Source organism: Pseudoliparis swirei, chromosome 23 (assembly GCF_029220125.1).
Source record: "Pseudoliparis swirei isolate HS2019 ecotype Mariana Trench chromosome 23, NWPU_hadal_v1, whole genome shotgun sequence".
Taxonomy (NCBI): Eukaryota; Metazoa; Chordata; class Actinopteri; order Perciformes; family Liparidae; genus Pseudoliparis; species Pseudoliparis swirei.
Window position 1 is genome coordinate 10,657,424 of NC_079410.1, and position 110,353 is coordinate 10,767,776.

A 110,353-nucleotide genomic window follows, 5' to 3' on the forward strand; every position below is an offset into this window, starting at 1 on the left:
AAGTTTTGAGCTATTTTCAAACATGAAATTCAGATTTATTGGGTCAATAAAAAGTGTCAATATTGAGGTGTTTAATCACAGTATAGTAATACCCTTTATTCTATAGTTTTAAAAACATTTAAGTGTGCTGTTAAATTTATTATCCATATGTCAATATGTACACACACACATCACACGCTGTTCCCCGCCGAGTGCATGCCCATGGGCTTTAATCAAAACATTCACTGAATCCAGTTTCCTTGCTAGTGCGTCGCTAAATATTTACAGTATATTTGTACTTCTTATCCAGACCTCTCATGGTTGTTGTGCTGATGCCTTTATAAGATGTCTGCCTGTGTGCTTACGGTCTTGCTGAGGCCTGTCCCATTTCGGCGTGCTGGTATGCAATCCCCTTGTATGGAGGTTTATTGGATTTGAAACCATGATTGGGAAATCACAGTTATGCAAAACCTAATTATGAAAAGGGACAAAGCCCTATTAATTGTTTGCTGGACCTCGGGGTTTGCCTGGTGATGGAGGACTTGGAGAATGAGGAGAAAATGCTTCTCTGCTGCTGTGTTTTTTTTTTAACACATTGCAGCGAGTGCAGGTTGAAACATCTCTACACACACACACACACGCACACACACACACACACACACACACACACACACGATGCTTATTCTTGGGCCCACCATTTTTCAGATCATGCCAGAGTTGGTGTTTTAGACATTAGACACAGTGAAAACTCAATAGACTCTTGCATCATGTTTTTAATAACCAATTAGAAGAAAAGTTTCACAGCTTCAAAACCACATATACTGTACTACGCTCGACTATATTTCTGTACATCAGTATAGTCAATTAAGCATCTTCTTTGACATGAGAGTCACTTTACATGGAAAGAGAAAGTAAAGTGTATTTATTGCTCATGGCAACCTGATCAATACAAATTCAGTTCTACATTAAGAGCTGGAAAAGTCAGAATAAGGAAAATTGTTAGTAAACAAGGGAATATTATAATTTCTTTTCCATTTGCTTCTGTATTGTTTTTCCATAATGTGCACCAGACAGAACATTAACATCCACAAAATAAGCACCTCAGTGTGGTATTACTGACTCAATCTGCTCTGCATATTTAACAACACAAATAAATATATTTGAATCTTCTTTAAAATAAATACATTAAAAAGGGAAATTGTGATTCAGGCATAAAAAGTGCAGATCTGTTCTGTCTCTTCCTGAAATAAATAATAAAGAGTACTCGTGATATTTCTCTGGTGACAGGCCAATGACCTTCAACTGGTGAACCAACTATTGACAACTTACAAAAACCAACTCATTAGCTGTTAAGCTAATTACCATAAACTCCTGAGTCTTTAGTTATTACAAAGCTCAGTTTTTCATCCTATTACAACATTGCTGTCATACATAACATCCACATCTCCAACTTATATCACACAAACAACGTTCCATGTGTGTGTTTCTCTCCCAAGCACCAAGTAATCAAGTGTTCACAGGCGTATTGACTTTACATACAAACAGAACACTGTATTTCTTTTTGCTGAGGATCTGATAGTATGTATTATTCGTACTATAAATATCTCCCAATACAATAAATCTTTCATTTATAGTTTTCATTTTCTTTAAATTTGTTGATGAACTTTAAAATAATATTACTTCAGATCACACAGCTTCTTTTTGTAAAAAATGTAACACATAATCTTTTGGACAGAATAAAAAGGAACAGTGCTGACTAACAAAAGCCTAGATGTATCAAAATTATTGTAGATTATCAAAGATATTGCATCCACATCCTCTGGATATTTTAATTTTCTTATAGCAAAGCAACCTTTAAGTTTCTCCTTCGTCAAAAAACATTGACAGACAAACTAGTGCAAGTCTCTGGTTTATGAATAATACAATGTTCAGGCAGAGCTACTGTCCTCCACTGGGCTTCTGTTGTTGCCGAGGTCATCTTTGGTCTTTTGGATGCAGGTGAAAATCTCCTTGAAGAGAGCCTTGTACTCGGGCTGCTGGCTGGCAGGAACCACTGTTGGATCCGACGGAGCCGCAGAGGACCGGCGGCGGCGGGCCCGGCTGCTCGCAAAGGGCCCGTTGGGCGTCTGCGCGGCTTTATGACTCGGCCCGTCTGCCTGCTGGAACCGCCGTAGGAGCTCATCATATTTCACCTAAACAATAAAACCTATTTCAGGGAAGTGCGTACGTTCTCTTGAAACTGTGACTTCTACATATAAATATTACCAGCCAAAGACACGTTTTAATTCTGAATATCTATCATGGGTAAAATGTAGCGGACATGCTATGAATACACTACCTGCAGTGCGCTGTACTGTGCATCCACCTCGTTGAGCAGAGAGATGCCCCTCTGTTTCACCGCCTCTGTTCGCCTGATGCACAGCTGCTCGTGACCGCGGCGAAGCTCGTCCGTTCCCGTTCTCAAAACGCTCTCACTGTTCGACCTCTGCCGGACGTACTGTCTCCGCTCCTCGTCCTTTTCTCCCTCGTCCTCGATCTCGTCCAGCCCGGGGCTCGCTCCGTCTTCTAAGGCGAAGAACACTTTATCCGGCAGCAGCTGCTCCGGTCTCCTGATACTGGGGGGGAGAGGAGGGGACAAGGAGGCGTACATCAAGTATATGGAGAAATAATGATCGTGCTGTATGTCAAATGCTGTATCGCTAAGTGTCATATTTGTAAAAAATTTGAATCTAGTTTGCATGCAAGCCAGGCCAACCTGTTGGCGCAGTCAGCGCGCCACAGGAGCCGCAGCTGCTCCACCTGGGCCTCCAGCTCCTTCTGCCTGGCCGGGCAGCCGGCCAGCGAGGCCAGCTGCTCCTCCAGCCCTCGGTTCTCCCTTGATGTCAACTCCCTCTCGCGCTCCGCGGCCTCCCTGCGGCTCCGCTCCACGGCTATCTGGCTCTGAATGGTCCGGACGGAGCGCTGGAGAGCCGCGTTCTCCGCCTCCGGGTCTTGGCGTCTGTCCCTGTCACTGAAAGAGCCCCGCAGGGACCAGAGGCCCTCCACATGCGGACCACCATGGTCTAGATGCCTGAGCCAGGACAGAGAAATGTCCATCAATGTGTGAACGTAGCACTTTAAAACAAACACGAAGATCCCAAAACATGAATAGTTACATTTACACTGGGGGTATGCTTTGGCCTACTTTTACAGTTTCAATTTATTCAATTAAAAACCTCAATCATTAGTGTCTCATATCGAGTGATTTGTAGGGGTTTTCTCCTCTGGGTTTTGTCTTTCTACTCCGATTTCGTTGAAGTGTTTTTTTGTAGGTTGTCGGGAACTTCCTCAGGGCCGAAGAACTAATTCACCTTCCCCACATGCTATTATTTTGGGGTAAACAAAAACAATTGAATCAATGCTTTTATTGCAGTAATGCATTTATTTATCATCGAGGGTCAGAGCTCTATGAAGGACACTAAATGTGATTAAAGGGTTAATGCATTTATTATGCAGCAATTTTGGTTATAGTAATAGTTCATTAGACTCTGAATATACTCACGATATGCTATTTACTAGACATCTTGCTTTATTGTTTCCACTGTTAAACCCCCCCTACCCCCCACCATGAGCGGCCAAACTAATTGTCTGTGTACTTATATACAGAAATGCAGAATGCACACTCGTACATTTTAGGTTAACAATAGTTTTGTTAATCTACAAAGAATAAAGTACACCTCTGCTCTCTCCAAAGCACATAAACAAATGGCATGACACGTATCAAGTTACAGCAACAGTTGTGTGTATGTTAGTACGCGGCTGACAATATCCGAGGATTAACTTCCTCCTCCTCTGGATTATTCCTAAAGGGGGACGTCAGGTCGGGCTCTGGGTCACCTGAAGGTGTCCAGTCAGCACACAAGGTGCTGAGACAGCAGTCACTGAGGTTAAGAAATGATCAGACGGGAACACTTACGAGTAGAACAGACAGATGCACCTGAATATGTTGTTGGTGAATGACTGGAACTATCTCACAACATGTTCCCCCTCTGGAAATAGTCCCTCTGTCTCATCCTGTGGTTCTGAGATTAGCACTGTCCATCAGAATATGTGCAATGACTCACACACACATGAAATACCTGTCTTGGTGCAAGTCATACAGCTCCTTGAGGCAGGACACACTCTGGGCTCCACGGTTGCGGCGCTGCTCCGCCAGCTCTCGTTTGTTCCGCTCTGCCTGGGCAGTCTTTAGCTCCTCCACCTGGGTCTGCAGGTCCTCCATGTAGGTCTGAAGGCCTTCCATAGTCTCTGTTAGACTGACGGGGAAAGAAGAAAGTGGTTCTGAGGTTCTGCACTCAATCAAATAATGAATATCTAATTATGTAAAATATCATTTTAAAGACAAATTCCCTCATAACTGGGAGACGGACCTGTGGATCTTCTGCTGGGCCAGGCGGCTGTCCTGCATTAGTCTCAGGTTGCCTTGCTCCAGATCCCTGGCGGCCACGTCGAGCTGCTCATAGACTTTGGCGTGCTGGTCGTTCATCTGACGCAGCAGGTCCACCTGCTTGTTTAGGTGCTGGTGAATCAGGGAGGGAAAGGACAAGGAATTCACTTCATTGGCCAGGTAAAAGGGATGTGCATGTTTTCTATAATTGCAGACTGAATATGTGTATGGTTCTGAGCGGTTGGACGAATAGAAGCAGATATTTAAAGCTGTTTAAAACCTCTTTATAACTGACTCATAGAAGAGAAAGAGAGGAGGCAGCACGCTTTACACACCTTTACATCAGGTTTTATATCCCAGGCCAATAGATGTTATTACCCAACAAACAAATGCTTCTTTAGAAGCAAAGAGCTGCCAACTAAGAGCCTTTAAAAGGACTTTGAATATAGTTGCAGAGAAATATAACATACGCTATATTGCATGGTGGACAAGAATGTAGCCATTATGGAGAAAGAGGTTTCTGCATAGCCCCGTCTCTTCTTTCAACCAAATTACTTTTCTCTGGTAGAGAATGCAGCCATGTATCTCGTGAAGCAGCACAGCCCCTCTATCCTAGAGGATGTCTTTAGTGCAGTGTGTAGGGCCAGCAGTGGACACTGCATGAGGGTCAAAGAGACGAATGGGGATTACCATATCAACCTCAATAAATCCTCAAGCCACAAGCCCTCTAACTGCCAGAAACAAATTAAGGCTTTTATCTTTGTTGGCCTGCTTAATGCCATGTGCTCAAACTCAAATAGATCATTCATGCGCCAAAATTAAATGTCTGAGCTCTGAAACAAAAGAGCTAATGGTGTTTCTTTAGAAGCTTTACCTGAAAACTCCCAGGGAAAGCAACATTCATGCAAGACGTTTTATTTCCAAGACTTATTTTTTTTTTGCTGCAGAAAAAATATGATTTTTGGCAATTTTCATTAATTAATTAATCACATTGGACTCCTAAATATCATTCAGGTCCTAACGACTAAAAAAAGGGTTGGTCTGAAAGCTCGTTAACAATAAGTACAGTTTTAGTGTGATATTGTACGTAATATACAGTAATATGCTGTATTAAGGTAGAGTATAAAGATTGTGTAGCAAAACCTTACAATCTTAGTTACTTGAACAGTGTCCAAGTAGAAGGTGAAAAATAAGCTGGTGAGAGTTTTCCTAGTTAGGTAGACGAACATCCTGCCAGGAACTGCACTAAGGCTCTGTACTGTCGGTCAGACTCGTCAGGATTAGCCTTACGCAAGCCTATTTGAAGGGGAGATAAATTCATATGGAAATGTCCATACCCTTTCACTGGAAGGGAAGTTTTTCAGATTTCTCAACGTGGACATTACTCAATGAATCTCCCATTGGAGGATAAACTGTGTAAAACACATGTTTTGCATGATGAAATGGATATGGCTTGCTCACACACTGTTCCCCCAGAGCGAGTTCAGCGCAGCTGGAGCCCCACTTGATTAGTTCCCTCCTAACATCCATCACCTCTATCTCCTGCAGCTGCTCCTGGTTGGTGGAGTACATCTGCTGCAGGGCCTGCTCCAGCTCATGGTTCCGGTCCAGGAGGGTTTTCCCAAACTCCGCTGCCAAGTGGAGATCTGTCAAAACACAGGAAAACATGTAAACACAAGACAGAAGACTGATAGAAGTAAAACATGTCAACACACGACAGAAGACCGATAGAAGTAAAACATGTAAACACACGACAGTAGACCGCTTCAATGCCCAAACACAGGCAACGGGTAGAAGCAGAAGCGTAAAGGCTGCACACATCTCTTTGTCTCATGCACGGGGGAATCTAAGGCTCGCTTTGCGATCTCCTTGTGAACGCTTCCTTCTCCCACTAAATTATCTCAAAAGTCTGGATATTGTGCAGCAACATTGTTGAATCGCCCTCTGAGCCGAAGTGAAGCGTGTCTAATGTGGGACCGCTTTAACAACAATGCAATGAAACCAAACAGGTTTCAAGCAATATGCAGTGTATGCTTGCAGGGGGGTTATTTAATCAATCATGTCCCGTGGCAACCGAATACCAACCGTGAGCCCTACTCTGAAGTCCTTAGAGTTGTTAACAGAGAGGAGGACGCACAAACTGTTCTTCTAAATCTCCAAACAGTAAAACAGTTTTATTTAGCTCCTCTTTAAAAAAAAGTCTTCCTACAACTTGGAGGGTTTGCTGACTTGGTCATTTACTTGTACACTTATCAATGTTTTTATTATAGTTAATTAGGTATCCAACTGATAATTATTTTTATTATTGATTCTTGACAGATTTATTGTTTCCTAACCTAACTTATTATTTGATTAAATTGACTTTAGTTCGCTGCTCTCCTGCACTTTTTCAACATTCCAACAATCTGGCTATATTTATATCTTAGTTATCTCACATCTCTGTATTGTAACCTCGACCTGCGAGTACACACACAATGTATATTATATTTACAAATAATCCTATAATGTATGAAAGCGCAATCCCAGATCTTGAGTCAGGTTCTAGTTTCCTCCTAGTTATTCCTTAGTGTGATGGCCACATTTATTTCCTCCCTTTTTAATTCGTGCATGACTCGTGTTAACGTGCCTGCTTTAATTTCAATGTGTCTTGTTCATTAATAAAGTTCTCCATCTATAACCCTGTTTCTTTATCTCAAACCCAGATTCGTAGACACATGAGAAGTGTTTCAGAAAACAAACAACACAGAACCTCTGACTGAGACCTTGACCACAGCCTTCAACTCATGACTGGTGTGACTATCACACAAGTATAGACGCCAGACTTCATCTTCGAGCCAATTAGAGCTCGTGTCATATATTAATGCAGAGAAAACACATATAATCACCAACTTCACAAGCAACCACAATATTTATTATAGCAACGAATAACACACCAGTCCACCCGGTCAGAGTTTAGGGTGCGACCTCAGAGCGGAGAAGCTCTTACCGCGTTCAAGATCCCGTGGGTCGTACCACGACTCTCCATTCTTGTCAAATTCTTCCTCCATAATCACGTCGGTTAACATTTTTCAGGCGCATGGGGAGTCTGTCTGCGGCTGCACGCGAGAGAAACCTGGCACACAGGTGTGTGCTGAGAGGAGCAGTCAGAAGTTGTCCGCCGTCCACCACCCTGTGTGGAGGAATGAGAGCGACATCCTCCCGGTGTTGGGCGTGTGAGTGCGCGTGCGTGCGCGCGTGAGGCGTAAAGTTGAGTCTATTGTAAAGCAACGTGGCAAATACGCTCCAGCATCCGGCAGGTGGCAGATGTAGCGAAGATAAAAGAGCAGTATTTAAAAAAACCTGTTTATTGAAATCAAATATTGAAATCATGTTTAATACGATTTCAAAAAAGTTCTACATAAGAGCTTAACAGTTCAATATGTTGGGAGAAAAAAAAGTCCCGCCGGTGTCTTCATTTCCTGCTTCCGGTGACAGACACTCTTTTCGACGAATCACCGAGCAGCAAATTAATTCAAGTAACTCTTCTGACCAATCAAATGTTTGTTGTGTTTGTGACGTAGAATCCCGGCTGCAGGAGTGACATGGTTCAAGTAGAAACATTTTCAGCCGACAGAAGTAGTGTCCTTAACGAAGAAGAAACCACCGTGACGTCATGTAGATGAGACATCCGGAACAAGAACAGGCTCAGCACGGAATGCCTGGTTTATACTGTTAGTCACTTGTAGCAATGCTAAACAACAGGTAACGTCGTTGTTACCTGAGCAGCCGCGGCCGCGCAGAAGACACCTGGCTCCCGGGAGAATGGATTTAGCCCGACACGCCATCAACTGTGGGCTCAATCCTGCAGCTCTGGCTTATTCTATGACAACACTGGGAGCTGGCATGATAAACAACATATTCAACTTCTACTATGTCAAACTCTTCCTCAATAAGTACAAGATATCAGAGGGAGTGTTCCACCAATCACAAGTGAGTATATTATCTCACTATTAATCTGTTGTATCCTTTTGTTTGTGTTTATTATGGATAATTCATTGGTTGCATTAGCAGGGCTCTCAAGTTTTGAAGACAAGTAAGAGTGACATTTCCATCACCCCCCCCCCCCCCTGGCGAAATAAATTTTCGGATATCAGTCAGTCGCGCGCAATTCCAGGATGCTTTATTTTCATTGGTTGCTGGATTAAATCTTACCCAGATACAACAGATACGGTTTTTTTTCTGATTGGCTATTGTGTAGCCCTTTTTTTGGGGGGATTGGCTGATAAGTGGTGGAACGAGCTCCCCACTGACATCAGGACAGCAGAAAGTCTCTACATCTTCCGTCGGAGACTGAAAACACACCTTTTTTTCCTATATCTGGATTAAAACACAGATTAGCACTTCAGTGGCACAGATAGATACTTTACTATGGTACTTTTGTAGTTGTACTATGTTGAGAAATGTTACTGTTGTATTTTGTTTGTTGTTTGTTGCTTGTTTGTGAAGGTTGAAATGCTAAGTCGCGTAGTCTAAAGCTAAAAAAAAATGACATGTAAATGTATGTAAAGTGGCACCTCACAGCAGAACTCCAGGGGAGCGCTTGATTCCTCCACGGTGAGGGCAGCGCGGCTCATGTTTGCGCGCTGCGGTACATTAAAACATTAAATGGCCGAGTTTTTTTTCAGCGTGAGAAATACGATGTGTGGCGGGAGTGCGTGACTTAAGACCGAAATGCGTGAGTCTCACGCTCAATGCGTGACACTTGAGAGCAGGCACGTGCACAGATAGAGCCCTAGTGGTGCTCAAGCACCAGCCCTTTTACCCTGGATGAGAAAAGTGCCCTTTTTGCTGGAGCCCACTTTTTTTATTCATCAGTATTTAAGAATAAAAGTTACTCTTTCTGTCATCAAGTCCTCCCAAATGTGTTTTAATATCCGACGGGGCATTTATCTGAGAACTTCGCCCCGACATGCTCCGCGGCGCTCACGAGCTCACGTGCTGCCTCCTCCCCCCGCCGCGCCTCTCCCCCTTCCTCCATTTAGTGCTCGCGCAGTGCTCCTCGCGCCACCAAACGGGTGCACCTCCTTCTCCTCTGACCCGCATCAGCAGACACACAGGTCATGACGGTGTTTGTCCCCTGACGTTGTTTGGTGATAAATCAACCACGTCATTAGCGCTGCTGAAAACATGACGTCACAACTGGTCCGTCGTTTCCTAAAAAAATAAACAAACAAAAACTCACGAAATCCGTGATTTCAAAGCCTTGCAGCTGTTTGCTGAGGTTAGTTATGTTTAGAGAATAGAGAGAGAGAGAGAGAGAGAGAGAGAGTGCGTTCTTATTCCGTTCTATTTAACAGGGGCTAGTCTAGGATTTGCGTGGTCAGACTGAAAAAAAAATCATAAGGCCTCTTTGGTATTGTTCAGAGGGATGTCTGTTGATGTCTATCAATATCGCTCATTTTGAAAATGACGTAAGAGGGCAATACGGATCCGTATCAGACCAGAGAGGAGGGCAATATGTGGCTGGCATGACGACCCATTAGCCTATCAGAACGATTGTACTGTTGTTGCAATATAATAATTCATCTTTTTTCATAAAGAAAATGTAAGCAAGCGGTCTGATGCTGCCCAGAGGAAATGCAGGTCGAGGATGTATTGAATCATCAGTGTAATGCTGCTTATGCTTCAACTCTGTCAGAATTCTTTTTGTGGCATTGGGTGCCCTTTTTTTTGGTTTGAGCACCTGCCCCCCAAAATGTCTGTGCACGTGCCTGCTTGAGAGCCCTGCATTAGTCCGCGTGTGGATGTGTGTTTTCCTTGTAAATATAGAGTGACACTAAAGCCTTGTTTACAAATAAACTCGCCGAGGAGCACATTGGTGAGAGGATCCTGTCTAACCAGAGGAGCTACCCTGAAAAGCTGAGAGAGAGAGATTTAAATACGTTTTCCAATATATATATTTATATCTGAACATGGTAGTCCTTGTCAAATCCAAGTCATTAAGTCTAATTAATTGTGTGTGCACACCTACTTGGCCATGAAAGATGATTCTGTGATCGTCGATACATGTTTGAGCAATTGTGAAAAAAATACTCATTACAATTTCCCAGAGTGTGTTTTGAATTGATGTCTTCATTTTGCCTATTTCATCTGGCGAACTGTCCAAAACTCAAAGATAGTCAGCTTACAAACATGATAATTGCAGAACAACGGCAAACCTTCACATTTGAGAAGCTGCACGAGCTTCAATAAGAACTCTTTGTTGATCGACTTATCGGTTAACGGAGCACTACTTGAAACATTTAAATCAATTTCTCCACAGGTGGTGTACATGGTGTGGAATGCAATCAATGATCCTCTTTTTGGCTATCTGCAAGATAATTCCAGGGTGCCCTGCTGCTCTCAGAGACGTCTCGCCATCCTGTATGGAGCTCCTCTCTACTCCCTGGCTTTTCTTCTAGCCTGGTTCCCATGGCAGACTTACGCCCCCGGTGACTGGTTGATCGGCGTACACTTGACGGTGGCGCTGTGTGCTTTTGACGCCATGTTGACTTTTGTGCTGCTGGCACAATGTGCGCTGTTTGCAGAGATTTCAAGCCACCATCAGAGCCGACTGAGACTTGTGAACTACAACCAGGTGAGGACTATACCAAACACTTCCACTCTCTTTCCTCTGGTTGCCACTCAGCCAACAGGATAATCCCTCTCATATCCCCCCACCTTTTATTTCCCAGGTGGCGTCTCTCCTTGGCTCCTCCAGTGTCCTCTTCTGTGGTGTGATGTCAAATAACATGGAGGACTTTGCGTCCTTCCAAGCCTTCGCAGTGCTGATCGCTGTCCTGAGCTGTGTCTGCATGCTCTACACGGGCCTCCACAGTGAGAGCCGCTTTGATAACAAAGGACCTGAATTGGAGACATTGAGGTCTCCTGATCAGGCTTCCCATCAGTCAGGCTTTTCCTTCTCCATGTTAAGAACGTTGACGTGGCAAATTCTGAGCAACAGGGACTTCCTGCATTTTGTGTGCATGAACTTCTTCCAGGTTTTCCTGTTGGCTTTCTTCAATAATTTTACCATGATATTTGCTGAGTACCTGATTCCTCCAGATGTGCTTCCATCACTGGCGAAGAGCATCATGTATGGAGCGGGCTTCATCTGTCCACAGGTAGTGTCCCTCACCAGATTTCTTTGTGTCCTTTTGTCCTCCCATTACCTCAAAGGACCATACTGACTGTTACCTACAACGTAGCCCACTCCCAAACCCACTCAGACATCAGAGCTCTGTATAATCATCTGAATGCAACAGCAGGAACATGTTTGTCATCCTACTTTATAAACTGCTACTCATCATTGTATGTACTGTTCCTGACCCGTTGTCTCCATCCCAGCTGTTAGTATTGAGCTGTCAGAGGTTGCTCCGGGATATTGGCTACTTCCGGGTAATCCTCTTCACCTTCTACATGGAAGCTGGAATGGCAGCTGTCATGCTCGCACTCGGTCCCCAGCACTACTATTTTATGGCATTTTATCTCACCATTAGCATGTAAGAAGTCATACAACTGTTAGTCCAACACAATTGTACTTTTTCTTATAATTACAGTTTATTAGCACTGCATTTTGATTGAGTTATACCTTCACTCTTATCTTCTATGCAGGGTGACGATCCAAGCAGCCTTCAGTCTTTTTAGCTTGCCCTTGGCTGACATCATTGACAAAGACATGCACAAGTACAAGCGCAGGTGAAACTAATATTTTGTTTAGCATACTTCTACAAACTCAGTCATTCCTCAAACACATTTACAGTTAGTCATCAGACAATAAACATGAAATTAGCACACTTTTGTAACCAACACCAAGTTATATATCTAATGAAGTCAATCCGGCGTGTTGTTATAGAGATCCAATCAAACATATTCCTGTTATTTGACTGTTGATATAGTATTATATTGTATTTTTCATCCTCTACAGTTCCCCTCTCTCCTCCATGGTCTTTGGGACGAATGCTCTCTTCACTAAACCGGCTCAGTCTCTAGCCCCAATGATTGTGCTTAATATCCTGAACCAGTGTGGATATGAACAGCTGAAGGGCACCGCATGGGATTCAAATGAAAGGTAAAAAGGGTTTCATACTGTTATCATACAGTCATTTTTTCTGGATTGTTGATGGTAACCATTCTGTTGTCGTACTGATTCAGGATCAAGTAATATTTGTTTGCTTCCAAGGCGTTGTCATATTCTGAAGTAAAATATTAATATTATAAGTGCTCCACTGTATTCTATATATTACTGCCAACCATCTCCCAAAGCATGCCATAAATGTTTAGTTTGAAGGCCAGCCCGCGACACGTGCCACTATATTACGACTCTTAACTTCCAGTAAATCGATTTGTGATGGATTGAAAGTATCTCTTCGAGGATGGGTTCACTCTTTTTCAGGTGTGTCCTAAGAGAATAGTCCGGTGCCCATATGAATACTGTAGCAGGTTTTGCTTGATGTAATCATTCCTCCTGTTCATACTGGCTAAAAAGAGATTTCCTACTGCACTTGTTATTAATGGGAATGCATTCCAGAGAATGTTGTACTTTTAGAAGATATCTCTATGATTTGTCCAACTCAAAGTACTCAAGCCTCATATAAACTTCAGATATACTTTGGAACATATTTTTGTGTAGCATGAGGACTGTGGATTGTGTCATCTTTTACATTGGTAGCACATCAGCAATTGATCTCTTCACAGCCAGAATAAACGGAAGGAATTATCATCGCCAGAAAAAACAGTTTCACTGGTCATGTGGGCACCTTGCAATTTCATTTTACGACAGACTTTAAAAAATATGAACCTTTCAACTGAGTTTCAAAGGAAAAGGAGCCACTTTCACCCTGGAAGTAGCAGCGGGAAGCCAATCTATAAACTTTTATTATACTCTGGAAAAGGAACATCTGTCATGTAAAGTAGCCTAGTGATTGTGGTCCTTTTTAAAAAATCCTATATTTGAATGATTGCAGCTCGTAGCTGGTATCTTTACAAATTATTCAGATAAACATTTGGATTGAAGATAGAACCAGCAACATGTTATGGTGATGACTTTAACATCAACAACAGCAAAGTGTAATGCTCACACAGAAAGTAACAGCAGTTGCGGTTTTCCCCATCAATTTTATTTTCAACTGAAAAAATGTCACTAACTAAGTGTTTTATTTCAAAGTCACCTCTAATATAATTTCATAAATTCAGAGCCCATTAAATATTTTCTTTTGAGTCAGATAGTTGAGATGCAGTATATGTTGGGTATTAAAGAAAAATCACAAATCTGATGAAATGAAAACAACAGACACGTGTGTAAAAGCTTACAGAAGGCCTGACATTCCCTGTACTTAAAACATTTAGAAACACATCATCTCTCTTTCATTATAAACATCTGCCGAACATGCTGAGGTTGTCCCATTTACAGCTTCACATTATGATCATAATAGTGTACAACAAGTGAACTGGTGATATCGACATCACCACAGTTCTAAATAAATGCAAATATACAAACACTTAAACACGATGTCTCCTTGTCTGCAGCGCCTCAGGGAGTCTCCGGCACGTCATGTTCTACTTGGTGTGTCTGGTGCCCATGTGTGTCGCTGCTCTGCAAGCCCTCGCTTGGAGGCCTTTTTCCATACGCAACAGTCACACAGTCGACACAAAGTAGTTGACGGCTAACTTCACTGTGTCAGGCTGTTGCTATTGTTGAGGAAATTCTGTATTGCAAAGTATGCGAATATGTTCCTTCTTTTCACTGTATATTCCAGGATTATACAGTAGCCTACTGATGCACTGTGTGTATGTGTTTGTGTGTGTGTGTGTGATATATATATATATCCACACACATGCATATATCGCGACGTGTGCGTGTGTGAGTACATTTGAAAAAGTAATACATTTTGCACATTGTTAAAGGGAAGCTAATTACAAACTTATTTAGTTCAATCAAGGACTTTGTTGTTTCAGGATTTCTTTTTGGTTGCATGATTAGTGGCTTAAGTGATTTTTTGTTGTAAAAATATGCAACATTAGCAGTTGCAGATTGAATTCCTGCCTTGCTCCAGAATAAAGTAATTCATTGTGATTCTCTGACATGCATTTCTTTTATTGATCTGTGGGTCTTTACAGACCTGTGTCTCTCTGTAAAGTATAACCAATACTTGAGGAAAGCTTACAATCCAAAGCGTGGCTCACATTTTTTTATGCTTAATCGTTGGAAATAGAAGTCAGGAAGGGAATAATCCACGCAGACTCTGAACAAAGGATTCTTGAGTGAATGGTATAAATCCAGAAGTTCATATCGCAGCTTTTAATGTGTAAAAATACACATTGCCATGTCAACATCCACTTCGGTTTTTTTAAATTAAATTCTAATGTTAACTGTCTAGATTATTTCTGTTGCTATTTGCATAGAAGTTATTACACAGCAAGATGTCTTACAAACGCAGGTTGTTGAAATATTGCCTTAATGTAAATGTATAGTTGAGCAAAAGCCACTGCAGCACCAAAAATACATTATAAATGTTGTTTTACTGCTATTATATGTACATTCATCAGTAATTTGCCTCTAATGTCAATACATTGTTTACAATATATTACAAATTCTTCTGATTTGAAATGTTATGTTTTATTTCCAGTGTTTTAGCTTAAAAATGTGAATCAGAATATTGAGACAAGTTTGTGATTTCTTAATTGGTGGAGAAGGTCAATAGTTATATAATATTGATAACATACTCTTAACAATTATGAATCTTCTCAAGGGATTTGTTGTCTTCGAAGAGCCTTATTTGCACTATTGCACACGAGTGAACAACATGATCTTCGTTTCCTGAAAATATCAATTACACATGCTACTTTCTACTCCTGTAAATCTAAATGATTTTCTATCGGATGTCTTACCATCACAAATATATAGAAAAAATGTAATTGAAGAATTAAAATCATGTGATTTTCTTAAACTGGATTTTCTTTATTTCTTTTCTCATGTAAACACTGTCCCGGTTTTTAACAAAGGTTGAAAGTGCTCCCACATTACAATCAACAGAACATAAATGAAACAACTAATGCCTTAAGAGGGAGCCGTCTGTCCGTCATTGCTGAAAGTGAAAAGTTGGAGAGAAAGGAAAAAAGTGTTGTGGTTGTTATGTCTCACTCCCAGAAAAGGTGAGCAAGCACACGATTTAGTTGCAGCCTTTGATGATTATCTCACTTTCTCTGTCACATAATGGCGTCCTCTCTCGGGCGTTTTATGGCATTATAATGTCCTCTCAGTCTTGATGATGGAGGTCTGAGACTGTCATTAAATGTCCTTTTATGACACTCAGACATTTTGATAGATGTCATTGGTTGAGTTCTTCAACTCTGTGCTTGCAGCCTGCAATGAGATTACATTCGAGATGAAAATGATGGTAAGACTGCGTACATGCTGTAACACAACCTATGCAGAAGTGCCTCGCTTACTCAATCTTGTTGTAGACTAAATTGAATGTGGTGCAACATCATTTACCTCGTCTTGAGAACGGTTTTTGCTCGTAGTTTTTTTGCCATTGCCCAAGTTCCTTTTGCTGTACATTTCTTGCAGCACATCACGAAACTGTGCTCTTTTCTCTGAGGCTTTCTGTTTAGAAAGTTGAGAACAAATTTGTTAGGTGTTAAGAAAAGCTGGTCCACAAGTGCTTCGTCATTGGAGTTGCTGTAAGAGCCTTTTTCTGGCCAGTTGTTTACACAGGCGTTGGTTCCTGTTCCTCTTTTTTGCACTCACAAATTATTAAGAAAATCAAATATCTCCAACCTTGTTAGTTTTGAGCACACTTCCGGAGACGCTCATATTGCAGCCATACTGGAACAGAGAGGAACACACATTTCACAACAGTACATTTTCACTATTCAGCCTAGTTTGTATGAACTTCGATAGCTCTTAACAACGCACACCATTTAAAACTAATTAAGTACAAGTTGTTTACCTTCTTTATCATTAGTATCACTATTGCCAAGCTGTAGATGGCCAAGAGGGCACATGATACCCACAGAATGTGCCTCACCAGTCTTTCAATTTGTCCTGAAAACAAAAGAACAGCTGTCTCTACCAATTCGTGTTAAATCAACACATCTGTGCCTCACCTGTAATTGTACACTCTTACCCTTCACAACTAGAGTTGTACCCAACCCTACATGTTGGGCGCCGGGTGCAGGGTCTCCACGCGATACTGCAGCACAGTGGTAGATCCCGCTGTCATTAATGTGAAGTGACTTAATGTTTAAAGACGCTCCGTCCAGACTGTATTTCAGAGATTTGTGCTGCGCGTGGAGACGATGATGGATGTTTTCCCTAAAGGCAAACCACTCATAATGCAGGCCTTTGGCTGAACAATCTGAATTGATGGAACACTTGAGAATAGCACTTTCTCCGCTTTGCCGCCACATCACTCTGTTTGGCTGCGATAAGCAGCTCTCATCTTGTTGCATGTTCTCTGGAATGAATAGACGAGACATTTCACCGATTAAACATTCATCTTCAGCTTATGTGGAAAAATTAGTTCCCTAAGGAAGAACCGTAATCCCTAAAAGTTATACACAATGCTAAGAATGACATCTTACCGGTTACTGGAAGGTAGCTGAGCAGGAGAGAGAAGCAAACCAACCGGTCCATGTCTGAGGCTTGGCAGCTTGTGAATGATCACATTATGACTTGCATGACAACATGGGAAGTGGGTATATTGCACTTCCTCTGGACTTTGTTCCTACTTTTTTTCCTATCTTTTACAACTGAACGTGTGGATTATCATAAACATGAGGCATTTAATTGTGCTTATAGTAAAATCACATGTATGATATCAAGTGCAAGTATATTTACAGATGAATGTGTGTTCAGAATGCATTTTTGTGTCCTTATAAATCCGCCTGTTATCGCCAAATATGACATTTTTCTGTAAGAAGTAGTTAGAAGTGAACCATTATCCTCTTGCGATGGAGTAATCTAGGAAAAGAGGAAATTCAGAAAGCAATATGCAATGTGGAGGAACGGTGATATGGCTGAGAATATATGTGATGTTTACTCAAAATACGGTCAACAACCATAAAGGAGGTAAAAGGCAGTGTTAGCGTCTATCAAAATTGGATGTCTGCTAAAGGAATAATTCAGCCAGCGACCTTCTCTCGTTCTCTCTTTTCCAACGGGAGAATTTATTCACTGATCACACATAAAATACAAGCTTGCATGCGATTGCAATCACAGCGGGAGACCTCTCTGGTCAACACGTGTTGAAAACCCCAAAACGACTCTGCCTCCCTTTCCACGTAGCCCCCACATGTCGTGACGTCATCCTGGCCTCGGACCTGCTTGTCCTCCCACCGCTCCACAGGACAGGGCCCTCCAGCCTGGTCCCCCTCTCTCATTAGTGTAACAACATTGTGTGTGTGTTGCGTTTGTGTGAGGCGCAGTTGCTAGGGTAGAACAGACATAATATTTCTTATCACGCACATATTCCAACTGCAGTCAAGCCAGCCGCCACTTCGAAAAACACAGTCAAGCCAGCCCGCACGATTTTTTTCAGTACACGTATGTACCAGATCGATACCAGATTCTGCGCTCCAGCTCGCTGGCTTCCAGCTGTTCCGAGCGGACCGGGACACGGAGCTCTCCGGAAAAGCAAAGGGTGGAGGAATCTGCTTTTACCTCAACAACGGCTGGTGCAACGACGTAACGGTGATCCTACAGCACTGTTCGCCGGACCTGGAATCTTTTATCATTCACTGCAAACCCTTCTACTCCCCACGTGAGTTCGCTTCATTCATCCTGGCCGGAGTTTACATGCCGCCGCAGGGAAGCACGAGGCACAGCGGACCCTCGCCGAACAGATACGGTGTGTGGAGCGGACCTTCCCGGACTCTTTAGTTATTGTACTGATTTTAACAAAGGAAACCTCAGCCACGAACTCCTAAATATAGACAGTTAATTAAATGCCCTACTAGAGAGAAGAGCATTCTGGACCACTGCTACACAACAATCAGCAGGGCCTATCACGCCGTCCCTCGAGCTGCACTGGGAAACTCTGACCACGTCATGGTTCATCTGATTCCTCATACAGGCAGAGACTAAAGCTCTGCAAACCTGTGGTGAGGAAGTTCAAGAAGTGGACCAGTGAGGCTCTGGAGGATCTACGGCGTGCTTGGACTGTACTGACTGGGATGTCTTCAGGACTGCTACCAACAGCCTGGATGAGTACACAGAGGCTGTAACTTCCTACATCAGCTTCTGTGAGGACAGCTGTATTCCATCCAGCTCCAGCGTGAGTTATAACAACGACAAACCCTGGTTCACAGCGGAGCTCAGGAAGCTAAGACTGCAGAAGGACCAGGCATTCAGGAGTGGGGACAAGGACCTGTACACAGAGTCCAAATACAGGTTTAGCAAGGCGGTGAGAGATGCTAAACGACTGTACTCTGAGAAACTGCAACAGCAGCTCTCAGCAAACGACTCTGCTTCTGTCTGGAGAGGGCTCAGGCAGATCACCAACTACAAGCCCAAATCACCCCACTCCATGAACAATGTGCTTCTGGCAGACGAGCTAAATGAGTTCTACTGCCGCTTTGAAAGACAATGGAGCAGTCCTGAGACCATCCCCCACAGCCCCATCAACAAGCCACAGACCATGGTCAACAAACACAGACACTCTGGTGAGAAAGGCAAGGCAGCGCCTCTACCACCTCAGGCAGCTGAGGAAATTTAAAGTTTCCCAGAGGATCCTTCAGTCCTTCTACTCTGGAGCTGTAGAGAGCGTCCTGACAGGAAGCATCACAGCCTGGTTTGGCAACTGCTCCGCTCAGGACAGGAAGGCTCTGCAGAGAGTAGTGCATTCGGCTGAACGCACTATTGGAACTACACTCCCCACCCTGCAGGACTTGTACACCAGGAGGTGCAGAACCAGAGCCGGCAGGATCATGAAGGATCCTCACCACCCCAACAACAGACTGTTTCAGCTGCTGCGGTCAGGCAGGCGCCTCCGTAGTCACGCTGCAAGAACAGAGAGACTGAGACGGAGTTTCTTTCCTCAGGCCATCAGGACTGTGAACTCCGACCTCACCAGGACCCCCACATAGACCCACACAACTGCCCCTCTTAGGCACACACACACACACACACACACACACACACACACACTTACTGTAAATATTGTGTTGTTTTTTATTTGTAAATAGTGTGTACTTGTTGCCTTGCACATTCCTGCTGAGCATTGCCACTTTCATTTCACTGCACACCCTGTGTGTGTATGTGACAAATAAAACATCTTGAATCTTGAATCTTGAATCAGCCCACCCTCCCCCAGCCCATCAGGGGCTCACACCTCTGGAGCACCCTCCATCAACTCAGCGACGACCCTCGTCATCCTGGAGAGAGACGTCAACAGGCTGTTCAAAAAGCAGAACCCCATAAAGCAGCGGCCCGACTCCGTCTCCCATCCACCCTGAAGCACTGTGCTGACCAGCTGTCTCCGGTGTTCACCGACATCTTCAACACCTCCCTGGAGACATGCCACGTTCCAGCCTGCTTCAAGGCCTCCACCATCATCCCCGTCCCCAAAAAACCCAAGATCACAGGACTCAATGACTACAGGCCCATCGCCTGACCTCTGTGGTCATGAAGTCCTTTGACTTGGTCCTGTCACACCTCAAGACCATCACCGACCCACTCCTGGACCCCTGCAGTTCGCCTACAGAGCCAACAGGTCTGTAGACGATGCAGTCAACATGGCCCTTCACTACTCCCTGCAGCACCAGGTCTCCCGAGGAACCCACGCCAGGATCCTGTTTATGGACTACAGCTGTGCTTTCAATACAATCATCCCGTCCCTGCTGCAGGACAAGCTCTCCCAGCTGCACCACCTGCAGGTGGATCACAGACTTCCTGACCGACAGGAAGCAGCACGTGAGGCTGGGGAAACACGTCTCAGGCTCCCGGACCACCAGCACGGGTTCCCCAAGGCTGTGTTCTCTCCCTCTGCTGTTCTCCTGTACACCAACAGCTGCACCTCCAGTCACCAGTCCGTCAAGCTCCTAAAGTTCGCGGATGACACCACCCTCATTGGGCTCATCTCTGACCGCCTACAGGTGGGAGACTGACCACCTGGTGACCTGGTGCAGCCAGAACAACCTGGAGCTCAACGCCTGAAGACAGTGGAGATGGTTGTGGATTTCAGGAGGAATGCAGCCCCACCCGCCCTCTCATCCTGTGTGACTCCCGCGACGCTGTGGAGTCCTACCGCTTCCTGGGCTCCATCATCTCCCAGGACCTCAAGTGGAGCTGAACATCCGCTCCATCACCAAGAAGGCCCAGCAGAGGATGTTCTTCCTGAGGCAGCTGAGGAAATTCAACCTGCCAGGGAGAATGATGGTACACCCCTACGCCATCGTTGAGTCCATCATCTGCTCCTCCATCACCGCCTGGCACCCTGCAGCCACAGCCAAAGACAAGCGCAGGCTGCAGAGCATCATCCGCTCGGCCGAGAGGGTTATCGGTTGCAATCTGCCTTCCTCCAGGTCCTGTTCACTTCCAGGTCACTGAAGCGGGCCGAAAGATTGTCGCTGACCCTCCCACCCTGGACACTCCCTGTCGAGTCCCTCCTCGGGAGGAGGCTGCGTCCATCATGACCAAGACCACCCGCCACACCAAAGCTTTTTCCCGACGGGTCGGGCTCATCAATGGACCCCGGGACTGACTGACTGTCACCCCAGGACTACCACCTCTTCTTCCACCTTCCTCTCCTCCTTCTTCCCGCCTCCTTCCTCTTCCTCCTCCTCCTCCTCCCTCCTCCTTCTTCTTCCCTCCTCCACACGTCACTTTAACATGCACTTTAACTAAAACACACCACTTGAAGCACACACCCAAACACTTCACATTATTTGTTGTCTTTCTGTCGTGTTGATTGTTGTTTGTTTGTCATGTCCAAATGTTGCACCTTCCACCAAAAAAAATTCCTCGTTTGTTTGTGAAAACATTCCTGGCAATAAAACTGTTTCTGATTCTGATTCTGATTCTGATTACGGTACGAGCGTGTGAAAGCTGTCTTCAAAATAAGAGCGAACTTCCGGTGAACGTGATATGACGAAACACGCCTTTAAATACAGATATAGTGATAGATTAAACTAAATGAAGAGATGAAAAATCATGAATGGTATTAATGATGAACACATTAAATGAAATAAAGTAATTATTCCAATATTGGGATATTCTGATTTAGAATTTCAAAATAAAAGCTAAAGAAAATCACATTCATGTGCAAATGGGTGTCTAATTTCAGAATAGATTTAGAACACAATGGTGCGTAGTTACAAAATACTTTCACTTCTGATTCATGGTAGAGTACCTCAAGGTGTCATCCAGAGATAATCAAGACATTCTGACGTTTGATTTCTAAATGAAAGCACTTCATAAAGAAAATAATAGTAATATATTTCCAATATTTGATATTTCTTTGAAGCAAATCTGTAACTTCCTTGAAAATAATCACACTGCAGTCTTGTTATTGGTGACCTCAGCTAGGTCCATGATTATTTTCATGAGATATTACTGTGTAGATTTTGAATAAATTCAGTTTAAAATTAGCGAGAAATAAATATTATTAATATTATGGCAATATTTGGATTTTATTTTAAGCAAATCTGAAACTTTCTTGACAAAAGGTACACTGCAGTCTTGTTAAGGGTGACCTCTGCTAGGTCCATGATTATTCTCATGAGATATTACTGTGTAGATTTTGAATGAATTCAATTCAAACTTAGCGAGAAACAAATATTATTAATATTATGACTATTTTGATTTTATTTTAAGCAAATCTGAAACTTTCTTGAAAAAAGGTACAATGCAGTCTTGTTATTGGTGACCTCAGCTAGGTCCATGATTATTTTCATGAGATATTACTGTGTAGATTTTGAATAAATTCAGTTTAAAGTTAGCGAGAAATAAATATTATTAATATTATGGCAATATTTGGATTTTATTTTAAGCAAATCTGAAACTTTCTTGAAAAAAGGTACACTGCAGTCTTGTTATTGGTGACCTCAGCTAGGTCCATGATTATTTTCATGAGATATTACTGTGTAGATTTTGAATAAATTCACTTTAAAGTTAGCGAGAAACAAATATTATTAATATTATGACTATTTGGATTTTATTTTAAGCAAATCTGAAACTTTCTTGAAAAAAGGTACAATGCAGTCTTGTTAGTGGTGACCTCAGCTAGGTCCATGATTATTTTCATGAGATATTACTGTGTAGATTTTGAATAAATTCACTTTAAAGTTAGCGAGAAATAAATATTATTAATATTATGGCAATATTTGGATTTTATTTTAAGCAAATCTGAAACTTTCTTGAAAAAAGGTACACTGCAGTCTTGTTATTGGTGACCTCAGCTAGGTCCATGATTATTTTCATGAGATATTACTGTGTAGATTTTGAATAAATTCAGTTTAAAGTTAGCGAGAAATAAATATTATTCATATTATGGCAATATTTGGATCTTATTTTAAGCAAATCTGTAACTTTCTTGAAAATAATCACACTGCAGTCTTGTTATTGGTGACCTCAGCTAGGTCCATGATTATTTTCATGAGATATTACTGTGTAGATTTTGAATAAATTCAGTTTAAAATTAGCGAGAAATAAATATTATTAATATTATGGCAATATTTGGATTTTATTTTAAGCAAATCTGAAAGTTTCTTGACAAAAGGTACACTGCAGTCTTGTTAAGGGTGACCACTGCTAGGTCCATGATTATTCTCATGAGATATTACTGTGTAGATTTTGAATGAATTCAATTCAAAGTTAGCGAGAAACAAATATTATTAATATTATGACTATTTTGATTTTATTTTAAGCAAATCTGAAACTTTCTTGAAAAAAGGTACAATGCAGTCTTGTTATTGGTGACCTCAGCTAGGTCCATGATTATGTTCATGAGATATTACTGTGTAGATTTTGAATAAAATCAGTTTAAAGTTAGCGAGAAATAAATATTATTAATATTATGGCAATATTTCGATTTTATTTTAAGCAAATCTGAAACTTTCTTGAAAAAGGTACACTGCAGTCTTGTTATTGGTGACCTCAGCTAGGTCCATGATTATTTTCATGAGATATTACTGTGTAGATTTTGAATAAATTCAGTTTAAAGTTAGCGAGAAATAAATATTATTCATATTATGGCAATATTTGGATTTTATTTTAAGCAAATCTGAAACTTTCTTGAAAAAAGGTACACTGCAGTCTTGTTAAGGGTGACCTCAGCTAGGTCCATGATTATTTTCATGAGATATTACTGTGTAGATTCATAGAAGGACTTTCCATATTTGTTTTCCAAAATATTTTATTTTGGGAATTAAAGGCACAAACTGCAGCTCCAGCTGCTTGCCCTGGCTATCTTCAAGCCTTCATTGTCCATGTTGAGGCATTCTTCGTGGTACCAATTAATGCATCCGTCACATTGGATCTAGAAAATTCAAGAAAGTTTCAGATTTGCTTAAAATAAAATCCAAATATTGCCATAATATTAATAATATTTATTTTTCGCTAACTTTAAATTGAATTTATTCGAAATCCCCACAGTAATATCTCATGAAAATAATCATGGACCTAGCTGAGGTCACCACTAACAAGACTGCATTGTACCTTTTTTCAAGAAAGTTACAGATTTGCTTAAAATAAAATCCAAATATTGCCATAATATTCAAAATATTTATTTCTCGCTAACTTTAAAGTGAATTCATTCAAAATCTACACAGTAATATCTCATGAAAATATTCATGGGCCTAGCAGAGGTCACCACTAACAAGACTGCATTGTACCTTTTTTCAAGAAAGTTTCAGATTTGCTTAAAATAAAATCCAAATAGTCATAATATTAATAATATTTGTTTCTCGCTAACTTTGAATTGAATTCATTCAAAATCTACACAGTAATATCTCATGAAAATATTCATGGGCCTAGCAGAGGTCACCACTAACAAGACTGCATTGTACCCTTTTTCAAGAAAGTTTCAGATTTGCTTAAAATAAAATCCAAATATTGTCATAATATTAATAATATTTATTTCTCGCTAACTTTGAATTGAATTCATTCAAAATCTACAAAATAATATCTCATGAAAATATTCATGGGCCTAGCAGAGGTAACCAATAACAAGACTGCAGTGTAACTTCTTTCAAGAAAGTTACAGATTTGCTTAAAATAAAATCCAAATATTGCCATAATATTAATAATATTTATTTTTTGCTAACTTTAAATTGAATTCATTCAAAATCTACACAGTAATATCTCATGAAAATATTCATGGGCCTAGCAGAGGTCACCATTAACAAGACCGCAGTGTAATTTTTATCAAGAAACTTACAGATTTGCTTCAAAGAAATATCAAATATTGGAAATATATTACTATTATTTTCTTTATGAAGTGCTTTCATTTAGAAATCAAACGTCAGAATGTCTTGATCATCTCTGGATGACACATTGAGGTACTCTACCATGAATCAGAAGTGAAAGTATTTTGTAACTACGCACCATTGTGTTCTAAATCTATTCTGAAATTAGACACCCATTTGCGCATGAATGTGATTTTCTTTAGCTTTCATTTTGAAATTCTAAATCAGAATATCCCAATATTGGAATAATTACTTTCTTTCATTTCATGTGTTCATCATGAATACCATTCGTGATTTTTCATCTCTTCAATTAGTTTAATCTATCACTATATCTGTATTTAAAGACGTGTTTCATCATATCACGTTCACCGGAAGTTCGCTCTTATTTTGAAAACAGTTTTCACACACTCGCACCGTAATGCCTGGTATATACGTGTACTGAAAAAAATCGTGCGGGCTGGCTTGACTGTGTTTTTCGAAGTGGCGGCTGGCTTGACCGCAGTATATTCCAGCTGCTATAGGTGCTGTTTATTATGAGTTTGCAGGGACTTGAACACAATAGTCTCTTCAATAATTCAGATTTATATTATCAATAGCTATACTTATATTAAATACACAGTGAACCAGGGACTTAAAGGGGCCCCTATAACCTATAGGACAGCACTTTGCATTAGGGCTCTGATGTTGATAATATAATGCTGCTGTGCTAAACAAAAACAACGTGGTCACCAGCGTACAATACGGAGTATTAAGAAATACTATGAACATTGATTACATTGTCAGTCCACTCACACAGGCGTTTTCACTTGCTTTGTACGACCTCTTCGGAGAAATATTGAGAATTGTTTCAGATGTAACCAACCGATATGTAATGTTGCTTGAAAATTAACTCATCCTCAACCCACTGCAACATTAAATAGCTGTCTACAGGTTAATACACTGGTAATGACAACCCAATTATGTGTTATGAATATCTTCCATCCAATTGCACTGGGTCGTTTTACGCAGCGCAAATATCAAAACTGTAATTAAATGCTGCCGGACCCACCCAATCGACTGGGTGGGTCCTCATTCACACAGAGGATCAAAGATGTTTCTCCTATTCCGTTCAACTTGTGAGAGCGGAACTTCTCGTGCTGTCACTCAGATGAAGGTCCAATCACAATCCCTCTGTGTGTTTTCTCCCGCCCCCTTCCACGTCGACCTGCACTCTCGCCATATTTTCATTCACGGGAAGCCCACAGACCGGTGGCTCGCTCCTAAATTAAAGAGAATAAGCTTTAATAAAAAGACAGCGATCTACTTTTAAAGGATTAAAGGGGCATCTGCGTGAGCTGCACAGCTAGTCTCTGTTATTTTCAACAATGAACATCTTCAGACTGACAGGAGACCTCTCTCATCTGGCTGCTATCATCATCCTGCTACTCAAAATATGGAAAAGCAGGTCGTGTGCAGGTGAGCCATAGCTACCATTTATAGTACACATGCCTCATTACTGTTTTCCAAACGTTGCTGATTAACTTTGCCTTTCTTTAATCAGCCAAATCGGCCGTTTTAGCTTCCTCTCTTATCTAGCAAGCTCCATGCTAAAGTTAGCTTCATGCTAATGTTTCCCACTCATTCATTGGAGTCTATGGCTATTAGCGTTAGCAGTCAGCGGGCTAACTGCTGATAACAGATATACATGTCTGTCTGCACCTCCTATCACGTCTAACAGCAGACTGTGCTAGATGTGCTAGTTTTACTACAAATGGGTTCATTTAAATATTGATGTCAGCATGTTATTGTAGCTTAGCATCATCTAATGTTAACTTTGTTGGGACTGCCAGAATGATGTAGTTAACCCTAACTATGGTCGCTAAACTAAGCCGCATGCTGCTCAGTAGATATTTCTTTAGGGGGGTATTCCTTCCTTCTCTTTTGGTGTTCGGTTTTTCTTTCTCTACACAACATCCATCCATTCACTCCTGCTCTGTTAGTCTGAGGTTTGGTGCTCGATTTGTTTGGTCTGGCTTCTGACGTGGCGTTCTAGGAAGCGCTGCAGAGTAAACTGCGAAAGTAGACGCCTTTTCCTTTTCCATGTATAGTTCTCTCTCTCTTATAATATGTATTAATGGTAAACTGCACTTTGAAGCACACATATAATAATCATTTGTGGTGTGCAGTCAAGAGGACACACTACAATTCAACACATACATTTAATGTTTTGTTTCTAATTTGTCTGACATGCATCTCTAAACACAAATAATGTACAACTCCACACAGAGAAGCTGGCATGTTGTGCTAGGTAACCACTGCTCTGCCACGCAGGATCTCAATGCATCTTAAAGCATTTTGAGCTTATTTGCATTAGTTATTAACGTAAGTAAGATGACTCTAAATATATGAATTTTCTCTATTTATGCCTATAAAAACAAGTCCAAAAGAACTGAGACCGCTGATTTCCCGGATTTATATTCATCATGTTTCCAGTAGATGTCACTGTTCAACAGGGAACACGTTTATGATTTATTTTGTATCCAAACTACTTGTGAAGCTGCTCTGAAGTTGCTGTTGGTTCAACATGAATGTTAACTCTGCTTTATATCTCTGTTCAAGGTATCTCTGGAAAGAGCCAAATCCTGTTTGCTATCTTGTTCACCACACGCTACTTGGATCTGCTCACCTCCTTCATCTCCTTCTATAACACAAGCATGAAGGTAGGACCCCAGTCACGTCTCCGCTCTGACCAGGAGCCTTTCATACCCTAGCCAGTGCCTTCAAAGACAAGCGGCTCTGCTTTGTTTACCAGGTGATCTACATCGGTTGTGCGTATGCCACCGTCTACCTGATCTACGTGAAGTTCAGGGCCACCTACGATGGCAACCATGACAGTTTCAGAGTGGAGTTCCTGGTTGTTCCTGTCGGGGGTCTTGCTGTTCTCATCAACCACGACTTCGCTCTCCTCGAGGTGCGTTCGACCTCTCACCTGGTTGTCACACTGTGACATAAGAGCTCAGCGCAATGAGAACAGTCCTGTCAACATCTTATCTTACTTTGTTATGAATGATATACATTTTCAACAGATCCTCTGGACGTTCTCCATCTACCTGGAGTCGGTGGCAATCCTGCCGCAGCTCTTCATGATCAGCAAGACTGGCGAGGCAGAGACGATCACCACCCACTACCTGTTCTGCCTGGGCCTGTATCGGGCCCTCTATCTTTTCAACTGGATCTGGCGTTTCTACTTTGAAGGCTTCTTTGACATGATCGCCATTGTGGCCGGTTTGGTCCAGACTGTCCTCTACTGTGACTTCTTCTACCTTTATGTCACCAAAGGTGGGTTTCCTGTTTGTATCATCCATTATGGCATTATATAACTAAAACTAAGGAAAAAGGAGTCTAATTATCAGACAACACATGGAGAACAAAATGATGAATAATGTTTTACTGTATAGGGACATTTGTTATACAAATGAAATAAGGTGTAGTGACCAATTAATGTTTCCTTATTCTGCGACAGTAAAACACTTTAAAAGTCTATCTTAACACAATACACAATGATGATAATAATAATACATTTTTGTTGTACAGTGCTTTAAAAGGTAGTAAAAGGCACTTAACATGTTAAAAACTAGAACGGGCACTCGGTAGAGCGCATACCTTCGCATATCACAAGATTGGGCATTGAATTATGAACATTTTGGCATTAGTTGCATGCCAATTGGATAGAAATTGACCGTGCTATGGTAAACAAATTATTTTGACCTATCCATGACCTTGACATTTGACCCGATTGATCCCAAAATCTAATCAAATGGTTCCCGGATAATAACCAATCATCCCACCAAATTTCATGCGATTCAAGAATATGTTGACCTTTTCATGACCTTGACCTTTGACCCGATCGATCCCAAAATCTAATCAAATGGTCCCCGGATAATAACCAACCATCCCACCAAATTTCATGCGATTCGGTTTTAAACTTTTTTTGATATGCGAATATCACGCATACAAATAAATAAATATATAAATAAATAAATACAGGGCGATCAACACATAACCTTCCGCATTTTCAATGCGAAGGTAACAAGAACAATAAAAGCATTAACAATATGAAGAAGGCAGATAGATGACATACGAGTAAGAAACATAACAAAAACCTACATAATTAGCATTACAGATTAAAAGCAGATTTAAATAAATATTGTTTTAATGTAGTTTTGAAAGTGGCGGAGAATGTCTGGGATGCTGGGGGAGAGAGTTCGAGAGGGAGGGTCCAGTAATAGAGAAGAGTCCCTGTTACCACAGGTCTAATGCTTGGATAGAGTAGGCGGGGTATGTAGGTTGGCGTTGTGGATGAGGGCGTGTCGGTGCAGGAGGTGAGAAAGGTGAGAAGGAGTCTCGGGTGGGGAAGGGCTTTGTAGGTGACGAGTGAGAATCTTGAACTGTATTATTTGCTGTAGGGGGAGCCAATGGAGGTTTTGAAGGATTGGGGTCATGTGATCTCTGGTGCGTTAATGGGAGAGCAGTTGGTGGAGTGGGTATTGGGGTTAACGGATTTGGTAGTGCTGGGTGATGTAATACTTTCTCTAGTCTTCGGTGGTCCTGAACTTATCTTTTCCTAGAATACCTTCAATGAAGGAGCTCTACAGCAAAATGTCATTCCTAAAGTTCAGCTGAAGCTAATTTGTGGCTTTAGCGGTCTGAGTTTGCTGAATCAAGTGATCTTTTTATTTAAAAGTTCCCTCTTTGTATAACAGTCGGTCCACAGGAGCTAAGCAAGAAAACACTTTCCCAGAAATCCACAGAGAGGAATGTGTGCTCGTATACAGATTGGAAGTACGCACTAACTTCGACTGATCTCGCCTCAAATTCGCAACGGTTAAACTTGTAAAAAAATCAATTAATCTATTCATCTTTTGTTTTCCTCTAAAGCTTCTATTGGAATTAGAAATGCATTGCTTGTTAGTGAAGTCCAGACTTTTCCTTCACGAATTGTGTGCTCTTCTATCATATTGCAGTGCTTCCAAACTTTAGAAAAACTTGGATGTCACAGTTTGTCAGTTACTAGAGCCACATGTGTCTGCACTGTAACTTCAATCCTGTAGTTTTATCGGGGTCAACATCTGGTTGAGGACTTTTCAACTTCGTGATTTGGTGGTTGTCACCTGAAGCCTGTTCCCACCTCCGGAACCTTTTTAGGATTGCAGGAAACTTAATTTCATAATGTACATTGATCAACAGCACTGTACATGTGCCAGTGTTAGACAAAAGGCAATGTGTCAACCATCCCTCAGCCTGAAATCAGCCTAAAACAAGAAATACAATAATTCTACAAGATTTAAAAAAACAATATATATATATATATATATATATATAATGGAAAATAGCCAATTAGAGTACAAATTAATTTCCTTCTGACCCTCAGGGAGGTCTTTGGGTCGTACTTTCTGATGGGCCAGGAAATGAGTGAAAGTCTTTAATATAAGTTTACTAGAAACATTTACAATTTAGATTATGTATCTTTTTCAAGGGAGTCCTGTTCCAGACGTCAGCATAAAAATGTCACATAAAAGACAGCAACAACAGACTTAAAATAAAACATAAAACATTTCAACTTAAAGAGAAAAGCCGGTTAAGTTGCCATTTGCTTAATGTTGTAAATCCAAAATAAATATGCATAATACACTGGAGACAAACATTTTCAGTCTCCCCTTTCTCCTCGAGTGTCTTGTTCTATGCACTCAACATTACAAGAAACGGCGTGTTTTATCTTCTCCGTGGAAATGTAGTCTTAAGCACTCCTTTGTGTGGTTGTTATGACCCTTGGGGGCAACTTCTGAACACAAATCAACAAGTTCCTGTTAAAGCAAAGTGGTGTGAATCATCTATGGGTGAATGTATGTTTTCTGACTGTCTCTTTCCATCTCACTCCTCAGTGTTGAAAGGCAAGAAGCTGAGCCTGCCGGCATAAAACACGCAGAAGGAGATGGAGACTCCCAGCAGACTTTTGGGGGTGTGGAGATGACATCATGTAATCTCGTGACCTACAACAAAAGATGCCTGAGACAGAGAGCCAACTATCGGGGGGGAAAAACACTAGTCTTCTTGATGGATCTGGTAAATGCCAACAAACACCAGAGCTGAGCAAAAATCCTAGCTGGTCAACCTTTGAATTTCTGCGTTCAGCATCTTGCCTTAAACTTCTTTTCATTGCTGTTCAAAATAGGAGAAAAGGCGTCTTTTTTTCTTCTTCTTCCTTTCTTTATTTTCTCTTTTATTCTATTTTATTTTTTTACATGTGAGGTGTCTACGCTTGTTTTTTAATTTTTCTTTTTATAATGTCAAAAATAGGGTTGACTGAAAAGTACCTTGTTTGACTTGGTAATGAAATGCACAAATGTACAGTCTTATTAAAGAGTGAGATAAAGAGGTAATGTGCCTGATGAAGATTATGTCCACAGTATTTCTTTTTAGTCTGCATATACTGTTCTACATGTACCGTCTCCAGGAATATGTAACGATGCCAACAGCAACAGTTAAACGCCAACACACATGCATTTTGTAAAAGCATCGCTTTCTAAAATTGCTCTCAACAACATTTTAACTCTATCAATCTGAAACATTTTGTAAACAACGGTCATTAGAAGGTTTGTAGTTTCATCTCATGAAATTAATTAATGTAATGTCAGCAATCAGTTAGGCCTAGATAGTATTTTAAAATAGTGGATATGTCATTTGGGATGAAATCTCATGTGTTTATTGATCTTTTTTTCCTGTATTGAAGGGAATATAATGCATCAATTGTTTCACAGCTTTAATGATTCAAAAAAATGCGACATCATATTTCTGATGTAGATCGAGCACAAACTTTGTTTCTGCCTGGTTGCACCCCATTTCCAAACTCAGAAACACCTTCAAGCGGTGACTTGTCGGTTATCTCAAGGTTGAAATCTCACTGAAGTCGAGAGTACAGCAATAAGGAATTGCTAAATGATGATATTTTGCATTAAAGTGCATCAGCACTTTGACTGGTCGTGACATTTCAAGTGTGGACTGAATGTCTAATTAAACAGATTTGACATGGTGCTGGTCTATAATCGCGTGGTGTTCAATGGGTGCATTTCTATAACATTTAAAGGCCTCTTGAAAACTTTAATGTTTTTTTCTTATGCAAACTAGTCATTCCTAAAGAATTATGTACACTTTTTAGGTCTTTTTTTTCTTTTCTTGCATGATATCACCTCCATTAAAGATTTTATGAGAATCACCCTCTGTTGCTGTTTGATTATTGAAACCATGCGAGAATAGAAACACACCTTTTATTCTTTAAAGTGCATTATTTCGTTTTTGACCACTAGTAGGGCTATGGACAGGGATAGAGGAAGTATGGAGATAATTTACCTAAATTAAAGTAGAAATACCACACTAGGATACACTGTTGAGACTCCGCCCACTCCTCTCTACCGCCATCTGCCTGATGGATCGTGGAGGTCTCCATCGTGGAATATGCCTACTATGAACTATTCATACACTCTGTCATATTCATTGAATGTATTTTAACTCTAAATCTGTCCTTCTGTACACATTACATCTATTGCATCTGTCCATCCTGGAGAGGGATCCTCCTCTGTTGCTCTCCTGAAGGTTTCTTCCCTTTTTTTCCCCCTGAAGGGTTATTTGGGAGTTTTTCCTGGACCGATGCGAGGTTTTGGGGCAGGGATGTCTATGTGTACAGATTGTAAAGCACTCCGAGACAAATTAGTAATTTGTGAAATTGGGCTATACAAATAAACTGAATTGAATTGAATTGTGTTACAAGTAGAAGTTCTGCTTTAAAAATGTTACTTCAGGAAAAGAATGCAACTATAATCAGGAAAATGTACCTACGGTAGTAAAAGTACTCCATGCAGAAAAATGTCCTATGGCTGTTATACTATTAAAATAAATGGAACACAGAACATCAAGTCAAGTAAACTTATAATTCCAATAAAGATTATTGCAACCTGAATGGATTTCATGGATGGCCTTATTTCCTAAAATCATCTCCGGTTCCTTCTGATACACAAAGATCTTTTATGAGGAAAAATGTATAATAGTAATACCACTTTGAGAAATCAATTAATGTGTGCCATACAACAGATTGCATTTTATATCTCCATCTCTTTTTGGAAAAAGACCAGCACAGATGTGAATCCTGAGGAACATTTATTCAAAGCTACATTACAAATATAGAACATTGTGCTCTTAAAGGTAACAGCAAACATACACCTGTAGCAGTTTTATTTTTTCAGGGCTCCTCTTCAAGATTCCTTGGTTCAAGTCAATTTGTGTGCTTTTCTTCATTCCATTATCCAAACCGCTTATCCTTCTTTAGGGCTGCGTGGAGCTGGCTTTTCTTCATGCCGAATTACTTTTTTCCAAGAAACTTAAGTGAACACAAGATTTGAAGTGTTTGTCGATAGAGAGAGACTCAGTTTTACAGATCTGTTGATTACATTCTCATCATTTCGTCGACAAAGTCATGAGTGCAAGTCAACTTAAAAATGTCTGTTTGAGGACAGCCTGAGTTGTTTTGTAGTGCATTTATTTGTGCCTAATAGGCATAAACATCAGGTGAGCATAATCAACCCACACATTTTCAGACTGAAAAATGAATGTAGAAAATGGAATAGTAAATGGCTTAATCACACTGTCCAGCCATGAGTCAACATATTTCCTCTTTCACTCAATTACTTGAAATGAGATGCCAGTTCAAGATAAATCCATAGTGCATGTACAGGTTATGTCGTACAGATTCGATTTACATACATATTCAGAATTTGACCTGGCAGTTGAAAGATGAGTTATTCCATGCTTTGGCTGGTGTAGACATTTCATTCGTCTACATGAATAGAGATAATGACACATGTTAGAAAAAATATATGAAGTTACAATATTTAGGCTTCAGTAACAATCAGGAAGTATTTGTGCTAAGAACATTAGGTGAATATAATACATTCAAGGGTGTGACTCCTCTGAATTCCACCCACGAGCTTCAGCGAATTTGAGCTTTTCCACATGAAATTTGACAATTGGAGAGAGAAGAAGAATCAAGTTACTGCATTTCCTTCATTTTTTTGTTCTCACATTTGCTCTCCATAGACTCTTCATGGTCGTCCAGGACTTTACCTCCCTAACAGGGATAAAGGACAACAGAGAAGAAAATAAATGCAATGCAGAAACAATGTCACAGATATTAAATACTGAAATTGCAATATGTTTGATTTAGCCTATTTTATACACTGTTCTTCTGTTTAATTTATACTCATTTTCTCATCCGACCGGTTCCTTTTTAGACTTCAACAGACCTTTTTTCTCTTTGTGTCTTTTTCTAAACCGCATTATGTAAAGCACCTTGAGCTGCGTGTGTATAAAATGCCATAGCTTTTCAAATGACACATTACCTTTGTCAGATAATAGCAGTTGAAGATGTTGGCGCTGGTGACATAAAGCGCATTAGAGATGAATGCAACCATGACAGAGAAGAGGGCGATGCCGGGGAGCACACACATCAGAATCATTCCTCCTATAAACAAAAGGAACACTGACAGACACACAGAGAAACAACACCGTTTTGGTTCATAAAAAGTACCTTTTTTTAAATTGTAGAAGGTAGAAAAGAGTTTTGGACATGATGACACATACTTTCAAAGAAAACAAAACCGACAACCGACATAACGATGGTCACAAGAGCAAAAGAGAGGAAAATTCCCACAGGCAGTGCAGCCATGGCGCTGAACATCAACCCTGCCAGAGCTAAGACAGGTTGGCTGCTCAGGTACTGCCCGATTCTCGTCTCCATCAGCCATGCTACCTGTGAAAGAGAGGGAGGTCGGAAGCAGCGGTCATTTTCAGAGAGAAAAGTTCCCTCTCCTTTGCTGATGGAAAAGCAAACATGTAAATAAAGAACGGCTTTAGTTCGGACAGATGCAGGTGGTCTCTTGTCACCTTGGGGTCATCATTAAAGCGGTTCACGAGGCCGTCCCATCTTGCCCACAGCTTCTGGAAGTCAGTCATACTGCTGTTGGAGCCGCTGTGCTGCATCTTCAACCGCTTCTGACCAGACTGCAGGACATGAGGAAAACAGGAGCAAGGTTAGTTGGAGACTCTGGGATTCAAGTGAGCAACTGGAGTGGAGCAGAAGACAAGCCTTTGGTTAGCTAACAGCTGGAGGCTTCAGTTTCACACCAAACAAGACTTAAGAACTGAAGAACATATGACAAAGTTTAAAAGTACAAACCTGAACAATGTAGTTTACCTGATTATATTCACAGCTCAGCTTATGATACTTCCTGTAGTTGCCTCAGTCCCTCCTTTTAAAAAGATCACATCTCTACTTCCTCCTCCTCCTCTTCCTCCTCCTCTTCCTCCTCCTCTTTCTTCTTCTTCTTCTCCTTCCTGATTCCTGGTGGAAAGACTCTCAAAGGCTTGTAGATAGTGTTGCTGCCATCTGCTGTTCACCAAATGTGTTTATAAGGACTGGGGACTTTACTTTTCTTAAGAATTTCTTTACATATTATATTCATGTGACTTAGTCTTTAAATTATTAGCAAAAAAATCATTTACAATTCATAAAATGCATTTTGGGGATATCTGTACGAGAGCTTAAAGTTAAACTAAGAATAAAAATAAATACATGAAAAAATAAATAGGACCAATATATTTAGCAGAACAAACTTCAACAAACAAAGCTACAACAATAAAATACATTAATAGAAGAACGAAGCAGTTAATCGTAAATAAACAAATAATATATTTGTTTATTTTATACATAATTTTACAGTGGAAATTACACTGAAATATACACTAATATATTCTATCCTATTAAAAGTTAAAACCAGACTTTTCAAACCAAAGTGTGACCGTGGTCCAAGAGTAACCTGTCCCTTGGGTGGGTTTCCCCTTGTAACTTATACAACTAATAAACGTATCACCAATTAAATCCATGCTGTACTTTATAACCGCAGCAGTTGAGCCAAAGCACGCTACTAATATGCCTATTTACAAGACTGAAGTTAGCTTGTGATTCACAGCTTGTGATATAATAGTTGAGGGTAAAGTTCACCACCTGGACAAACACATATCTTCTCTTCCTTCTCTGCCATGTTACTCATTTTCATTAAAAGACCACTTGCACTAATTATGATAGATGTCGTGGCCGGCGTTCTCTGGTTCTGCCTAATTGCGCCATAAATCACCAATCATCTTTATTGGACAGGTGATGAATTGTCTATTAATTTGTTTCTCTTCTATTGTCTCTCAGGTAGCCAAAGTTGTGACCGATGTTAGTGATGGATTGAGGAATCAATTAAGAATTATTTCCTGAATGTCTGTACGAAATAAGGAGCCATCCAGTGCACACGTAAATACAAACGAGGGGAATCACGACATTATTTCTCCAGAGATCCTGTTTAACGTTGACTTCACAGCTGTCAGACTGAAACTGCTTCTTCAAAAATAATTAGTACACGTTCTTCCCTCCAGCTCTGCGCTGCTATTAGACTGCAACAGCCAGATTTCTCTGAGGCTGATCAGAATGTTAAATGGCTGAACTTCACCACCACTGGTGATTACTTCCTCAATCATAGATATGAGTTGCCATTGCCACCCACACATTAAGCTTATCCCCTTTTTTTGGTTAGTATTAACTATATGTGGGCACATAAATCCGAGGCAAAGGGCAGTGTGGTCTGTTATGAACTATGCACTAAATAGACACACCCCCGGGACCGCTGGTGACAACTTATTGCATGTGGACCCTTTATAGCTGCCGGCCAGACTAATTAATCTCTCTCTTTTTGTATTGAGGGGAAGGCAATGATTTGGTGAGAGCGAGACTGCATCTACCTCTCTGGACTAATAAACTCAATGAACCCAGTTTGTGAGATTGTGTGTGTGTGGTTTGTGCATTCGTGCACACAAAAACATGGAATTCCCATAAAACAATTATATTTTTATTACTCCAGATTTTATTTTGATAGGCTACTTTAATAATAATCAGAATAAACGTCATCTCCTGGCTCGCTCCTGTCCCAGAAAATGAAAAGATTGTGTTTTTACTGTTTCTATTTTCCTTTAAGTTATATGACAAACATAGTCTTATCTTGCCCAACTAAAGCAATTATTTATTTTATCCAAATGAGATCATTGCATCAACAAACTAGAACGGGCACTCGGTAGAGCGCATACCTTCGCATATCACAAGATTGGGCATTGAATTATGAACATTTTGGCATTAGTTGCATGCCAATTGGACAAAAATGTATCGTGCTATGGTAAAAAAAGATTTTGACCTTTCCATGACCTTGACCTTTAGCCCCGGATGTTTTTTAATTAGCCCCGAATATTAATTAAAAAAAGAAAAAAGATTTGGCACACAAGTGGTTAACACCTCCAGGTCGCACGTGACGTCATTCACCCAAAACAGCGGAGTCTGACTGGCAGCAGGCGCACGTAACAGCAAGCTGCTGTCTGAGAGTGTTTCTATGTCTACAAATTTCGCTACTTCACTCCTCTGGGCTAAGCCCAGCGCCGCCGCTCCCATAACGCGCATCGCTCTGCCGTGTTACGCGCTGACATATCCGCGCACACAGGTGAGCACACTCTCACTAGAAAAACTCACTAGCACCCCCCCCCCCCGTCAACAACTCTTCTCGGAGCAAAAAAAGAGAAAAAATGTGGGGTTGGGGTGTGAAGAACCCAGGTCGGGATGTAGAAGGGGGTGCGTGGCCTAAAAAGTTTGGGAACCCCTGCCCTAAGGCAACACAAGGGTTAATCTGTAACAGCACTAACCCATGTGCAGCTCAACTATTATTATTCTTTCTATATATATATATATATATAAAAAATACAAAACATACAAACCAGTCATTATTATATATATATACAATAATGTCTGGTTTGTATTTTTAATTTATATATATATATTAAAAATACAAACCAGACATTATTATATATATATACAATAATGTCTGGTTTGTATTTTTTTTGCTATAAACATCACATTCTACCCCTAACCCCTAACCCTAACAAAGTGGCTTCTGAAACAAATGACTGAAAAAGCAGCACCCACCTCTACCAGATGGAAATTGAATGATCTTAATGAGTCCCATATACCTGTGGTGCAGAGATATATCATCGTGTAGGAGAGCAGATTGACTGTGCGATATGTCTACGTGCCGAGAGTTGCGCAACATGTTGCAGCCAGGATGTGATTGATGGCCTGCCAGTGAATTCCAATTTGCATTTTCTGATTGTAAAAACTAATCACTTAGAGAGGAGGGGCATGAAGTAATCTCCTGTGGTTCCATGCTAACTGATGCATGTCTACCTACGGTTCATGTCCTCTAACTGGTGAGAGCCAGAGGCTCTAAGAGGGCTCCCTAGCGGGCGCTTAAAGGAGCTGACAGAGGACAGAGCCCTTGTGAACCTCTCAAAAGCTAACCGACAACAGCAGCAGCCTCACTGCACACATAGAGTATACAGAGGGGGGTATACATTGTGAAATTACTGAAATAGCATCATATAAGAAGATTAGAGCTCGATATGTGAGCCTAGAGATGGGAACGGGGAAACAGTTAGCCTGTAGGTCTAAGTCACAAAATCAAGCTAACAGCACCTCTAAAGCACACCATATCACAAGTTGTCGGCCTATAGCTTGTTTAATTAAATATAACACTGTAGTCCTTGGTTTGAAGGCAAGTGGTACAAACCAAGATATTCCCAAAATATCGGACTATTCCTTAAAGCAATATTCACACACATAAACTTACGACAATCATGTTTTTCGAGTCACATGTTGCTTTTATCAGCATATCTCTTTTGATTAAGAGAAACATCAGGCTGTTTTATATATCACCCACTTCATTATGGGCAATGATTGAATTTGTGATATTTAATCAACGTGTTTCCCACATTCAATTATAATAACTCAACATCGCCGCTGCAGTCTATCAGAAAACAAACTTTTAATCACAAAGTAGTGTGGACATTTTCAAAAGCTTGGTCAGTCAGTGGGTTTATGGTCAAAAAAAAGAAAAAGAACAGGGGAGAACCTGAAAGAAAAATGGACATGATCAGCAAAATGCTGTTGCATTGTGTTGTTTGTACTGTACTCCTCATCAGATATGCATGAGACTCCGATGTGTTGACGGATTGCTGTTGCTGCCATTCGTTCTTGCATTTTGATACACTGTTTGATTAAAGAGGGGGGAGTTCTAAAAGATGAAGCAGGATTAGTGACAGCTCTTCAGAGAGGGTAACAGAAGGAGAAAAGGAAGAAGAAGATTGTCATTATTACACCCTGATCCCTTATTTGCTGCACTTTTGTAGAGTCTGGCCTGGAGGAAACCTTTTGACTCTAGAAAGAGGGGGCGAGCAAAGAGAGAGAGAGGATGCAAGAGGAGTTCCTCTGTCTCATTAAAGCCTGTGACCATCCTTTTGTATTTTTCATCACTCTACAATGTGTCCCTGAGGAAGGTGGGGGGAGCCTCTTTTGTCCATGCGTCACAGCTTTAATGTCAGCTGCAGGATTCGCTCATTAAACCTTGCTTGATTATTTGGGGCCTCTGGGAGGAATTCCAGCAGCAGTGAATGTTTTGTGCATGAAAATGAGCTTCGGATCGATCATACAGGACTGTCTCAGAAAATTAGAATATTGTGATGAAGTTCTTTATTTTCTGTAATGCAATTAAAAAAACAAAAATGTCATGCATTCTGGATTCATTACAAATCAACTGAAATATTGCAAGCCTTTTATTCTGATTTATTGCTGATTATGGCTTACAGCTTAAGAAAACTCAAATATCCTATCTCTAAATATTAGAATATCATGAAAAAGTATACTAGTAGGGTATTAAACAAATCACTTGAATTGTCTAATTAACTCGAAACACCTGCAAGGGTTTCCTGAGCCTTGACAAACACTCAGCTGTTATAAATCTTTTTTTTTACTTGGTCTGAGGAAATATTAAAATTTTATGAGATAGGATTTTAGAGTTTTCTTAAGCTGTAAGCCATAATCAGAAATATTAAAAGAATAAAAGGCTTTCAATATTTCAGTTGATTTGTAATGAATCCAGAATGCATGACATTTTTGTTTTTTTAATTGCATTACAGAAAATAAAGAACTTTATCACAATATTCTAATTTTCTGAGACAGTCCTGTATTTCATGTGGTGTCTAGGGTTGCTGCAGTGCACATATTCTACCATGTGCACCATGTGGTACAATATCCTCTGACCAAACTGTTTGGTGGTCTTCCACCAAACCCATCTTTTCTAATGCAAACATTAACACATGTGTCAGGTGCATGTGCGTTATATCTCACCCATACATACTGCCGGCGTCAACTCCACAGGTCACCTTTTGTGTCTGTTGTTTGGACTTGCAGATTGTTTGATGCTCAAACCGCCGTGAATGAAGCACTACTTCAACATCAAGGTGGTCTGGTTAGCTAGATGAAAGCAGAGGGGGCTGCACGGCCGGTAATACATTAAGCAGGCAGGTATTCAGAGCCACAGGAGAGGCAGCTGGGGAGAAGGACTAGGTGTGATGAAAGCGGGATTAGCATGGATTCATCGTCTCGCTCAATCACAAAAAAGCCACGAGTGCTCCATGAAGTGACTGTGCGATTATCAGGAGGTGAGCTCAGCAGATTTGTTAAAGTCGTCCGATAAAACCTCAAATGATCAGCAATGGACTTATTGCATATTTTAGGTTCCAAACCATAAAGCCATTGAAAAGTTGAAGGAGCTTTAGGGATACATGTCTCTCTTGACACCATGAAATATTCATCACCAAATAAACAAGAACAAGAAACGACGAGCTGGCAAACATGTAAACATAGGGTGTAAAGTACAGAAAATGATTGTCTTTGTAAATGTTTTATGAAGAAAGAGGTTTGTTGGAGCTCAAGAATAAACACAATGGACCACATGCAAGAACATATTTTGTATTATCTTATCGTTTAGCATAATTACCGCCCCAATAATACCATTTAAGCCTACGCATCCTGCCCTATATTGAAGTCCTGTTTTCAGAGATCAATAAAGGAAAGTCTAGAACTTTAAACAACAATTCACAAGTGAAAAACATAGATAGCTCGGACCACAGCAGCATAATTGTGCGTGACTCCTACTCCACTCGTATATTGCATTCGTATCGAAGTGAAAGTTAATAATATGAGAACATTTGTGAATGTGGCAAAATCACTCTTACAAGCCACTGAAGGAATATTCTTTATATACAGGACTGTCTCAGAAAATTAGAATATTGTGATGAAGTTCTTTATTTTCTGCAATGCAATTAAAAAAACAAAAATGTCATGCATTCTGGATTCATTACAAATCAACTGAAATATTGCAAGCCTTTTATTCTTTTAATATTGCTGATTATGGCTTACAGTTTAAGAAAACTCTAAAATCCTATCTCATAAAATTTTAATATTTCCTCAGACCAAGTAAAAAAAAAGATTTATAACAGCTGAGTGTTTGTCAAGGCTCAGGAAACCCTTGCAGGTGTTTCGAGTTAATTAGACAATTCAAGTGATTTGTTTAATACCCTACTAGTATACTTTTTCATGATATTCTAATATTTAGAGATAGGATATTTGAGTTTTCTTAAGCTGTAAGCCATAATCAGCAATATTAAAAGAATAAAAGGCTTGCAATATTTCAGTTGATTTGTAATGAATCCAGAATGCATGACATTTTTGTTTTTTTAATTGCATTGCAGAAAATAAAGAACTTCATCACAATATTCTAATTTTCTGAGACAGTCCTGTATATAAATATACACATTGTCCAAGTGGGTTTTTGGTGAGAAACAAATGTCAATAAAAGTTGTGTTTGTTTACCAGAAAACCCCACAAGGCTCCTTTTAATTATTATTACTGGTAAGTGTTATTTTTCAATTAAAAATACGTCTGTGGAAGTGATTTGATCAGATTAAATTGGCTGGTAAATGTTGCTTTCATACCATTTACATCAAAATAAATATACAACCAGTTTGGTGCACCAGGGTTCATGAGATCATCTTTTTTCCTACCGAGCTGAGGCATAAATCTCTCCTGTGAAACCAAAATATCTGCTCTAATCTGTTTGTTCAAATATTAAATGAACAGACTAATTCATAAAATATATATATATATATATTTTATGAATTAGTCTAGCTAGCACAGTACTGCACGATGTTTGCTCGACTGTGTTCCTGAATATAAACCTACAGTTAAAGAACCACTTTGAAGCGCCATCATGCCGGAATACAGTTTTGTCAAGGAGTAATTGTCCACCAGCTGCAGTCCCAGTTCGAAAAAGGCTCAGGTGTGACACACTTGTGACTGCATGCGCTTGTAATTCTGCAGACATAAATTGTTCCTGATGTGTATTAGCGTGTCAGTTCATTATCTGTGCACGGTGAGACTTGTTTGAAATTAATTGTTGGTAATTCTTCTTCCCTTTTCTGTGTGAAGAACATGAACCTCATTTGAGTCACAAGTGAGAGTGCTGCCTCTCTCCTCCTTGTTTCTGTTTTATTTTTATTTTTCTCCGATCTCAATCACTTGGTCTGACTAGAAAAAAGATGATAGCGATTATTGCTCAGTAAAAAAGATGAGTTGAGTATGTTAGAGAGAGCCTGAGGCTGCCAGAGACATGGAGAGGAAGCAATAACAATGTAATGCAATCCAATAAAACATCTCTGCGATGAATTCAACACTTGAGAAGAAAATATCAGGAACGACTAATCGGACATTTTGGTCTCAGTCGACGAAGATTTTTCAGCCCGTTTATCTTTAATGATGCATCTTTTTCATACTGAAATGTATGAGTACATCTCTAATAAATATAAAGACTTAAAGTTGTGTTTTTCTGTAATTTATTTGTGGAGAAAATCTGTTTTACAGATCTGTAGATTAAATCGAATCTAAGTGGACACAATCCTTTGAGTGTTAGTTGGCTAAAATCGTTTTGTTCCAAGGACAGCCCTTGTCTGTGTGTTTAGGAATACATTGCAGTCCAATATTATTTGTTGCAGCGTCATTTTATTGGATTGCTGTTTCTTGTCCACCTCCTTAATACATTTGACATTAGCAGTTTGTGATTTAAACACGTAAAAGCTTCAAGGTTAAGTGGATGTGCATGCACCATTAACAGCTCAAGTCATAAAAGCACAAATGGTGTCATCTTGAACTGAAGGATCTTGTGATGCAGTAAGGACTGCAAGAAAAAAGGAAGTTGTCTGTCATAATATGATAGCCATAATACTCCTAAAACCTTATTTGAGTCCATACATCACCTGAGAAACCTGCTGCCTTCTGTTCAGACTCTGAGCTTTAAAATGTCTGCGTTAAAGTTCCATTCAGCAAATTAATGGCAATTCAGTCGCATTAAATCAAATGACTCACTGTAATATGGAAGGGTTGCTTGCACTTTTTTGTGATCACACAAAGAACCAAGACCCAACTCTTCAGGTCTTTATGGGCCAGGTGTGCGACGGTGATTTGCAGCTTCAAGAGCTTGAATACTAATGGCCACCACGACTCAGCAGAATTCAAACTTTGCCCCGAATCCACAGGAGGCGACGAAGATTCTCGCTTGGATCTCATTCAGTCTAAAATATTCACACACACACACACACACACACACACACACACACACACACACACACACACACACACACACACACACACACACACACACACACACACACACACACACACACACACACACACACACACACACAGCTCTTAATCCAATTACCACAAAGGTAATCTAGAACCAAATCCTTTAACAACAAAGTGAAGATAACTATTGTTACTCCTGTTAAAATGTAGCTATTTCAAAATGTTATCATAATTTCCTTAAAAAGCTCTTATTCAAAGCAGACATTTTACCTGGTAACTATGACTTTTTGTTTTGAAAACAGGTCTTACTAACATTAATGATGGGTGTGGGACGGATACATTACAATAAGCGAGTATGATAAACACCAAGACCCCGAAACTGAAGCAGCGAGATGGAAAACAGCCATCGTCAGTTGTATTCTTAGACTGTAGCAGCTCAAAGACACGTACATTGTATGCTTTGGCATTATTCCAATTTCTTGTCATTTCCTGATTGAATGTCGGTGGATACATTTAAAACCCATCCGTATACAGTGTTAAATTGAGCAGCATCAGGATCTGTATATCAGTTTATGTGAATACAAAATTTAAACAACCAAAAGAGCAGCTTGGTTGGAGTAAAAGTCTGCAGGCTCTTGTCAATATGAATTAATAGTTGATGATTCATAATTGTAGTAGACATACATAGCAAATGGCTTTCACATAGATTTAGAAAAGTCTCTTGCAGTGCACAGATGATGTAATGTGTTTGTGTTGCTTTTCTTTGACTCTATACCAGCTTGAGGTCCAAATAAATGAATACATCTTTGCATGTGCACAGCAGCCCAATCAAAGCAGCAGCGGACAGACTCATCCATCTTTATCACTGCAGCAACATACTCGTAAGAAGTTGTCAGTCAGCGCACGCACGCACGCACGCACACACGCACGCACGCACACACACACACACACACACACACACACACACACACACACATAAATACACACACACCTATACTCACACACACACACACACACCAACACACTCACACTCACACACATACCCCCCCCCCCCCCCCCACACACACAGTTCACGCACACATTTTTCTCCTTGTCCTTCCATCTTTCCATCTTTATCCTCTCATCCTCTCTCTTTCTCACCTCGTCGATTGCGTATGGGTCACATTTCGGGACTTACCCCCTCACCTTTTTGTATTTTATTTTACGGTATAGATAAAACGTGCAGTGACCTTAGCTTATGCAATGTGATGATTTATTGAAAGAGGCCAGCTCCAGGTTGTCTAACTGAAACTGACACAGCGATTCTTTGGGTTGCAGCTGCTGGTGACTTTTGATTATATCTGCAGGGAAATGTCAGTCGCAGTGAGCTGTATGTGACTGTTTTGGGTGTTCATTGTCCCGTCGTGAGCTCTGTGTTTTGACGATTGGTGGACTGTGAATATGAGCGCTGATTGGCCGAGTGCGCCTGTTTATGTAACCAGTTTGAAAGGTGACACACTTGTGTGTTGCTTTAACTTCAAATAGAGGTGATTATAGGCTGATAACATCTTTGTGTGTTTGATCTCATGTACACTATGCTATGTTATCTTGACAGGGACAAAGTGTCGACTGAGTCAGCGCTGCTGTACAGACTTTAATTGGGCTCTCACACGTACACGTACACACACACACACACACACACACACACACACACTGAATCCCTCCTTTCTCTGTGAGCTTCTGATTAACACCTGGATTGTTACAGTTGAGCTGGTGCTGTGGATCAACACAGCTCTGTTTGTTAGTGCATTGCACATGAATCATAATAAAACTGATACCACACTAACAAATACGCAAACTGGTGGATATAGAACTGGTGTAAGTGCTCTGCAGTGTGTTTAGCATGTTTAAAAGTCATGTCGGCTCGACATGTTGATTCTCATTGATCATCTAGCAACTTTCATCTTCTGTTAGAAAACTCACAGATGGAGGCAAATACCCTGTTGAGTGGCTCCCATCATGTCTAAGCTGTACAAACAGTTGGATTTTGATCAGATTTTGAAATGTCAATAAGTATGACTGAAACTATGTCCAAGACATTAGGTCACATGAATATTTAGTTCAGCAGTGGTTGGAATGGGATACTATAATCAATATGAAGGGTTAATGTCAAAACTGTCACAATTTCGTCACATTGATTATAAGAGTACCATTTTAACTCGCTTTCCCCCCATGATAGTACTAAATTACACTATTCTTTCCTGTAAATGTGTCAGAAATCAAAATAGTCTACTGGGTAATTTGGTAATAAAGATCAGAAATTATATTGTGATTGAACATTAGTATTTAATATTACATGTAAACTATCCAGCAAGCAAAAGTATTTCAAAATGTAACAGTAATGATATACAGAAAATACTGAATAAATTTTTTAGTTTGATCCCAGCAATTTTTGAAGGGTGGAGATAATAAAGACACCAATACACAGTGGCACTGTATCTCAATCTTTCGAGATAATGTTCTTTATTTCTTCAATCGAAACTGTAATACATATTCTTTATACAGTCAATACATTCATTGGGAGCAACACAACGGAATTATGCAAGCCTATAGTTACTCCAGTACGATCAAAAAACACAGTTCTGAAACACTGCCATGGAGAAAGGTAAAATACTTAAAAATGGTCATTGTGTAGAAAATCACTATCAGAAAAATACCAACAAAAATGACAGAAGCGTCAGTTGTACATTCATGGTTATATCGTTATAATACTGTGCTGTATGTAATTATATTCATCATGATTGAGTAAAAATACATATTGGATTTCATACATTACAGGTCCTATGGCACACGTTTTTTTTAAGCTTCTTTCTGTCAAAGACGGACATTTTGTACACACACTCGCACGCACACACACATTGTAGAACTAAGCAGGTATAGAGGGAGAGAGACGGAGAGGAGGTGTGAGAGAGAAAACACAATTTCACCCTCTGATTGATTTATGTTTTGTTATTGTTTTAATATCTGGCTGAAGAAAATATAGATCTTATCATCATAGGGAGAATTTCTTTGCATCACCCCACCCTGACCCCCACCCCCCGCTGCCCTTTCCCCATCTTCCACTCATACACACACCCACCCACACACACACACACACACACACACACCCTCCCACCTGCTCCCGAGTGCCTCACGTGGGAGACGGAGAGACACCTGCATGTGACACTCTTTCAACACCCCCCACTCATCCATTCGCTTTGGTTTCCTAAAGCTGCCTTGCCTGCCTCGCTCCCAGGAGGCTGCAGGACTGAAGGCGCCGGTCCTCCCACAAATGTCACATTAACATCGCCTGAAACACTGGATAGGGTTAACACGTAAGATGAATGTCATGGCAACATTGATCTGGCAAGGTCTCTTTAGGCTGAGGCCGTAATCATTGACTTGTGTTCTTACTTTCTCAATGATCATCGTCGGATCATTAGGCAGTATTGATTGAGGATTAAAGCACATATTTTCGAGCCTTTATACTAAACGTCCTGCTGAGGATGTCTAAAGGACTTGGAGTTCAGGAGCTCGATGAGTGATTACCGGTTATCGACCCTTTTGGGTGTTCATTTAGATCAAATAACTCTTGACATCCACCGGCTTCTTCTCAAGGTCCCTAACCGGATGGATCCATCTTCTAAAGAGAAATGACGGAGCCGTATGCTCAGTATGCACATGTAGCCGCGAGACTTCAAGGTAATCTGTTAACGAGCAAAAAGGACACTCCTGAAATGAACTTTGAGAGAGTGCATTTGACATAAAGTGGGAGGAAAAAAGGAGCAGTGGTAGGACTGCAGATTGGAGTGAGGTGAGTATCAAGTGGCGATCGGTGCTCCTTCATTAACATTTAATTTGTAAAAAAATCTATTTTAGTGGCACTCTATTTGTGAGCAACAAAAAAATGGAAATTGAGAGTGGAGAAGATAATCATGGTCCGAGGTCACAACGGAAGTGGGAATGGAAACAAGTGTTTTAATGTAACCGACTGATTAAAGATAATTACACTTTTTTCACAGTAACAACTTAGGTCTTTGTAGTTTTGGTCCTAATTCATATTTACATCTAAATTACACGACATTGCAACACAGTGTAAAAGCATAAGCGCAGAGACACCCAGGGTTAATAGGGAAACAATGAATAACTCATAAATATTGCTTTTAAACTTCCACAGTTAATCATTTTCATAATTCTCGAAGAAGACCTACTATGGATATAAAAGCCCCAACATGTTTTAAATGACCAGTGCATGACTTGGTGCACAGACCAGGGACAGCAGTCTTTAAAGGTCACAACTATAGTTTCATAGTGTTGTTTTAAAAGCTCTAACATATATTAAAAAATATATTGTTTGTGAGCTTTTAAAAACTTTTATTGCTTGTTGTCTTTGTATCGCTTACTTTATCTTTTTATGATTGTTTTTGTAAAGCATTTTCAGTACGGTACAATTAAAGCATATTTACAATGCGACAAATTACTTTTCCTTTTTATGGAAAGATATTGTATCAGCTATACATGCATCACAAGACACTCCTTGTCTCTCTCACAGTTATGCAATTAGATTGGTCGAGGACCGTATCGTGTCCAATTGTCATATTCAAATGGGATGGTAGGTAGCAATTTGAAAAATGTGAAACATAGTACGTTTTGTAAATCTGTGTTTGATTACCTTGAATTGCAGACTTTGGCTGACATGAAGGTAAGTAGAATATGGCTTTATTCAGGCCCTCTTGTTCGTTTGAATGAGGCCGGTCCAGCTGCGTACAACGCAAAAAGGTTAACCCTGGCTCAAGTTGCAACATGACATCATCTGGCAAGTCGACGTGTCAGCCAATCAAACACATACGAACACACAGTCCTTGTGAGGATAAGGATGAAATAGTTCCCGTCATGATGAATCCCAATTTAACCCAGAAAACAGTAACAAACAAGCCAAATGCTTGTAATAATCATCTTATATTATTACTGGTTTAGACAACACATCCTTCCACTGTTAAGTTGTTTTAAAAGGCTGATGACTCGTTCTCCTCGCCGTACAGGATGTGTCTTGCTGAGTGGTCATGGCCCGATACCTCAGCAATGAAGCTGTTGAGTTACATGTTATAGAAAAATGGCCAACACGTTAAAACATTTGCCCTGATTTTCGTCTGCAGACAGTTTTTTGTTTCAATTGTTGCGATGGTGAGCTATGGCCACACTTACAGTCGCCCCCAAGGTGTCTCAGACATTTGAGTGTCGAACTAGAGTTTGGAGGGCATGAGACCAGTTATGACAGAAGAACCGAACATCCATCAGATTTAAAGCCTCATCCAATAAAACAAGGCCCGCTGTGTCTGATACCTCAAGGCAGGTATTAACAGAAATATATACCCCTTGGCACAGCTCCATTCTTGCTAGATAGATGAAGACTGCTAATGCCGCAAGGTGTCTGGAAAACAAATGTGCGTTGATCTCAATGTGATGTTTCTGTGAGCAATACAGAGCAGCCTACATACAAAGTGCGGCGTGTGTTTGCGTGTTAACATTTGTTACCGGGCAGGACTCAGGCAGCACTGAGGCAGTGTTGATGTATGTGAGTGTGTTTCATTATAAAATGTTACTGTATTTCCATCAGCCAGCAGCAGAATGAGCAGAGCTAAAATGTGTCACTGTGGCCCTGAGACCAAATTCACTGCTGCATCATGGGACAGAAAACCTTGGACGATGGAACAAAGAAACCGGCCTCTCTGTCTCTCTCTTTTCCCTCAGTCGCTCAGAAAGCTAAAGGGTTTAAGAGATGTTACATTCATTATATTCATCCAGATAATGGCTAACAGTGAATCATCAAGTACCATTAATAGTTCATAGAGGACTATCTACTAATAGCAGAAATTTCCTCTACCTAACATTGGACATGTGATTACTAGATTAACAACACCTTGGAGCCGTAATGTTTTTTGTCTTGTATGTTTGTGAAGCTGTACAATATCAGTCAAGTCTACCGATAATAAATATTTAACCAACAATAAGCAGAGATAGCCTACTCGTCCTACGACAATCTGTGGGTTGACTTTCATAGCGAGAGCCGACTTGCAGGCATCACTGCGAGGATGAACTCGGCTCACACACGAGGAAAGTCAGACAGGGCTGTTCACTTTTAGTAAAGCCCAAATCGAAAAGCCTTTGAGATGTTTCTGCATATTAAACTGGAAATGACAGCGCTGTTTTAGCATTGCTCGAGAGCCAGAACCGTCGGTGGCTCTTGCCTGAGTGAATTCCCCCTCGAGGTGAGATGTTCAGTGCCCAGACTCTGACTGGATGTTTCTGCTTTCTGGAAATGACTCCTAACGGACAAAGACGCAGCTGTTAAAAATGCTCACCGTTTGTTGCAGTGAGCAACAGAGAGCGTCAATAAAGAAATCAATGTCAGGCGTTTGAAGCTTCACCGAGGATTCATCTAGTTGCTAGTTTAGTCTGTAGCGCTGTGGCTCATAAAAGCCGTTGATAGATGGTGGCGATATCCTGTGAGCAAGCACTCAGTCTCTTACGGTAGCTGTATTTTTTTGCATGAGGGAAACAATCAACATCTGTTTGATGCTGGTCGCTGCTTTGTGAATACTTTATTGAACATATGAAGCCATTTTTTGTCAAGCACGCATCGGCTGTTTGCTTTTGCACCTTGCTAGCCAGCCACTTTGTTAGCGCTCCAAGCTAGCTAAACCGTCCCTTGTGTGCTCTCCAGGCGTGTTGACATTTTCAAGCCTCAAAGAGTCCCATGCGAACAAAGCTGGTCACCAAGGAGACAATGGATTCCCCAACCGCTGAGGGTGGGGGCGGCTGCTGGTGGCTGAATACTCAAGAGGAAATACAGATGGGTTTCCCATTTTTGTCATACTGGTACACCAACATCTTGATGCAGTGGGAGTTGGCTGGTGAGATCCAAGGGCTGCTTGTGATGGAAAAGTTGTGGCTGGCATAAAACGGCGGGGACTGCTTCCGGCAGTGAAGCAGGGCTCGCAGGACATTGGCCGCCATGCCCCGGAAGCGCTTGCTGATGAAGCAGTAGAGGAAGAAGTTGACCCCAGTGTTGAGCAACGCGAGCATGTTCGCCAGATCAGTGAGCACGTGGAGCAGTCGGCCGGCAGCTTGTGAGACTGGCGGAGGGGAGTAGAAGTGGTAGAGGATCATGAGGGTGCGTGGCGCCCACAAAACGGCGAAAATGGAGGTGATGGCGAGGAGAATGGCGGTGGTCTTGCCGGTCGAGTAGCCGCGCAGACGGAAGCAGCTGCGGCGTCTGCGCAGCTTACGGACGATGGCGGCGTTGAGGGAGAAGAAGACAGTGCAGGGAAGGATGTAGACGGTGGCGCAGTGGGCCCACACCAGGACATGCTGGACCACGGTTCTCCTGTTGCCCTCCCCTCCTCCTCCTACACTGCCAACCCCAGCCAGGCTGTGCCACAGCTCAGGCCACCAGTAATAAGGAGCCGCAGAGATCAAGCACCCAATATACACAGCAAATATCACCCTTCGTGTGCGGGCCGGGAAGGAGACCGTATGGTAACGAAGCGGGTGGCACACAGCGATGTAACGGTCAATGGTGAGAGGCACGGTGATCCAGATGGAGGTGTGGATGGAGGAGAACTCCAGGACCTGTATTGCGTTGTTTAGTGACGGAGGCAGAGCGGTACCCAAAATAAAATCCTCCAATATGAAATCGACAAAAACAATGAGAAGCAGGACCAGGATGTCGGCGGCTGCCAGAGCCAGGAGATAGTTGTAGGAGGACTTCTGACGACGCAGCACCAGCTGGGACAGGATGACCACTGTCAAGGTGTTAGCTGGGAGGAGGAAGGAGGGGACGAAGGAAGGTTGTTAGAAGCAGAAATTGGGAAATGATGGGAAAGGAAAAAGTATGATGAGATTGGAAGATGAATGGGCACAGGTTAGGGCAGGGAAGGAGACATAAAAATGTTGTGTTAATGGGCAGGCAGTCAAAAAGACACAACAACAAACATAATGCCGTGGATTTGTACAACACAAAAGAGTGACTGCTCTTACACAAGCACACAATACACAAAGAACAGAAGGAAACAATATTTGCAATATGTGGAAGATTTTCAGCACCATCAACAACACTGAGCACACATTATAGAATCTGTTATCGGCTCCAGTCAGTATGCACCACGTACAACCAGCCCTCCCTCTGTGTAATCCTTCCTCTCTTTATTGCTCCCTCCGCTTTCCCTCTTCATCTACACCTGCTGTGTAATTCCAGCAGCATCTGCCTCTCTGCCTTTGACCAAACTGTTATCTTTAATAAAGAGTAAAGCCACAACAAAAACAGGAGGTGATGTGCAGCCTCACAGCCGAGGCAGTCTGCTGAGTTCACGACTGCAGCCACTGTGCCGCCGGCAATTTGGTTCCTTAAACAAAGCACAAGGATGCCACATCTCTCCCTGTCGCTCCTTTCACTCTTAACTTAAAATTCCCAGCATCATACCTTCTCTCACAGGCTGCTTAAATAATGTTTCCCCCGCCACCTTCTTGTTCATTTATTCCAACTCTATCAATTTTTTTTCACAAACAGCAAAGCTGACTCGCCGAGGAGGGGGGACCGCTACTCTCATTTTTCACTGAAAAGAACGTGGACACAAAGGCCTGGATGTGATTCATTCCACTGCCACGTCTACCTAAGCATGACCTCTGTGCACAGCTCTCTGCCTTTTAGAGGGATCTGCAGTTTGGTGATTGTATTGAACAAGCTCATTCACATGTCTTTTTTGTCCTTCAATAGGAATATTCTGTTATATTACTCTATATTATTCTCCGGTTATTCCCATCATGACACAGTTGCGTTTACAGGTTGTGAGCTTGCTCAAGCATGGAGGAGGCAGAACACAGAGGCTGTGCTCACACTGTAGTGTTGTTAGGATGTACAACTAATGAAATCTGTGAAATTAATTATTGTCATCATTGGTACAATAAAGAATGTCAACCATACGTTGTTTTATTCGCTGGCAGTCATCTTTGCCTTGACATGTTACTGTTTCCAAATTTGCACCAGTGAAATAGCATGATATTCGCAAGACTATTCTCTATTTTCATAGCAGCAGCATGCAAGAGATAATGTGAAGCTTCTCTTAGAAACAATACTGTATCGTACTACTAGGGGTCAGAAACTGCACATTTAATGGATTTTATATTTAAAAAAAATATTTTTACTTCCATGTGCAAAATCATTTAAACCTTTTATACAGCATTTGGCAATAGACAGTATATTTCTTGAAGGAGATATGAGTGTGTCTGCTCATTGAGAACATTCATTACATGTGTGACGAGGCAAAAATCAATACTTTTCCAATGTATCCAAAGATTCCTAATTCATTAGTTCGATTAACTGTAATAGCAATCACATACACACATTATTATGTCAATCCTTTCCTGTTGCCAAACAACCCCATTTAGTGTAACTTGCTGGTGCAGCATGTCGAGTTGTCTGATCTGTTTCCTCAGACAAAGATGCCTCTAACATTGATTTACATTGCAGCATCACTGCGACATCAATGCACTTAGTAGCTGTCCCAGTGTGTACGTGTATGTGTGTGTGCGTTTTTTCTGTGGTCCGGTCCCCCTCTGCAGTAATAGATCTTGGATTGGATTAGGTATGGCAGCTAGGAGTCTGGTACATCACACTTCACAGCCTCAACCACTGTCAGCTGGTTACAAATTTCAAAGCCGTCTCCAGATAATGACTAAAGATGTCGTTGCCGGACTGGAGGATGTGCAGCAGAACACATACGCACATTCATACACACACATTAACACACGCACACAAACAACATTCGGGATGCGCCAATGCATTAACGTACAATCTATCAATACCATAAACGAGACATCAAAGCAGTTTACAAGACTCGACAAGCCAATATATGTGTTTATGCAGGGCTGCTGGATTGCCCCACCATTACACTCCTCATCACTTGTTCACCACACCAACCTCTGCACGGGCAAGTTAAATTGCTTTCATGTCCAATCTTGGTCGTCTGTGTTATTGATCTTTGTTTTCAGCGACACTTTCTGTCTGTTTCTCCGTCTGCTCTGGTGGTCGTTTTTTTCCACGATCGAAGCAAATTAATCAGGAATATATTTAAATTCAGGTTGACCTTGGACTGATTTGGCACATGAACTATTAGTTCAGCTTGGCCTTGTGCCCAGACTGTGGTAAGTTTGAAAATTATTTTAAAAAGACACTTAACTTAGCATTGAGTTAGTAGGAAGTGAGTTTACCAGACGTCTGTAGCCAGCTCCTCATATCATTATGAGATACATTAGCCGCTACTAGCATAACACACCCGACCCTCCGACAAACTTGTTTGTGGTCTTGTTGCATGATGGGAAAAAATAGAAGCCTAGTTTTGAAAGTGAAGACGCACAAATCCATCATGACTCTCACCATGTCATAGCAGTGCAATACTAACGAGACTCTTTTTGGGGGTATAAAAACGGACCTAGTTTGGATGTTGCTTGTTTCAGTTGTTTTAATCATACTGATTCTTTCTATGTGCTTTTTCCGATACAAGCGCCTCTTACAGCTATCAGTGTGAACTGTACACACACCTGCAGACTCTAATCTGGTTTATCCAAATGATCTTATCAGTGTTTGTGTTTTTCTACCAGGACACGTTTGTTGCTAAGCTCTGAGCTGCTCATAAACTTGCTGGTGGAGGCCCATTACAACCCTGCACCATGTGCATTGCCTTGAAATCCACAGCCTCACTCTCTATTGTACCTTTTGTACCTACCATTAATTCTTTCACTTTCTCTATCCTCTGACCGCCAAACAGGGAGCGGTGACATGAAATGGAAACAGGAAGGCTTCAACTGTCACTGGGTATTATTGTGTTGGGGCTTCCCGGTGAGATGGGCCCTTCTACAGACAAACAAAAGGGATCCGTAGCGAGCTTGACATTTCCATTTAGCTTGAGCCAGCGTGTTGCTCATTCATTTCACTGACTCCTGCTCTTTACGTTGTCTCTGGACCCAGGGAGGGGGAAAAGCTGACCATCCATGCACACACAGAACAGAGACTTGCGGACGTCACATACAAAGAGGCAACCGTGCACACATAGAGAAATGTGCGTCTCATGCCTGGACACTTCAGACAAAGGGAAATACAGTGTTACCATCTTCTTCTTTTGTTGCAGGGAAAAATAAGTGTCTCCAGCAGAGAGGGGATTAGAATCACCTGTAGGACAGATAATGGGCTGCGTTTGTTTTTCCATGTCTACGTATGTGTTTATATGTGTGGGTGTGTGTGTGTCTGTGTGTGTGTGTGTTTGCCTGGGTGACCCTCTCTGTGTGTTTGTGTGGGAGTGCTTTGTGTCTGCACTCCCCCTGCTGCACCCAAAATACAGTATGACGAGGGACAGGGCCATTGACGTTGTTTAGTGGGAAAAGAGAAGGCACACCGTGCTCCCCGAGGTGTGTAACGAGGCTGACTCATCCCACCTCTAAAGGGACGTGTTCAGATGGGCTGTCGGCAAATGACACTGTGCACCCCTCAAAACCGGTGGCAAGACTTGAGATGCTGCAGCGGAGTCGTTAGGCTTTCTCATGGGCCTCATATTACATAACACATTATATAAATGAATTTATTCTACAAAAAAGACAAGGAAAGTAAGCATAGCAATTCTCTTTTTTTTTTCATTTGAAGAAAATCGAGGTTTGGCTTTGGTGGCTGATCCGGAGGCTAATAAGACAAGATGAGTGGAGAAGAGAGGGATGAGAAAATAGATGGAAGGTGAAGTAAAGTGTGGTCTGAGGAAGGTCACAGATAGTTAAAAAAGAGAGAGGGAACGGAGAGGAGGATTAGCCGGAAACAGAATGAGACAGAGAGATACAGAGGAGGTGGGAGGAAAGGAAGAGAGGCTAGAGACAGAGAGGGGGTGAATATCAAAGCTTGCTTCAAAGGTCACAAGCACTTTGTTCCTGATGACAACCATTTCCCTTTTGTCTTCCCTCAGTGTCACACCGGACATAAAGCAGGACGATTCCTTAATTCCAAACGAAAACCAGGACCACATCCCTGCTGCAAAGACACTAAAAAACATACATTGAAGATAAAATTAAAGGGATACATTTTTAAACTGTTTAAAATGAAGAGAAACCCCCAGATCCTTTCATGAATTTAAATCCAAGACGTTTTCACTGCGAATCTGGCTTGTAATGGTATAAAAATTTCATAATATCAATCCAACACATTTTATTGTGAGCATCATCTTGATTTGTGTGATTTGAGAGTTAATAAGGAAGGGTAGAGGGAGCTCATAAGAAAAAGAAAGATGCAATAAAGAATATAGCCCTATTAAGAGAGAGGCCCAGGTTGCTGATAATGATATTGATGCTACTGCAGTGCTCTGCCTCTGCTCACCTCTCACAGACATTCATTTTAAAGACAGGCCAGTGAGTCCAGGTTTGGTGGAGATGACTGTCCTTGCATATTGGCTAACCGTGCTGCCAGTAATGAGACGCTGCAGACTGACAAACTCAGTTTGTTGTGTTTAAAGTGCTCATAAATAATGTTTCCAATTATTTGAAAGTTTGTTTAAAATTGAGGGTAGAGGAGAGAATTAAATGCAGAGAAGAGACGAGAAGAAGGGTAAATGGATGGGAGATGAAACATAGAGATGACGTCCAGATCACAGCACGATAACTATCCTCAGAATGATGTATGACATGCTAATCAACACAGGGATTTGGTTTTCGGCAGTGGTGACAGCATTTCGTCGTCAGCTGGTCAAACAGAGTCAACTCTGTGACTGCACCAACAACATTTCCAATTTACTGACTCAAATAACACCTCCCTCCTCTCTTGCCTCCTCTGTCCTCCCGCGCCCTCTCTGGCTCGTCTCCCCCTCGACACGCTGACACACTCTTTGTCCTGGAGACAAACCAGAGCTTGAAAACCTCTTACATTTGATTTACCTAATATTTGCTATCTTTTCCCTTACTGTCCATGCTTCACCACATGCTTTCACATCATTTCCTCTTCCTTCAATTAACTCCCAATAATCTTAAACACTGAGTGATAGTATCCGTTAACAAGCCCCCGTTCCACCACAGATGCCCTATCGCTGTTGCAGATTGACAGATCAATAGTTCAAACTGCAAATCACTTGGGCCCGACGCTTCATTAAGTAGCGCCTCACACCTGGTCCACACTGCGACGTGGAACAGAAGGTTGTTAGTGCGTAACCTGCCCAACCTTTTCCCCGTCGTGCAGGTGGATAAGAAGGAGTGGGAGATGTTTTTCAAGTCTCATGTGTGCCACTCACAGAGGACTGTTGAACGGCCACACACACTGCAAGGGTTTCAAGAAAGAGGGAAGGAACGCATCAACATACTGTGGACTGTGTGAGCTCATGCATCTTCAAAGGTGAAGGAGGGACACACACACACACACTTTTCTTCTCACACACTATTCACACATCTCTACTCCACACAACCACTTGTCACATCAACCTTGAGGTGATTATGAGACGATGGGCCCCTGAGCACAGATTCACAGACTTTATACTATAGTTATTTAACCTATAGTGTGTGTCCTTGTGTAGCTATTTTGTTATTGTTTTAGCCATTTGATGTCTCTTTGTGGTCATTTTGGGTCTCTTTTCTATTCATCATTGCTCTTGTTGACAGTCTCACTCTCTCCAAGGTTAAAGATGTCCTTGTTTGAATACTTGAACTTTAGTGTCTACATTTTGTGCTTCTTTATACTTCTGCAGAGGGAAATGCTGTTATATCTACCCCCATACTTAATAATTTCAAGCATAGGTTACTGGTTACTTTGCGGATTATAACGTTGCGCAAATAACATATAATCATGAAATATAAAGTCAATAATCTGAGTTTTGGTTCAACCATGCTAACTTGAATGGCCATCTTAAATAAATCCCTCAAATCTACATTAATGCTTAAATATGTATAGATTGACACCGCGCACAATGAGGTGTTGCATCAAATGTGTTTTTGATGGATTTGAGTGAAAACTTCCTTGCTGGTGTATTGAAAATGTCTTTTATGAAACCCTGATGACTAATTAAACAACAATTACAAATGTCGAATTATTAAATAGAATACAATAGATTTTAATTGAATCTTCTTAGTGTTTTTGATATCTGCTGCACAGACATTTTATTAACATGAACACATTTTCAAATGATTTAAATGCAGGCCTCTTTAGGCAAAATTCAGGCATCAACTGTTATCTTGAGTTGAATGACACCTGAGCAGGTGGGATTTTAAATGTATGTTTCAGGTAAAAATGTATAAATGCTATTCAAAAGAACCGATAGTGTAGAGAAATGTTCAACTCAAACAAATATGCTTGCAAAGCAGCTGTCTCGGCCCGGATAATCAGAGCAGCTTCACTTCAACATCTGTTTATTTCTCCCTGACTCATTCATCATCTTCAACATACTGTACGGTATGTGTCTTAGCTGTGAATGTTTTGAGAGGTGTACTGCACAAAGAGCAGGCCTCACGTCTGTCCTCCCAGGCAAAAGAGGGAAAGCCCGAAACCTTCATTGTGCTCTTTGCTATGCCAGCACACATCTGTTCTGTCTCAAGCAGTGTGGTGTGGTGAGCAGAGAGAGAAATAGAGAGAGAGAGTTAACGATTAATTAAAAATGTGGCAATTCGTCTCAGCTCCGTCATCTGTATCTGCCCCCACTCAAAGGTGTTACTTCACCGCTTCTGCTGTTATTAATCTCTTTCTCTTAATTCTGCTCTTCTTCTTCTGGGTGACATGCTCTGCCTTATCCTCCATACTGTTCATCCGGCGATTGGAGTTCATCATTTCCCTAGGTCACGCAGAAGTCACTCCTCACCACTTGATGTGTGTAATCCCTTTTCTCATCACCTTCCATTTTCTCGCTTCTCATCCTCAAATCTTAATTTTAATTTTTATGTGACCCCTCTCTGGCTGCTGCTTAAAGGTCAAGAAATGTACAGACATGTACGACGTCTCCCTGAAGCCCTGCTGCTGTTAGAACTGAACCCATGGCCGGTAATCAAGCGAACACCCTCACATCCGTTGAGAGTGTTCTGTAGGTCATGCCGCTACTACTAACAGGATGCCGCGTTCATGAAAGATTCATGATTCAGACAGAGTGGAACGTCATAAACATTTAATAAGTTAATCTCGGCTGCTGCAAAGTATCAGTCCTCCGCACTCAGATCTGCCATTAATTCAGACAGCCATTATACGATTGCGTAACAATCTCGGGTTATTGTTCCTCGGTGATTAAACAAAAAGCCTCGATCACATTTGTACTGGATACATAAGTAAAGACGACTTGTTAAGAGAACTCATCAAACTTCTGACGCAGGAGAAACTTGAAATGACAGAAGAGAGAATCGCTTGTGCGAGACGTTTGCCAATTTAGTAGAAATAATTAGGCGAGATTTCATCGGAAAGACAGACTTATAGAGGGCTGTAAATCTTGTGGAGCATCTGCAGTCTTGGCGTACAAAAGCTTTTTACTTTGCATTGCAGATTTGTTCTGAACGAGAACAAAAGTCACTGATTGTACTCATCGGAATCAGGGTTAAATAGTGAAACACTTAAGTTAACCTTTATGTTACTTGACCACAGAATGAGTCCAGCCTTTTTGTGACAGGCTGAAGCAGAGGGGATGTGCATCCGACCATCCACAGGGCTTTCAACATCTAAAACCCAACCTCTTATTAGGTTTTCATACATTTTCTCTTTCATTCGACCTCATGTTTCCTGTCTCTCTCTCACAGACACACATTCATAATCGCACACATACATGCACACAGCACTTTACATGTGAGACTAGGTCAGCGCTCATAGATCACGCAGTGGGAAAGAGGCAGTAAACGTGTTTGACAGTGAGTGTGAATGGACTAATCAGTCAATGGAAGAGACGCAACAAGGAAGTGTCATTAACGCAGGTCATCAGGACGAGCCATGTAACACACTTGTCCCGAGGTCAAGCCTGAATCATTACTCACATAATCTTTCATGCACACATAAGCTAGAACTACTCCAGAGTAACAAAATAGGTGCAGTTTCAAGGCTTAATAGCCCTATTTAATGACGCTTTGCACATTAAACAACTGGTTTCCCCTCTATTGTTTAAATGGTGCTTGTATATGTTCAACTAAAGAGATGGATGTATAAACAAACTCCAAGCGAACGGGCATAAGCGCAGACATAAGCATATGGCGTACATGCGCATGCACAATTGATTTGCCACAAGGTCAGTATGACAAATCAACTGTGTGTGTGTGTGTGTGTGTGTGCAACAAGGGAAGAGTGGAGCAGCCGACACACTAACTCAAACATCCAGACAAGTGCACAACAAATCAAGATGCAAAGCATGACTCCGGCAACCCACAAAAAACACACAGAATGAGACTTGCCTGTGATTGGGCACACATACAAGGCAAATAATTGTGTGTGCACATTTCTTACCCGGAAGGCCGAGACACAGCAGGAGGCTGTAATAGATGACAGGCAGTGGTCCGAGAGGGCATCCATGGACAAACTCAGTGGGATGCTGCCCTGTGCTCCAAGTGCTCCCATTTGGGGGGAACACAGGGAAGATGTGGCTGTGTTCCATTGCCTCTTCCTCGTCCTCTTCCTCAGCTGAGCTCAGTGTCCAGAAGCCAGGCCACACGAGCAAACCGCCTGGTCGCCGGTACAGGAGAGAGGGTGCTCTGTCCTTGGGTGCCAATCAGCATGAGTGTGTGTTCGAGTTTGCGCGAGGAAACAAGGTTGAGTGTGTGAGAAGGAGGGAGAAATGGAGGAGAGAGTGGCGGGAGACAACACACGGGGAGTTGCAAGAGATGATATGTGTTAGTAGGTGATGGAGAGGAAGGAGGCGAGAGGAGTGGAGAGGGAGGTGTGAAGAGGTGAGTATGAAGGTAGAAATGGAGAGGGGAGGATGCTGCCTGAGTGTGTGAACGAGGGGGAATAAGAACGAGTCGAGAGCGCAGCGGGAGGAGAAGGTGGAGGAGGAGGAGGAGGAGGAGGAGGAGGAGAGAGGGGAGAGGGAGGGAGGTAGATGGAGAGCAAAGGCATGCTGGAGAGCAGAACGTGAGAGAGAGACGGAGGCTGAGGAGGGATAATTAGAGAGAAAAAGAGAGGTTTCAGTTTGAGGGCAGTGAACAAAGAGACAATAAAAATGATGAGGATGTGACAGATGACAAACCATAAATGGAGGGTTAAGTTGAAAAGGATGTAGTGTGTTTGCCCCAGTCAGATTTTCAATGTGTCTCTTTATTGCACATCTCTTTAGTCCATATTAATTAACTTTGACCATATAATCCACAAAGCAGAATCCAAACATGTGCCCACAACCTTTTTGTGCATATCATAAACGTAACAGACAGTATGAATGCATGTGATATGGACGCGTGTGTCTGGAGGAGTGTGTCTGTGTGTGAGTGTGTGTGTGTGTGGGGGGGAGTGGGGGTGGGGACTGGCTGATCAATGTAATTTGCCATGCAGTGTGAACTGCTAATGAGATGACGGCTGTCATTAAAAACGCAAGTATTCCTTCTTCAGAAACACTCCGGTCTCTGGTTCATAAGGGTTGCAACAGATTAATTTGTCCATTTTCATAATACATCCATGAGTTGTTTAGGCTGAACAATTGATTTTTCATAATGCACGGAAATGTGTAGACCATTGTGAACATAAGTATAACTGATGGAAGTCCATAAGAATCTAATTACTTAACAATGATGAACAACATTTTCACAAACAGAACACTGCTTTCACCAGGCGACGTAGCGGAAAACATTTGGGAAATACAATGCTGGAGAGGAGCTGTGGGACCTGTTTGTTCATGGCTCTTTGTGTTTCACAGAACAAAACAGTCCACATTGAAGTGTTTGGTCTGTCCAGCAGTAAACCCAACACACCAAAACAAAAAGAATATGCAACATGTAATGCCAAATTAACCAAAATAAGTGGATTTTTTCATTTTATTCCTTTTTATTTTATGCTGGCGAATCCAGCTGCTGAGTGATGTGTCATTACTCCGCAGCCTGGGTGAGACTTAAATTAATATCAATATTATTATATTACTATCATTAACATTGAAGCGGAGATGTTTGGGTAAAGCACGGTGGGTAGTCGTCCCCTCTGACAGATGAAGGTATACACACTCAAAGAAATGACTCATTGGATGAACTCAATTAAATTGTTGGCAGGTTTTCCATCCAATAATTATCTGCAACTCCAACTCAAATTTAGCACATCAGTGCAATACAATGTAATTAAGTTAGTCCAACTCATTTGTATCAAATACATCTAAAATATAATAACGATATTCATTAAATTAAATTAATTTGTGTTTGTCCAACTCAAAATATAAACTAACTAACTAAAAAAATATGCAAACTACACACAGAAAGAACACCCCAACTGAGATTTGAACCCACAGCCCTCTGGCTTTGAGGTGACAGTGCTAGCCACTACACCACCGTACAGCCCTGAAAGTGTCTTCACCTCATGCAAACAACTGATTTTCAGAAGGCGCATGGGCAAAGGGTAGTCCTCAATGAAACACATTTATTTTGAGTTGATATGCACACCATCTAACCTAAATAAATCTAATAAATGAAAGTATTCATACATTTTGTGTTACACCCATTCAATATAAATATCTTCGTTTTGTAATTGATTTATTTAAATGTATCAAACAATATTTAAATATGTCACCTCTAAGAAGGGCTTGAATCGTTTTTTTGAGTGTACCTGCAAGTTACGACCCAAAGCACTCTTATGTAGGGTTTCATTAAATAAAACGAAACAACCAATCACTGAGAGGGAAGGGTCTCAGCTGCAGTCTGAATATGAACGTGTCCAGGAGGGAAATACTTGCTACTTCATGCTTTAGCTATGACATAGTTTACTAAACATAACTTCCTACACTATACACTATAATCAAACTGGCTCATGGTTGGTATCGTGCCATGCAGCTAGTTGCTCAGAACACCATCAAAACACGATGATGGAATAATAATGTAGCCAAAGATGAATGTTTTGTTGTATACTTTTCTAGATTATAGAATATAAGTATTGATTATCTAAATGCATTTGTTGACTATATTTTCAATTTATAACAAGTTCTACTTAATATTCTGGACAGTTTTGAAATTTGCTTCACCTCCACTGACTATAACGTTAACATGCTGCACATACATTAATTAAAAGGTAGTAGCCTGATAATAATAATAAGAATTGGTATTTAGAAATTATGAAAAGAAATCTGCAGAGAGTAATTTATTAAATTCTGCTGATAATACTTTAATCATTACCTTAACTTTTACTTAATAATTTACTATTTTTAATTAAGTAAAAGATCTTCGTCCACCATTGATTTATTGTATCGTAGTCATTATTCTTATCAATGATTTGCGAACTCCTCGGGGCTTTTAGCCGTTGCTTAATTTCGGTACAGTTTTGAAAGAGTATGGACCAGTGAAACATACTTTTATTTTAGAGAGCTCCGTGTTTCTGATCTCTCGGTGCATCTTTAGCACAATCAAGGCCGACGCCATGCACCTCTCCACAGGTCTGAGGAACCACAACCACAGTCTGCTCTGCTGGCTGAGAGAGATACAGTACATCATAAAGCTAGCGCATGTGGCTGCGACAAGGACCCAAGGGCAGACGAGACTAAAACCGTTTACACGAAGAAATAGGTTTTTGTGGGAGGAAACTCATGAGTCACAAAGCAGTGGATCACAAACGAGGATCCAGACCATCTTGAAGGCTTCTTAGAGCTTCAATTATGGAATCTCGAGGATCCTCCACTCATCAGATGGAGGGCTTCATGTAGCCTAAACGGATGAATTAATTTCAGAAACGGTCCAATAGCGGCTGACCTGCTTCTGCCGAACGCCACTTGGGTCCGATGCAGCGAAGTCAACGGAAGTGTGAATGGTAGGTGTGAAGAGTGTAAAGCAGCATTCACGTGCTCTTAATTCTGTTCTCCTACACGTGCATGAAATGAGCCGCGGGGGACGCAGGGAGAGGAGCGCCGCGATTAAGTGTTAAATAAAATATGGCCAGCTGACGTGAATCGATCACGGAGAAATGTGCGACAGGGGCGGGTGATTCTTCAAGAGTAGCTAACATAGCTGTGAGAAACCCCCACAGCGGTATAGTGTGTGCTTGCTCTCCAGTACTTAATACAACATCATCATTGGTCCTTGTCACACAAACTCGATTACGCGCAATCTTCTGGCGCTTTGATATAGGCGTGATTGTGTTGTGTTGTTGTTGAATTCAATACAGGACAACAGATACTGTAGGCTACATGTGTCATGTGCTACTGTCATGTGGTGAGACTCGGCAAACCACACCAGGGCAGGTGATGGTTGGTTGTGTCGAGTGGTCACACCTCCACCTGACCCCAATACTCCCTGCAACAACACTGTGTGTGTGTGTGTTTGTTATTAACCCATAACATTATCATTGCACACATTCTCTGGGGACCTCACACTGTCACATCCTCCCCTAACAGAGCAATCAAGTGTGGACGTGCACAAACACGCAAAGCCAAACTTGTGTTGTTGCCTCAAACGCCACAGAAATGTTTGTCATTAACATGTTGACATTCGTGGCTAGTGGCTAAGCGGAACAGAGCGGATCTATGTGGCTTTGTATAATCTCACCATTTATGATGTGTGATGATTGCATATGAGAGTCTCTGAATATCTGTAAAGGGTAAAAAGGAACAAGACCAAGAGTCTACTTGCTGGTGTCCTTGTGAGGCCGTACATAATAGCATGCAAACAATGATACGTGTTAAGTTTAGCAGCTAATGTTCACCATCTTAGTAAGACATTTCATTCCCTGAATCAAGCCTACAATCTGAGAAAATGTGGAGGAGGCGTCAATCCTGAACGTGAGACGACGTATCCATGACGGCTTTGCGAGGCCGTGCTTTAAGCTTACGTAGCATACAATGCTGAATAAGCATGCTACGTAAGGACATTAACCACCAACGATCGTGAATGCAACCTAAACCAAATGGACTTTCGAGATCTGTGAGCTCTTAGCAGATAGAAGACATAAGTAAATGGTCCAGTATTTAGTGCAAAGATGTATTTTGTGGAGAAACCTAGCGTTTGACGTGATTACACCAGAGTTTGACTTTATTCAGTTTTAAAACGTGCGTTGCAAAAATTAGTCCAGTGGTCGTCGTTAAAAGGCTTGCAGCCAAAGCCGGTGTTCCGGTTTAGCGAGTATCCGTGTTACTTGGTAACTCTAATCTCTCTTGGAAACACAAACAGAACATGAAGGTGTCCTCTTAAAAGCCTTCAATTATTTTGAAGCAAAGTCACCCGTTGCACTGACACACCTGTTGCTATGAAACCATCGTGATCCTGTAAGAATTCCGGAGAACTTGAGTCTTCTGTTGTATTGATTCTGACCACTGAACGTGCAACCACCAGACATTCTGATGCTGTTAACAGTTTTAAATCAATGTATAAAACTTGCTAACACGTCTGGATGCCTGAGGCCAGAAGCCACTTTCATTGCCCAAAAAATAAATTGTGATGAAAAGCAGTAGGGGTAGTAATGAGGAAAATAATGGAGTTTCCATCATGCAGGGAGTCACAGGGATTTCATCTCCAGCCTGTTATTCATCAGAAAGCTGTCAAATCGCACGCGACATTCATAATACATTTCTCCTGTGATGGCTGTTTGTTTATCGTGCCTGAAAAACTGAACCCGGGATTTGAAGATGACTGGGTCATCGAGGTCACACGTGAGTGCTCAAAGATTAATGACAATAATTGGAGGTGTGTGGGGGGGGGGGGGGGGGAGAGAGAGAGAGGGAGAGATGATACACTCCAATGCATGCTCTCCCAACACAGTCAACAAACTATTAGTGTACGAATGAACGTGCAGGTAATCAACAACAACTTTGGATTTCACCTCCGACCACAATCACGAGGGAAATTACTACAATCTTAGTCATTTACACATATCTGCAGCTCTGCATGTCGGGGCTGGCTCTCTCTCCCCTCTCTCCACCCCAGAGTGAGTCTCCCTGGACTGGGCAGTCCAGCTCTTGCCCCTGTCCGGCACTGGGGACCAGCTGGTCCGAGCAGGCTCTTTTAATACCTTATTAGAATTGGGAAATGGAGACGTTTAACACGGCTGGGGCTGAGGCTAAAGCCTCTCGGCCCGGCTGCAAATCACATTGCTCTCACAAACACTCCCATTGAAATAAGGCCACTAAAGAGGGACTTTGTGCGGCTCTTATCTTTTGTGTGTTTCATCATGGCCAACAAAGAAATGCTAATTACTAAGTTTGACATTGAGGATGCATTAACTCTAAATACTCTTAACTCCTCTTGAGTGAACTGAATGTTTTTGTAAAGCTTTTATTTTGTGTTATAGATATGAGATATAAAACTGTTCTTCAATGTGCAGAAAACTTAATAGCCATACTGCACTCAGTTTCCATCTCATCCCCTTGTCCACTTTGATTTCCACTTGTCTGTTTTAGCTGATTGTGTTGAGCCCCAATCTGGTCGTTGGCTGTTTGCTGTTGTCTATAAATGTGTGTGTTTGTCTGTAGTTCAGCTTAAGCTATTGATCACAGCAGATAGCATCCCATTTCGTTTGACCAAGAGTTCCTGATTCTGATCACACTGCTGAGAAAAATAGTGTTTAGGTCTTAAATCTTATTTTCAATACATATGCACATAGTCATGGGTGTATCATAGCACACATATGCATATTTCATACATGTTATACCCGGGTTTAAGATCAAGAAGCTTTTAGACTAAAACTGCTTTCTTTTTCTTGTTTTATTTCTCATATTGTTTAATTTGAAGGATTTTTAGAAGAGAGGTGACAATATCCATATCCCACAAGAAAAGAAAAAAATCCCACATCTTTTCATCCCTTTGACCACCCAGTGGTCCCTCAAATGTATCTTCCCTTTGACGGCCCTGATCTTCAGGTTACTGCATTGGGGATGTCATCATGTGCTCTTCTGTCTGGCAAAATGAAAAAGAATCGAAACTACAAAACAATGTTTGGTGAGCTTAAAGGTGTCCATGGACATCCACAGGTTAACACGATCAATCTCGGGAGTCATGAGATGATGGGAGATGAAAAGTCACAGATGTACAATTTCCGATTTAAAATGTTTTTTTACTACTCTCTCTTTAGCTATTTGTGAAGTGCTTTGAATGACCTTATGATGATACAGTATCATTATATCATGCCGATGACTCATTGACATCTGAAACATGACTAGGAGTCATAACCACACTTCTTCATTGTAAGCCGACTAAAATGCGGGGCTACTTGTGGTTCCTAAAAAAAAAAAAGTAGGATGGGAGCCAGAGCCTTCAGTTATCAAGCTCCTCTTTTATGGAACCAGCTTCCACCTTCAGTCCGGGAGGCAGACACAGTCACCTCATTTAAGAGTAGACTTAAGACTTTCCTCTTTGACAGAGCTTATAGTTAGGGCTGAATCAGGTTCACCTGGTCCAGCCCCTTGATATGCTGCTATAGGCTGCTGGGGGATGTTTTAGGATACACTGAGCACCTGTCTCCTCTTCTCTCTCTGCTTATGGATGCATTTTAATCTCCTACATTGCACATTTTTAACTCTGCTTCCTCACGTCTCATAGGGTCCATTGGACCTGGCTGGGTCTGATGCCATGGCCCTGCTGATGTGCCCCGCCCACTCCTCCTCTCTACCTCCATCTGCCTGATGGATCATGGAGGTCTGGATCGTGGAATATGCCTACTAACAACTATTCATACACTCAGTCATCCTCAATGAATGTGTTATAACATGACATCTATTGCTTCTGTCCATCCTGGAGAGGGATCCTCCTCTGTTGTTCTCCGGAACGTTTCTTCCCTTTTTTACATGTGAAATGATTTTTTCTATTTCTTGGGAGTTTTTCCTGATCCGATGTGAAGTTCTGGGACAGGGATGTCGCCTGTGTACAGATTGTAAAGCGCTGTGAGGCAAATGTGTAATTTGTGATATTGGGCTGCATAAAAGAAACTGATTTGAATTGGTGAAACAGGTTGGGAACTGCAGGTTAATCTGTATCTATATTGTACTACTGATTATATCCGTTATTTAATCTGAGAAGCAACTAGTAATCAAATCTGCCAAATTAGTTACATACAGTACATACTACCATTCTGTTTTCTTATATTTTATTCTATCCTATTTTAGTGTAGCATGTTATGTATGCATATTGATAATTATGATGTATTTGTTTTACGTTTTATATTATTTAAAGATGTATTTTACTTAGCTAGCTGTACTGAGCATATTGGGCGCATACATTTTCTTTTAGCATCATCTTTTATTTATCTTATCTTTTCAGATCTTATAGTGAAAATGCTTTAAACTCAACTTTCGTCTGTTTTACACGCTCAAGCGAAGGCGTGTCTGCGTCTCTGTGTGTGTGTGTGTGTGTGTGTGTGTGTGTGCGTGCGTGTGTTGGAGTGTGTTTGTGGGGGGGGGGGGGGGGGGGTCTGCAGGTCTTCACGCTGCACTGCTCCTGTCAGCTGTGTGTTACAGCAGCGCCCTCTCATGGCCGCTCTTTGTCATTACACTGACCACAGTCAGAACACAGTGAGCAGAATCGGATGTGGTCATCATCTCTTATTTTAGATCGAGAGGCCCAATCCGTGCAGGACGTTGTGTTGTGTTTCTGGACCAGCGGGCAGAGAGAGGGACCAGACCGGGCCGGTACCTTGATCCATTCCGTCGCTGTAGGTACTGAGCATCACTGCAGCTGCTGCTGCTGTCGTTTTTGTTGTTGTTGTTATTGTTATTGTTTTGTAGGTCTACCGTTATTCAGACGCGCCCTTAAAACACAGACCGATGCGTAGATATCTAACTGTGTTTGAGGCTGAAACGTTGACGCAGATTGTAATTTGTGAAAATTGGGCTATACAAATAAACTGAATTGAATTGAATTGTAGAACAGCAGCATCCGGATGATGTGTGCAGCCCAGAAGATGTTCCAGTAGTTCTGACATGAGCTCGAAGCTGTCGGGCTGGTAAACATCTACGCAGACAGAAAGCCGAGGCTCGCACATGTAAAATGCATGCAATGTCCTTTGTTGATCTGACTGTCAGTGCTGTGAAGGTACATTTCATTAGATTTAAGATGCCTCCGTGTTTGTTGACAGTGTGTAAACAGATCGTCTCCGAGGCCCATCGATAAGGCATCGAGAGCTGCTGCAGGAAAACTGCACAATCACTGATGCTAAAACAGCATGAGGTCATTTCCTGGATACTAATGACTTATTAAACCAATCTAACGGCAATAACAAGGATTTAGTCTCATGTAACAACAACATGGCATGTCCTTGGGTCTGGGAGGTTTGAATTTATTAAGATTAGTATTCATTGTTATTTCATGGCGTATTTCTCTGTTTTTTCTTCTTCATTTGCCCTATTTCTTTATACTTTGTGACGTTCTGCACTTGCTGTACAAATAAAGTCACCTACTTTACAAGAATAAGACACTTGTTTTATTTATCGATTATTATCGTAGATTGAACTACTATTAATGATAAAAACAGATGTTTGCCATTGCATGTTAGTATTTTAAAGCAAAAGCCATATTAAGAAAACAATACATCCTTAAGACATCAACTAAATAAATCATAGCAGCATTGTTAGGCAATGTTTTTTTTAATTTTGTGTATCTCTTTTATTTTGAACATTTTCACACTAAGATGCATGACTGCGTGTTTTGGGAGATGTGCAACTCTTTAGAACTTCTTAATTGAAAATGAGTTATGAAATTTCTTCCTTTAATACATAATTATCAAAAATGTTTGTCACATTCTTTTCTCCCGTATTATTGTTTACTGATTAATGGCGTCATGAAAGAGCAGCTCTTCGATTCTTTGAGTTTGTTAAAGACCAGAGACATGTGAATATTATCATCAGAATGAACCTCGCACTGTAACGGGCTTCTTCTCATCGCCCAGTGCGTCACATCTTAAATCTGCTCTTCTCGTTTGTAGGACACATTGATCCCTGCTGCACCAACAGCTCGACTCCAGTGTCACCATGAGCTCCAGCACCACATCTGCCGCTCTGCTGTGTCTGCTGGCGGGGGCCATGGCAGCTGTTCAGACCCCCCACTCAGGTGAGAGAGCCCACGTGGAGCCCGATGGGGCTGCAGAGCTCGGGAAAGAGGAACGGGAGGAATTAAAAGGAGGTCAAGATGGCAGCATGCGGCGCATATGACGTGTCAGAGTCTCTCTGCTCTGTTTTTAAGAGCTTCGGGCTCGTCGCCTTTGCCTCAGTGGATGAGATGCTGCATGTTTGGGTTAGTTAAAGATTTGTTGGTTGCAGATTAATTTGTTTATTTCTGCCCTGTTTGAAGCACAAACTTTTCTGATGTTATCGGTTAAGGCATCATCTTTGCAATGACTATCTTGTTTATTTATTCATCAACCAATGTAGGACAACGACTAAAGATTATTTACTTATTCACATTTTAAACTAGTCCGCTGATTATTAAAAATAATTATTATCATTCTCACTTCAAATATTGCTACAATGAAACATACACATGATCAAAACAGTGGCTGATTATTTTTATGTCAACTAATAGTTTTCAGTTGTAAATCTTAGTCTTTGGAAGATAAAAGAAAACCCCATTTGGCCATCTAAAGTTCAAGAAACTAACAAAGCCTGTACAGATGAAATATAAACAATGATAACGCTATGAAATAGATATAAGCAAACAAGTCGTAGCATTTGTGAACCGCAAAACAGAAATATAGACACATTGATCAATTGAAAGATTTCCGTGCTGCTATTTCAAAACTCCCAACACAGGATCTGCACATCTTCAAAGTGTTGGTCTGTTGTGGACGACCCGACTGAGACATTAACTGTTCCCCCAGTGTTCCTGGACAAGCAGCAGGCGAGCTCGCTGATCTCCCGTCAGAAGAGGAACATTGACGGCAGTAACCCGGCTCCGTCCAGTCTGGAGCAGGCTTGCATGGAGAAAGTGTGCAACTACGAGGAGGCCAGAAAGGTCTTCCAGGACTCGTACCGCACGGTGAGGACTTCCTGTTAACTCCCTCCTGATTTATGATCTATTTCATGACTGCGCCGTGAATGACCTTTTAACTGAGCACTTATCGCGCATGTTTTCTCCGGCAGGATATCTTCTGGGCGGTCTACATTGGTAAGTACTGCTTTCTAAATGGTTTTCAAAGTCATACATTACACCGCCTCATAGACCAGCGGTCTGTGTTTAGACGGAGACCAGTGTGCAGAGAAGCCCTGCAAGAATGGAGCCATGTGTTCGGACAGCGTGGGAGGCTACGACTGTGTCTGCAAGACGGGTTTCACAGGGGTCCACTGTGAAAATGGTGAGGAGGGGGATGAACTTTTGTTTTTGTTCATGAACTTTTCATGTGGCGTGCGAGTGCCGCAACCTCTCTCCTCTGTTTCCGCAACGCAGACCAGACCCTGTGCACCCTGGAGAAGAACAAGGGGTGCACCCAGTTCTGCAAACCGGGCTACATGTCCTACGAGTGCTCCTGCGCACGCGGCTGGAAGCTCAGCCGCACGCTCAGGGACAAGTGTGAGCCTGCGGGTGAGGCCTGTTGCGTCTGTTACCAGCTTTCGAGTCCAACGGAAATTAGAATGCATCTGCTCTGTTCATCTCATACGTAGACGGAGAGCTTGTTTCCATACAGGCGATCACTTTCTGCCTCCAGCGGTAACATCTGCCACACAACACATGAGCCACAGACTGTGGAAACAACAACCCACATTAGCTTTCCAGCATAAGTCTCTTTTCTAACTAGCAGGAAGTCTCTTCCTGCACTAGAGCTTGATGAACAAGCCAAGCCCAGTTTGTGCATTGTTTTATGCTCTATCCAGGTAGTCAGTGAGACTCCAATCTTTGTTTTGATTCCTCTTTTTTATTCCTTTTATTAAGATAACTCTTTTTACAATACGTTAAAAAAACTAAACCATGTTGGTGTTATTTTTGCCTGCATAAAGGGATGACAAAATATGTTTCCCTTTTGGAGAAATTATGTAATTATAGAAAGTTATTATAACCATCTCACATTCTCCCTCCAGTTACTTTCCCTTGTGGTAAGGTGTTCAGTCTGAGGCAGTGGGAGGAGAGACTTTCAGGCAATGTCCGCAGCAACTTTGAAGGATTTAGCTGTTCATCTTCGGAGTGTCCCTGGCAGGTAGGAACACACACACTCACTCACACTGTGACACATAACGGGTCACAATAAACGTATTCCACTTATTGCTGCATGTCATGGTGTCGCAGGCTCTTCTGGTGAGTGCAGAGTCTGCAGGTTTCTGTAGCGGCGTCATTCTGAAGGAGAACCTGGTCTTGACTTCAGCTCAGTGTGCCAACAAATACAGCTCCTTCCAGGTGTCGGTCGGTGAGTAGACAAAACCCATTTGACACTTTTATTGCTACTACTAAAAAGACAAAAAATTAACAACTCAAGCCATAATAAGGACCAAATGAAATGAAACTAAATAACACCCATCATACCCAAATGTATCATAAAAAGCTTAATGTGTTAATATCTGAAGGACATATACAATACCCATGTAAAAGAAATGTAAACAACTGTATACAATGTTAAGATTATACTTGACAGAGAGTCTCTTCTATTTCCAGCTGCACTGCAATCTCATTATAGTATTTAAGAAACATGTGTCATCTATTAGAATACTATAGAATAAATTGGCCATAATAATAAGTACAAAATAAATCAGTGTATGTCTTTTTTAAGCACTTATACACAGTACAGATTAAGAGGAGGACTATGTCACTAGACTATTTTTGAGTGGAAGATGCTATTTAGGTTAAACATGATCACAGTTTACATGCGATCCACGTCAGTCGGGCTGCATCCAACCATTATTTACATCCCCAATGGGATGATTACTTTCTCAATGAATGGATCTATTGACAAAGTGTCAGAAAATAGTGAAAACTACCTGTTATCATTTCTTAGAGATGCCTTTAAATGTCTTGTTTTGTCCAAATATTCAGTGACCTATCACATGGTCACAGATACATTGTACATCTTGACATTTGAGAGAGTTCAACCATAATCTATTGTTATTGTTTCCAAACCACTGAAATGATTCTTTGATTATCAAAACTGTTGCTGTCAATCAATGAATTGATAGATAAACTAACTATTGCCTTTCCTTATGTCCGTATGCGTGAATGAGCTTGAGAAACGCCATCATCCTGAATGTCATGTCTCCTCAGGCAAGCGCAACACCAATGAAGATGGAGGGCAGACACTGTATGTAAAATTAGTTCACATCCACCCCAAATTTGTGGAAGGTCAACCCAAAAATGACCTGGCTGTGATTGAGCTCCGTGACCGCATCACATTTAAGAAGGAAGTGACTGCCGCGTGTCTGCCAGAAAAGGACTTTGCCGATAGCATCCTGATGACGGGAGAGTTACCAGCCATGGTCACCGGCTGGAAAGAAGCCAACGAGAGCTCTGCTTTCCAGGGCCCTCTCACCATTAACCAACTCGCGTATGACCGCCTGCCTCAGTGTCTGGAGACTCACCCCAACCTGGTGACCAATACAATGGGCTGCACCACTGCTCAGACCAATGCTGACTGCACCATGGGCTCCGGCAGCCCCGTGCTCACCCTGTACAGGGAGGTGTTTTTCCTCACTGGGGTGCTCAGCCAGCCGCCAGGGGCCGAATGCAGCAAAGGCTACATCTTCCAGAAGGTGTCACGTCACCTCGGCTGGCTGCAGCCTCTCATGGCCTCACGTTAGGTGGGTTAGTCAGGGTGAACATTATACGTTATGAAAAATAAGTACAATGCGGGTGATTAAATATTAAAACATGATAATACATTTAATAGTCGTAAAATATTGTCTTTTAAAAATAACCATCTCCTAAACCATATAGTTGTTGCTTCCCTTCTGTCTCTGTGGACTTCCTCATTTATCCACAAGGTGGGGCTTTTGTCTCAAACAGGGTCAAAGTGGCAAGAGGTATATTTAATTATTCAGCATGCGTTTTGTGAGGCCTATGTACCTTTTAATTACCTTTATGTTATTTTAAGCAACTATTGTACTGTTTGACCTGCATCTTGCAACCCTCCAGTGAATCACTGTTCTGTGAATGTAATAAACCGAAACGGCACCTGATGGCAGTTCTGTCCTTGTTTTACGGCTGAAGCAGTATTTCAGAAGGATGTTGAGAAAACCATTACATATCTGAACATTTGGAAATACCATTAGATGTTATGTCACATATCCCCATTTTTTCTTTTTTAACTTATCAACAAAAATGATTAAAAAAGGGCTCTTCTACAAACCCTAACAAGACCCACTACAAAAAAGGAACATCAATAGATGAATAATGTAACCTATATATTTTAAAATGTAGTAAAAACAAGAGTTTTAAACATCAGTGGGTAATGTTCAGCATAGTTCCCCTCGTAGTTTAGCAAGCTAACAATCGCAATGTGTAAACAGTGCAGCTGAGGCTGATAGGATTGCTATTCGCTTTGCAGTTAATGTGTCATAAACCAAAGAAATAGGACAAAATAAAGCTTTAAGTGGATGTTGCTATATAAAAAGCTGATTGTGAAAAGTGATTAGGCTACTATTGATCCTGAGATTGACATTGATGTTGTATATCGAATAGTTTTTAATACATTCGTCAACCAAATACCAAAGAAAAATTCCAGTGATCACCAGTCAGTAGGATTCATCCTCTGGGGACCATGAATGTCTGGACAAAATGTTGTGTCAATCCAATTGTGGAAATATTTCATTGTGGACCAAAGCAGTACACCACTGACTGGCTTCCATATCTCCAGGGCTGCTAGCATGCAGATAAAACAAACATATAAATCCAATCCAATCCAATCCAATTTATTTATATAGCACATATTAAAAACAGAGGGTTTGAACGGCTTTCTTCACAAGCATAGTATATAATAAAAATATAATATTAGTAGTAGATAAAGACATACAAAAAAAAAGAGGAAAATCATCAACAAAATAGCTCTCACTGACTCGGCGAGCGAAAAGGTGGTCTTCAGTCTAGGACGAGTGTGTTTGGAGTGGACGACAATTTAATTGGGGGGGGGGGTCGGGAGAACCCAGAGCCTGGGGAGAAAGCTGGTCTCCTCTCGTCTTTTTCTTAGTTTTTTAGCTACTTAGGGGAGGACTACAGCCGATCTCCCCATCTTGAGGGTGTACAGGGTGTACACCTGTCAGAGATGTACTGAGGCCAGAAATGGCAGCGCTTTAAACAAAAAAATAAACAAAAATGAACTCTAAAGTGGACAGGAAAAGTGGACAGGAAGACAGCGACAGGATGGTGTGATGTGCTGCAGGTTCCTGTCCTGTACGTTCCTAGCGAGCGCAAGCTGCACGCTGCAGACCCATGCAGCTGCTTCTTGTTTAAGCCGGCAGTGCAATACAAGTAGCTAATAAACATAGAAACAACAATGCATGAATTACGCTCCAAAATCAGAAAGCGGAAAAAACCGGTTTTGCAAAGAATGCACTTGACAGCAAAAAAAAAAAACTTGGACACAACTATTATCTGTTTATTTATATAATTATTAGCACTTTTTTAGAGCCCATGATTAGAACCCATGTTTTAGAGACCATGGGTAGGGAACCAGGGTCAATGGGCCATTCCAATTAATTTGGTCCAAAATAATTTTACTCTTATTTATCTCATCTATATGTTTAATGTTTTTCGCGGCAGGGCATGACATTAGGCCAGTCAGACAGAGAGTCAGTCAGAGCAGATGCGTTTCTTAGATTTTATATGTATATTATATTGGTGGTAGGAAAGGTGGTAGGGGGAAAAAATAGATGTTTTCTAAAAGGTAGAAGGAAAAATGAAAAATAAAAAAAATAAAATTGGGGAAAAACACAGGAGGGGTCCACAGGGCGGCGCGAAGTCGAGAAGCCTAACAGAGAAAGATCGCTGGGACAGGTGGGACCTGAACCACTCTAGCCCCAGTCCCTGATGCCCACAGTGCCTCTACACGAGAGATAAGGATGGAAATGATGGAATGATCAAAATGGTGGAAAGTAGGTGTAGCAGTAGTGAGGAGCAAGAAAGAGACAAGAGAGGAGGTCACCCAGAGTCTCAGGTGACCAGGAGGTCATTGAAGGCACGTACTTTGCAGAAGAAGAAACCCGGATTGAAACATTGTATGAAAGACAGAGGTCAAGAACAAGAACCTTTAAAACAACCCAGTGATGATGATTGATGGTGATCTAAATGTAAAAGCTCTACTATTTCCGTTTGTAGGCCTACCCGTTTTATAGTAAAACCTCATAAGTAGGAAGAGGGAAGCATTTAATCTGCAGCTCGACAAAACAGTAGTTAATCTAGTTTTGAAATGTATCCTTTTATATTCCCCTTTTGTCCCAGATGGTATTAGCTGGCTCTTACTGTCACATACCCCCGTGTTGTCTGGCAACATTTTCCCACAGAACCTCGCCCTCCGCTGTCTTCTCACAGCCTCCCTGGTGAACAAGGCCAGGACCGTGTCATGTAGGAAGAGAAAAGAGAGGCAGAAGAATGGGCGAGAGAGAGAGTACAAGGCCACATTACAAATAAACCTGGCATGCCACTTCTGATCGGGCGCTTGAAAACGACAGCTCTGAAAGCTGGGGCCCACGTTGGCTGTTGCCATGGTACTCACCTAGGAGATGGCTCCTTTCTCCCAAAAATGGTTCTGCTCCTTTACTGGGCCGTCCAGTGGAGATTAATTTGAGCGGAGCTCCTTCCTTCCTGAATCTGGTCCTGCTTTCTGTTCCTGCCAGCCCCATGTATATGCTCAAGCCTCCAAAGACACACGTAAACACACAGGACAAGGTTAAACTTAAACCTGCTCTGAACTGCTGATATCAGGATGTGTGAAAGTCCTATTTAAAGTATCACTTAAATATCAGAGAACAACTGGATCGGTAAAATCTGAGCCAACGAGGAGGCGAGGACGCAACGTGAATGCTAAGAGGGAAATAAATAGCAGGAGTGGGAGGAAAATGGACAGAGTGAGTGATGTTGGACAGGCTGAGAGAGCAAAGAGATGAAGAGATTGAACGGGCTTTTAGAGGAGGAGCGATAAAGCAACCAAGCATAACCTAGAATTAGTGACGTTGACACGGTAAAAAAGTCAGTCATTGTGTGGACTGATTGATAGACCTACATTACATTAGACAACATGAATGAAAAGGCCCCGGAGAGAAACATTAGCGAGGCCATGACAGATGGTCGGATGTAAAAGCACTCGATGCAAAACCTTTTACTCTACACAAATGCAATTATGCTATTGCTGGATAAGATTGCGGCGCATAAGTGTCGTCATACAAATGTTACTACAATGTGTCAGGAATGCGTCTACATCTGGCCTAAATCAATAATCCTTCACTCTCCCCAAACCCCCAAAATCATTGCATGCTGTGATCGCAAATCTCCCACCCCACCCCTGTGTGTATGTGTGTGTGTGTGTGTGTGTGTGTGTGTGTGCTTGTATGTATGCATAGCCCAAACAAGCATATTGTGTGTCCTGTAATCTGTGGGGTAATCTGTCTGTGTGGTGTCTGATACCACACAGGGGGTTAACAGAATGTCCTCGGAGTCTCGTGCTATGTGTGTCGTGAGCGATCCAGTATCTGAATCTAGCCCAATAATCCCCCCCCGTCCCCAAAAACCCATGTCCCCAATCTCTTCTTCGTTTAGGACTCCAGAGACACGTGGTTCTGCAGTCGCCCCATTTCAAACTCTGCCCTGCGCCAGAGCAGCTTCCACTTGGTTAGGCAATTGTGCAGAAGGGATGAAGCGGCTGCGGGTGAAAGAAAGAGACAGGCTGTGAGTTTATATAACTGGGCTCCCCCTCATATTAGTTGTCTCACAAAACTAAGAGTCTTCAGTCATGTTAGCGCTTATTTGAGGTGTTACTTAGCTCTAGCTAAATGCTAACATCAGCATGCTAGAATGCCCACAATGACAATACTAACATGCTGATGTTTGCAAAGCAATCTGGGTAACCATCTATGAACGTAGCCATGTTGGCGTAGCAAGGGAGATTGTTGTGATGACATTGCATAAATGCAGCATATACACAAAGTACAACTAAGGACAATGAGAAAGTCATTAGTTTTGCAGGTACTTGGTCATAAACTAAAGTCGGCTACTGGACACATTTAAATTTGACCTGGTGATGACAAAGGTGAAAAGGTCCTCTATCCCCCTTTCATCATGGTGTGTTAGTGGATATTTCTGCTCTGCTGATAAAAAAAAAATCCTCCCGTGTCCTTGAGAACGGCTTTAAAAACCAATATGTCACTTTCAGCATGTAGACACAATGAGTGTATGATATAGGAGGAAGGTAAATCCTTGAGCTGCCTTCACTCCACTGACCTCACCCTGACCTACCAAAGGTTAAATCCTGTTTGGAGCCATTGAGAAACCTGAGAAGCGAACAGAAAGGTCTCTCAGGCACGCTGAATGAATACAAGTGTGCTGCTGCCTATGTGGCGCTCCCTGAAGCGTTCAGATAAGACTGCTTTGTGTGTTTGTGTGAGGTCTTCTGCATGTGTCCTGTCCTCCAGATACAGAACATGCACATCTGCATATAGGTTGTTTCAAATGAACAAGGTCACATTCAGTTGACCTTTAATATCTACCCTCCTTCAGCAGTGCTTTGCTGCTTTGAACAGCCATGAGCCTGCAGGTTTTTAGTATGCTGGGCGGCCAGTGACAGGCGGAGGGTTTAAATCAACGTGACGAACACATGAGATCAGGATTATCTCACGAAACACACGACCTTCAGTTCCTCTGTGACCACATGTCACTGGTATTTGTCACTAAGTTTAGTGTGTGTACACAAAATACTTGTTCAGCTGATATTTTCCCCATAATGCATTCTCCATCGCTGTTAAATAAATTGCACTCAGGTAAAAATGGGATGTATGTCTGGAAACAAAATGCTATTTCAAATAATAATGTGTCCACTAATTCTGGACACCTGCATCCTCTCATAGTTAATACATCCTCTGATGTCATATACTCTCATCCTGACGCTCGTCACTGGAAACAGCTGCAGCAATGTCGGCCATCCTGTCATCATTCTGGTTCATTGTGTTTGAGCCGAGAAGGCTCTTAACGAGGCGACCTCCGGGTAGCGGGGGGGGGGGGGAGAGAGAAGGAAGAAAGAACATGAACAGAGACAAAACTATAGACCCCTTCACAGTGAACGTCATGGTTACATCACAGTGTTAGTTGGAGGCAAAAGGGAAGACTGGAGGCAAACACAAACAGGCTACAGTTGCACATCGAACATGTCAACTTACTGTGTTGTTGGCTGTCAGAATCCATATCACTTACATTTGAGATAAACTGTGATACAAGCGAGCTACACTATTGGTGTAGCGTTTCTGAGATGGAGAACAAAGATGTTTAGAAAAAGCTTTAGCCTGCTTTCTGTTCACCATACTCAACCGTCATGGCTGCTGCACTGAAGGCAAGAAGGCTAAACCAATAGAGACCATGACAAGGCCCCCTGTTGGGCTTATGTTCTGTCACCAGTGTAGAAATAAAGGTACGGTGGAATTAGCAAGCTAACTAGCGGACAGCTGGCTACTTAGCTCGAGATAGAACATGATACACAAAGATAATTAATTAATTAATCACACACATGAAGTACATGCTTTAACGTCACTCAGAGGAGCTACCAACACATCTGTGTTCTGCAGTTCACTCCTTGGGGAGCATAATAATGAGAAAACAATCTTTCCAGCTCAGAACTGAAAGTAGAAGCTTAAAAAAAAATTTGCTTTCTGGTATCATGGTTGTCCGAATGTATTATGTATGTGTGTATATATATATATCAATATTATATTATATTACACATACATATATGTGTAATATGTCTGTATAATGTACATTAAGGGGATAGTTCATTATTTTGGGCCTTTTTTTTTGCTAGTTGGATGATAATATCGATACTACTCTCACATGTGCAGTAAATATCTAATAATAATACAACTAAATATGTAATTGAATAGAACGCTATGAAAAGAAAATATAGTGTGTCCTGTTATGACTTTTTAAATGATTGGGCTACTGGACGAGCAAAACGATCACAATACAGTTTTACAGCAGATTTTATTTACAGTGACAACTTTTCTGAACTTTTGTATGACTTTTTTTACAAACTATAGACTAATATGACTTTGTGGACACAGATTTGTTTACACTTCTGTGTTCAAACCGAAGATCCCCACTGGTGCCAGCACTTACTGAACATTCTCAATGAGAAGTTGTTGATTCTCAGTTGTATCTAGTAACCAATTGCTAACAGGTTTTTAAAAAAGTATCATAATTTTTTTGTGCGGTATACCACACAAATATCAAAGTATCAACACAAGCTGGTGTTTTCTTACTCTGAGTTTGCCCATCATCCTTTGTTCGCCTTGAAGCTTGTCCTGCAGGCGGTTGAGCTTCTTTTGAGAGCCTTCCTGTGGTTCACCAGCTGCTCCTCTAGCGTTTTCTGGAGAACAGCGAGGCAAAAAGCAACATTACAGACTAACAATCATTCAAATATAAAAAGCATGTCTTTTGACTGTTGCATCTTCCAGCTGTGTACTGATGGGAGCATTGTTCAAGTCCATCTCTCCTCATCTTGATGTCCTAGTCTTCATCCAGACTGCCGCTCCTCCCCCAACATCTCATGTTTTTTCTTTGAGAACCAACAAAGAAGACAAATGAGCTCCTTGGGCTGTAATGTCAGCTTCAAGTTTTCTGAAGTTCTGGAGATCAGAGAAGATGATGACTGAGTGGCGTCTGAATGTCCATGTGACCAGAATGTAATCATCAAAGGTCACAAAGGGTCATTTTATACATTGATGTTGAGTAAAAAAAATGGTCTGACCATTTGAAATGGGGGCTTACATAATAATTCAAATTTATATAGCGCTTTTCTAAATACACAAAGACGCTTACATCATCACCCATAACTACATTCGAGCTCATAGGAGCTATTTAAAGAGATATAATGCAATGTGTGGCCGTCAAATAGAACTCACATGAATTAAATGAAGTCATTTTGAGACATAAGTAAACGCTCAGTCACACGGTAGGCTATAGGACAGACATGGGCAAACTACGGCCCGCGGGCCACATCCGGCCCGTTAGGCTTTTTAATCCGGCCCGCCGAACTTGTCCCGCGACTTTGTTTGTTTACTCGTGTGTGTTGGCGCGAAAAAACTCGTCAACACAAAAACCCTTCACCATGATTTGTCAATCCGTTTGTCTGTCAACATTTTGCTAAAAAAACCAACCAATGAACACTTAGTAAATCACAAGGCACCCGCCCACCACACAGGTGAGACTCATTTAGAAACAGCTGCAGTGATTTTGGCGAGCAGCGTGGAGCCTGGAGGGGCTGCAGAGCCACGAGGAGGAACACGCAGCCAGAAGAGAGCACACTGGACCTAAGAGTCTTTACTACGTTACGTGTCACGGGTGTCGTCGTCCGTCGGTCCGTGTAAACTGTGCGCGGTGACTGCTATTGTATTTTGAGGAGAGACCAGCGCGCAGCGCGCGCAGCGCAACAGCCCAGCCGCAGAGAGAGGAGGGTCTCGTGACACGATGACATGATGTTATTATAGTGAAGCCATATTGTAAATAGTCAATAGTTGTGTTCTGTTTTCTATTTCACAACATGTATATAATGTAGATTTTTTTTATTTTTATGTACAATACATATTTGTAAAAAAAAAAAATGTAATGGTCATTTTTTATTTGCACACACCCCATGAAACTTTATCTGCAATATGAAGTAATTTCTCAGTCCCATCTTTATCATTTTGGTGAATGTGTGACAGACCACATCATTTTTACTAAAAAAACGTTAATACAAAATTTGGTTTTCCTCATTTATTCATTTCAGTTTATTTGTAGAGCCCAATTTCACAAATTACAAATTTGTCTCAGTGCTTTACAATCTGTGCATTTAGACATCCCTGACCTTTGACCTCATATCGGATCAGGAACAACAGAGGAGGATCCCTCTCCAGGATGCACAGGTGCAATTACATGTATCTAGCATTGTATTCAGATATTTCACTGCTTTTGTGAACTTATGACCTTTGGTAAACCAATTTCAAACACCAAAACAGTTCGTCCACATGAGTAAAGATGTGTTTTCAGAAGAGATATGAATAATTTTTAAAAATCGAACTTCAATTGTCAGCTTTAGGGTCATATTTTCTCGAGTAAAGCGCTGTCAGTCTGTTTGTGACGTTCATACACATGATGACACCAGATGACGCAAAGATCGCCTCACTGCTGTTTCTAGTTTCTGCTGCAGGCAGGATATTTAATACAGTCTCTCAGGACAAGGTCCATTTTAATACATTGTTTTAAACCATTAGAAATTATTGAGCTTGAGTATTTCGTTGGGTAATAATTTGTTTTAGATTGTGAATAATTTGATCTTTTCTGTGAATGTTGATTACTTTATTCATCTTAACTTTTTAATTTAAATGTATAAAAAACAGAAATCTCCAGGTTTAATAAATTACATTGCGTGTCCAAATGCTCCTGGCCCAAACCCTCTGTCACATTTTCGAACCGTGGCATCAGGTCAACAAATGAAGTTTGCATAAGTCAGTCACACGGTATAGGATCTTTATTTCCTTTCAACAAGTGGAAAACATTTCATGGTGTGCAGGCCTACTCCCACTGATAAATAGTAACGGGTTGAGATAAGTAGATACACACCATCTGAAGTGTGATTTTACTCTGCACTTTTTTGCTTATGGGATGAGTGATTATATAGATTAATTTCAGCACGTTTTGCTGTATTCTCGCTGTATAAAATATTTTAGGTATGACCGTGTCCGGCCAATAAATAGTCGGCCACATAAACCCCCTTAACACTCCAGATTACATGTTGGCTTTTGTATAGCTGTTTCCCCCTGTCATTTTTATTTGTGCTAAAATAAGCTAACTGGCTTCAGCTTCCAGCTACAAATTGACTACACAGACAGGAAAGCTGACCCTATCAGGCTTTTAAAAATATAACGTTTGACCAAAACGGTGAAATGCATATTTCCAAAAATTATGATTTCTTCCACTCACAAAATGTATTATTATATATTATATTATATATATTATTGATACAACTTTTAAACATATCACCCGTCACTGGCGAATACATGTTCCTCCTTATGTACACAATCTCTGCCTGCTGATAACAAAGATAATGGAATGCAAGCATGGCACTGCCTGAGCCGGTCTGCTGAGAAAGTGAGAGCCATTAATCCCCTTAGTCGTCCTGTTTCGAGTAAAGACCCCTCCCCTCCCTTCCTCCTCTTCCTCCACCCGCTCTTACCATGCTGTCACTCTCAGACCGCACCTGTCAGATTAGTCTCACATCCTCAGCTGCCACTCTATGATACGCCTCCTTACTGCCCGGAGCCTGGATGTCATCTCGCTTTGCATGTATTTATGTATGTGAAAAGAAAGAAAAAGGGAAGGGGGGGCAGACAATGAGAGGGCAATCCCTTGCAGAGCGTTTGACTGGTCGTTGGTGCTCAGCTCATATTGCAGGAGGATGTTGCTTTTTACCATTAACGTTTAAGACTAGATTAATACCGCTAAATCACTGGTTTATTTCCAATTCCATAAAATGAGAGATGAGAGAGTGGATGTTATATCCATGGTCGGATAATATGTTATACCCATAGAAGCGTTAGCAATATCTGGTCAGAGGTGTCATGGCTGCTTTGCTCCTGATTGGCCAAGACTAAAGCACTTGGGACCCGGTGTACATTGTTCCAACATCACCATAGGTGACTTCCACTGGCTCACATGCACCATTATAAAGGCTGGATAGAAGCCCTGGTGTAAGTAGGGGGGGCTACACCATTGAAAGCCTTCCCAGTCGATGGACTGAAGCAGCTGAGGCGACACGCATGTGACGAGAGGCAGAAATAATAAGTACCACAGCAGTTTGTGGCTGTGTCAAGTAGCCAGAGATAACCGGAGTAACCCGGAAAAAGAGGCTGGATTACTTTCAAAATAAGAGCGTCAGTTTCAAGTTGCAGAAGAAGGGGTCGGGGATTTGTGAGTTGACTTTTTAAAAACAATTAGTAGACTGCAGTAAGATGGCAGCGGGTCCTGACTCAATGAATATGATGCCACTGCTCAGCAGGTGGGCCCTCCATTAAGTGCAGGGTTGCGGTCCCTGGATCGATCTGACTTCGGTCCACTTGCTGAAGTTAGCTGAACTCTAAATTTGGTCGAATGGTTTGACCAGTGCCTTGGACAACAGCGTGTTGTCTTCAGTGTGTGTCTGAGATAGTACTATAGTTTGAACAAAGGCCCCAGTCCATTAATTATTCTTTTTTTATGGGGTGAGGGGGGGGGGGGGTATTATAGCAATATATTCACTATAATACAGAACACGTAAGCTGACTTGATTTGTACTTTAAAAAGGAAAGTCATACTTATCTTAAGCACTTTATTTTGAAAGATATGCCCGGAAATAGAGTTGCAAGAGTATAACTTGACACAAAATGAGCATATTATCAATGATTTAGCGCATTCAACCCAGCAAAAACGCAACCGCTACCTGGAATTTAGCGGGAGTATGCAAACAAGTCCAAGCTGTGCGTACAGCCTGTGATACTGACATTAAGATAACGGAAAGATTCAGGAGGCGTGGGCTGGCGCGCGCGCCCCCGCGTGTGTGTGTTTAAGAGAGAAAGACCCGCTTTGCGTCCAGAGAGGATTAATCAAGGTGATCCCTCTGTCAGCCACCAATTCATTTATCGTAGAGTAAACCAGTTAAAGGGAAGGAGGACAGAGAAGTGGCGGCTCTGGTGAGCTGTCACTTTCTGTGTGTGCGCGTATGTGTGTGTGTGCGCGCGGAGGGGGATTATCAGCACGCGCGTTATGCAGAGCGCAGTTTTGGTGATGCGCTCAGTCGGGAGATGTGCAGCAAGGAGCAGTGAGCGTCAACTCGGACACTACGCGGCACATTGAGCACGGTAGCAGGAGGAGGGGATCCGGTAGGTTCGGTGGCACAGACTCTGCGCATTACAGGATTGTTATTGTGTGTTTGTATTTATGTTTGACGAATGCTCCTCTATTGGTGCAGAGTGAAAGTCAAAAATGCGCCCCGATGAACAAAGGATTTAGGTGAAAACGAACAAGAATCCCTTCCACATTCTAATCCCGAGACCCCGGTTGTGTTTCGTCCATGCACATTCTGCCTCTGAGGACAACGACCACGGGCTGAATAACCGGATTCCCCTGTTTCCAAAGCTGGAGCAAGGGGAATCGTCTGGGCTCATCGCGTACGAGTCCATGTGGCTGGAGAGAGAATACGCAAACACTGCGAGAGCCGAAATGTGACATTTTCACTCCCCCAGTCTCCCATCAAACCTGACAACTGTGCATCTGCCTTCGCTCTCGACCGGATTTGTTTACGTCGATTAAGGTACGTGCTGCTCACCATGTAGCCCATGGGGTTTTGATTCATACGAATGGGGGTTGGGGAGTGGGATCTCGTTGTGGAGATGGTGCGCGTGATACATATTCAGTGGGTAGGACTATTTTAGATGAACCCTCAGGGGATCTCGGTTTATTTGAATGCATCGAGTTGTGTTGCAACTCGGCTCTTATTGCCACTGAGGTGGAAGTTGCATCAATGACAGCCCGGGCATGTCGATGCACCAAATGCAAAGGTGTGTGAATCAGAAAGGACACGCAGTATTTCAGACGTAAATGTACATTTACCCACCGGGCATAATGCAGAAATGTACATTTACACACAGGGCTTGGCACATATGAGTTTAAAGGGCATTTGCAAAATGAGCTTAACTGAAGACATGGAGGACTTTGACCTGTGTGATATTCAAGGACTGATTGGCTGTGTACATCTTTCTCGTGAGAATGAACATGTTGGTCTCCGAGCTGTGCCTCCATTTTCAATTTACAATACACTAGTATATTTTTTCAATCACTTCTCCATTCTCTAGTTGAGAGGGGTCATTCTTTATATTTGGATCACACACCACAGTAACAATGGTCTTGCTGCTGCTCCCTCAAACAAACACACTCTTCTGGAAGCCCCCAGGGACCCTCACATGTGGCCAGTATTGTTAAGAGGGGGGGGGGGGGATTCTCCAAATGTGTGTTTGCATTAAGCTGCTCTGTAGGCCAGCTAAAACCAACGTTGTCCCCTTGGACTCTCTCTCTCTCCCCCCCCACGCTGGCCTCATACACAAAAGAAAAGGCTTGTTGTCAAACTCTGGAAAGAAAGTACGGTCATATGGCCACTTGTGTCCAATTAGACGAGGAGAGTTTGTATGGGAATGGATGCATTAATTGACTTTCTGTTGATCAATAGGTAGATGATACACGAGCCTCGAGCCTCCATCAATGCAGATTGGTGTACTCTGAAAGCTCCCGGGCCTATTTTGGAGTGTTCTGTTTTCAATCATTAATCAATATTCAACCGAGTGGATCTGTTTATTTTCAGGCCGTGCTTTCATGAGTTAGTTTGCTTCCTCATGGGGAAAGGGGAGGCTCCAGTATCTCCTTGGGGCTGATGCCATATGTAGCTTGTTTAGATGGTTGTGTTGTTGTGTGTGTGTGTGTGTCCTCTTTATGTGCACATGACACAGAACCTATAAGCTATACTTCCACACACATTGGATCTTCTCTGGTTTATCTTTTATGAGCATTTGTGCTCACGCAACCACCCACACACACACACACACACACACACACACACACACACACACACTATAGACAAAAGGTTCACTCCAATTCTTTCTTTGCACATGCGCCTGTTTATTGCTTCTCCTGCTCCTCTGGTCACATTCTCAAACCCAATCTGATCTCCCTGGGCTCCTGTGATCACCCCACCCCCCATCACTGTATCTGTAATAGAAGACGCACAGTGACGTCCCAAAGAAGCAGAACACACGACACCGGAGGTCAGTGGCTCTGTTACAGGGTGCTTTTTAAGGATAGGGATGCCTTCACATCTGACTGATCACCCCCCCCCCCCCCCACCCACCGGTGGCTGATGTAGGAAGAGGAGGGTGTAAGGCGCTGTTGATTGTTAAGTCAATTAGCATATGGTCGTTCTGTGAGCCCAGTCACATGGTAATGAGGCCTAATTAGGATGGCCGGGATTGTCTGAAGAGGCTGGGGAAAAGAATCAGAATCAGAATCAGAAACAGGTTTATTGCCAAAGAATGAATGTTTTCACAAACAAACGAGGAATTTTTTTTGGGTGGTGCAACACATTTGACACACAAACAAAAAACATCAACGGGGAGGAGGAGGAGGGAGGAGGAAGAGGAGGAGGAGGGAAGGAAGAGGAGAAGGAAAGGAGGAGAGAAGGAAGAAGAGGTGGTAGTCCTGGGGGGGGTGACAGTCAGTCAGTCCATCCGATGAGCCCGACCGCCGAAAAAAAAAAAGCTTGTGGGTGTGGGTCGTGGTGGATGATGGTGGACCCTCCCGAGGGAGGGAGGGGAGGGAGGGAGGGGAGTTCCACTGTCAGTTTGTTTGTGCCGACACCCAGAAGGACGGCGGTGAATGGACCACCCTTTTTTCAGTCTCGCCCAATATGCCTTTTTCTACTTAGCTCTGCTCCTCCTGTCATCTACGGGCCGGAAACCTGTCCTCAATATCTCCTTTTCAATATGTTAGCACACAGATACATCATGCCTTGATGTTTACCGCATTGCTCTCCCCTTTTTTTCTCTGCATCCCCTTTTTTATTCCTATTTTTATCTGCCACACAAGGGATTGGTGATGTCACTCAGGAGTTCAGTGATCACAACGACTATGTGTCCTGTCACAGTATCGTCCAGTGAAAAATAGAGAGCTATCTTTTGTGGAAGAGCATCCAGGCTAAGAGTACGTCCACAATGAGCTCTTTTTCAAATGAAGCTTCTGCAAAACTCCAGGGAAGTTAAATGTTAAATGCCAGCTTGGTGACATCAGAATCACACATGTAGAGGAAGCAGTAAGGAGACCAGCTGGACAATGTGACGCATGAATCACAGAGAAGAAGAGATATATCTGAGAAAAGCAGGTCCTCATTAGGACTCATTATCATTGCTTCCCCTTTCTGGACAATGTTTCGAGGCCCGACTCAAACGTAAAGCCATTTATTCTCAATCAAGACACAAGAGAAGGTCAAGAGAGCTTGAAACAGAAGAAACCACCAATAAAAGACGAGTCTTAGATGCCTGCAATGCCGAACCCAGTGAGCAGAGCATGCAATCGTATTCTGTAGCGCAGATGTGTTTTTAATCCAAAGTAAATCTCATATAATGAGACAGAACATCCGGCCTGGGTTAATTTAAGATGACTGATATCCAAGATCTTATGTAATCCCAGCCACTGATGTAAGATGTACATTTATGCTCCGTCCGAAAAGGAAAGGTCTGTTAGTGTTAAGACAAGACGGCGGATAAGGATGTCGGTTCTCACAGAGACCACACGTCCTGCAAATGACCTGCTCACCTCAACAGATGGACCGTGTGTTCATAGCCACACATCTACACACTCATACAGACACTTTCTCCGTTTGTAGTCTGAATAAAACAAAAGTGGGGCGAAGGAAGAAAAAAGAAAAAAAGAATTGAAGCGAGTCCTCAAACTGCAAAACTCCTCCCAATCATCACCACGGTAATTAGATAGCATCTGCTCGTGCGCTACGTCTGATAATTACAGGAGAAGGTAATTGTACAGGACGGCTTGCTAGATTCTCCCATCAAGGCCGATTCAGCCTGGAGCCGGCTTGAAGGACTGCAGTGCTGCACATTTGCACTCTCACGCCTGTATTCATGCTGTGAGTAGAAGGACTGCATGCTGCATGCTTGTCACATGCATAATATGCATAATACATGCCATCAAGCTGAATGTTATAGTTACATGTACATAGAACCAGCACAAATGGGCATCGTGCCAGCCGGTGTATGTGTGTGTGTGTGAGTGACATGTGCCGCATAAATGCATATAACCCCGCTATGTGCAGAATACAAAACTAAGATGGACCTCCGAGTGCCAGCAGGCCGCTCGGCACTGAGGAAGATGATGCCTGAGAAGCAGCAGCCATGCAGCAGAACTGGCAGGAGCTGGATCCTTATACAGTTACATAAGATACACAGCAAGAATAAAGGCAAGGGGGAGGGAGGGTGGGAAGGAGGAAGGGGCACGAGGAGGGAAGACGGAGAAGCCAAAATGGAAGGAAGAGGGGTGCGTTTGAGATTAGATGGCGGTGGCGGTGGGGGTGGAGGGGGTGACCAGAGGGAGGAAATGTGAGGAGAGGAGTTGTGTGAGGTGCATCTCTCACAGCACATATTCAAATGTAGCAGAGAGATGAGACCGCTTCGGCTGCTCTGGAGGAGAGGTGGCATTGAAATTGACAGAATAGAGGATTTTAGATGGAGGGGAGAGACATGGCTGCATGGAGCGGGAGTGACAGAGAGAGAAACATGTCTAGAAAGATGGGAGGGAGGGTGAATGGAGGATGAGACGACGGCACCGTCCTCTGTGCTGCACAAAGCGGAAGGCCAGGGGCTCTCTTTCTCTTTGCAAATGACTCATATTAGTGAGAAGCAGGGACGAGGACTCAAGTGTGTGGCATGTGTGCTGGAGGTGTGCTTTACTGTGTGGCCTGCATGATTGCAGGAGCATTGGTGATTGTGATTGTACGTGTGTGTGTGTGTGTGTGTGTGTGTCTGTGTGTCCCTCTGTGTGCATCCTTCAGCTCACCAGTCTGCCAAGTACCACTCAAAAAGCAGCCAGAGCAACCATTTGCAAGAGGGAGTGTCTGAGTGAGAGGGCGAATGAATGAACAAGTGGTCACAAGCTTGCGTCTCTTGTCTGGACGCTGTGGTTTCTCAGGCGTCGTCATTAGGAAGTGTGACAAAGGAGACAAAAAGGAAAGTACAAAAAAGAAAAGGCAGGGGAGGAGCAGGCTAGTTGAGGATCCCGAGTGTTTCAGTGAACAATGAGTTCACATTGAACCTTTCCCTCTATTTCTGTCATTTGGAGATGTGGCGTAACCATGGTAATCACATGAAAAACAACATGATGACGAGAAAAAAAGCACGTGTTTATCAGGAGTTTGTCTGTTCTTGTGCAACTTGCTCAGTTAGGCATGTCAGTGTGTAAAACACTCCAGCACTGTGTTTTCTTTTGTGTGTTTTGGTGACTCATCCATTTTTTTTTAGCTTAGATTTGATTGATGCCAATGAGGACCAATAATAACCTGCGGCAGTGAGCCGCTGCAACAAGGCAGTAAGGACAGGAAACAGCAGGCTGAAATAACGACAGGAAACACGCTCCAAATTCTTCATTTTTGGAATTTGAAGGCTGTAAACCTCTGAAGGTAGATGAAAAAACTCTAAACAAATGAATATGCACAAACACACACACCTCCACTGTTATGCCCTAGCGAGTCTCAGAAATAAATAATGATATTTCACAAGTTGTAAACAATCGCTGCATTAAAACCGTACTTTTTTCTCGAGACAGAAGTCAAAGCATATTAATTAACTCAACAGCTATCGACACGGCGCCGGCTGCAAACAGTGCCAGCAGCACGAACAGTGCAATCAATGGGAAGCATGCTGATGGAGCTAACAGTGTTAGCCTGAGGGGGAACCGGAGGGTGGGCGCTTGGCTGCAGCGATGGCGACCTCGGTTGAGACCGCGTTAGTTGCAACAGTTGTGCGAGCACAGTGCAGAAAAGGGGCCGCCAGCTCGCAGATGGGGCCCTGAAAGAGAAGCTCGACCGGCCAGCGATGCCAACGAAGCACAGAGAAGGCTTTCAACATTGAATTTAACACCTTTGAGTACAAGATGTTTGCTCACGTACAGTACGGTATAGTAAATGGACTTCACAACATTCCACCACTGGAGAAAAAGTCAGACGTAGTCAAGTGACAGGTCATTTCATCAAAAGCAGGTCTGTTCAGTGTATGTTCGCTGCAAATCAACCAGTCGTCCTCCCTCTTCTGTCCTTATTTTCCTTTCTCGCTCTCTGACCCATTTAATAAGTTATATGCTGGAAGGGATGTGTGTGACCTGTAGCCCAGGCTGGTGTGTATTTAAATCACCACTCCCCCGTGACGGCTCGAGCATGTGCTGTAACTCTCTTACTTACTGGCATGGAGAAAGAGCATGAAGCCAGGCATATCCAGAATCCTTTATGTGGTATGTAAATATTGTGGTTCGGTCTATTTGTGGACCCCGGGAGATTTCTTTTTACGTCAAAAACTACAGGCCGAAATAAACAATCTAAAGTGTAGGAGCGGCGAGAAAAGTGCGTGTGTGTTCTTTGTACGAGCCGATTGTTTGACACACTAATGTATGAGCCAGCTTGGAAAGAATTTTCCGAAAGCTTAGCGATGAAGTGGAGAGACAGTTGACAGTTACCCCGCAGAATGATACCTTGTAAGTCTGTGTGTGTGTGTGTGTGTGTGTGTGTGTGCTGCTTCGTGGAGGCTTTAAATACAGATCAACCTTTCAGAAACACACAGCTTGTCAGGTGGAATGACAGCGCCGATCATCCCAGCAAAGACCTCAATGAAACGAAAGAATACGTATTCATGTGTATGTGCATGCGCAGCTGTCTGGCAGCTGTGTTAGAATAAAGGAATAAGTAGCGTGAGACGGCATTGATTTCCCTCACCAAGTGATGCTGCACTTGAGTGTTTGTACTTGTGCTCCAGGTGCTGTGTATTTGTGTGCAGTGCATTATGCATTGTCTCACGGCTTGCTCGACGCCCTGAGATGCCTGATAGTGGGCAGAACTGCTTCTACGCACTGCTTTCTCTCCCCCATACAAAATATGCATGATGCTGCAGCTTTCCTGTCAGTGCTCCGGCAGCACTGGACAAGCCTGGACAAATTATTCACCGTCGCGGCTCTGATTCTGACCTCACTTCTCTGGGGATGAACTGAAGACAGCTTATCTCGGCCTTTTCTCGTTGTTTAGATATTTTCCTGGCATAGTGTCGTTTATTTAAAGGAAAAATGTACCTTGACGCCTTTAAAAGAGAGCACGGCTATAGGCTACAATTGGTGAAACGGGATATGTGTGTTTTGTGTGTTTGGAAAGGTTGCAGTCAGTCACCCCGCATGAACTACTGCCCTTTATTCCTCTCTAAAACACAGCAGTGGCTAATTGTCTGAATTGTCACTCGCAGGCGGATGATTACTGTGGGAACGACTGCTCGGCTGACCGGAATGACTCTCTTTCTCTCTCCATTCTCTGTCTTTGCTTCTTCATCTATCTCTGTCTTCTGATCGGCTGATCTCTCAGAGATGGCGTCCCTCCCGCTCCTGGTCCTGCTGCTGCTGACGGTTGCTCGTGGTGCCACCGGTCAAGACTCGGAGAACTCCGAGGCTCTCCCGAGAGGCTGCGGCTGGGGCTTTGTGCGTCCCTACACGCTCCTCTGTGACCTGGACTCCATCTGGGGTGTGGCGGTCGAGTCAGTGGCTGCCGGCGGGGTGCTGACTGCCCTCTTGCTGGCCCTCATCCTGCTGTGCCGCTTCCACCACATCAGTGAGGCCGAGAAGCGCAGCGGCGTGGGACCCATCCTGCTGCTGCTCCTCGGCGTCCTCGGCTTGTTCGGCCTGAGCTTCGCTTACCTGATCGAGCAGGACGAGTCTCTATGTTTGCTCCGCAGGGCCCTGTGGGGTCTCCTGTTTGCCGTCTGCTTCTCCTGCTTGTTGGTGCAGGGCGTCCGCCTGCGACGGATTGGCCTCGAGCGGCGGAGCCCTGGCGGCTGCGCCCTGACGGGCCTCGCGCTGGGTTTGAGCGCCGTGCAGGGCATCATCGCTGCCGAGTGGCTTCTTCTCACCGTGCTGAGGGAGGGACGAGCCGCCTGTCAGTACCTGCCACTGGACTTTTCACTAGCCTGCAGTTACGTGCTGGTCCTCCTCCTAGCCGCGCTGACTGCCGCCTGCCTGGCCCTGTGTGGGAAGACCCATCTGTGGCGCTGCAATGCCATCTGGCTGCTGGTGACCTGCCTGCTGTCGCTGCTCCTGTGGGTGGCCTGGGTGGGCTTCTACCTGTACGGCAACGCCTGGTTCGGGAGGTCCCCAGAATGGAATGACCCGGCACTGGCCATTGCTTTAGTAGCTCAGGGTTGGCTGCTGCTGATCTTCCACGCCATTCCCGAATCCCACATCTGCCTGAGACCCCCTCCACAGCCAACTGCCCCAGATTACTTTGACACCTCCCAGAACTCGACACGGCTGAGGGAGACCAGCTTTGATGAAGACATCCCTCTCTCTCACAGGCAGTTTGTGGAGAACCAGGGCTACGAATACAACGACGAGAACACTGCAGGTACAATCCAATGATTTAGAGCAGGAAGTTAGATGTAGGTCGAAGTGAGTAATGGAACGCCAGGAAATATTTGCATGCGTGGGTAAAAATAAGTCCAGGAGTAAATGCAGGGTTACACAGCAAGTGTGTCTTTCTTCAAGTTAGCTGTGGTGAGTCAGTCAGTAATCTCTGGTCGCCTCTCTGTGTGTTCAATACAAGGCGTGAGGACCGCCGCCGGTGCCGGGCAACAGAAAAGCAACACCGCCCCCAGGCCCAGTGCTCCTTTCCGCAGCAACGTCTACCAACCCACCGAGATGACCATGATCCTGAACGGGGGAGCGGTGAGTACATCCTCCCAGTCACAGGTACATGCCGCTTACACGCCGCTCTCATTCGACCACGCCGACAAGACTGCATGCACACGTGTGCGTTCCGGACCGCACGTCATTGCACAGGAATGAGGGAGAGGTGTGAGTATGTGTATATGTGTGTGTGTGTGTGTGTGTGTGTGTGTGCATTATCAGTTTGCTGGAAGTATGGTCATGTGCCTGTGTGCGTCGTATTTTGTGGGCACACGCATGGATGGTTGTCACCAGTGGTCACTCCTCTGACATGGAGTTTGTGAGAGAGCTTCCATGTGCTCCTGTGTGTGTAAATAAGCCGCGATGCTATCTGTCCACTGAAGGATGCGACCGTCTGCCGGCCTGTCACGCCCTTTGCTGTGCAAGATGAATGCGCGAGATGAATGTGAGATATTTCAAAGATGAAAGCACATAATTAAATAGAAGGAAGTGTAGGATGCAAGTGCAACAGGGATAAAGGTCTGCGTGTGTACGATGGAGTGAACTGAATAGTTGCTTACCTTTATTCACGTCATTGCGGAGGGTTAAATGAGCAGATTGATATCGCTGTCTTGTCCGTACAATAAATTAGCACTGTCCAAAAGTAACAACAAAAGCTTATCGCCCGCAATTTCACACATTGGTATTGTGCAAACAAGTGAGGTATTAAATCAGCGAGTTTCGAGGATGCTGCTCTGTAGATTTAGACATGGTCAGATTTACTGTTTCCACTCTTTGTGCTCCTCTCCCTGAGAGTGGTATCAATCTTCTCATCTAACTCTTGGCAAAAAAAAGCGAATAAGCTTAGTTCGGTAAATATCCAACGCTGGCTTTAAAAGGAATGGAGGGCATAAAGGATGAATTGAAAATGGTCAGATTTGATGCAGCTACCGTATGCATGTGTGTGTGTAAAGATGCATGTGTGAGTATTGATGGTATCAACATTGTTCCATCATTTACAAACTGATGTGTTCCTTCTACAGGTGCCCTCTGCCCCTCCAACCTACACAGGGAGGCAGCTGTGGTGAGTGAGAGGATTGTAAAGAAGATGTGCGGTCGAAAATGAAGCGGAGGAAGGAGAGAGTGAGGAACGAGGGGTCCGGAGCGAGAGGCCCGTCTGGTTGAATTGGACTTAAAACATGGATGCCAACTGTGCTGTTTCACTCTGTATAAAGAGACTGTGTGCCAATCAACTATTGTTTGAGTGTGTGTGAGTCTGAGAGAGAGAGTAGGGCATGGAGGACAGAGCTAAAGCTCTTCTAGCACACACTTCTCTATAGAAGGGTTAAAAAACTCGAAACGTGAGCAGCAAAACACATGCCGACTCAGATCTGAAAAACATCAACACGCAGTATACTTTTCCATTTTGTTTGATTTGCTCCCCTGAGACTATTCAGCACTGTAAGCATCTTTGAAAAACTGTGAAATCTGTCGCCTTTACCGGCTCCTCGCTTTAGGATGTCTTTTCTGCCACTCTTCACAATGCTGACTCTCGCGGAAACATTTGGCTCCGTCCTCCATCCACAGTGTAAAGACAGAGCACACGGGCAACTGTACAGCTCAAGCACCGCCCGTCTAAAATAATCACACCTCTGTGGGTGTGTATGTACAGAATATGAGAGTGTGTGTATTCCCAACATCTCATCTCCACCACTCCAATAAACCTTCCCCTCTGCGAACACCTCTTCTTCCTCCCTCCCCATCTCTTTTTCCGGTTTCACGGCACACAGTCTGTGAATATAAAACATCACTCCTGCCCCGTCCTCACACCTGCATGGACACTTTGCAAAAATGTGAAACAAAACTGAATCCCGAACTGGAGGTCGGAAAAAGTTCCCAATGGCCGCGCACGGGCCGTAAAAGCGGCCTGGAGCACCTGAACAGAAGGATTGCAAGCTGCTAATGAAGTGCTGTTGGATACGCTGGAGCAGAGTGGATTCTGATTGGACGTCGAGGGCATCAGTCGTCGTCGGTGGGGAGGCACCTCTTCATCTAGGTCAACTGCTCTCCCACATCTCTGGTGCCTACTGGCGTTTTGAACCAGCCAGTAGAAACTGTCACTTTATATCAGCAGGAAACGGAGCGAGGAAATGACACGTTCTCCTGCACTTAGCTCTCCTATCTGTGTTCATGTGTGCGCTCGTGTGATTTTATGAGTGACGGGAAAAAATACAAAAGTCAAGGTTGCTTTCTGGTGCTAAATATCCCTCCACACAACTTCCTAGTGTGGCGCAGAACTACAAGAACAAGGCTGATGCAGTCTGTGAGTGACAGGCTATGGATAGAGCTGTGGCGGGTGTGGAGATATCCTAGAGCCTGAGGAAGATCAGATATACAGTGCAAGGTAGAACGAGGGAGATCAAATGTTAGAGGGGGAAGAAGGGCATGGGAGCGAGGAGGAAGGAGACAGCGAGTGACGGGCCGAGAGGAGTCCACGCGACACTGAGATCTGTGTGAGGAGACGTCTCCCTGGCCTGTGTGATGTGTGGGCGGCCGTGCTGCTCTGATGGGTGTGTTCTTCATCTGGTGAAGCGTGTGTGTCTCCTTCCTCCTCCTCCTCCTCTTCTTCCTCTTCCCTGTGGTCGGCTATAGATCAAGTGTAGCCGCGTGCCAAGAAGGACTCTTGTTTCACTGGACTCTCCGTTTCACGCCCTTTCCCTTCACCACGACACCAGCTCTCTCTCTTCACCAGAGAAGCTGTGTACATAGTAGTGCTGTAAAGCTTTGCTTTCTTGTTCACTTTTTTTAACTGTAGCCTGAGTTTAGACACCGGTGTCATATGACCCACTGGTGAACTGACTACTGCAAACTGTTTTTGTCTGGGTATTTTTTTTAACTGGTTTGCTTTGTTGTTCATACATTTGGGTATTGTTACAATATACTGTGATTTCTCTCTCGCTGGTGTCTTATCGTTTTCAAACTAGCATTCTTGGAAATGTTTTGCCAACACTAGATATGCTTTTGGATTCATGTTCAAATGATAAGTTCTCATTCACAGGGATCTACTCGAGTTGTACTTCCGGTTCTCTCTTTGCTGTTACGGGGACACAAACCATCGATCACAAACTATTATGATGAATATTGTTGGGCCCTTAATGCAGTAAACAATGACTTATTCTTCAATACTTACGGGATGATTATTGAATAATAAATTAGAGCAGGCAGGGCTGAAGGGACTTAAATCCCTCACCAACAGTAATTTTGATGAACAATGGTTTTACATCAACCATCAACGAAGAAAAGCCAAAGGGTCCCTCCCCCCCCCTCCCCCTCCCCTCGACTGCTGCTGTACATTCATGTTATTCTAAAATAGGACTGGTTCCAGCAGGCCGTCTCGAGGCCCAAACAGAGCGTCCTGCTGGAGCGCCACGCTCCATGTGGGTCGACCCTGCTCCGAAACAGGAGCTGTGTTAGTCATAAAGAGGAACGGTCCTCAGGGGTTTGGATGGTCAGCGGTGACGAGATAAAACTCAAGCACTTGGGGCGCAGGAGGCAGGTTTCAGTTCTTGCAATGTTTTCACTCAATGTGGAGTACAAAAAAATAATAATAACGTGACTTTGTAGATTTTGCACTTGTCGACTACCTATCTGTGCATGCTTATCACCATTTCTACATGTAAGACCTTTCTCAGATGTACTTTTGAATACTATCTATTTATGTAAAAGGTCATGTGACTGCAATCAGAATTCCCATGTATATCAGATGACACACTTAATGTCTGTGCTTTCTCAAACACAAAAAGAGAGCTGGCTCTTGAGAAGCGAAAGGATTAAAGTCAGGGAAAAAAGGTCAAAAATAGTACGTTTCCCCTAAAAGGAACAACGTGCCATAATCACTGGACCTAATAATAACTTCCACTGTTAGTTTAAAGACTCGTGGGGAAGAAAAAAAAGAATTTTCGAACTGATATTGTGTTGAAAATCAGATAGACTGTGGTGATATTTGCACAATACTTCTCTATGTTAAGTTTGTCATCCCTGGGCAGCCCACTGAACCTCCACCCTCCCTGGGTGGGTCATGTCCTTGCCCATCCTCTCTGGTTCATCTTGCCTTCAGACTGTTCCAACGGGTCAGCTGACGGGGGTGATATTGGTTTTCACAGCTGTGACTGTGCAGTGACACAGCATGCCTATGTATAGAACTTGATTCCCCTGATTAGAAGAAGAAAAACAAACGGTGAACTCATGTTTCTGTAACTGAATCAGGAAAGAAAATAAGTACAATAAAGTGTCATGTTTGTAGTTAACTCCAAATTGGACGTGGTGTTTTTTCCCCACAGGTAGTGTGCAGTGACATACCTGATTATTCTGAAGTATCAAAATTAGGGCCCAAAATTAAAGATACTGTATGACATATCGTCCCATATATATATATATTATACATATGGGATAATATATATATCTTTAATTATATATATATATAATAGATATGTCATATCTTTAATTTTATATTCAGTATATAATAGTAATGCACAATGTATGATTTATTTTGAATTATACTGTTTATTTGGTTGTTTAAGATCAAGATATTTATTACAAAAAGGCAAACATGTTACATCTGAACAATAAACTTGAACATATTAACTACCTATAAGTAAGGCCTTTAACTTCCTACATGTTTTAGGGGTTTGAACAATGTTTGTGGCATCCTGTGTATATTTAAGAACATGGTGTTTATACAATTTATAATCTGTGTATTCCTAGCCCTCACAGGATGACACTGTGTATATTCTACACTTCCATTGCAGCGCAGCACCAGTTGTTTACTGGACGGCCTGGTGCCCGCTCCCTTCTGCTGCTGTGTGATTTGGTTTCAGTCGGGCCCAGTGCTCCCAGTGCTCCCAGACTCCCAGACTCCGTGGAGCTGGCTGCACTATCAGATGTCCTCAGAATGAAATGGGATGTTTTATCACCTCACCCCTGCAGTGGCAGCTGTTTCCCAGGCATCCGCATACGTTGCAAAGAGAAATACAATGCTCTCCTCATGTGAGGCGGTGTGCATCAGTGGCTGGTACAGGCAGGAAAGCGGTCTATCACGAGACTGAACAGAGACACTGGAGGGGAAACCAGAAGTATCCTCCCAGGTACGTTATGGAAATAAGCCAGGAGTGCACTCTATTCACTCAGTTTAATTGACCCACAGTCAGGAGAAGACGTGATTACCTGCACGGTCTTTTGAGATGGCATGAAGGAGAGCACTGTAGTCGAGCAGCATGCGGTCCTTTTATCCTGAACTTTGTTGCTCATCAAATTTTAAGAACTTTCCATGACATTTAAGATGATGTCTGGTCACCAAAAGGAACCAAACAAAAGACAGCTGATGCTGACGGAGTCATCAGGGGCAAAATGCTAAATGTGTAACCTTTAGTTACATCGAGCAAAAGACCAAAAAGACAAATACAAATATTCTATCTCTGAATAAAACACAGCATGTAGAAAATGTACAAATTAATAGGCAGACCGACGGAGACCATCATACGATGTCAAATCTGTATGCTAGTAAAAAATGTTCTGTTCATTGTGATGTTGGTTTTTATGTTGCGTGCTTAATGAGTACGACAGGCTTATTATCACTTGTAAAACAGTAAGATCTAAGGAGCTGTCAATCACCCACCAGTGATCTAAGTGATGTTTTTAAAGACTTTTTGTATTCCTCTTTTCCCTGACAGGATCATTTCTTTTCCTAATAAACAGGATGGAAAGTGCTGCTCTGCACGCTGACTCACTTTTCACTTTGCCCTCAATTCCTGGCTTGAATGGAAATGCTCTAACCTCTTTTGTTGAGGGATATGTATTGCCAAGGAGAAAGGTAAAGACAAGGCAAGGAAATACGAGTTGGTTATCTTCCAGTGAGCTGTCGGCGAGAGGTGAAGCGAGGAAATATTAAGTCGGTTACTTTACCGCGGCATTAATAATACGTGAACCGCACGATATGCTGTTCATTTGTCGGGTGAGACTCGTGAAGGAAAGCGATCCATCAAAAAAAGCAATGAAAACAATCAACTAATTAGACCCCAATCTCAGATCATAAATCCCTGGCTGGCCATATCAAATTATTTTTTAATGGCTTGTTTGACTGATCATTTTGGTCAGTTGCACATCAACCCTACAGAGTTTAATAGCCTCTAAAAAACTGAAATAAAACCGGTCCGCGGTAACGAGCTCATGCTTTCAGTTCACAGCATCACCAGTCCAGCTCAGGTTTGGAGTTCCTAGTAAAGAAGGAGACGCTGCTGTCGGGGATTTGTCACTATGCACGGACACAGCCAGGAAATCCGTCGCCGGTGCTGTGGAGGCCATTTTTTCCACGCTGCAGAGGCTGGGGGTCAGCCACTCAACACCCTCAGGGGTCATCTGAGGGGCGGGAGTGTGGACCACGGTGCTCTGCGGGGTGGGGGAAACCACCTGGATGGACACGTCTGAGTCGCCGGGCTGGGGGCTTCCTGGAAGATCCGTCATGGCAGAGCCCACTGGAGAGAAACAAGAACCGCATCCTGAATATGACACGTTGTTGTTGTTGCAGATGTTCATACAAACGTCAGATGTTCATACATAACGTCAGATGTTCATACATAATGTCATCACCTGAACAGTTTCCTTTGAAAAGTGCCCTCATGATCCAGAAAAAAATATCCTGATAAAAAAATCTGTTATGACAAAGGTTTAGGTGCTATTTAAATACAATGATAGTTTTAAAAAACAAAAAAAGATGTAGCCTATATCAATTTACTCTAAGCCTCCTGCTTTTTGTACATTATGTTGGTGTTCGAAGGCATTATACCTTTAGTTTCTGAAAGAGAAAAGTTGTGCTACTCTCTATCATAATTCAAAGAAAACTATATTTAATAAGACGTGGGATGAACCCTGTTTAACAAACTATGATGCATCAGGTTACTGACACTTTCTCACGGTAAAAGTGGCTCTTTTTGTTATCTGCCAGTAAAAGGCAATGGCTTCGACGCTATGTAAATGAAGCTTGGATGAATAGACTGCTATATTTGGCTATTTATGCTAAAACAAGAGCCACAAACAGATTGTAAATGATACTAGTAAAAGTTGTTTTGCTGTATTTACAAGGGAATTTGCCATCACTGTGGTTTTAAGTGCGTTTCTGAAAACTCTTGGGGTGCTTTTTACCTTCTAAAGACACATTTCTCTTTTTCAGATACCATGAATCATAGGCCTACTGTTCATAATGTGCAATTAGTAAACATTGGTCTTGGAAGGTCTTCTGAATAAATGAGGAAAGTAATGCAGATTGTACTGCAATTGACACATTTATATAACCGTTTGATTTCATGCCAAACTGTTCACAACAACATGGATTGCCATTTTAAATTGTGACTACGATCACCATTAGGAGACACTGCGTTTCCCCAGGCGAGATGCCGACTCTTGAACAGTGCTCGGTACTCGTCAGGCTACGGTCAAGGACAGGCGTGGTGATTCATGATCCGTTGAGAGCTCCACCTGCCCAATGCACCGTGACCTCCTGACCTTGAAGTCTGATCGTGTGTCGGCTCTCTGGGTTACTTTGCTCTTTCCCCTTTTGTTTTCCTCTCCGACTTATTCTGATTTCAGGCTGTGAAACGTGAAATGGCAGAAGAGGTTCCACGTGCTCGTCTCGGGTCAAATGTGACGAGTGCAGCTGTTGCCGGATCGACTTAAAGGGTATACAGCGGGGAGGGGGCTTCCTGAAATAATTTCTCGTCGTCACTCACCCTCTCTCTCTACCCACAGCCTCCGCCCCAAACATGGGTCATTTATCTGTCAGTGCAGGGTGGGGGGGGGGGGGGGTAAGGGGGCAGTGCTTGCTTCATGACATCCAAAACAACAACAGGCAAAACCAGCCTGACTATCTCACACATTTCTGGTTCCATCAATGTCTCGTCCATTTCAGATCCTGTGGAAGAGGTCATAAAATGGCTTCCATTCAGGACCGCTCGGGCAGACTCTACCGTACACACCCACACACACACACACACACAAACACACGGCCCCCTGCTTAAATGTCCGGTCAGCAGCATGGCAGCAGCAGCAGCAGCCCATGGCGCCCCAGTTGAAGAATGTTCGTTGACCCGCCGCAGCGAGCGCCTTTGTTGTGTGGAATGTGTCGGTGTGGAAGAAGCCTGTGTTTGTGGAGTGGTCATTGTTTGTGGGCGACAAATAAAACAGAGATGCGGCGCCCAGCTTTAGTGTGCAAGTTGGAGTGAGTGTGTGTTCCGTTTCACCTACTTGCACATTCATTTAAAGCGGCTATAGTCAATATTATTGGATGGATGATCACATGACCACTAGAATTTGGACTCTTTTCACGCCCTCTACGGTAAACCCTCAAATAATACTCACTGGTCAGGAACCACTACAGTGTACCACTGTGTGTGTGTGTGTGTGTGTGTGTGTGTGTGTCAGTCCCACTGGCATGTGCCTACATTCTCAGCTGCTCTGCTCCGTCCTTCATGCTGCACACAAGCACAAACACATTCAGGTATCGACGCACTGCATACGTCTCTCTGTCATCATGCCCCTCCCTCCATCTCGTCTCTTTCTCCACATGTAGTCTCCATCCTCTCTTTCTCTGTCACTCTGCAGACATTTAATCTCCCCTTCACTTTCGATCTTCTCTCTTTTTCTCCGACTCACTCTCCCCTTCTCGTTCTCGTTCTCTGGCCTCATTCTCTCTCTGTGTCGCTCATCTCCCTGCGTTACCTTCAAAGCCGTGTTGGGATGAATACTGTATCTCCTGTGTGTGTGCGTGAGACTCTACTGTGTGTATACGTGTATATTGGTGCTCATCGTGCTGTACGGGTGGATATTTATGTCGCCTGTTTGTGTGAATGCTAACGTGTGTCGGTGTCCTGTCGGCCGATCAGCAGCTGATGTCGGCCACATGAGAATATTCAAGATCAATGGTGGTGTTGCCAGCTAGCCTGAGGCCTGGCGTTCACTGATTGGTGTGTGTGTGTGTGTGTGTGTGTGTGCGTGTGTGTTTGCGCTCACCTCGGCTCTCTCGTCGGGCCCAGAACTTCTCAACAGTTCTACCGATGTCGCTGTTCTCTCTCAGTTTTTCCTGCCACTGGCGCAGCTCCTGCACATCTGGCCGTGCTCTGATCTATCACGCACAAATTCACAGAAGCAAACATCAATAGCATAATTAAGTTGCTATAAGCTGCCAGTAATGTCCATTCATTGTCCAATATGTTTTTGATTTAATATCTCGTTCTGTTTACTTGTATGGTGGTTAAGGAGTGGCAGTGGCTCATTTACTGTGTTTGGAGACACGACAACCTCCATATGATACTCTGCTTGTGTCCGATCACATCTGTCCAACTGACAGATACCTTTTTTCAATAATATATTATATACTGAGTGAAACATCTTAATAAATATGCCATTAGATGCTACATCTTCTCAGACCGGCCCTCAGCTGTGGACCTTATTATGTAGCTGAGGCTTAAAGAACCATTAACATCTATATTTGTATCTTTCACTTTTTTCATTGCATGATATTTAGTCTATTTTATTAGCTTTACTTTTACTTAATTTCCTTGATTTTATGTAAGTGTAACTGAAATGTTTTAATCTGGATGTTGCCATGCAACGCATCCTGTTTTCAAAAGTGCTCTATTTCTATAAATAAGCTTTATTATGATTATTTTCTCTAAAGTTGTGGATTGCAGCTTTAACTTTGACGCTACACCTCTGAGCAATGTTAAGATATATTAAGACATGTGTATGCGTCTCAGTACGCATTATGTAAAAGCTTAAATTAACAATTAAGCACGATACAGTAGTGAGATGTCGGGAACAACGACTGAAGGTCCCTGCAGAGGAAAAGCTTCTGTCCGTAATGAAGCGTGTGAAGACGTAGCGCTCAGGGTCTTTGATCATCGGCGTCCGCGTAGGTTAAAGGGTCAAATTGTGGTGCAGATTCATGTCAAGAAGCCGTCTCTAAATCATCTCTTTCCAGTCTGTAGTCATGGCAATGGTAACATATAGTCCTGTCATGTTATCTGAAAATGGAGCTTAGATGATATGGGGTTTTAGAGCGATTTAGTGTCGCGGGAAAATAAGGGTTGACCATTCTGCCCTCGTAAAATGAATGGCTTTCCACACGGAGGGTTAGGGGAAGTGGATACGAGGTCTCAGGGCTCGATCAAGATAAGGAGCTGACCCTTCCGGGACGGAGGAGAGGGAACTTCTTCTTTGAAGTTGTCATATAAATCAGACTCAGCACTTTTGTTTGTTTGACCGGGGACTTAGGGGCGTAAAACTCATGTTGTATAAAGGAGGTTGTGACTGTTGCTTCGTTGAGTCTTGTGTCGCAGAGTTCCCTGAGAAGCTGTGTCAGAACTTTCCTCCTTGCAAGGAATAAAACAGATGAAGGCAGTTTTGAATCAGAGACTTAATTCCTCCTTTCCAGATTGACGGAGAAAATCTTCCACTCCACCAGGCTGGTGTTCCTGGTGCTAAGCCTTCTACTGGCTGTGTGTGCGCTGCTGGCTTTCCCGAGAGATTACTAATCAGATTTGCTGTTTTAGATGAATAGACAATGTCCCTGAAGAGCTCAGGGTCCTTTATTATCGCCCCTTCCTCCTCCCCATCTTCTCCTTCAGTACACCTCTCCCTTTCCTCCCTCAACTTCTGAAAATACCTCTCGCCCCTATGCCTTATTCTCCCCTCATTCTGTTCATGTTTCATCTCCCTCCTCTGTATTCTCTCCCGACACCTTACTCCTCCCTCTCTGTTCGCCTGCTTGAAAGGCTACAAGAGTGTTGCTATTAGCAGTGGGATGAAAGTGGGTCTGTTATATAAGCCTGGCGATGAGGAATGGGTAAGACTAGCGGGCTCCAATAGTTAATTCATAGGGTGCCACAGTTCCGCAACAGCCTCTCTGCTGATGAGAGCAAATCATAGAAATGGAAATGAGGGGTGAGGGTCAGGAGGGATGGGGGATTAGAGTCTGTCACCATCGCTTGTTATCTGGGTCCGTGTGGCCATTTCAATCCTGTCCCTTTCCAATGGTGAGCTGTGCAGACATGTTGCAACTCCTGTTCTTCTTCTGTACTTTTCTGCTCCCCCCCTCCCACCAAGACAAAACTATGCGATGTGTCACACAAAGACAAAAATCATGTTTTCTCCTGCCAGCTTGTGTGTGATAGCAGGAGACAGAGAGATGCGTTGAGTGGGTGAGCGTTTTGAAGCCTGTCTGTGCATCAGTCCAGCTGATTAACAGGGCTGAGGTATGATTTTGACTGTGTGTGTGTGTGTGTGTCTCTATACGTATTGCGTGCGTATTTACATATGATTGAACACCAACATATCTCAATTTTCTTCATCTATTCTTCCAGTTTTCAATAATTAAAGATAATACAGCGACATGTTGCTATGATCATCCCCGTGACAACGCGTCTCATGCTGTATGCATGGAGGTTGGGAATTTGAACATTGCAAGGCTGCATGGAATAACCTGCATTATTCGACACGCACAACCACAATAAAGCACACATGTTGAAAATATCACAAAAGCAGAACCCCTCCCCCCTCACGCTCCCACATAAACGCGTACAACCACACAGCGGCACAAACGGCGCACGCACACACACACACACACACACACACACACACACACACACACACACACACACACACACACACACACACACACACACACACACACACACACACACACACACACACACACACACACACACACACACACACACACACACACACACACACACACACACACACACACCTTGCTGCACAGCCTTTCAAGCCGCCTTGCCTTTCTGTGCAAAGCTGCCTGTGAGACCGAGCTCCTCTCGCGGTCTCACACTCTGCACAATGGCTTCTGTCATTCACAACTGGCTGCAGTCACATCCTCAGTCGCACCGACGGGCTGCATGAAGACAGCCACCGCAGCCTGCTCCATCTCCTCCTCCATCCATCTTGTCGTTTATTGGCCGAAGCTTCTGTCAAGGTTTGACCAGCTGAGCGACCTGTGATTTAAATCAAGCCCTTGGAGACTCGGGCACAGAAACCGGTTGCGCTGTGACCCCGCTGTCCTTCGTGAGAAAACTTAAGACGTAAAATGCTCTCTATATTACATGCGACACTCTGGCACAGCGGGGGCCGCTGCAGCGAATCTGCAGGAAGTGGGACGCGAGGACGAAGCAGAGCCACTGGACTGGACCTCCTGAGGGCCTCTGACATGTTTTCTGCTCGAGTGTCACGACACGTGTCCCGTCACCGAGTTAATACTGGAGCTCAATTGAAACAATTCCTCTTTCACAACCCTCTGATCATTCATCTGGAAACGCAGACCTAGTTATGCTGTGGACTCTGCAGCTCTCTGTGTGTGTGTGTGTGTGTGTGTGTGTGTGTGTGTGTGTGTGTGTGTGTGTGTGTGTGTGTGTGTGGGAGGGGGGGGGGGAGTCTTTCAAACAGCTCTATTAGTTTGTGTCATGTGGAATACAGTCAGTACTCGGTGTCCTACTTTCAGTCCCCCAACTGGATTTTGATTCAAATTGACTTACCAAATAATAATAGATTCTATTTTGCGTGCAATTTAACTCAGAAACAAAGAATCCGCTTCAGGCGAGGACATCGACATCAGGGTTTCTTACACTTTGGAAAAAAAACAAGCTTATTCACTTTTCTGTTGATAAAAGCCTGCTTCTTTACCTGACCACAAACCATTAATACTAAATACTAAATGCCTATTTATTACACAGCAGCCACATTACTCCAACTGCGAGAGCCTGAGAAGTCTTAGTGATCAAGTGTGTGTGCGCTTGTACATGTGTGCATTAAAGCAGCAAGCATGGATGAATGCATTAGTGTGTGTGGGCGCAGTATAAAGAAGATTATGTCATATGTTTACACCCAGCAGCTCTTTAGTTGTACATTAGAGAAACAGGAGACAATCGCATTGTCTGGGTCATCGATGGGAGTTAGTGCCTCTACCGCTGCTCTTCTTCACTCCTCAAAATGTTTTGTTGAAGGAGATTAATAATGCAGCAAACAAAATACTTCCGAGCAACCAAAATACTCATCTGTTTGTAACACGCACACACACACGCACGTTATATAACAGTAAAGAGAGAGGGGGGAAGAAAGAGTCTGTGTACGGGGGGTGACGAGTACAGATGATATTGATGTAAGTAGAGGTTTGCAATGTGGATAAAGTTGTTAATATCGCAGCATTAGATCTCTCTACATTACTATATTTAGTGAAGTATTTAAAAACTAATGCAAAATCCCATAATCCTATTATACTCCTAATACTCAAATTAGGACAGATTATAGGTGAAATAGAGCCCGATATTGTTCACTTTGACATTTATTCTGGGAGCAATGATATCTTGATATGAGAGTTTAGTCGGATATACATTTAGAATGGGAGACACGAAAAGAAAATGTATGTATGTCATAATATTAAAAGACAACATGCTATTGAAAGAAAAGAAGAACAGACAACTAGTTTACATTCTCACACCAGAAAACAGACACATTACATCTCACACACAGAAACTGAGGAAGTTCTACGGATTATTAGTGCTTCACAGAGGAGTCCTCCTCTCTGCCGCCCACTGAGCTGTGAACGGGAACAGCAGCCGTGATGAACTACGTCTGTCAGGCCTCAGTGCCCAAAATATCTCCACCCTGTGTACATTGAATAAGTCATGAACCCTCAGCGTCAGACTCTGATTGTGCTGCGTCAGGCTCCCATGAGCTTCTCAGAGGTTTCATCTCTCTCCCGATTCCTGCCTCCACCAACGCCTTTCAACGTCTATCCATCCATGTGAGAAATGTTCATAACATAGCCTGAGCTTCATCCATCCAGTCAAACATCAACCCGTTCCCTCACTTCTATCCCTTTCTGGCTTTATCTCTCCTCCTCCAAGTCCCTTGAGGTGTTGGGCTGCAGTGCCATCAGCAGCCTCACTGAACCTCTCTTAGTTCAGGGTAAACAAAGTGAGGAGTGACAGGCAGCCGGCTCACTGCTGCCACCTTAAGTGAGCAGAGACTGGTACAGTCGTTGTTGTTACAGAAACGGAAAAAGAGGAAGAGTTGCCCCCTGCCGGTGCACAAGCAGCCCGAACAGGGATACAGGCCCATGCGCCCACGCACGAAGACACTCAGCTCCATGTTCAGAGTGTTCAAACAGAAAGGAATTGCTCTCGACAGCACAGCTGGCATCTTTTCCTCTCAAAGGTTCGTGCAGCGACATTGAAGGGGAATCCTCCCACGAGCACCGATGATACAGAATGTAATAGAAGTACTTCTGTTGAGAGAGACAAAAACAAGACCCCCTCCTTACATCCCACGGCATACAAGACGTGGTTTATTTGTGTGGAGTAATTGCTGCCGCTTGCCTCTGGTAGTGTCTGTTTATGTCTATTTATATCAGAGTACCTCAGACCACGACGCCCACACAGGAAGGACTTACATCTCGGCATCGTGACATCATCAAGCTGCTGAATGAACCTGCAGTCCTTGTGGAAGAGGAGCTTTTCAGCGAGATGGGATTACACAACCACATCGCACTGTGGGCCACTGCACATGCAGGAGGGCGGCTATTGTTCGTTAGGAGAACAGACCCCAACACACACACACACACACACACACGTGGGGTAATCAGTTTTTTTTTTTTTTATCTCTTATTTTTTCCACTCTGACTTCTTAAATCAATCTGAAGGTTTGGTTGGGGGTCGTCAGAGTTGGTCAGCCTGATGAGTCGAGCCAGGCGTGGCTAAAGTTATGTGTAAATGTGTCAAGTGCAAGTGTTTTCTCCCAAAGCCACGACTTTAATCTGAAATGCCCCTGATATTCTTAGTTTATTTCCATATCCATGAAGGCGCTTAAGGCCCTGTGTTGAGCCAATGAAGCAATCCTTTCACCTCTGCCTGTGTTGCTTCTATAGCTACATCCAGCGTACCTTGTATCCCCTCCAGAAAGCCTGGATGAGCAGAGCGGCCTGATCCTCACTCAGCAGGAGATAAAGAGGGAGGGGAGACCTGGAGCTGGAGACGGAGAGAGAAAGAAAACCCGCTCATCTGCATAAACTAAATGCATCATTCATCAGTTAAAAAACATGTTTGTGTGTTGTGATAATTCAAATCTAGTTTTTGCATCCCTCCACCCAGTTAAATAAAGTGAGTTTAATACTTTAGACAGTGAGCTGGTGACAATGGAACTCCAAACGGCTGAAGACAGATGTGTGTCATTTGTTGACAAACAATGAATTTGCTGGTACCGGCTCCCGAACACTCACTGCATGCTGAGAAAGTCTTTGACAAAAGGGACGTCATGGAAGTTCACTGGGACCTCGCCTCGTCTGCGGGGGTTGTGGCTGAGCAAAAGGTAAGAGAGGACAAATAAAAACATCACATTAATAATATACCATTATAGGAAATAAATGTTGTGAGGTGCACATTATACAGGGACGATAGACGTGTGTGTGTGTGTGTGTGGGGGGGGGGGGGGGGGGGGGGGCTCTTACTTGTAGAGCCACTCAGTCAGGAAGTCACACGGGTTGAAGGATGTTTTTAGCCTCTGCAACAGTAGTAGTAGTATTCAGCATTACATAGCACGGTAACAGTTACAATACATCAATGTAGAAATCGTCCTTTACGATTCCAAAGCTCACTGGAGGAAACAAACAGAAGTGTTACAAGTAAAATAACTAATGTTGGCCCCTGTCAATGTTATATTATGTTACTGGATTACTATTAATGACACAGTCATGTGTTTTCTATTATAAAGGGGTAGAACAGTTAAATGTTATTATTGTAGTACACATACAAACTGTACTTAATCACAGCACTTGAGCTCGTAATTCGTGGTTATTTTGACCATATTTAGACAACCAGACACATTGCTTTGAGTCCATTGAGGTCATTTACACAACGTGGTCCACATGTATTTATTTAGATAATCAGAAGCAAGACCTCCAAACAGCCTTGCTTCCGGGCTTCTTTCAGCAAAGCCTCAAGTCCAGGCAACAACACTGGAAACACGTTCCTCTCCAAAAAACGTCGAACCGGACCTGAAGAAAAACAATTGTACACAATAGTCATGCTGCAGGACGCCGTTGCACCCTGGAGGGCAAAGGTCAATCACTATCTTACGTTCATGTGGTGGAATCGACGTAGTTTTAGCCAGTGACGGGCACCTCTGACTTGAGGAGCCAGCGGGAGCAGGGCGGCAAAGATGAGGGTCAACGTCCCTCAGAGGGCCACCGTACCCGAACACCTAACGAACCAATCGTGACATAACTTCAGGACATGCCGGGCGACACGAGACCAGTCAGACACGAGGACGGATGAGCTGACCGTGGCGAGTCCAGAGAACACATGTGTGTGTGTCCTGGCGCTGTGCTGGGAGAGCTGGGTGCTCGTTAAGCTGCCATCAGTCCACACAGGCCCTTCAGCTTCATACTCTCCAAAAGACACATCGTACACAGCATGCGATTAGTTTTTAATTCACAAAAGCCGAAGCAAATAGAAGAATGTCCCCGTACCTTCACACACGTGTTGCCAAAGGGATTTGCTTTTGGCACCGATTATCTTCGCCATTATTCTGGCGCTCCAGTGGTTGCCAGGGACTCGCTCGGTTGTCCAGGAAGTACCGATGCCTTTGACTTCCGCTGCTCAGAGCGGAAGTAGTGTTGGGAGACGTTCAGGGACAAATAAACACACAAGTGCTCAAGAGTGTTCACAAACTAACGTTAAAGTCCTAATCAACGACTCAACAGTTTCTGGAATACAACACGAGGGCTGACCGAAAATACGCACAACTACAAAGATAGTCCGACTTTCTTTTGTAGCGTTAACTACAGCTTCAATTGTTCCGGGATATTGACACGTTTTATCATCACTGTGTAACACATAGTTATAACTCGCTAACTAGTAGCACAATAACGTAGTTTACCTGAACGGGGCTGTTCATGTCCAACGTACGTATCCGTTGATTCCGGTGTTCCGTTATTCGCCGCTAGAGGGCGGCAGGGCACTTCAAAAATAATTAACAAAAGCCTTCACGGCTCCATGAAGCGAATTCACATTTGC

The 110,353-nt window shown here is 42.7% G+C and overlaps 9 protein-coding genes across 20 annotated transcripts; 4 read left to right on the forward strand and 5 right to left on the reverse strand.

Moving 5' to 3' along the window:
• Nucleotides 1–734: 734 nt before the first annotated feature.
• cdr2a (cerebellar degeneration-related protein 2a) lies at nt 735–7,586 on the reverse strand. Of its 3 annotated transcripts, XM_056407753.1 has the most exons (7): nt 7,392–7,586; nt 5,939–6,051; nt 4,389–4,537; nt 4,098–4,274; nt 2,735–3,049; nt 2,318–2,594; nt 735–2,171 (listed from the first exon to the last, which is right to left on the reverse strand). In XM_056407753.1, the coding sequence occupies exons 1-7, from the start codon at nt 7,468–7,470 to the stop codon at nt 1,908–1,910; spliced, it is 1,374 nt and encodes a 457-aa protein (XP_056263728.1). In that variant the 5' UTR covers nt 7,471–7,586; the 3' UTR covers nt 735–1,907. The 3 variants fall into 3 exon arrangements, with proteins under 3 accessions (XP_056263728.1, XP_056263729.1, XP_056263730.1); XM_056407754.1 differs by lacking the exon at nt 7,392–7,586 and having other exon boundaries at nt 4,389–5,061; nt 5,939–6,028; XM_056407755.1 differs by lacking the exons at nt 5,939–6,051; nt 7,392–7,586 and adding an exon at nt 4,961–5,925.
• A 397-nt stretch (nt 7,587–7,983) lies between these two features.
• Nucleotides 7,984–14,506, forward strand: mfsd13al (major facilitator superfamily domain containing 13a-like). The gene is made up of 7 exons (XM_056407736.1): nt 7,984–8,374; nt 10,707–11,021; nt 11,119–11,547; nt 11,771–11,925; nt 12,038–12,121; nt 12,351–12,494; nt 13,952–14,506. The coding sequence occupies exons 1-7, from the start codon at nt 8,207–8,209 to the stop codon at nt 14,079–14,081; spliced, it is 1,425 nt and encodes a 474-aa protein (XP_056263711.1). The 5' UTR covers nt 7,984–8,206; the 3' UTR covers nt 14,082–14,506.
• Nucleotides 14,507–15,359: 853 nt separating this feature from the next.
• si:ch211-139g16.8 (immunoglobulin superfamily member 6) lies at nt 15,360–17,064 on the reverse strand. The gene is made up of 7 exons (XM_056407737.1): nt 17,012–17,064; nt 16,555–16,884; nt 16,378–16,472; nt 16,206–16,253; nt 15,921–16,031; nt 15,624–15,788; nt 15,360–15,510 (listed from the first exon to the last, which is right to left on the reverse strand). Exons 1-6 carry the CDS (start codon nt 17,061–17,063, stop codon nt 15,735–15,737), a joined length of 690 nt encoding a protein of 229 aa, XP_056263712.1. The 5' UTR covers nt 17,064; the 3' UTR covers nt 15,360–15,510; nt 15,624–15,734.
• An 8,994-nt stretch (nt 17,065–26,058) lies between these two features.
• LOC130189248 (ER lumen protein-retaining receptor 2-like) lies at nt 26,059–32,084 on the forward strand. Its single transcript, XM_056408009.1, has 5 exons — nt 26,059–26,287; nt 27,431–27,531; nt 27,624–27,782; nt 27,898–28,150; nt 30,754–32,084. The coding sequence occupies exons 1-5, from the start codon at nt 26,197–26,199 to the stop codon at nt 30,786–30,788; spliced, it is 639 nt and encodes a 212-aa protein (XP_056263984.1). The 5' UTR covers nt 26,059–26,196; the 3' UTR covers nt 30,789–32,084.
• Nucleotides 32,085–33,001: 917 nt separating this feature from the next.
• Nucleotides 33,002–35,157, reverse strand: LOC130188926 (lipid droplet assembly factor 1-like). 3 transcript variants are annotated; one of them, XM_056407491.1, is made up of 6 exons: nt 35,115–35,157; nt 34,805–34,921; nt 34,502–34,670; nt 34,261–34,400; nt 33,944–33,989; nt 33,002–33,698 (listed from the first exon to the last, which is right to left on the reverse strand). In XM_056407491.1, the coding sequence occupies exons 2-6, from the start codon at nt 34,898–34,900 to the stop codon at nt 33,691–33,693; spliced, it is 459 nt and encodes a 152-aa protein (XP_056263466.1). In that variant the 5' UTR covers nt 34,901–34,921; nt 35,115–35,157; the 3' UTR covers nt 33,002–33,690. The 3 variants fall into 3 exon arrangements, with proteins under 3 accessions (XP_056263466.1, XP_056263464.1, XP_056263465.1); XM_056407489.1 differs by having other exon boundaries at nt 33,002–33,989; XM_056407490.1 differs by having other exon boundaries at nt 33,002–33,989; nt 35,097–35,151.
• A 15,176-nt stretch (nt 35,158–50,333) lies between these two features.
• Nucleotides 50,334–60,133, reverse strand: gpr139 (G protein-coupled receptor 139). Its single transcript, XM_056407938.1, has 2 exons — nt 59,980–60,133; nt 50,334–51,316 (listed from the first exon to the last, which is right to left on the reverse strand). The coding sequence occupies exons 1-2, from the start codon at nt 60,125–60,127 to the stop codon at nt 50,334–50,336; spliced, it is 1,131 nt and encodes a 376-aa protein (XP_056263913.1). The 5' UTR covers nt 60,128–60,133.
• An 8,058-nt stretch (nt 60,134–68,191) lies between these two features.
• Nucleotides 68,192–73,726, forward strand: proza (protein Z, vitamin K-dependent plasma glycoprotein a). 2 transcript variants are annotated; one of them, XM_056406796.1, is made up of 9 exons: nt 68,192–68,289; nt 69,559–69,683; nt 70,450–70,607; nt 70,712–70,736; nt 70,810–70,923; nt 71,016–71,150; nt 71,645–71,760; nt 71,850–71,967; nt 72,816–73,726. In XM_056406796.1, exons 2-9 carry the CDS (start codon nt 69,605–69,607, stop codon nt 73,346–73,348), a joined length of 1,278 nt encoding a protein of 425 aa, XP_056262771.1. In that variant the 5' UTR covers nt 68,192–68,289; nt 69,559–69,604; the 3' UTR covers nt 73,349–73,726. The 2 variants fall into 2 exon arrangements, with proteins under 2 accessions (XP_056262771.1, XP_056262772.1); XM_056406797.1 differs by having other exon boundaries at nt 68,198–68,293.
• Nucleotides 73,727–84,394: 10,668 nt separating this feature from the next.
• Nucleotides 84,395–97,532, forward strand: gprc5ba (G protein-coupled receptor, class C, group 5, member Ba). 7 transcript variants are annotated; one of them, XM_056407256.1, is made up of 5 exons: nt 84,395–84,637; nt 84,727–85,068; nt 91,927–92,958; nt 93,157–93,278; nt 94,262–97,532. In XM_056407256.1, the coding sequence occupies exons 3-5, from the start codon at nt 91,929–91,931 to the stop codon at nt 94,304–94,306; spliced, it is 1,197 nt and encodes a 398-aa protein (XP_056263231.1). In that variant the 5' UTR covers nt 84,395–84,637; nt 84,727–85,068; nt 91,927–91,928; the 3' UTR covers nt 94,307–97,532. The 7 variants fall into 7 exon arrangements, with proteins under 7 accessions (XP_056263231.1, XP_056263232.1, XP_056263233.1 ...); XM_056407257.1 differs by having other exon boundaries at nt 84,849–85,068; XM_056407258.1 differs by having other exon boundaries at nt 84,894–85,068.
• An 857-nt stretch (nt 97,533–98,389) lies between these two features.
• On the reverse strand, nt 98,390–109,893 carry iqck (IQ motif containing K). The gene is made up of 9 exons (XM_056407262.1): nt 109,807–109,893; nt 109,619–109,725; nt 109,415–109,538; nt 109,235–109,332; nt 108,787–108,839; nt 108,559–108,636; nt 108,223–108,307; nt 102,279–102,390; nt 98,390–99,748 (listed from the first exon to the last, which is right to left on the reverse strand). The coding sequence occupies exons 1-9, from the start codon at nt 109,859–109,861 to the stop codon at nt 99,450–99,452; spliced, it is 1,011 nt and encodes a 336-aa protein (XP_056263237.1). The 5' UTR covers nt 109,862–109,893; the 3' UTR covers nt 98,390–99,449.
• Nucleotides 109,894–110,353: the final 460 nt, after the last annotated feature.

What these genes read in the sequence shown, in the direction of transcription:
- si:ch211-139g16.8 (XM_056407737.1), bottom strand. Translation starts at nt 17,063, where the DNA reads ATGGACCGGTTGGTTTGCTTCTCTCTCCTGCTCAGCTACCTTCCAGTA. An exon ending in CAGCTACCTTCCAGTAACCG is followed by an intron (nt 16,885 to 17,011) that starts GTAAGATGTCAT and finishes TATTCATTCCAG; the next exon opens with AGAACATGCAACAAGATGAG. An exon ending in AAAACCGTTCTCAAGACGAG is followed by an intron (nt 15,789 to 15,920) that starts GTAAATGATGTT and finishes ATCTCATTGCAG; the next exon opens with GCTGCAAGCACAGAGTTGAA.
- gprc5ba (XM_056407255.1), top strand. Translation starts at nt 90,770, where the DNA reads ATGGAGAAAGAGCATGAAGCCAGGCATATCCAGAATCCTTTATGTG. An exon ending in TATCCAGAATCCTTTATGTG is followed by an intron (nt 90,816 to 91,926) that starts GTATGTAAATAT and finishes CTGATCTCTCAG; the next exon opens with AGATGGCGTCCCTCCCGCTC. An exon ending in CAACGACGAGAACACTGCAG is followed by an intron (nt 92,959 to 93,156) that starts GTACAATCCAAT and finishes GTTCAATACAAG; the next exon opens with GCGTGAGGACCGCCGCCGGT.
- LOC130188926 (XM_056407489.1), bottom strand. Translation starts at nt 34,900, where the DNA reads ATGCAGCACAGCGGCTCCAACAGCAGTATGACTGACTTCCAGAAGCTG. An exon ending in GCTTTAATGATGACCCCAAG is followed by an intron (nt 34,671 to 34,804) that starts GTGACAAGAGAC and finishes TCTCTTTCACAG; the next exon opens with GTAGCATGGCTGATGGAGAC. An exon ending in CGGTTTTGTTTTCTTTGAAA is followed by an intron (nt 34,401 to 34,501) that starts GTATGTGTCATC and finishes TGTGTCTGTCAG; the next exon opens with TGTTCCTTTTGTTTATAGGA.
- mfsd13al (XM_056407736.1), top strand. Translation starts at nt 8,207, where the DNA reads ATGGATTTAGCCCGACACGCCATCAACTGTGGGCTCAATCCTGCAGCT. An exon ending in GAGTGTTCCACCAATCACAA is followed by an intron (nt 8,375 to 10,706) that starts GTGAGTATATTA and finishes ATTTCTCCACAG; the next exon opens with GTGGTGTACATGGTGTGGAA. An exon ending in CGGGCTTCATCTGTCCACAG is followed by an intron (nt 11,548 to 11,770) that starts GTAGTGTCCCTC and finishes TCTCCATCCCAG; the next exon opens with CTGTTAGTATTGAGCTGTCA.
- gpr139 (XM_056407938.1), bottom strand. Translation starts at nt 60,127, where the DNA reads ATGGAACACAGCCACATCTTCCCTGTGTTCCCCCCAAATGGGAGCACT. An exon ending in GCTGTGTCTCGGCCTTCCGG is followed by an intron (nt 51,317 to 59,979) that starts GTAAGAAATGTG and finishes TCCTCCTCCCAG; the next exon opens with CTAACACCTTGACAGTGGTC.
- LOC130189248 (XM_056408009.1), top strand. Translation starts at nt 26,197, where the DNA reads ATGAACATCTTCAGACTGACAGGAGACCTCTCTCATCTGGCTGCTATC. An exon ending in ACGACTTCGCTCTCCTCGAG is followed by an intron (nt 27,783 to 27,897) that starts GTGCGTTCGACC and finishes CATTTTCAACAG; the next exon opens with ATCCTCTGGACGTTCTCCAT. An exon ending in CTACCTTTATGTCACCAAAG is followed by an intron (nt 28,151 to 30,753) that starts GTGGGTTTCCTG and finishes CTCACTCCTCAG; the next exon opens with TGTTGAAAGGCAAGAAGCTG.
- proza (XM_056406796.1), top strand. Translation starts at nt 69,605, where the DNA reads ATGAGCTCCAGCACCACATCTGCCGCTCTGCTGTGTCTGCTGGCGGGG. An exon ending in CTTCGGAGTGTCCCTGGCAG is followed by an intron (nt 71,761 to 71,849) that starts GTAGGAACACAC and finishes ATGGTGTCGCAG; the next exon opens with GCTCTTCTGGTGAGTGCAGA. An exon ending in CTCCTTCCAGGTGTCGGTCG is followed by an intron (nt 71,968 to 72,815) that starts GTGAGTAGACAA and finishes ATGTCTCCTCAG; the next exon opens with GCAAGCGCAACACCAATGAA.
- cdr2a (XM_056407753.1), bottom strand. Translation starts at nt 7,470, where the DNA reads ATGTTAACCGACGTGATTATGGAGGAAGAATTTGACAAGAATGGAGAG. An exon ending in GCCCAGCAGAAGATCCACAG is followed by an intron (nt 4,275 to 4,388) that starts GTCCGTCTCCCA and finishes TTTCCCCGTCAG; the next exon opens with TCTAACAGAGACTATGGAAG. An exon ending in TATGACTTGCACCAAGACAG is followed by an intron (nt 3,050 to 4,097) that starts GTATTTCATGTG and finishes GTCCTGGCTCAG; the next exon opens with GCATCTAGACCATGGTGGTC.
- iqck (XM_056407262.1), bottom strand. Translation starts at nt 109,861, where the DNA reads ATGGCGAAGATAATCGGTGCCAAAAGCAAATCCCTTTGGCAACACGTG. An exon ending in TGTTCTCTGGACTCGCCACG is followed by an intron (nt 109,539 to 109,618) that starts GTCAGCTCATCC and finishes TTGGTTCGTTAG; the next exon opens with GTGTTCGGGTACGGTGGCCC. An exon ending in AAAGACTTTCTCAGCATGCA is followed by an intron (nt 108,308 to 108,558) that starts GTGAGTGTTCGG and finishes CTCCGTCTCCAG; the next exon opens with CTCCAGGTCTCCCCTCCCTC.